The 124674-nt window shown below is 43.8% G+C and overlaps 2 protein-coding genes, 16 non-coding genes and 4 pseudogenes across 18 annotated transcripts; 21 read left to right on the plus strand and 1 right to left on the minus strand.

Annotated features, from left to right (window-relative positions):
• Positions 1-56715: 56715 nt before the first annotated feature.
• Positions 56716-77148, minus strand: LOC120945859 (calcyclin binding protein). The gene is made up of 6 exons (XM_040360379.1): positions 77041-77148; positions 71230-71440; positions 66547-66643; positions 62871-62970; positions 61358-61452; positions 56716-57228 (listed from the first exon to the last, which is right to left on the minus strand). The coding sequence occupies exons 1-6, from the start codon at positions 77059-77061 to the stop codon at positions 57072-57074; spliced, it is 681 nt and encodes a 226-aa protein (XP_040216313.1). The 5' UTR covers positions 77062-77148; the 3' UTR covers positions 56716-57071.
• Positions 77149-77423: 275 nt separating this feature from the next.
• Positions 77424-83861, plus strand: MRPS14 (mitochondrial ribosomal protein S14). The gene is made up of 3 exons (XM_040360380.1): positions 77424-77532; positions 80681-80848; positions 83523-83861. Exons 1-3 carry the CDS (start codon positions 77488-77490, stop codon positions 83703-83705), a joined length of 396 nt encoding a protein of 131 aa, XP_040216314.1. The 5' UTR covers positions 77424-77487; the 3' UTR covers positions 83706-83861.
• A 9250-nt stretch (positions 83862-93111) lies between these two features.
• Positions 93112-93190, plus strand: LOC120946403. Its single transcript, XR_005750726.1, has one exon. It is a non-coding gene; the product is annotated as a small nucleolar RNA SNORD74 (small nucleolar RNA).
• Positions 93191-95158: 1968 nt separating this feature from the next.
• Positions 95159-95238, plus strand: LOC120946367. The gene has a single exon (XR_005750700.1). It is a non-coding gene; the product is annotated as a small nucleolar RNA SNORD79 (small nucleolar RNA).
• A 1139-nt stretch (positions 95239-96377) lies between these two features.
• LOC120946433 lies at positions 96378-96454 on the plus strand. The gene has a single exon (XR_005750755.1). It is a non-coding gene; the product is annotated as a small nucleolar RNA SNORD77 (small nucleolar RNA).
• A 1193-nt stretch (positions 96455-97647) lies between these two features.
• LOC120946439 lies at positions 97648-97711 on the plus strand. The gene has a single exon (XR_005750760.1). It is a non-coding gene; the product is annotated as a small nucleolar RNA SNORD78 (small nucleolar RNA).
• A 161-nt stretch (positions 97712-97872) lies between these two features.
• On the plus strand, positions 97873-97950 carry LOC120946396 (annotated as a pseudogene).
• Positions 97951-98273: 323 nt separating this feature from the next.
• LOC120946447 lies at positions 98274-98338 on the plus strand. Its single transcript, XR_005750768.1, has one exon. It is a non-coding gene; the product is annotated as a small nucleolar RNA SNORD75 (small nucleolar RNA).
• Positions 98339-98926: 588 nt separating this feature from the next.
• Positions 98927-98999, plus strand: LOC120946377 (annotated as a pseudogene).
• Positions 99000-100615: 1616 nt separating this feature from the next.
• LOC120946409 lies at positions 100616-100690 on the plus strand. The gene has a single exon (XR_005750732.1). It is a non-coding gene; the product is annotated as a small nucleolar RNA snR60/Z15/Z230/Z193/J17 (small nucleolar RNA).
• Positions 100691-101341: 651 nt separating this feature from the next.
• On the plus strand, positions 101342-101413 carry LOC120946392. Its single transcript, XR_005750720.1, has one exon. It is a non-coding gene; the product is annotated as a small nucleolar RNA SNORD47 (small nucleolar RNA).
• A 590-nt stretch (positions 101414-102003) lies between these two features.
• On the plus strand, positions 102004-102075 carry LOC120946361. The gene has a single exon (XR_005750695.1). It is a non-coding gene; the product is annotated as a small nucleolar RNA SNORD81 (small nucleolar RNA).
• A 9774-nt stretch (positions 102076-111849) lies between these two features.
• LOC120946348 lies at positions 111850-111930 on the plus strand. Its single transcript, XR_005750683.1, has one exon. It is a non-coding gene; the product is annotated as a small nucleolar RNA SNORD24 (small nucleolar RNA).
• Positions 111931-112078: 148 nt separating this feature from the next.
• On the plus strand, positions 112079-112158 carry LOC120946368. Its single transcript, XR_005750701.1, has one exon. It is a non-coding gene; the product is annotated as a small nucleolar RNA SNORD79 (small nucleolar RNA).
• A 1936-nt stretch (positions 112159-114094) lies between these two features.
• On the plus strand, positions 114095-114171 carry LOC120946434. Its single transcript, XR_005750756.1, has one exon. It is a non-coding gene; the product is annotated as a small nucleolar RNA SNORD77 (small nucleolar RNA).
• A 1232-nt stretch (positions 114172-115403) lies between these two features.
• LOC120946441 lies at positions 115404-115467 on the plus strand. Its single transcript, XR_005750762.1, has one exon. It is a non-coding gene; the product is annotated as a small nucleolar RNA SNORD78 (small nucleolar RNA).
• Positions 115468-115629: 162 nt separating this feature from the next.
• LOC120946397 lies at positions 115630-115707 on the plus strand (annotated as a pseudogene).
• Positions 115708-116036: 329 nt separating this feature from the next.
• On the plus strand, positions 116037-116101 carry LOC120946448. Its single transcript, XR_005750769.1, has one exon. It is a non-coding gene; the product is annotated as a small nucleolar RNA SNORD75 (small nucleolar RNA).
• A 666-nt stretch (positions 116102-116767) lies between these two features.
• LOC120946375 lies at positions 116768-116840 on the plus strand (annotated as a pseudogene).
• A 1339-nt stretch (positions 116841-118179) lies between these two features.
• LOC120946410 lies at positions 118180-118254 on the plus strand. Its single transcript, XR_005750733.1, has one exon. It is a non-coding gene; the product is annotated as a small nucleolar RNA snR60/Z15/Z230/Z193/J17 (small nucleolar RNA).
• A 645-nt stretch (positions 118255-118899) lies between these two features.
• On the plus strand, positions 118900-118969 carry LOC120946402. The gene has a single exon (XR_005750725.1). It is a non-coding gene; the product is annotated as a small nucleolar RNA SNORD47 (small nucleolar RNA).
• A 621-nt stretch (positions 118970-119590) lies between these two features.
• Positions 119591-119662, plus strand: LOC120946362. Its single transcript, XR_005750696.1, has one exon. It is a non-coding gene; the product is annotated as a small nucleolar RNA SNORD81 (small nucleolar RNA).
• The last annotated feature ends 5012 nt before the right edge of the window (positions 119663-124674 follow it).

The following is a 124674-nucleotide window of genomic DNA, read 5'->3' on the forward strand; positions in this document are numbered from 1 at the left end:
CCAGGGCCCAATGGATAGTTAGGGGCGGGTCACATGTCCCAGGGGAACCTTCTGGAAGGGTAGAAGGTTATTTAAGCCAGGGCAACAGGCTGCAGCAGTCAGAACGCAAGGTGATCCCTACCTGTGAACTTGTTCCTGTGTTGTTGCCATGAAGAGCCTGGTCTGCCGTATCCTGGAGACAGCTGGGGCCGAGGATGGCGAGGCATGGATGCAGCAGTGCCTTTCTTTATCCCCAGGTACAGAGCGACGTTATCTGCTGGGATCCTTCTCAGCTGAGCAGTCCGGGTCAGCTGCTGCTGCCTCTCCCCCTGAGGCCATCGCAGCGTCCCCCCTGGCATCACCTCAGCACACTCTCTCCTCCCCATTCATCTCTCCCTGCCTATTGGAGCCTTTTTTCGGCGTCTGCATGGTCGTTGGACCAGGGAGCTGCCACTCCAGCGGTGGTCGTTCCTAATGGCGGCAGGGAGGAGGAGGCGGACTTTACCATCCCAGCTCTGCTTGATGTTCCGGAGCCTCTTCCGACCAAACGCAGGAGGTTGAATCGTCTCTCCCCTGCACCCACAGGCAGCCTGCCACCATCGGGAAGGGGGGCACAGAAAGCTGGGAGGAGCGGAGGACAGCGCGCGGGACGCGGCAGGGGGTCGGGTGCTCCCCCTAGAGGACAGCCTGCACCATCTTTTTCTTTTCTCCCACAGGTTCCAGGGCAGGTGTCGCAAGCAGCAGGTAGCAGCACAGAGGACCCCGGGCTGCCGGCCGGTCCCGGCAGCAGCGCCACCAGGCCGCAAAGTACAGCTGGAGCTAGGGGAGGCGGCCAGGGTGCTTACACCCAGTCATCCCTTCAGGCACAGCAGATACCTGTGTGTTCCCAGACAACTTCACCAGGTCCAGGTAACGAGAATTTGACTCAATTACATTTATTAACCTCATTAACTGCTTCTTTGTCCTCCCTGATTGCGGGTATGTCGCCTAATCTGTCTACAGCTAGTCAGAATGTACCTTGCTCTGTAGCTTCAGTATGGGCTAGCCCCGAGGAGGTACGGGGGGACAAGGAATGGGGGGTAATGTAGCCCCCTCGGCTGTCTTACCAAAGGTGACTGTAAATAGTGTTGAAATTCCTAATAATGTTTTTTATTGCAAAATATTTTTTATCATTCAAATATTTAAATATTATTTCAGTAATTTATTGTTTATTGATACACTGTTCCTCATATTCTCTCGGTTGAGGAAATCACCCTTATGGTTTGGCTGCTGTAGCCCATCCGATAGGTACACTTTTTGGGTGTTTTTGCTGCTGTAGCCCATCTGATTACTACACAGCTCACTGAGTGTTGGCTCCTTAGCCATTCACTTATTTTTTATTGTGTTTTTTCACATACACTGTAGCGCTGATCACTTTTTAATCATAATCCTAATAATGTGCCAGAAACCTGCGCCAGGGAAGCGCTGCCATGCACGCTCTCCCCTTTAGGCTACCATTTGACAGCAGCTATGAAAGAAAAAATTGTCAGAGGTGAGTTCGTGCACTTACTGTCACTCTTACCTTCTGCGATTTGTTTAAAGATAAAAAGGATGAGAGAGGTGATGAGGATAGGCGCAGGCTATCCAGAAGCTTCAGTAATTGGTTACAGGCATTTTTGATATACTCTAGTATTATATGTGAGAAATGTCCTGAGAAAAGTGTGGGCCTCCTGCAGCATGTGGACATCGTGCTGGAAGCATACAAGAATTTTGGGGGGGGTTGCATGGTTTGTATACGACAAATCGTTTCGTCAGAAGTTAGCAGTGCACCCCAATTTGGAGTGGGGATCAAAAGATATCGGGCTATGGCTCAATCTTTTTCTAATCCTTTCCAAAAAGCACTATCCCCGGTGAGCCTGGAAAGAATGCGGCCGTGGCTGCAAATTTACACAGACAGGCAGATGGCCCAGCTGCTATTTGAAGGGTTTAGGGACAGTTTTGTTCTTCCTCCCTTTGACGGTCAAGGTTGTGACATAGGTAGAAATTTAAAGTCAGCCTTAGACTTACCTGAGGTGGTTAGGGGGAAAAAAATTTTTTTTTTTTTTAATTTTTTTTTTTTTTTAAGGAACTGCAGGAAGGTAGGATTGCTGGCCCTTTTTTCTTACCCTCCTTTTGAGAATTTTGAGAGTATCCCCTTTGGGGATCGTTCCTAAAAAAGAACAAAGATCGTTTCGGATGATACATCACTTGTCTTCGCCAAAAGGGGATTCTCTGAATGATCAAATCAGTGAGGAAATGTCGTCAGTGAAGTATTCAACTTTTGACGATGCATTGGTTAAAATTAGTTTGCTAGGTCAAGGAGCATTTCTTGCTAAGACCGACATTCAGTCAGCCTTTTGTTTGTTACCCATTAACCCTTTGTCTTTCAGTTCCTTAGGTTTTGTTTTTGATGACTGTTTTTTCTTTGATCGGTGCCTTCCAATGGGCTGCTCACTCTCCTGCAGGTATTTTGAATCATTCGCTACCTTTCTGGAATGGGTGGTGCAGAGCCACTCTGGTTCATCTTTTTTGTTACACTATCTGGATGACTTCCCTTTCTTGGGGGTCTCGTCGGCCGATTGCTCAAACGTGTTGTCTTCTTTTTTACAAATTTGCGAGTCGTTTAACATCCCTTTGGCTCATGACAAAACGATATACCCGACAACACGGTTGGTTTTTCTAGGCATTACCATTGACACAGTAGCAATGGTGTTTGAGCTTCCAGCCGAGAAGGTCTCCCAATTGAGGGAACATCTGTGCATCATAATAAGGGAAAAGAAGGTCATATTAAAAGAAATCCAAAAATTACTCGGTCTTTTGGCCTTTGCGGCCAGAATTCTGCCTGTGGGGCGGATATTTTCTAGACGCCTTTATCTGGCTATTTTGGGTTTTCTCCCATATCAGAATCTCGGCTGAGATTCGGGAGGATCTGCTGGTCTGGTCACAATTTTTGGTTAATTTCAATGGCAGAGCAATTTTTCAGTCAGAGTTTGTAACAGACGAAGATTTTTGTTTATACACAGACGCAGCGGGATCAGTGGGTTTGTCAGCTATATGGGGAACCCACTGGTGCGCTTCGCTATGGCATCCTTGCTGAAGGAGAAAAGGCTATCTCAAGAACATAGTAATCTTAGAACTGTCTCCCATTCTGGTCGCATTAGAGATTTGGGGTAAGTACTTTGTAAATAAAAGATTACTTTTCAGCACCGACAATAAAGGGGTGTTTTTCGCTATAAATTGTTTATCACCCAAATCTCCTCCTGTCATCTCGCTGATTAGGTACCTGGTTTTCAAATGTCTGAGTCTAAATGTTTGGGTAAAGGCTCGTTATTTGCCTGGGAAACAGAATGTCATTGCGGACTCTCTCGTGCGTTTACAGATGAGGAGGTTCAAGTTGCTTTTCCCAGCTGCGGACGAGGAGGGGTTCCAGTGCCCGGCCCATTTATGGGAACTGATCTAGATCTGGTTTGTTCAAATATTATGAAGTCTGTCGCCCCCGCTACCCTGGCAGCGTACTCATCGGCCTGGCGGATGTGGCTGGCTCACGTATCTTCTATGGGAGAGGATGAGTTAGCATTTTCCGAAGGTTTGGTTTTGTCTTTTTTAGACAAATTACTGGCCAGCTCTGTATCCTGGTCTCAGGTGAATAAAACTTTAGCGGGGGTTTCTTTTTTCGGAAAACTGAACAACCACCCCCCATGCTCCTATTTCTTTTCAGTAAAGCAGGCCCTGAAAGGCTACAGAAAAGGCGCAGGCAGCAAGGACAGCAGAATGGAGATAACCCCGGCTATCCTCGCAAAATTGTGCTCGGCAACAGAATTAGTTTGTTTTTCGCGTTATGAGGCGATCCTTTTCCGGGCGTTTTTATTTTTATTTTATTTTTTCGTTAATGTTTTTTGGTGCGTTTAGGTTATCTGAGATCATGTCTCCTCAAAAGGAAGGCCGAGTCCAATATGCACATGTCTCATGTTTTTCTTGAAAGTTCTCGTCTTACAATTTTTGTCCCCAGATCAAAAACAGACCAGTTCGGGAAGGGAGCATGGATGAAACTACAGGCTTTCCCGGGCTCCCCCATTTGCCCGGTCAAGTTAGTAGGTCAGTTCCTGCAGGTAAGGGGTTCAAAAGGGGGGTCGTTCTTTATACACAACAACGGCCTTCCTTTGACCAGTTACCAATTCAATTCGGTTTTTCACAAGTGTTTAATTGTACTGGATATGGAAAGGTTGCCCCTCTCCTCGCACTCATTTTGTAATGGTGCGGCGACAGAGGCAGCTAGGTTGGGTCTTGACGTGGTTAACATCAAACGGATAGGTAGATGGCAATCTGACGCTTATAAATTGTACATTCGTCCTCATTGTTGTGTTTAATTTTCAGGTCAGGCCCTATCAGTATGGATAGTAGGGCACTCCTTCGTATTCTGGGCCGAAAGGAGAGCTCTGCGAAGAGTGTATTCCGAGAGTTTGAATTTCGACCCCAAGTTGGTGAACATTATCTGGCATGGTAGGAGGGGTATGGTATGGGCAAACCTGTTCGAAGAGTTGGGTTTACTGTTCCAGTCCATGCCTATCCCAGATGTTTTAATCATCCACCTCGGTGGGAACGATATAGGGTGTAGTAAGTCCCTGGATTTGTTGTTCCAGATTAAGGATGATCTGGGCCAGTTATGTCAGTCCTTCCCTGAGTTATGTTTTTTTTTTTTTCTGAAATATTTCCGAGACTGGTATGGTCGAGGACTCCGTTTGAGAGGGTCAGGAAAAGGTTGAACAGGGCAATAGCAAAGTTCATGCCCACTATTGGGGGTTTGTCCTTTAGGCACGTAGATCTAGAAGGGGGAATTGCGGGACTTTTTAGATCGGATGGGGTTCATCTTTCTGAAATTGGGCTCGACATTTTCAACAATAACCTTCAGAATATGGTGGAGTTGGCCTGCGAGGCGGGGTGGTTGGGCCGGTCTTGTTTAGGAGGCCAGATTGAAAACAATCCCAGCTAGTGGGGTTAGTTAATAATAAAGTGGATCCAACCTGTTTTGTAGTGACTGGGTTGATGAATGGTGGTGGTTAAGTAAATAAGTGATGTGTTATATGGTGTATATATTGAGTCGGTTAATTGCTCAATAAATATGGTCAATTTAAACAAATAATACCAGTAATAAAGGCCTGCGGCCAAGTTTACTCCGCCTTCTGCCTCTAAAGTCGTTATTTCAGGTAAAACATTCTGCATACAGTCCCATGAATGTGAAGGGAGCTGCTTTAAGCTCCCTGAGCACATGGGGATGTTGCAGAGGGAAAGATTATGTCTCCCTCTTCCCCCACACCTGGGGTTAATAGGTAATTTGGCCTTGGTGGGCGGGGAGGGTGGCCCCTCCCCTGCACACCTGAAAGGTAAAATCCCAGGTGGATTAGCCAGGGCCCAATGGATAGTTAGGGGCGGGTCACATGTCCCAGGGGAACCTTCTGGAAGGGTAGAAGGTTATTTAAGCCAGGGCAACAGGCTGCAGCAGCCAGAACGCAAGGTGATCCCTACCTGTGAACTCCCTCCCACCCTCCCTTGTCGCGGCCTAATTATTACTGGTTTTCTCTCTTGGTTTGTAATGAACAAGAGGGGTTAGTTAATAATAAAGTGGATCCAACCTGAGTCGTAGTGACTGGGTTGATGAATGGTGGTGGTTAAGTAAATAAGTGATGTGTTATATGGTGTATATATTGAGTTGGTTAATTGCTCAATAAATATGGTCAATTTAAACAAATAATACCAGTAATAAAGGCCTGCGGCCAAGTTTACTCCGCCTTCTGCCTCTAAAGTCGTTATTTCAGGTAAAACATTCTGCATACAGTCCCATATGCAGTTCAGTTTTGGGCATCAGTCTTCAAAAAGGATATCGGGAACTGGAGAAAGTGCAGAGAAGGGCAACCAAACTGATAAGAGGCATGGAGGAGCTCAACTATGAGGAAAGATTAGAGGAACGGAATTTGAGAAGAGGAGATTAAGGGGGGATATGATCAACATGTTCAAATATATAAGGGGTCCATATAGTGAACTTGGTGTTGAGTTATTCACTTTATGGTCAACACAGAGGACAAGGGGGCACTCTTTATGTCTAGAGGAAAAGAGATTTCATCTCCAAATACAGAAAGGTTTCTTCACAGTAAGGCCCCGTACAGACGACCGAACATGTTTGCTGAAACTGGTCTGCGGACCAGTTTCAGCAGACATGTTCGGTCGTCTGTACAGCTGAGTGGACAGGATTCCAGCGTACATTTGCCCGCCAGACCGTTTTCGAGCGGGCAAATGTTTCTTAACTTGCTTAGAAACATGCCCGCTGGAATCCTGTCCGTCGGACATGTTCGGTCGTCTGTACAGACTTACTGTACAGACTTACTGTACATGTCCGAGCGGCCGCCATCCCTCGCATGCGTCGAATGACTTTGACGCATGCGTGGAAGCATTGAACTGCCAGGGCCGCGCACGTCGCCGCGACGGCGCGGCCTCGTCGCCACGTATCGTGTATGCGCGGATTTCTGTATGATGGTGTGTACATCCATCATACAGAAATCTCGGGGTGGGCATGTACGCTGAAAACGGTCCGGCGGACATGTTTGCCCATCTGTACGAGGCCTAAAAGCTGTGAAAATGTGGAATAGACTCCCTCCAGAGGTGGTTCTGGCCAGCTCAGTAGATTGCTTTAAGAAAGGTCTGGATTCTTTCCTAAATGTACATAATATAACTGGGTACTAACATTTATAGGTAAAGTTAGGGAAAACCCCATTGCCTCTCGGGGATTAGGGAGGAATTTTTTTCCCTGCTGTAGCAAGTTGGATCATGCTCTGCTGGGGTTTTTTTTTTTTGCCTTACTCTGCATCAAATGTGGGTATATAATAGGGTATATGGCAGTGGTAATCAACCCTGGGCCCAGGCTTGCAAGATAACTGAAATACATCACAGGTGATATCATTTGCTGCTCAGTGATTGCAGTATTCGAGTCTGCATCTCCCCAAGGTAATACATAAAGGCCTGTTAGTGGGCCCTGAGGACAGCGTTTTATGACCACTAGTATATGGGATTAAAAGTAAAAGTGGGGGTAAAAGTATTTGATCCCCTGTTGATTTTGTACGTTTGCACACTGACAAAGAAATGATCAGTCTATAATTTTAATAGTAGGTTTATTTTAACAGTGAGAGACAGAATAACAACAAAAATATCCAGAAAACCACAAAAAAATTATAAATTGATTTGCATTTTAGGAGCCGCAAGCTCCGTGACTGTGCCCGTGGGACCCGCGGACTCAATGTCCGGAGCTGCAGAACAGGGGGATGCCTGTGTGAACAAGGCATTTCCCTGTTCTGCCTAGTGACAGGACAGTGATCTACTGCTCCCTGTCATCAGGAGCAGTGATCACTGTCCTTTTACTTGTAGCCCAGACCCTCCATAGTTAGAATCACTCCCTAGGACACACTTATCCCCTTCCTCGCCCCCTAGTGGTTAACCCTTTCCCTGCCAGTGTCATTTAAACAGTAATCTGTGCATTCTTATAGCACTGATCGCTGTATAAATGACAATGGTCCCAAAAAAGAGTCAAAAGTGTCTGAATATATTAATAAAAATTACATAAAACTAACCCCTATTTTGTGGACGCTATAACTTTTGCGCAAACCAATCAATATACGCTTTTTGCATTTTTTTTTACCAAAAATATGTACAAGAATACATATCGGCCTAAACTGAGGAAAAATATTTTTTTTATGCATTTTGGGAGATATTTATTATAGCAAAAAGCAAAAAATATTGCTTTTTTTTTCAAACTTGGCGCTCTTTTTTTGGTTATAGCGCAAAAAAGAAAAAAAACGCAGAGGTGATCAAATACCACCAAAAGAAAGCTCTATTTGTGGGGAAAAAAAGACATCAATCTTAGACTGTCAATTTTGGGTACCACTTTGCACGACCGCACAATTGTCAGTTAAAGTGACGCAGGGCCGAATCGCAAAAAGTGCTCTGGTCAGGAAGGGGGTAAATTCTTTCAGGGCTTAAGTGGTTAAAATGCAAATCATTTTTTTAAATGCTTTTTTTCTTTGGATATTTTTGTTGTTAGGCTGTCTCTCATTGTTAATATAAATCTACCATTAAAATTATAGACTGATCATTACTTTGTCAGAGGGCAAACATACAAAATCAGCAGGGGGATTAAATACGTTTTTTCCTTCACTGTACATACAATGCTTTAAGAAAATGTAGAGAGTCAAGCTGGTTGAAAACATTATATCCAGCATTGCCTTGTAAAAGAGGTATTTACGTTTCCTATGAGGATTGTGGCTAGAAGAATGCAAATCATTCCATCCTCACTACTGATGGCCAGTCACAATTTTATTAGCACTGTGATCAATTTTTATTCCATCCAAGTGGAATGTCATATATTTTCCTTGACCACATGCCATAAATAACCACATTCTTACTGATTTGTGCTACTGGAAATTAATCCACTATATTGAAAAATTTCCAAGGCAAACCATATTTACTTTTACATGTGATTAATGGTTTGTGTGTAAAATCCCTCCCTCCCTCCCCCACCTTCCATATTTAAAATGAACATGGCAATGACTTTCACATGAACCTGCATGTGACCATTTAACCACCTCAATACAGGGCACGTTCACCCCCTTTTTGAATGACAATTGCATGGTCGTGCAACGCTGTACCCAAATGAAATTTTCCCCCCACAAATAGAGCCTTCTTTGGTGGTATTTGATCACCTCTGCGGTTTTTATTTCTTGGGCTATAAACAAAAGAAGAGTGACAATTTTGAAAAAAACACAATATTTTTTACATTTTTGCTATAATAAATATCCATTTTTTTTTTTAAACAATTTTTTTCCTCAGTTTAGGCTGATATGTATTCTACATATTTTTGGTAAAAAAAATAGCAATAAGCGTATATTGATTGGTTTGCGCAAAAGTTATAGCGTCTACAAAATAAGGGAATAGATTTATAGCATTTTTATTATTATTATTTTTTTTACTAGTAATGGCGGCGATCTGCGATTTTTATCGTGACTGTGATATTGCGGTGGACATATTGGACATGTTTGACACATTTTTGGGGCCACTCACATTTATACAGCGATCCGTGCTATAAAAATGCATTGATTACTGCAGCCCTCAAAATTTCCAATCGCCTACTAGCATTTGGCGAGTGGATTTAAGCTGGGGGCGAGTGATAACAGTTCTGCATGACCAACAGTCCAATCTGTGCCTACACTTAGAGCCACACTGCGATTGGCGGCTGAAGAGGAAAGGTGCGTGCCCAGGAAAAGTAGTCGGGTGAGCCGCACACATGCAGAGCTGTACACAGGTGCTCTCCTTACATTTCTCGTTAAGCCATGGGACCTGATAGTATGACCTCTCTGAGCCTGGCTTCCCAACCTGACCAATGTAGCTGGAGAGCAGAGAGCAGGAAGGAACAAGTGAGCTGGAGGACTGCGATTATCACCGCTCACCAAGAGTTGCCCTGACAAGAGAGCGGCAGTATGCTGTGCGGTGTCAGTGTGCGCTGTGTTGTGGTGTCAATGGCTATGCAGGTGTGTGAATCTCGGTGCTGGATTGTACTCCCTCCTGCTGTTCTGCAGCTCCTCTCCTCACTGCCCGACAATGAAAGGGGGAAGTGGGGACATGCAAGTGTGGAGCCGCACACAGGGGCTCCTGATTATGAGAGTGGGTAGAATAGGAGAGGGAGAGAGAGAGAGGAGGATGGATGGGGGTTGCAGAGGAGACAGCAAGAGAATGGGGGAAAATACCTGGTTCTAGAGAGAAGGCAGAGGAGGAGGAGGGAGTCTTGTACAAGAGGGAGAGCAATATTTGTAGAAGTAAAAAAGTCCATGTCCCTCTGGTTTGCCCCAGTGCCATATCCCTCTGGTTTGCCCCAGTGCCATGTCCCTCTGGTTTGCCCCAGTGCCATGTCCCTCTGGTTTGCCCCAGTGCCATGTCCCTCTGGTTTGCCCCAGTGCCATGTCCCTCTGGTTTGCCCCAGTGCCCTGTCCCTCTGGTTTGCCCCAGTGCCCTGTCCCTCTGGTTTGCCCCAGTGCCCTGTCCCTCTGGTTTGCCCCAGTGCCCTGTCCCTCTGGTTTACCCCAGTGCCCTGTCCCTCTGGTCTGCCTCAGTGCCCTGTCCCATTTTGTTAAAGTTGTTGTTGGTAATATTTAATTGTGTAACTAGGGGCGGGGCAGTGTATGGGTTAGGTGAGGCAACTGGTGGCGAGTAACACTTGAGGCCTGGCTAGAAGCTCAGGGCTTGAAATTTTGAGCCCTGGATTACTGTATAAATGTGACTGGCAGTAAAGGGGTTAACACAAGAGGGCGATCAAGGGGTTAAATATGTTACCTAGGGAGTGGTTCTAACTGTAGGGGGAGGGGGCTCACAAGGGGAGGAGACCGATCGGTTTTCCTCTGTACTGGGAAAACACCATCGGTCTCCTCTCACCTGACAGGACGTCGATCTGTGTTTTTTGTAACAGCTATAACAGCTGCTTGGTAGACAATGGCAAACGTCTTGGCGCTACAAAACAACCCATATATGGTGATACAACGCATTAAAGTGGTTGTAAACCGTTACAATCCAGTTTTTGCTACAAAGTAAGTCTATAATAAGGCTTACCTGCAGCTACCCCGGATATCTCCTAAACCTGCATAGAAAAGACAAAATACTCCCAGGGGCCTATGTGCAGCTTGCAAGTAAATGAATACTTGTTTTTCCAAAAATATATATTATTTAATTTAATTTAAATTGATAAAAAAAAATTGTATCATATTACATCAAAAACAATATTAAAAAGCAGGAGAAGGGGAGATACATAAACAGAAAAGGACAACAACAAGAGCTCTGGTGTACAGGCATACCCCGCTTTACAGACACTCACTTTACGTACACTCGCGAGTACGGACATACCCGCGAATGTACGTAAAGTGCCTCACAAGTACAAATATTCCCGCTCCATGCACCTGCACTAGACAGAACTGAAGCTCTGAGCACGTAGCCTGCCCTGTTCCAGTGTGCTCTTCCTGTATCCTGGCCGCGTCCCCACCTCCAGTGACATCACATCCACTCAGTGGTTCTTCCGGCTTCCCTGTCAGCCACAGAATGCCATCCAGCCTCTCCACAGCACTGTCCTCTGTGCACAGCACGATGTCCGGGGGATGGATTGGAGCGCCTCCCCTTGCATTCGATGAGCTTATTTACATGTGAGTGTTCCCCTGAAACCCCCACTACAGCCTCTGACGCCCACATTACAGCCCCTGGCGCCCACACTACAGCCCCTGGCACCCAAACTACAGCCTCTGGTACCCACACTATAGCCCCTGGCACCCACACTACAGCCTCTGGTACCCATACTATATCCCTTGGCACCCACACTACAGCCTAGAAGTGAAAACATTTATTGCTTTGCTTTAAGTACATTTTCGTTTTACATACATGCTCCGGTCCCATTGTGTACTTAAAAGTGGGGTATGCCTGTACATACATTTTTCAGAATAGATGTCCAATATGACAATAACAGTATGCAATACACAACAGTGAATTGCCGTTAGAGGTAACCCCAACTCGTTTTCAATCTTAATGTTGTATTCGATCTTCTTCAGGGGGGATGTGAACATCTATAATGTATCAATACCCAATATTAGTGTTCAACATAATAATCGTTTCGAGAAAACCTGTATATACAGGGATACAGAATACCAATAGGTCCTACCTTAGGTGGAGACAGGGGCCCGGATTCAGAGAGATCTGCCTATCTTTAGGCGGGCGTAGCGTATCTCAGATACACTACGCCGCCGTAACTTAGAGCGGCAGGTCCCGTATTCAGAAACAACTTGCGCTGTAAGTTACGGCGACGTAGTGTATCTGACACGGCGTAAGCCCGCCTAATTCAAACTAGGCTGGTAGGGGGCGTGTTATATGTAAATGTTTCGTGACCCCGCATAAATGACGCTGTTATTGAACGGCGCATGCGTGCGCATGCTCAGTATCACGTCGAATTTTCAAAGTAAATTACGCCCGCTCAATGCTTAGTCGACGTGAACGTAACCTACGCCCAGCCCCATTCACGGACGACTTAAGCAAACGACGTAAAATACGACGCTGTTCGTACGTTTCCGACGTCCATACCTAACATGACTTACCCCTGATTTATGAGGGGTAACTTTACGCCGGTCCGACGCCTTACGTAAACGGCATATGTTGAAACGCCGGGCGCACGTACGTTTGTGAATTGGTGTATCTAGCTCATTTGCATATTCAATGCGGAAATCTACGGAAGCGCCACCTAGCGGCCAGCGTAAATATGCACCCTACGATACGACGGCGTAGGAGACTTACGCCGCTCGTATCTAGGCAACATTGAGGCGTATCTGATTCTATGAATCACGAGCCGAGATGCGACGGCCCTCATTCGGAGTTACGACGGCGTATCTGGAGATACGCTGACGTAACTCCTTTCTGAATCCGGGCCAGAATGTTTATGGCCAGAGCGAAAATACAGAAAACAGGGTATTCTCACAGGGGTCAATCATCCAAGGGATGGGCAGGGAATTCAGTTTTATCTGCAAGACGTCACATGTAATTAGGCGTGTCGGGGTAATAGAGGGAGGCAACGGCGCACACATGATATCTGACGTAGTCAGAGGCCAGTTGCTAACCTGTATATGGCACAAAGATGGAATTGCAATGAAGATTGTTGGTGAGTGGGATCTATCCCTACTCAAACTAAAAGGGTAATGCCTTGAAATAAGAAAAATAAGAGTAGAAATTCTCATACATGGTATACACATTACAAGCAGGGCCATAGACTAGACCCAAAAGGCCCCCCACAACCAAACTTAATTAATAAGAGCGCCTCAATTTCCCAGGAGGCAACACGAGGAGGAGAACACAGAACCTCACCGCGGACGAGAAAGAGGCAGATTAGGACGATCTGCCTAGTAACAGTCATTTCTGGTAAGTATAAAAAAAATAGTTTGTTTTTTTGAGCCTTTATGGCTATTTATTTATTTTTTATTTTTTAGGGTGGACCTCCGCTTTAACTTTGAGCTTAGTGAAAAAAGAAAAGCTTGAATGCCTTTAACAACATGATATATAATGCTTTAGTTGCTGGCCTTTCCGTGTCTAATAATTTCTGGTATAATCTGCATAATCACACATTTTCACTTGTCATTATTAACACATTAATATAATACACAGGTTTACCTGCCAGGGATCGATTGATTTTTGATTATTTACTTGAATTCTCTCCCTGTCAGAAAGGAACTGTTGAGCTTAGTGTCAGGCTGTAATGCCGCGTACACACGATCGGTTCGTCTGATGAAAACGGTCTCCGTTTTCATCAGACGAACCGATCGTGTGTGGGCCCCATAGGTTTTTTTTCATATCGGTGAAAAAACGTAGAACCTGTTTTAAAATTATCTGTTGGTTAAAAAAACGATAGAAAAAAACGATCGTCTGTGGGGAAATCCATCAGTTAAAAATCAACGCATGTTCAGAATGAAGTCGACGCATGCTCGGAAGCATTGAACTTAATTTTTCTCAGCACGCCATTGTGTTTTATATCACCGCGTTTTGACACGATCGGGTTTTTAACTGATGGTGTGTAGGCAAGACTGATGAAAGTCAGCTTCATCGGATATCTGATGAAAAAATCCATCAGACCGTTTTCATCGGATGAACCGATCGTGTGTACAGGGCATTAGGGCCATCTTCCACCAGAACTCAATGCTGGTATAAAACTAGAAAACTGTCAAATAACAAATGCTCTTTTGGGATTATAATAAAGAGAACTAAAAGTTTTGAAAATGAAAAAATTTTCCCAAACCTTACTGGTTCTCTTTAACCACTTGCCGCCCGCCAATGACAGATGGACGGCGGCAAAGTGGTTGTCTAATCCTGACTGGACGTCATATGACGTCCTCAGGATATTGAGCCATTGCGCGCCCCCGGGGGCGCGCATCGCGGCGATTGTTGTTGCGGGGTGTCAATCTGACACCCCGCAATACCGATCTAGGTAAAGTGTCTCTCACGGAGACACTTTACCACATGATCAGCCGTGTCCAATCACGGCTGATCACGATGTAAACAGGAAGAGCCGTTGATGGCTCTTCCTCACTCGCGTCTGACAGACGCGAGTAGAAGAGAGCCGATCGGCGGCTCTCCTGACAGGGGGGGTTCGCGCTGATTGTTTATCAGCACAGCCCCCCCTCGGATCGCCACACTGGACCACCAGGGAATTTAAAAAATAAAATAAAATGGGCAAATAAAAAAATATAAATAAAAAAAAGATGCCAATCAGTGCCCACAAATGGGCACTGATTGGCAACATGGATCCATCAGTGCCACCCCACAGTGTCCATCAGTGCCACCCCACAGTGCCAATCCGTGCCCACCTATCAGTGCCCATCTGTGCCACCCATAAGTACCCAGTGCCACCCATAAGTACCCATCAGTGCCACCCATATGTGCTGCCCATGGGTGCCCATATGTGCCGCCTATGAGTGTCCAGTGCTGCCTATGAGTGCCCTTCAGTGCCGCCCATGAGTGCTAATCAGTGCCGCCTATGAGTGCCCATCAGTGCCGCCTATGAGTGCCCATCAGTGCCGCATACCAGCGCCACCTATCAGTGCCACCTCATCTGTGCCCATCAGTACTACCTTATCGGTGCCCATCAGTGCCACCTCATCGGCGCCCATCAGTGCCGCCATATCAGTGCCGTAATTGAAAAAGAAAACTTGCTTATTTACAAAAAAATTAACAGAAATAAATAAAAACTTTATTTTTTTTCAACATTTTCAGTATTTTTTTAGTTGTTGCGCAAAAAAAAAATTCGTAGAGGTGATCAAATACCACAAAAAAAAAGCTCTATTTGTGGGGAAAAAAGGACGCCAATTTTGTTTGGGTACAGTGTAGCATGACAGCGCAATTGCCATTCAAAGTGCGACAGTGCTGAAAGCTGAAAATTGGCTTGGGCGGGAAGGTGCGTAAGTGCCCTGTATGGAAGTGGTTAAACAAATCTTAGGCATTCTTTTAAAACTCTGTTTGCAAAATAGAAATCTACTGCACAATATGACATGAACAGCATAATGACAAACATATGGAAAGCAAAGAGAAAAAAATACATAGAAAAAGTTAGATAAATTCAGAAAACATAAATCTCACTATAACTGTGTTAGATATCAGAGTACAGCTTAATTTAGCTATAAAGTTCCCAAATAGTAGCTGCACTGCAAGGCAGTATATTGCTGCACGCTAGGAAAGCAAATACAACTGATTTAATAGATGTCTCCGATACTTCAGACAAAAATGACCTCCACAGAGTACAAAACTCAAGTCTTCCTAATGAAATAAGACATATCAGTGATTCCTCCTACTGTCCCCTAGGCATTCTGCAAACTCCAATATGGAGGAAAGGGAGGAAAATAGCATCCAAGTACAATTTAAAAACTGTTCCCAGACCGATTTTCATAACATAAGTACCAAAGAGTCCAGGGGAACCTTTAATACACTGTAAGCCAAGATAGCACTTTCATTTTGATTTAAAGTGGACCTGTCAAATACTAGAATAAAATGCAGATGCAATAGGGTTAAAAGACATAAACCGATATTAGCCCTCATTCACATTGGGGCAATTTGTCATGCAATTGGACCTGTCAAGTCGCAGCCTATTGCCAGCAATGGCACTGTTCCAATTGGTGCTAAGCCAACTTTGTGTCTCCGCACCAATTTGCGAAAGTAGTTCCTGCACTATTTTTGCCAATTTTGGGTGCAACTTTAACCACTTTAATACCAGGCACTTTTGCCCCTTCCTGCCCAGAACAATTTTTAGCCTTCAGTGCTGTTGCACTTTGAACGACAATTGCGTGGTCATGCAACACTGTACCCAAACAACATTTTCCCACAAACAGAGCTTTCTTTTGGTGGTATTTGATCAGCACTGGGGTTTTAATTTTTTGCTAAACAAACTAAAAAAAGACATTCAGAAAGAGTTAGGCCGGCTTATCAGTAGATAAGCCGACCTAACTCCGCATCTACGCCGCCGTATGTTTAAGCGTATGCTCAAACAGAGATACGCTTAAACATATCTAAGATAGGCCGGCTTGCGCCGGCCTATCTTAGGTTGCAATTTTTCAGATGGCCGCTAGGTGGCGCTTCCATTGCGGCCGGCGTAGATTATGTAAATGAGCTTGTACGCCGATTCACGAACGTACGCCCGGCCGCCGCAGTCGAATTACGTCGTTTCCGTAAGGCCTTAGGCGGCCTAAAGTTATTCCACCTATGAGGTGGAATAACAATGTTAAAGTATGGCCACCGTTCCCGCCGCGAGGTTCGAATTTTTTACGTCGTTTGCGTAAGTGGTCCGCGAATCGGGAGTTACGTCGTTTACGTCCACGTCGAAATCAATAGGCCCGTACGGCGTACTTAGCCGCAATGCGCACTGGGAAATGTAGGCGCCCGGCGCATGCACAGTAGCAAAAAACATCAAAAAACGTGAGGTCAAGCCTCATTACCATACAACACGCCCCCCTCCAACCAATTTGAATTTGGCGCCCTTACGCCCGCCGCGATTACACTACGCCGCCCTAAGTAAGGAGGTAAGTGCTTTGAGAATCATGTACTTGCCTCTTTTACTTAAGGCGGCGTAGTGTAAACACGCTAGGCTACGCCATCTTAACATTGCACGGCCGTACCTGAATCTACCTACAAGTTTTTGGAAAAAGTAAAAGTATTTTTTTTGTTTTGGTTATAAAATTTTGTTTTCTCCTTCACTGATGGGCACTGATGAGGCGGCAATGATGAGGCAGCACTGATAAGGTGGCACTGATGAGGAGGCACTGATATGTAGAATTGATGGGCACTGATATACAGCATTGATGGGCACCAATAGGCAGCACTGACAGGTGGCTGTGATGGGCACTGACAGATGGCACTGATGGGCAGCACTGATGAGGTACCGATCTGATCTGACTGTGATGGGGCACTGACTGCCAGCTGTTGGGCACCTTTTTGACAGCTGTGGTGGCACATCTGATGGGGCTGTGCTGATAATCAATGTGCTGATTATCAGCACAGACCCCCCCCCCCCCTCTGACAGGGAGAGCCACCGATCAGCTCTCACTGTCAGCGCGAACCGAGGCATGCCATTTACCGGCACTTCCTGGTTCATGCGATGATCAGTTGTAATTGGTCACAGCTGATCACATTGGTAAGAAGCCTCTGTCAGAGGCTTCTTACCATGATCAGAGATTTGACATGTCCCCGCACTCGCGATTGTCAATCCTGCTGGACCTCATATGAAGCCCAGTCAGCATAACAGAACCACTTCCTGGCCATCAATCTGCTATGGTATGGATGTCACACCACTTCCAATCACCGATCCGTAACTGCTCCTCTCTGCCAATCCTTTCACTGGCTTCCGCAACCCCACGTGTGAAATTAAAAATGCTAACCACAACATACAAGGTCATTCACAACATCGCCCCCATCTACATCACCAACCTCATCTACAGATAGCGCCCAAATCATCCCCTACGTTTCTCCCAGGACCTCCTGCACTCTAGCCCCCTTGTTACCTCCTCCCATGCTGGCCTTCAGGACTTCTCCAGAGCCTCTCCCATCCTATGGAACTCCCTGCCCCGGTATGTCTGATCAGCCCCTACCCTGTCTACCTTTAGGAGATACCTGAAAACTCCTTTATTCAGGGAAGCCTATCCCACACCCACCTAACAACTGTCCCCGAGCCACCCCCATCAAATCATTCTCTGCAGTTATTACCTTTTGTATCACCACCCCATCCCTTTAGAATGTAAGCTCTACAAGCAGGGCCCTCCTGTACCTTCTGTATTGAACTGTACTATAATTGTGCTGTGCCCCTATACATTGTAAAGCGATGCGTAAACTGTTGGCGCTATATAAATTGTGTATAATAATAATATAGGCCAGGCGGGAAGTGGTTAATAGACATATGTGCATGAAGCCGCACATGTTTCTATAAGCTTTATTATAGGCTTACCTATAGGTACAAATCAACCAATGAAGTTTACTCCCACTTTAATCTGCTGTCCTCCAATGATCAGGCTTGTCCTGACATGCCACCCCCCACCCTGCACAGCCATCCACTAGGAAGATCAATGTACTGCTGTTTCTCCTCCCCCAGCTCTTAGGCAGCTGAAAACAGAGGGAATGTGATCACTGGGGGGGGGGGGGGGGTTATTTGTAATGTTTTTTTTTATATCTACAGTGTTTCCCTGATTATAAGACCTACCCCGAAAATAAGACCTAGTGTTATTTTCCAGGATGGCTGCAATATAAGTCCTACCCCAAAAATAAGCCCTAGTTTAAAATTCTTGTAAAATCCTATAACCCACTCTATTACAGTAGTATATAATGTACAATGTGTGCGTTTCTGTAATATAATTGCAGAGAAGAGAGCTCCGGCACGTCACAGAAGCGCAGAGCTGCGCTATAACGAAGGTATTTGGCACAATTATATTATAGAAACACACACATTGTACATTATATACTACTGTAATAGAGTGAATTATAGGATTTTACAAGCATTTTAAGTCAGTTAACACTGGAGATTCCTGACAGGCAGGGAGAGAGAGGGGGAGAAAAGACGCACATTACATGGTAAGACCTACCCCGAAAATAAGCCCTACTGTGTCTTTTGTTGTCAACATTAATATAAGACCCGGGCTTATTTTCAGGGATACACAAATGTTTTGCCTTTCATTTCTATTTTAAACTAAATTTGTTGTTTAACAAGGTGAGGGTTTACATACACTTTATTTTTTTTTAGTTTTTGAGTTTAATACTGCTTCAAAAAACTTTTACTTAACAAAAGTTGTTTACAGTGGTTCTCCAAGACAAGCTTGCTGACCATTAGAATTAAATAGACCAGCATTATGAAGACTCAGACCTCTTACCGCTGAACAGACTCTCGGCATAAAGAAGCAACACCAGGCTGTTCATCTTTTGCTGATTTCCATCTACAGTCACACAACATAAAGCAGCCTTCATATCCTTTCTGTACACTTCATTGCATAGACAACAACCTTATCGACAAACTTTACATTTGCGGCCTCCTTACGCGCATTCATTTCATGCAACATCAGCCATTGCATTACGTCTATCAACCATCAGATTTCCCCGACAGCTTCCAAGTACAAACACAAGCTCAGCAAAACGGCCACAGTGAACTTATGGAGACATGCTATTCTCAACTTATTAGACCAATAAATGTAAAGTCTTCTGCTTATACATCATAAATGTGTCTCATGTTTGTCAGAAATACTATACTTCAGAAGATATATAAAACTCACATAGTTGCTGGGCAATGTGGGCCCACTAGCCTTCTACTTCAACAGTGGTCCTGTTTACTGAGGAAAATAGCTGCAATCTTGCGGTTTGTCTACAACCAGGGCCTGAACTTTACTGCCTGCCCCTTAGAGCCGGTTCACACTGGGGCGACACGTCAGGCGGCTCACGAGTCACGAGTCGCGTTCCATTGAATGCAATGGAATCGTTATAATAGGAGCGACGCAAGTCGCTCCGACTTAGAAAAAGGTTCCTGTACGACTTCGGGGGCGGCTCGGGGCGACCTGCATTGACTTCTATACAGAAGTCGTTTTGCAAATTGCCTCTGAAGTCGTCCTCAGGACAACTTGCAGAGTCGCCCCCGAAGTCGCGCCGCTGCAGTGTGAACCGACTCTTAAAGGGGTTGTAAGGCTTAAAAATGTATTTATTTTTTAAATAACAAACATGTTATACTTCCACTGTGCAGTTCGTTTTGCACAGAGTGGGCCCGATCCACGTCTTCTGGGGTCCCTCGGCGGCTGTCTCGGCTCCTCCCCGCTTCTGGTAACCCCCCTTGCAGGCACGCTCCCGAGTCCTGTATCTGTCGTCCATAGCCACCGATAACAGGACTTGGCCCCGCCCCCGGCCCTTGCGTCATTGGAGTTGATTGACAGCAGCGCGAGTCAATGGCTGCGCTGCTATCAATCTATCCAATGAAGAGCCGAGAAGAGCCGAGAAGGACTTTCGAGGGCTCAGGTAAGTAAACGGGGGGGGGCTGGTAAGTAGCAGATGTTTTTTCGCCTTAATGCATAGGATGCATTAAGGTGAAAAAACATGAAGGTTTACAACCCTTTTGTATTGAGACCTCCTCTAACCTCTTCCCCCTCAATGCAAACATTTATTATATTGCAGCTTATCAGTTCTTCAAAGTGATGTCTGCATTTGTTTTGTTTTTTTTAGGCTTTCTTTCTTTCTTTCTTTCTTTCTTTTATTTCCACCTGATGATCCTGCCAACAAGTTTTATGTTTTTCAACAGAACAAGCTGTTCTGCATATGTAGAAGTTAGAGGGTTGAGACAAACCATTTATCACTGACAGGGGTGCTTACAATGATCTGTTTTTATTTATGTAGTGGGACCCCCCCCCCCCCCAGGGGCCAGCAATTGTGCAGGTCCTTGAGTCTTCTCCTTGCAGATGCCCCTCAGCCAGGCACATATGCACATTCTCCCATTTGGCTCAAGAAACAGTCTAGGGTGGTTGGTTTTAGTGTTACATAGTTACATAGTGGGCAAGGTTGAAAATAGACACAAGTTCATCAAGGCCAACCTATGTGTGTGATTTTATGTCAGTATTACATTGTATATCCCTGTATGTTGTGGTCGTTCAGGTGCTTATCTAATAGTTTTTTGGAAACTATCGATGCTCACCGCTGAAACCACTGCCTGTGGAAGAGAATTCCACATCCTTACCATTCTTACAGTAAAGAACCCTCTATGCAGTTTAAGGCTAAACCACTTTTCTTCTAGTTTTAGTGAATGGCCGTGTGTCCTATTAAATTCTCTTATGCGGAGAAGTTTTATCCCTATTGTGGGGTCACCAGTACGGTATTTGTACATTGAAATCAAATCCCCTCTCAAACGTCTCCTCTCCAGAGAGAACAAGTTCAGTGCTCATAACCTTTCCTCATAACTAATATCCTCCAGATCCTTTATTAGCTTTGTTGTCCTTCGCTGGACTCTTTCCTTTTCCAGTACATCCTTCCTGAGGACTGGTGCCCAGAACTGGACATCATACTACAGGTGCGGCCGGACCAGAGTCTTGTAGAGTGGAATAATTATTGTTTTATCTCTGGCGTTTATCCCCTTTTTAATGCATTCCAATATTCTGTTTGCTTTGTTAGCAGCAGCTTGGCATTGCATGCCAATGCTGAGCCCATCATCTACTAGGACCCCCAGGTCCTTTTCCATCCTAGATTCCCCCAGAGGCTCTCCTCTAGTGAGTAGATTGCATTCATATTTTTGCCACCCAAATGCATTATTTTAAATTTTTCTACCTTAAACCTATATTGCCATGTAGTTGCCCACCCCATTAATTTGTTCAGATCTTCTTGCAAAGGTTTCCACATCCTGCGGAGAAATTATTGCCCTACTTAGCTTAATATCCTCCGCAAATACAGTTCACGGCACAGGGCTCAGAAGGAACGGGACCCGTGGCTATTCCTTCAGAGCGCATGCATCAGCAATGTTGACAACCTACCAGATTGAAATTTACTGACACTTTACTTTCCAAAAGTTACAAAATGTATAATAGGTAAATGTCTGCAGAGGAAGTTTACTTCCTCTTTGGCCCCGTACACACGAGGGGACATGTCCGATGAAAACGGTCCGCGGACCGTTTTCATTGGACATGTCCGCTCTGAGATTTCGGTCTGATGGCTGTACACACCATCAAACCGAAATCCCCGCGGACAGAGAACACGGTGACGTAGACGACATCGCGCGAGTTCAATGCTTTCACACATGCGTCGAATCAATTTGACGCATGCGCGGGATTTCGGTTCCCTGGTTAGTCGTACTAACCAGCGGACATGTCTGACGGACAGCTCTCCAGCGGACAAGTTTCTTAGCATGCTAAGAAACTTTTGTCCACTGGATATCTGTCCGCTAGCCTGTACACACAATCGGATCTGTCCTCTGAAACTGGTCCGCGGACCAGTTTCAGCGGACATGTCCGGTCGTGTGTACGAGGCCTTTAAGAACCAGCAGCCTTCGCTTGGCAGAGCTGCAGGTTCTCAATTTTAGTTCTCATTGATGATTAGAAGCCAATAAGAGTGGTTCCCAATAATGTGATCATAGCTCCCAACTGTCCCTGATTTCAAGGGACTGTCCCTGGTTTGGAACAAAGTTCATCTGTCTCTCTTTCCTCCTCGTTTGTCCCTCATTTTGATCTGACCTATATAGTTGTATATAAATTGCACTAATTATCTTTTCAAAAGTGTTTCCCAGTGCTAAACCTTTCATCCAATTTCAATGTCAGAAACCAGTATAAAAGGAATAATAGTGGTAAAAAAATGCATGTCATATGCAGAGGGGTGCTGTTAGAAATCACGGTGCCCTGTACAGCATACCTGGCAGCCCCCCCCCCCCCCCCCCCTCAAATATATATATAAAAAACATTTTCACAATAAATATACTAAAATCATTCTTAGCGGACACACAGATAACAGAGAAGCTGTGTGAATTAGCCCTTTTTAAATAGTTTTCAATGTTTTTTCAACAAAAACATTTTATAATTTTTTTTTTTTTAATAAATAAATAATTTTACTATTTTACAAATTATTTTTATACGATTTTCTATTTTTGATTAAAACAATACAGGGTTATTTTTTTGTTTTTTTTTTGTAACAGGACAAGGAAGTCGGCAGTTGTGTCTGTGTCTCTCCCTGCAACAGCTAAAAGTTGGCGGGGGGGGTTTTCAGCTGCTGCAAAGAGCTGCACAGGGCATCCTGTAATTGCCCCTCCTACCCTCTGGTGTTTGGGCCCCCTGTGTGCCCGGGCCCCCTACAGGAGGACTGGTGGTCCCCCCCTATCAGTGGCCCTGCCTATGCCTACATATTTTTTCTAATAGGTGTCCCTCGTTCCCATCTCAAAACTGATCCCACACAGGCTGAAGGCCTCAATGTCCAAAATGAATGCCTACAGTCTGAAGATGGAAACTACCACCCTGAGGCTGCACTGCCATCTATTAGTTCAACTGTTAGATACTGTTGCATTATCAAAATATAAATACATTATATGAAATAGAAAAAAGTTACTTTTTAAAAAAAAAAAATGTTTTGCATGTTTGTCAAGCTATACCAGAAACAGAGAAAATGTTTGTTCATTTAAACTAAGTAATGTACCAATAGCCTTATTCTTAAAAACATGTATAAAAATTATTTAGGAATGCAAATTAAACAGAGTTCCCAACAATTAGAAGTGTGTGGGGGGTTCAAGAGATCACGACAGATGTTACAAGGGGGCAGAAAAATGCAAGAAACAATTTCATAAAAAATAGATTACAGGGCTGTAAGGTAGTGAAAGTATATAGATTATTTTTTAGGAATAATGATTTATTAACCGCTTCAATACTGGGCATTTTCATCCTCTTCCTGCCCGGACCAATTTTTCATTTTCAGCGCTATTTCGCGCTTTGAATGACAATTGCGCGGTCATGCAACACTGTACCCAAATGAAATTTCCCCACAAATAGAGCTTTCGTTTTAATGGTATATGATCACCTCTATGTTTTTTATTTTTTGCACTATAAACAAAAGACATTTTTGAAAAAAACACAATATTTTTTACTTTTTGATTTAATAAATATCACAATTTAAAAAAAAAATCCTCAGTTTAGGCCGATACGTATTCTTCTACATATTTTTGGTAAAAAAATCGCAATAAGCGTTTATTGATTGGTTTGCGTAAAGTTATAGCATGTACAAAATAAGGGATAGATTTATGGCATATTTTTTTTTTTTTTTTTTACTAGTAGTGGCGGCGATCAGCGATTTTTTATTGTGACCGTGACATTGCGATGGACTTATCGGACACTTTTGACACGTTTTTGAGACCATTCACATTTATACAGCGATTAGTGCTATAAAACTGTAATGATTACTGTGTAAATGTGACTTGCAGGGAAGGGGTTAACACTAGGGGGCGATCAAGGGGTTAATATTTTCCCTAGTGAGAGATTCTAACTGTGGGGGAGGGGACTCACAAAGGGGAGGAGACCGATGTGTGTTCCTCTGTACTGGGACCACACATCGGTCTCCTCGCCGATGACAGGACATGGATCTGTGTGTTTACACACACCGGTCCATGGTCCTGCCGTGATTGCAGGCAATCGCTTGTGCCCGGCGGACATCGCAGCTGCCAGGCACACGCACCGGGTCCTGAGCATTGCGGCGGGCGCCCCCTAGCCGCCCGGGAAGCTCAGTACTTCATATGACGTCCACCCGGAGGGAGGGAGGGTTCCCGCCAACGTCATTTTACAATGACTAGGTAGGGAAGGTGTTAAATAAAATATAACTTAGTGTCACTTTAAATTCTTGCTGACGTAACACGTATGTGCGGTGGCAAAAAGGGTGAGCATTAACGCTCGCATGCTGCACATATGCATCCATGGGCACCGTGCTCACTGCACACTCCCAGCACACTAACTGAGCTTTCAATGACAGCTCTCGGTCTGTACTAATGATTGAATGTCAGTGAGTGTACAAACCCTATTAAAGGGTCCCCGGGGCTGGGTGGAAAGGGGTTAATGGTAGTAGTGGCTGAATGAGGCCCGCTGTTCATAGAGTTTGTCAGATTTGCTTTTACCAGCTAATTCTTTAGTAAATTAGTGAGCACAGTGTATGTAGCCTTAGCAACAACAAAGATTGGTCAAAAAGCTTCTTGAGCCATCACTGACTAATTACCAGAAATTACTCTGGCTTTCTTTTATAGGCAATTTGCTTAAAACGGTCCACAAGCTGAGTTGCATCAAATTCAAAGGCATGGGAAACACTTAACACTTCTAGGAAACATCTAGGTCAAAATCCAATGTCAAATCTCTCAAGAAACGTGGAATATAACCTGTTGAAACTTTCCACAAAGCGCTGAGCATGGAAAAACAATCAGTACATTCTGGACAGAAAAAAAGTATTAAATACACAGAATCCAAATCAATCATCTAGGTTCATGTAACATATGTTTAAAGCACACAGCACACTTAACAGGCTTGATTATTTATAAAAGATTTCCTTCATGAATTTTTCTGCATTTATATGTATTCAAGCTGGTCATACACAGGAGTTCTTTAAAGTGGTAGTAAACAGCAAAAACTAAAAAAAAATGTTCTGCCTGCAAATTTATGTCATAATGTGCTAGTATGCATCGTAATACTAGCACATTATGAAAGACTTACCTGAAAACAAAGCCCTCCAGCAGCACGCTGTCACCACTGACAGGGATTCTATCTTCACCCGATCCTCCATCCCTGTTCTGATAAGATAACATAGAGGAGAGTTCAGGGGTAGCTGAAAAAAACTCCCAACTGCTCCTAAACATCCGTTTCCCAGCAGCAGTGTACATGAGGCCTTAGGAGATATTTACTGTACCTACCTACATGTGCATTCGTTTTCGTCCGAATGCATTTTCGTCCTAATTTCAGGTATTTTCTTTATCGTTTTAACAAACGATAACGAAAGCGCAGAATCCACAAACCGAAGGATCCGACATAAAAAAATGCTTTATTTTCATTTTCATTGCGACAACAGTTCGATATAGATAGGAGATTCGACATGACGCTGACAATAACAATCTGTGTCGAATCCGGTCGAATGTGCCTAACCTTATTCTACATAGAGAGAAAAGATTTGACATAGAGAGAAAAGATCGCTGCTGGAATTGGGGGAAGTAAAATAAAAATAATGATGACAATGAATGTTATTTGCTGATTGTAACCAAAGAGGAGGAGCAGTAAAATAGCTAGAACTAAGTACACACGTACAGCCAACTTACTTTCACTTACGATTGCTACTCAACATGAACGACGAAGATTCGACAAGGCAGCGAAAAACATACAAACGTCAAATCTGTCATTGAAGGCTTATGGTGTCTGTCGAAAGTTCTAAGAAGATTCGACAAGCAGCTAAACTGTACGACGCCGCAATCGTACATTCCCGGTCAAATGCTCGGCCCATAGGCTATAGAAAAATTCTAATGTTGGTTGACTAGTAATAATAATTAATAAATATAATTATTACTAGTGTCATACAACATTAGAATTCTTCTATAGCTTCTGGGCGGAACATTCGACCGGAAATGTACGATTGCAGCGTCGTACAGTTTAGCTGCTCCGTCAAATCTTCTTTGAACATTCGACAGACACCATGAGCCTTCAATGACAGATTCAACCTTAATTATTCGGATTTTCGGACGAATACAATTTTTAATGAAAAACTAAATTAATAAAAATGAATTTCGGGAGTAACTAAATAAATGTCTTTTTCGGACAAAAATGAAATTCCAAAACAAAATATTTCAGTGTGCACATGTCTAGTACCTACAGGTAAGCCTTATTATAGGCATACCTGTAGGTATAAATAAAATAAAAAATGCCTTTACTAGCACTTTAAGACAAAATATCTGATAGAATAACCTAATTCCGTGTACACACGATCAGAAATTGCGACAAGAAAAGTTTGATGTGAGCTTTTGGTCGGAAATGTGTGTAGGCTCCATCTGACTTTTTCTGTCGGAACCTCCGACAGCAAAAAATTGAGAGCTGGCTCTGAATTTTTCAGACGGGAAAAGTTCTTGTTGGAAATTCCGATTGTCTGTATGCAAATCCGACGCACAAAAAAACACGCCTGCTCTTAATCAATTCGACGCATGCTCAGAATCATTGAACTTCATTTTTCTCGGCTCGTCATAGTGTTGTACGTCACCGCGTTCTTGACGGTCGGAATTTTGTGTGACCGTGTGTATGCAACACAAGTTTGAGCCAAAATTTGTGTGACCGTGTGTATGCAACACAAGTTTGAGCACAGCTGTTCGCGGCTGATTGCACAGCCAGCAATTACCTACAGTTGGTGAGCCACAAACAGCTGCGGTTGTCAGCATCCTGTTGTGATAGTGGTCGTGTCCGGTGGCCGAATCTGCCACTGCTATTGGCGCAGGCCTAAATTGCTAATGAGAATGTAGCCTTTTTCCTCTACCAAGAAGGCCACATCCACACTGAGACACAGAGCCGGACACCAACTGCGGAAAGGTTTTTGGGGGCAAAGCTTCAATATTACAGGTCATCTTTAGGGCTCATGCACACGGGTGCCAAAAGGGTATAAACCATCAAGAATATGTGTATTTATGTGCCCAGGAATCACAGGTGTTTGCATAAAGCCATGGCCAGTAGCCTGCACAAATCAATGACAGGCTACAGACGCAAATTTTTCAATGCCATTCATCTGTCCCTGTCTGTAACTACTTGGATGTGCGCTTACATGTGTACAGTCACTACTGGCCCAGATTCAGGTAGCAATTGCGCCTGCGTAACCATAGTTACGCAGCGCAATTGCTGACTTGCGCCGGCGTAACGAGTTCTCCTGATTCAGAGAACTCGTTACGCCGACTGCAGCCTAAAATCTGCGTGGCATAAGGCTCTTATGCCATGCAGATTTTAGGCTGCATTCTTGCGTTGACCGCTAGGGGGCGCTCCCATTGTGGTCAGCGTATAGTATGCAAATTGCATACTTACGCCGATTCACAATGTTGCGCGCCCCCTGCGTACGCAAGTTACGTCGGTTGCGTACGGCATCTTTAGCGTAAGGCTGCCCATGCTAAAAGCAGGGGCAGCCAATGCTAAAGGATACCTGGCGTTCCCGCGTTGCGACGTTCGAATTTTATGTTGTTTGCGTAAGTGAATCGTGAATGGCGCTGGACGCCATTCACGTTCACTTTGAAGCAAATGACGTCCTTGCGACGTCATTTGCCGCAATGCACGTCGGGAAAGTTTCCCGACGGAGCATGCGCTGTACGCTCGGCACGGGAGCGCGCCTAATTTAAATGATTCCCGCCCCCGGCGGGATCATTTACATTGCGCGCGCTTACGCCGGGCAATTTTGCCGGCGCGCCCTCGCAATTTACGGAGCTACTGCTCCGTGAATCGAGGGCAGCGCAAATTATTTGCGGGGGCGTAGGGCAAAATCGTTGCCCTGTGCCTCCGCAAATAATGCGCAAGTGGTACCTGAATCTGGGCCAATATTGTGTCTGTCAACCTGTCCCTGAATCATACAGGCTGCTGGCCATGGCTGTATGCAAACACTAAACACAAAAACTGGGCACAAAAAAATACGCTCCTTGTTAATGGCGTCGGTCTAACCATATGCATAAGCCATAATGCACATGTGGTAGGAAGGCCCCCTTTTCTTTTGCCAATAATACATGTTTTAACCCAACGAGCCCCTTTCCTCCTTTCAAAACAAATATGTGTAAACTTCAGGAGAGTTGTCCAAAAAAGAATTATGTTGCTAATTATCTTTTAGCACTACATGGATTAGGGACGAAGCATGTGTATTGTATTTTTTATTGCACAAACGGATGCATACTTCAAATACATTCAACTTACCAGAACCACAGAGTGTTGACATTTTTCTTAATAAATGGAAAAATGATTTCTGAAAATCATCATAAAAGTAATTCATTTCATACATGCATGCAAAGTGATAATTATGTCCAGATATAAACACTCTTTGTAATACAATGAGAGTACATTAGGAACAAGACAAGTCAATTTAGTGGTTTTGCTTTATGTACAGAAAAGAAACAATAAACAAATCATTGAATGTCTCAAGTGAAAAGGCTCACTTCATCCAAAAAGGCCTAACTGAATGGCCCACTGCTTTCTTATATGGATACTAGTGGTGAGATATCTTAGCCTGAAGAAGTCGGAAGTGACGCAACACGTAGGGAAAATCTTAATGATGCAGCATCTGAGATTGGTAGGAAAGACTATCAAATGCTAATTATACTAACTTTCTCAAAACTACATGGGAGCATCTTTTAATGGTATTTTTAAATAAAAGTGATATTTTATGGTATATGCCATTTTGTTCTTATTTTCTCTCTTGAGTTTGGATGGAAAATGCTCTAGAGTTAACTCTCAGCGCACTGGACATTGTATGGAGACCTTTTATTTCAACTGTATAAATTTGTCACACAGGTGTACAAATATGTGTATATACAGTTGTGCTCATGAGTTTACATACCCTGGCAGAATTTATGATTTCTTGCCCATTTTTCAGAGAATATGAATGATAACACAAAAATGTTTCTTTCACTCATGGTCAGTATGTGGCTGAAGCCATTTATTATCAATCAACTGTGTTTACTTCATAATTCATAATGACAACAGAAAATACCCAAATGTCCCTGATCAAAAGCTTACATACCCTGGTGATTTTTTGGCCTGATAGCATGCATACAAGTTGACACAAAGAATGGGCAAGAATTTCACTCTCTAGATGTGAAAAGCTGGTAGAGACACCCCCCCAAAAAGACTTGCAGCTGTTTTTGCAGCAAAATGTGGTTCTACAAAGTATTGACTCAGGGGGGCTGAATACAAATGTACGCCACACTTTTCACTTATTTATTTGTAAAAAAAAATGATAACCATTTATAATTTTCCTTTCCCTTCACAATTATGTGCCACTTTGTGTAGGTCTATTGCATAAAATACATTTACGTTTTTGGCTGTAAAATAATAAATAAATAAATACATGTTTTTGGTTCCACAAAATGTGGAAATTTTCAAGGGGTATGAATACTTTTTCAAGGCACTGTATGTGCACAATTTAGCTCACAAAGGGTAAAGATCATATCATCTCTATGCAGGCTGTACAATGAAAAGCTAAACATTTTTATAATTTCAGGTATGGAGCCCTACTATGTAGAAGGGTGTTTTGAGTTGTTTTTTGTTTTGTTTTTCAAGTGCACTTATCTTTAAAATGTTGCTGCTGCTGTTGCCTTTTTTAGTGTACTTCTATACAGCTTTTTTGGATTTCCAAACCGTTCTTTGTTGAATTACGGTACCCAGGCTTAAATTTAACATAGTTCATGTCAAATCTGCATGTGTAACATTCCTTTAAACATCAGAGTGCTTCAAAAGAGTTCCAATATTCCCTAGTTTGAGCCACAATTCTGCTGCCCATATCAGTGTTGCTCCAGTATGTGTTTGATCTCTATTCTGATAAATTGTCTTTATGTGTTCCATGCTTCTGTAGTCCAGGTAAGAGAAACAAGAAGGCTAATAGCTCTAGGAGATAAACTTATGGACTGCAGACTTGTAGCTCAACTACAGGTTGGTCAACCTCCTTCCCTACAACCACCACCACCACATTTTGAGGTCCTGGGGCCTCTGTATGGTAATGTGACATCATGGGTCTTCTTCCTCTTATCCCTGTGATGGTAGTGAGTTTCATTCCCTGCACCCTTTTGCTCAGAGCCCATGCTGGCTTATTGATGCCCCCCCCCCCCCCCCACACAGGTGTTGTGTCCTTGATGTTTTGTGCTTACAGAAAATGGGTTGAATGAAACTAGGGGGTTGATTTACTAAAACTGGAGAGTGCAAAATCTGGTGCAGCTGTGCATGGTAGCGAATCAGCTTCTAACTTCAATTAAGCTGACAATAAAACCTGGAAACCGATTGGTTTCTGTGCAGAGCTCCACCAGAGTTTGCATATTCCAATTTTAGTAAATCAACCACTAGGTGTCAATCACTGTAGAAGAAGACTGGTGCTGGATGAGTCTTTGGAGATTAATACCAAAGAGAAGGTAGTGTATTGCAGTTGTTTTATTTTCAATAGTGCTGGTCAGTTTATTTTTTTCCAAGAGTTTTTTGGGCTTTAACCTTAAAGTATATGTTTTTTCGAGTTCTACCGGTTCAAATCCCATCACATATTTTGAGTAAACATCAGCGTAAAATATTGAAATTATTCTGGGGAACCATTCAACCTAGAATTAATAAGCATGTTTTGTTTACCCGCAGGATCAATGGCGGCCTTTCGGTTCCCAATCTTCAAGCGTATAATACGACAGCATCTATAGTTTCGTTGTCCCATCTTCATGAAACCCATCAACTGTCATTGTGGGCTACTCTTGATCTTTTGGATTCCTATCCTATACCAGTTTCCTCTCTGCCCTGGCTTCCAGCCATCCACTGCCCACCTACCTAAGGTCCTTGTCTAGTTCACTCTCTCTGTTTGTGGGATTCAGTTACATTTTCCGCAGGCTTAATTTCTCCCCATTTGGCCTTGCTTTGCCTCATTCACTGCCCCTTACATCCTCCTGGATGTGAAAACCCAAAACAATTTACCCGGGAGATTGACAATGGCTTTGTCGACATCAATTCCCTTTGCACGCCTACTAGAATTTGATGCCCTGCGCTCCTCTCATGACATTCCCTTGCGAGAGGCGAGCATTATAGCTACTTACAAACTTCAACATTTTGTCCAAAGCTTATAAGGTCCTTGCCTACCCTATATACGGTACATTGAGTCCGTTTGAGAGTCTTTGTAGGGCCTGACCTAATTCCCCGGGCTTAATCTCATTGATCTACTTGTCCATAATTTCATCTAGGAAACCACCATTGAGGCAATATCATCTCCAATGGGAAAGTTATTTGGGGAGACAGTTGGATCTGGAGGACTGGCAGATCATGACCAAAAAAACTCCAAAAAAGTTCTTATATTAGAAAATGCTTACAAAATATTATATAGATGGTATTATACGCTGGCTAGGTTGGCATGCTTCATTCCAACTTATTCTCCGCTCTACTTTCGAGGGTGTTCACAAGTGGGCACAATGGCACATATTTGGTGGTCTTGTCCGAAGGTGTGTAGATTATGGGTCAGTGTCTATACCCTTCTTCGTAATTTAATTCATACTGATCTTCTTTGCAAACTGATTACAGAATTGCTTTGCCCCGAATGTCAACTGGCCTTACATCTGTTCACTGCAACTAAATTTACTATTGCAAGGACTTGGAAAACCGCTACCCTTAGCTTTGAAACAATCAAAAACCGCATGAATGATAATATGGTAAACGAGAAGTTGATAACTATACTTTTGGACACTCTCGAAAAATTTCATTAGGTCTGGCAAACATGGATCACCCATATCCAACCTTCAAGATTTGATTGCATGCTTCTTTCAATTTAATGCTTCTCTGCCACGCATCCTGTGCGACTCTTTTCTTCTTCTCTTTTATTTCTAGCTCTTTCTCTAGTTCCACACTTTTCTACTACTATTGCTTTGTTTTATTTACTTATTCCATATGCATACTGGGTCACCAGGCACAGCACTGGCTGTGGTGATGGTTACAGTGTTAGCACCAGTTCTCCACCCCCTCTTTTTATTTTTTTATTTTTATGTATATATCTAGTGTACCTCTACCTACAAATATACGTGGCTATTATGTCTTGCTCAATAGGCTGCACACTTGGATATTTTTGGTCTATTTTAACAATTTTTGGACCTTTACTGCCATGGCAGAGTGTCAGAGAGTGTGCAGAAGCAGCCTAGCTCCAGAACTATAAAGACAATGTCAGGGAGATCATTTCACCTGCACACTGCTTATGCTGACACGTGCTTTTGATAGTGCTGTCTACCACCATTATGGCAGAAAGATGTCAATAGCGTATGTTCATGACACATACTTATTGCTCTTGACATTGTGGCTCTTGAACATGCCTGCTTGCTGCTATTGCTCTGACCTACCCAAGCACAATTAAATATGTAGCCGACAGTGGACTACAGTTATCTGGCATTGCAGACTTACCCTCTCCTTTTCCAAGACTGTCTCTGTGTTCCTCTAGTGCTGGGCTCGGATTACATGCATCATATTCCTGAGCCAAGTAGAGAGCATTGTGGGAACAGTTTTCTTCTGAACAGACATCCTTGATCTGCAGAACTATCCATGAACTACACCTCCCAGCAAGCCATCTGCTCCAAGGAGAGAACTCTGGGAGAGGCTATAAAGGGATCAGCAGACCAAGCCCTCTTGCTTTCTGAATCTCTTTAAGTAAACACCCCCTTTGCTGCTGTGAGAGAACTGTGGTCTACCACGCGGCAACAAGATGCTCCCAGCTCCGCCCCAGGCGGGTCTGACGCCGCTTGCTACACGGGGGGCAGATATTGCAGCTTTGCTGTAAACAGCAGGACCAGACAATTTACTGTTCCAGCAGCCAGTCCGTTATCTCAGTCAGTTCTGCAGACGGAAGAATTGACTTGGATTGCTCTTCAGGAAGTTCCTAAACTGTCTCCAGGTTGGTGAGTGGGCAACTGCCCACAAATCCAGTACCAGACACAAGCATACTCCACAGGACACTGTATACAAACCCCTTATACCTGGATCACCCTAAGGATTACTACTGGTCAGTCAGCTGCTTTGCCTTGACTGCATACCACATTTAAAAGTCTTGTTTCTTTGAGCTCCAACTGCCTGTGAAGACAACCTCAAGGCCTTCCATTTTGAACACTGCTATTCTATCACTATTTAAAGGGACACACCACTAGTACCTATATTACTTCATCTCTCATTAGGATTAAAGGTATAATAGGCCGGCCTGGGGTTCTCCTTTAGCAGTGGTATTATATACAGTAACCAGTAGCCCTTTTTGAGATCCATTCATTAATTTTCTACTTTCTGTATGTCTTTAAATTATGTATCTGTCATTTTAAACTGTCATTTAAATGCTTTGGGGAATTTTCAACTGAGTCTTGGCTGACTAAAACCCTGAAACTAGACTCTACTCTCGATTAGGTAAAATCTGAGAGGGCTAATCAATATATCTTGTGTCAGTGTGTTATTTAAAGGTATACACAACATGAGGACTAGAAAGGATCATTTAAATTAGGCGCGTTCCCGCGCCGAACGTACTGCGCATGCTCCGTTTTGAAATTTCCCGCCGTGCTTTGCGCGAAATGACGTCGCACCGACGTCATTTTTTGAACGTAGACGTGAGTTATGTCCTTTCCTATTCACGGACGACTTACGCAAAAAAAAAAATTTTAAATTAGACGCGGGAACAACGGCCATACTTTAACATGGCACGTCTATCTATACGCCACGAAATAGCAGCTTTAACTATACACCGGGAAAAGCCGACTAGCGACGACGTAAAAGAATGCGACGGCCACGCGTACCTTCGTGAATCGCAGGAAAAAGCTAATTAGCATACCCGACGCGGAAAACGACGCAAACTCCACCCAGCGGGCGCCGAAGTATTACACCTACGATCCGAAGGCGTACGAAGCCGTACGCCTGTCGGATCGAAGCCAAAAGCCGTCGTATCTTGGTTTGAGGATTCAAACTAAAGATACGACGCGGCAAATTTGAAAGTACGCCGGAGTATCAGTAGATACTCCGGCGTACTTCTTCTGTGAATCTGGCCCTCAATTCTTAGCAACCCCCAAAGGGGCGGTGCTACAAATACTGTATACTCATTTACCTTAGGTAAAGAAAAATAGTTCCAAACGTGTTTTTTTTCCTGAACATAAGAATAGAAGAAAGAAAGTACAAAACCACTATGAAATCCCTTTAAGAGACCAGAATACATCGATATATCTCATCTTCTGGAAAGACAATGATAGTTTTTTCTCAAATCAGGGTAGTCAATCTCACAATGTAAAACTAAAACTAGAAGCAGATGTCACTAGAGAATATATCTTTTAAATTGAAAAAAGATATGTGGAACATTACAGCTCTTGCATTAAGAATTAAATGTGGAGACTGTAGGAAATCTAATATTTAATGATTTCATATCTTTTATATAAATCACATTCATGCGGTGGTAGATAGAGCACATTTATGTGAAATCCTATATCTAATCTGCGTTTACCTATGTCTCCCTGGATTCTGGTAAGTTACAGCACTGGTAGGAGAATTAAAGAAACCACTGAGGGACAATGCCAGGGGTAAGTGGAAGCACATTTACTTTCAGATTATTGATTCCAGTGGAAAACAAATTTGCAAAAGCCTGTAGACAGAATGCGCTTCGAACGGCACAGGCTATTAGAGGTTACAATGTGTTATTGGAAGATCAAAGACTGCAGACTATTGCATAACATGAAAAATTTGATGTAACGAGTTGGTTTCTTAATCCTAATAGCCTTCATAAATAAATGTGTAAAGGTTTCAGGGACTTGTTAACCACTTCAGCCCCGGACCATATTGCGTCGCTTTAACTGGCAATTGCGCGGTCTTGCGACGTGACTCCCAAACAAAATTGGGGGTTTTTTCCCCCCACAAATAGAGCTTTCTTTTGGTGGTATTTGATCACCTCTGCGGTTTTTATTTTTTGCGCTATAAACAAAAATAGAGCGACAATTTTGAAAAAAAAAATAATATTTTTTACTTTTTGCTGTAATAAATATCCCCAAAAATATATAAAAATACTATTTTTTTCCTCAGTTTAGGCTGATACATATTCTTCTACATATTTTTCGTAAAAAAAAATCACAATAAGCGTTTATTGATTGGTTTGCACAAAAGTTATAGCGTCTACAAAATAGGGCATAGTTTTATGGCATTTTTTTTTTTATATTTTTTTTTACTAGTAATGGCGGCGATCAGCAATTTTTATCGGCACTGCGACCTAATGGCGGACACATCAGACACTTTTGACACATTTTTGGAACCGATCAGTGCTATAAAAATGCATTGATTACTATAAAAATGCCACTGGCAGGGAAGGGGTTAACACTAAGGGGCGAGGAAGGGGTTAATTATGTTCCCTGTGTGTGTTCTAACTGAAGGGGGGGTGGGACTGACTTGGGGAAATGACTGATCGCTGTTCATACATTGTATGAACAGACGATCAGGCATTTCTCCCCCTGACAGGACCGCGAGCTGTGTGTTTACACGCGTCGGGACCAGGGGCGCGCGTGCGCCTCCGGCGGCGCGCCCCTATTGGCTGATTTGCAAGATGGCGTAATATTACGTGATCTCGCGCAGCCGAGCTGACCTGCCGCCATAAAACTGTGGCGGCTGGTCGGCAAGCGGTTAAAATAAAATAGTTTTAAAACAATGGTGCTGCAGGATGTACAGATATAGTTATATAGCCATGTACCTAACTTCCTGTCTGGTAGAAGAATATTGCTTGACCCTAAAATAAGTGCTTACAAAGTACAAAACTCTGCACAGAAAACATTTTCAGGATTAATTGAGAAGGCAACAATATGAACAATAACAAGGTGTAAATTGAAGGAACCTTTTACAACCACATTTCACTTAACTTTTCTGCAAATCATGTTTGGTAGATGCACTTCAGCCAGTTTACTACACTTTGCATATGGCTCTTTGCCCTAAACTAGACGTACCAAAAAGATTTTCTAGAAAGAATAAAAAATGTACTATTAACTTAAATGGGACTAACAGATGGGTTGTGACCCCATGCCCCCAAACTACTAAGACCGGTACTTTGATTGCATATTCTACACACAAGGGACTTAAAGGTGCCAAATAGTCAACTTCACAGGTTCTTAAAAAAACTTTAAAAATGTATTTAATAGTTAAAAAATTATTTATATAAAAAATCCTTAAAGTGGATGTGAACCCGATTCATAAAATTTGAGCCGGGCACAAATTTCTGCAGCGTTTTATTATCTCTCTTCAAAGCACTGAGTTCCGTAGCTGTCTCTTGCTCCGTAGCACTGTTATCGGCCCAATAACTCCTCACATGTTCTCTGAGACAGGAGATAGATTAGCAGCCAGCTTGCCGTCTAAGAGCAGAGCTATGCACATTTGTTTCTTCCTTGAGGAGACGGGGTGTGTGCCTTTCCCCCAATAAGCTGTATTGGCTGTATGCCAATAATCCACTCCCATTAGTAACCAGGAAGAGAAAAACGTTAACACGAAGAGTACTTTCTAAGGAAAATATACAGATGAAGACAGCAGATATACATGTAAAATTTATATAGGGAGATTTGTTTCATCTCTGTGTATCATCTGAGGCTGTTCACTTCACTGGGTATATGTGAGGGTTTACATCCACTTTAAGCATATATACATATATATATATATATATATATATATATATATATATATATGTATATATATATATATATATATATATATGTATATATACATATATTTTTTTTTATATAAAACATTTTTATTGTTTTTCCGAAAGTTGTGTACAATACAGAGCCTCTGGGAATTCCACGGCTCGATCAGAATAAAAAATATACAACAACAATTAGACCTGCAGGTTGAGACCTACTAAAAGAACAAAACCAGTCCTTAAACCTTTACTGCTCGCACTTACATATGGTTTAATATATCAATGCAATGTAACTCATGCAACAAACATTATCAATGGAAGGGAGATATACTGGGAAATGTGTATGCAAGGCCCAAGGCTTTTGGAGTTTTAATAGAGGATTAACTTATTAAAATATGAATTGTGGGGAGGAGGCCCCTAGTGTCGGGGGGGCCCCTGCAGGGGTGGTGCTTATCCTGGGTGATATCTGACCCCAGAGGACACGAACTCGAACTTGCCAAGTTTGTTTAATTGCTGGGCCTGCCCCTGAGGTTGTGCCTTATAATGTCCGTTCTTACCACTTGGGCCGCAGTATGCTGCTCCTGCAGGGTTACTGTCTTATTGTTAAACAAATTTTGTTAATGTAACGTATAATCTTGTAAACTTGAAAACTCTTTAATAAACACCATTGAAACCAAAATATGAAGTGTGAGATCATATCATATACTTCCAACTTATCCTAGCACTATTGTGCGGCATTGGTGTTATGAGATTCTAGCCATTTATTTCAAATTTTGACAAATTGGTTCGGGCATCCACAGGAAAGGTATATGGCTTTGTTTAGGGGGATGGCTGAGTTGAATAAGGCCTTCCAAAAGTTTAGGTGGGTTCCTCAGGGGGGGTGCATCTTCCAAAGGGGGATATGATCAACATGTTCAAATATATAAGGGGTCCATATAGTGAACTTGGTGTTGAGTTATTCACTTTACGGTCAACACAGAGGACAAGGGTGCACTCTTTACGTCTAGCGCATAGAATAGCAATAATTCTAACAGGGTTTTGTTTGCTCAGCGATGGGCTAAGGGGTTTACCAGGCTCAGTAAACAAACCAAGATATTATAAATTGAGTTGTATTAATTATATTTGAACTAATAAATAAAATGTGTACATTTTTACTAATATATGAAGTTGTTTGGCACCCTTAAGGTCCCTTATGCGTAGAATACACAAAGTAAATACAAAAGATTAAAAATAAAATCCTAACATATATATGTGGGTCTGTAACTTTTAAAAACAAAAGTGTTCCAAACTCAGTGTTCCTTTAAAAAAAAGTATTTACTTGTTGGGTCTCCCCAACAGAGGGAGCCTAAGATGACTAGAAAGCTACTTCTACATATCCTTACTGCCACCAGATGTTTATTGAAGGCAGACCCACAGACCCACAATATTCAAGCTGCATTGTCGCATTTGGGAAGTCAAATTGATGGAAGCACTTATAGCAAGAATGAATATTATTCTTGCAATGTTCAGACGGAAGTGGGATCCCTGGGTACACATGGACAATTCCTCACTAGTATAGATGGAAAACCTAATCCATAAAATGACACAGTCTAGTTGTCTGGCTCTCTCCTGCCCACCCCACCCCATCTCCCACCATTTCAACTCACTTCTTCTACTTACTTTCTGTGAGGTTCGTGTTTAACTATTTATCCTAATGTTAGTTTATGTTAAATTTTTCCTGACAGTACTTACCGCCAAGGTATGTTGCCAGGAATATATTGTTAAACTTTTGACATGTATACTATGAATGACTGATTTATTTGACCAAGCAGATGGGATTCCTACTACTATATACTACAAACTGTATTTGGGGAAGTGGTTAACACTGGGGGGCGATCAAGGGGTTAAATGTGTTACCTAGGCAGTGATTCTAACTGTCGGGGGATGGGACTGCCTGGATGAGAAGACCGATCCTTGCTCCTAAGCATTAGGAACAACAGATCGCTCTCCTCACCCCTGACAGAACAGAGATCTGTCTATTTACATTGACAGATCTCCATTCTCTCTTTCTCAGGAGCAATCGCGAGTAGCAGGCGGCCATAGCACACAAGCTCCTACGTCACGCATGCCCTATACTTCTTTAATCAGCCGCCGTACAGCTACAGCTATTTGTGCAGAAGTTCCATTGTGCCACGATCAGTCAACAGCGGGCAGTCGGCAAGCGGTTAAAGTGGTTGTAAACCAGGGCTCAAGTCCTGCGGGAACGCGTGGGAACGGAGTTCCTGCACTTTTTTCACAGCAGGAACTCAGTTCCCTTTGCAGGACTAGAGCAGCCGAGCCGCCCGAGCCAATCCTTCACTAAGCGGCGATGCCCAGCTCGAGTCACTGTCAGGGGCAGGCGAACTTTAATAATTCTTTATGTTACTGGCCGCTTCCTGTATATGGATTCATCGGGTAGTGTGCGGGTTTTCCGTCACTTCCTCAATGCCGCAATGTCTCCTGAGAGCTTTTGTCATTGTTCCCAGGAGACATTGCGAAGGTCTGCCGCGAGTTATCGCAGGATTTAGAAAGAACTTGCGGTTTAGTAATTATGCATATGAGCGTATCATTTTTTTTTTTTTTTTTGGTGGGGGAGTGGATCTTGGGTGGGAGTTCCCACACTTTTTTCCCCAGGACTTGACCCCTGTTGTAAACCACATTTTTATGGCTAGGTTTTTGAGCACTCACTGTGGGTGCACGGTTACTCAGGGTTTGGTCTGGCTGCTGCCGCCTGGGCGGTTTCTCCCCACCCCTGGGTCCATGTGGCTCCCTCTTTTCCCTTCCTTACATCTAGGGGTATTAGGGCCCTTTGCCGTAAGTCACCCCTTTCTTTATTTGTGGACTTGTTCACAGGCAGACTTCCAAAAACAAATGTCATTAATGTAATTTTCTAAATTGTAATTTGTGCTCTTTATATCTATATAGTTGCCCTTTATATACACGGTTGACACATACATCCCCTAATGAAGCCCCGTGGGCGAAACATGTTGGGACTACGTATGATTTTTTCAACCTACCAGTGATGAAACCACCATTTGGAACCACCACACTGTGATTGGACACAGTGATATTGCTATTTTTTTTTATCAATTTTGTATAAATTATTTAATGAAGCTTATTGTATACTTTTTTATTTAAATAGTATCTGAGTCTTCCATTGTTATGGTGACATTATATTTCAATCTAAGCACCGTTATAGACCCACCTTCTCTCTGCTGCTCTCTAAATTAAGTTTAGCGATGAGGTGCGTTTCTTTGGTGTTTACCCTCTGCCAGACCAAAAAAAATCTAGACTTACATATCACCAGTGAAGTGACTGGCCTCAGGTGACACACAGAGATGAAACAAATCCTCCTACAAAATGTTGCAGCCATGTTTTCTCTACATATATTCAAAATAAATAATTTATATAGCTTGTCTGAGCTTTAAGAAAGCATGGGGCGGGGAGCTGAAGTTACACTCTGCAGAGTTCCGTGATTGCTGATTGGAGGGAAGGGACACCCCCCCCCATGGGCGTAGGAACCGGGGGGGACGGGGGGACGCATCCCCCCCAGGAAATAATGCGGGGGGGACAAGTATGGTAAAATCCCCCCCAGGTTAGGATAGGGAGATCGTCCCCGGATCGCAGGCAGGGGCCGCCGAGTCCAGCTGCGGTCACTGCTTTTCTCCCCCTTCAGTGCCGATGTAGTGCCGATCCAGCCCCGACCCCTCTCCTCCCCTCCCGAGCGGCGCACAGCTGATTGCACACAGACATGCATAGCTGTGCTGGCCGCTCTGCTGAATGGGAGAAAGGAGCAGGAAGGGGGCGGGGCCCAGACTGACACTCGTGGCCACACTACACCCGACCAGCCTGCAGAGCCAGAGAGACTAAGTTGCATGTGATGGAGAGCCAGAACGACACAGTTGAGGTACAGGGGGGAGGAGGTAAATGTTACAGAGAGGGGGGGGGGTGTTACAGTTTACAGAGAGGGGGAGGTATAATATTCAGAGAGGGGGGGGTGTTACAGTTTACAGAGAGGGGGAGGTATAATATTCAGAGAGGGGGGTGGTGTTACAGTTTACAGAGAGGGGGAGGTATAATATTCAGAGAGGGGGGGGGGGTGTGTTACAGTTTACAGAGCGGGGGAGGTATAATATTCAGAGAGGGGGGGGTGTTACAGTTTACAGAGAGGGGGAGGTATAATATTCAGAGAGGGGGGTGGTGTTACAGTTTACAGAGAGGGGGAGGTATAATATTCAGAGAGGGGGGGATGTTACAGTTTACAGAGAGGGGGGTGGTGTTACAGTTTACAGAGAGGGGGAGGTATAATATTCAGAGAGGGGGGGGGGTGTTACAGTTTACAGAGAGGGGGAGGTATAGTATTCAGAGAGGGGGGGTGTTACAGTTTACAGAGAGGGGGAGGTATAGTATTCAGAGAGGGGGGGGTGTTACAGTTTACAGAGAGAGGGAGGTATAGTATTCAGAGAGGGGGGTGGTGTTACAGTTTACAGAGAGGGGGAGGTATAATATTCAGAGAGGGGGGGGGTGTTACAGTTTACAGAGAGGGGGAGGTATAATATTCAGAGAGGGGGGTGGTGTTACAGTTTACAGAGAGGGGGAGGTATAATATTCAGAGAGGGGGGGGGTGTTACAGTTTACAGAGAGGGGGAGGTATAGTATTCAGAGAGGGGGGGGGGTGTTACAGTTTACAGAGAGGGGGAGGTATAATATTCAGAGAGGGGGTGGGGTATGGTATACAGGTACTAACCTGGCACTGGATAGATTCATGCTTTTAGTGCAGCTGATGGAAATGGGGAACAGGACTCTTATCTATTCATGTCATGTATTTACTCTGGCACTACCACTCTAACCTGGCACTACCACCTAACCTGGCACTACTGTATACCACCTAACCTGGCACTACCACCTAACCTGCCACTACTACCTAACCAGGCACTACTGTATACCACCTAACCTGGCACTACTGTATACCACCTAACCTACCACTGCCACCTAACCTGCCACTACCACCTAACCAGGCACTACTGTATACCACCTAACCTGGCACTACTGTATACCACCTAACCTGTCACTACCATCTAACCTGGCACTACCACCTAACCAGGCACTACTGTATACCACCTAACCAGGCACTACTGTATACCACCTAACCTGGCACTACTGTATACCACATAACCTGCCCCATCACCTTTTTTTCTTTTGGCATCAGGAAAACTTGTCAGAAGTGACTAATGTGGAAAGCAGAGAAATGAGGCAACAGACTGGATTGAGACAAGTACACACTATAGAGGGATATGTTTCGTTCATTTTTTATGTCAGTGGTTTACAACCACTTTGAAGTGTTTGTTACCCCAACATTTCATATTCCTGATATATGCCTGCTGTACCATATACTTGTACGATAAAGTATCCTGCTCTCTTTGTATTGCTTCCTTTATGTGAAATCCCTGGTGTTCCTGCTAGTCCCTCTACTTTCCTATTAAAAACTAACCACACTAAGCAGGAGAGCACACAGCAGTCAGTTCTCTAGCTATGCAGGAAACTCAGCCTGCTCTCCTCCAATGATCAGACTTGTCCTGAACCCCCCCGCCCCCCCACACACACACAGGGCTGCTGATAGGGGGGGACCACCAGTCCTCCTGTAGGGGGCCTGGGCACACAGAGAGACCCAAACACCAGAGGGAAGGAGGGGCAATTACAGGAAGCCCTGTGCGGCTTCCTTGTCCTGTTAAAAAAAAAATGTAATCCCTTGTAAGAAAAAAAAAGGAAATTGTATAAAAATAATTTGTAAAAATTGTAAAATAAAATAATTTATTTATTTTAAAAAATATATAAATGTTTTTGTTGAAAAATGTTGAAAACTATTTAAAAAATGGCTAATTCACACAGTTTCTCTGTTATCTGTGTGTCCGCTAAGAATGATTTTAGTATATTTATTGTGAAAAAAAAATTGTATATGTATTTTGAGGGGGGCCCTGCCAGGTAGGCTGTATGGGCCCCCGTGATTTCTAATAGCAGCCCTGCCCACACACACACACACGCATACACAGCATTTTACTGGGAAGCTCGGTGTGCTGCTGCTTCTCCTCCCCCATCTCTTAGGCAGCTGAGAACAGAGGGAATGTGATCACTTTTTAAAAAGGGAGAAACAGGTACAGTATTTGTAATGTTATTTTTTTTTATATATATCTATACACAAATGTTTTGTCTTTCATTTCTATTTTAAACTGAATGGGTTATTTTACAGGGTGAGAGTTTACAATCATTTTAAAGTGGAGTTCCACCCATAAATATAACATTAAATCGGTAGTTTTAAAAAAATGTCATTAATCCTTTACGAAAAAAAATTTTTTTTTTAGATGCCTTCAAAGTGTTGTTGCTAGGCAGAATAGTTAATCTTCCCACTTCCTGCACCTAGGTGCTTAATGCTTCCTAACCTACACCGCACAGACTCCTGGGAATGTAGTGGGTGTAACTTTCCAGGAGTCTGTGCATTCCCCAGTCTCAAAGAATCATGTGACTTGGACAGCACAGGTGCTGAAACCTGATCTGACACTGCTTGTGAAGCACTGAGCATGTGCGAGATCTGCAAGGCTGAAATCCAGGAAGTCATACAGTCTGGCTTCATGATGCCCACACTTAAGATGGCCCCAGTCAATTTCTATTTTATAAAGTCTCTAAATGCTGTAACAACCTAACAAAACGGACCTTCGTTTACAGGCCAACTTTACTAGAATACATTAGGCTTGTGTATTACAGGGGTATTTATATATAAAAAGTGAAATTGTGGCCGGAACTCCGCTTTAAGTATTTTATTACTGCATTCCAGGACTTTTTGTATAAAAAAATTAGCATAAAAGAGTTCCTAAACCTAAGAAATTGTTTGGCCCACAATAGACATTTAGCAGGAACTGACCAAGATTCAAACCATGGGCAGGCTGAATGTACCATATTGAACGATCAATTAATTTGGGTACAACCAGCCTGCTGGACTTTACATGCAGTTATCACTAGCGGCTGGTATAGCTAGCAATAATCACTTTCTGGGGGACAGCTTTCCCTGCCTGTGCTTTCAGGAAAGAAATTCACTCCGTGTATGGCCAGCTTTAGTTTGGGGATGCTGAGATTACAACTGCTGGATCCTTTGTTTGCTGAATCACAAAAGTTGCTGATTGTAAACCCAAGCAGATGCATGTATTTATAGAACATTTGCACAGCTGTTCATCCATCAAAACTGCATGTAAATTAGTTCCGGGTAAATGTTCTCATGCTATATTCTCTGAAAATTGAATGTGTGAATGTGAAAAATATCATGTTATGGCCACTAGATGAAGCTGAGGAGCATATTTCTTTCCTATAATAGTCAGCGCCATCTAGTGGCCATAATGCAGTATTTTCACCTTTCAAACATTCTCGATCTGCAAAGATCTGCAAAGAATATAGGGCCAGATTCACAGAAGAGATACGACGGCGTATCTCCTGAAACGCCGTTGTATCTCTGAGTGTATCTATGCGACTGATTCATAGAATCAGTTCCGCATAGATAGCCCTAAGATCCGACAGGTGTAATTGACTTACACCGTCGGATCTTAGGATGCAATACTTCGGCCGCCGCTGGGTGGAGTTCGCGTCGTTTTCCAGCGTCGGGTATGCAAATGAGGTTTCATGGCGATCCACGAAGGTTTTCGCGTTCGTTAAGTCGTCGCTAGTAATTTTTTCCCGTTGCAAAGTTAAGCCTGCTTTAACATGGCTTAACTTTAGATGAGCCATGTTAAAGTATGGCCGTCGTTCCCAGGGCGAAATTCTAATTTTTTTTTTTGTTTGCGTAAGACGTCTGGGAATACGAAAGTACGTTACACACATCGCCGTTCAAAAAAATGACGTCACTTCGCACAAAGCAGGGCGGGAATTTCAAAACGGAGCATGCGCAGTACGTCCGGCGCGGGAGCGCGCCTAATTTAAATGGTACACGCCCCATTTGAATTAGGCGGGCTTGCGCCAGACGCCTTTACGTTACACCGCTATAAGTTTACACGCAAGTGCTTGGTGAATCAGGCACTTGCGCTGAAAACTTGCGGCGGTGTAACGTATAGACGATACGTTACGCCGCCGCAAGTATATGTGAATCTGGCCCATAGCATTCATTCCATTATCATAGAATGAATTTACATGCACTTTCAATGGATGAACAGTTATGCAAATGTTTTATATATGTAGTACAACCCCAACCAAGTGTGCCCTGTGTTTTAATCACCACCTTCTGTCTTTTAAAGAAAGTGAGAATGGCAGAATAGATTTGTGTGAGCTTTCACATGCCAGAATTATGTGACAAGAACTCGCAGGTCTGCTAAAAATCTTTAAAAAGCTTGTGAAATCAGACTGTGATTTTAACATAGAATAAAGTAAAAAATTTTATATTTTTTGGGCTATAGCATAGTACACTTAGTTTATTAGAAAGCGTCAGCAGAAGTTGAGTTAAATCATATACTGCCTGAAGTTTGATACTGGTTACCTTCTAAATCTAAAACTTTAAAATGTATTCAGTTCTGGAAGATTTGTCTATTTGTTTTCTAAACTAGAAGTTAAAGTGATTAAGTTTTAGTTATGAGTGTCCATAAAATTGCTTCCTACAGGGCCAGCATCTAACAAAAAAAATTGAATGCCCATAGCACCACCTACAGGCATGTAGAGATAGTACAGCAAGCGTGTGCATACTTGTATTTGCTAGCAGAGAATTCCACGCTATTTTATCAAGAGAAAATATTACAAATGTATAGAACGTAAAGAGTTTTATTGAAAAAAACACTATCATTCTTGTTCAAAAATATAAACAGTCTTTAACCACTTCAGCCCCGAAATAATTTACCCCCTTCCTGACCAGAGCACTGTTTGCAATTCGGCACTGCATCGCTTTAACTGACAATGGCACGGTCGTGCGGCGTTGCACCCAAACATTTTTTTTCCCACAAATAGAGCTTTCTTTTAGTAGTAATTGATCACCTCTTCGATTTTTACTTTTTGCGCTAAAAAACAAAAATAGAATGACAATTTTGAAAAAAAACATTATTTTTTCTTTTTGCTATAATAAATATCCCAGAAAAATATATAAAAAAATCAAATTTTTTCCTCAGTTTAAGCCAATATGTATTTTTCTACATATTTTTGTTAAAAAAATAAAAAAATCGCAATAAGCGTATATTGATTGGTTTGCGCAAAAGTTAGAACATCTAAAAAATAAGGGATAATTTTATGCCATTTTTATTATAGATTTTTTTTTACTAGTAATGGCGGCGATCTGTAATTTTTTTCGTGACTGCGACATTATGGCAGACATATCGGACACTTTTGACGCTATTTTGGGACCATTGTCATTTATACAGCGATCAATGATATAAAAATGCGCTGATTACTGTGTAAATGACACTAGGGGGCGAGGAAGGGGTTAAGTGTGTCCTAAGGAGTGATTCTAACTGTGGGGGCGGGGCTACGAGTGACATGATAGTGATCATTGTTCCCAATGACAGGAAGCAGTAGATTACTGTCATGTCACTAGGCAGAATAGAGAAATGCCTTGTTTACATAAGCCTCTCCCCGTTCTGCAGCTCTGTGACACGATCGCGGGACACCGGTGGCACGTGCGCGCCCGCGTGGTGGCAAATTCAAAGGGACGTACGGGTCCCTTTGCGCAGCCGTGCCATTCTGCCAACGTAAATCTACAGGCAGTGGTCGGCAAGTGGATAACTCAGAAAGGCTGACATTTTTTAATGAAAACATGACCTATAAAAAGGTACAGTAAAGAGAAAGATGTCGGCGCACAGTACTATACATAAATATCAAAAAAGCTGTTTTTCATTCAATATCCTGTACACAATATTTAAGATTTTTAAAACTACACTACAAGATTGTACATAAAAATAAGACCTATGTACACTACACTATGTAAATTCCTGTAGTTTGTTAAAATGTAAAACATTTCTAAAATGTTAACTTACATTTTAAATGTTTTGTATTGATTATTAATTAAAAACTTATAGAATTTGAAGAGTTTAATAGAAAAAACACTATCATTCTTTTCCAAAAATAAAAACTAACTAACTTAGAAAGCCTGAATTTTTTTTTTTTTTAAGAAATCAAGTGTCAACTTGACCTATAAAAGGTACAGAAAAGAGAAAGATCTCAGAGCACAGTACATTAATATCAAAGAAAGCTGTTGTTCAATCAATATTTTGTAGACAATATTTAAGACTTGTAAAATTACATGGGGAAGACTGTACATAAAAATAAGACCCATGTACACTTTACTATGTAAATCTTTGTGTTTTTAAAAATGTTAAAAATGTAAAACATTAAAAACATTTTTGGTATTTATGTACTGTGCACCAAGATCTTTTTCTCTTTTTTATAATGCAATTTTTGAATTGGTGCACAGCTTCCTCATTTTCTGGTGAGTGTTTTGTGCATATACCGCTTATCAAGGGTAAACATGCCATCATCACCCCAATTTTCAGTTTGCAGTTTTTCTAGGTACCCCCAAAAAAATGCATGGCTGCCTAGATGGATGCCAGTACAGGGGGAGAAGTGTCCTATAAGCCATACATCACTACATAACCCTGTACTGTACGTGGAAAAGTGAAAACAGCTTCAGCCCAGGCTCCATCCAGGCCACCCTCCAATGCATTTTGCCCCGCCCACGGGGCTTAAAGAGGAGCTATAGTCTTCCAGAATTTTAAATATCGTCCGAGAGGGCATCCGTGATAGGCGGAACACTGAACACAGTGTCCCCTGGGAAGCTGTGTGTTCCGTCTATCACGGAACAGCAGAAGGAGGAGGCGGGGCTTTTGAAAAATGGACGGCCACGGTCTGAGATTCAGCATGTCAGGGTCCAGGGATAAGGTAAGGGATCGAGACATGCAGTGACACAGTGAGCAATGTATCAGTGGCACAGTGAGGCATGTATCAATGGCACAGTGAGGCATGTATCAATGGCACAGTGAGGCATGTATCAATGGCACAGTGAGGCATGTATCAACGGCACAGTGAGGCATGTATCAACGACACAGTGAGGCATGTATCAACGGCACAGTGAGGCATGTATCAACGGCACAGTTAGGCATGTAACAATGGCACAGTGAGGCATGTAACAATGGCACAGTGAGGCATGTAACGGTGGCACAGTGAGGCATGTAACGGTGGCACAGTGAGGCATGTAACGGTGGCACAGTGAGGCATGTAACAGTGGCACAGTGAGGCATGTAACAATGGCACAGTGAGGCATGTAACAATGGCACAGTGAGGCATGTAACAATGGCACAGTAAAGCATGTAAAGGTGGCACAGTGAGGCATGTAATGGCACAGTGAGGCATGTAATGGTGGCACAGTCTGGCATGTAAATGCACAGTGAGGCATGTAATTTTGGCACAGTCTGGCATGTAATGGCACAGTGAGGTGAGGCGAGGCATGACTAGTAGGAAGGGGGTCATCGTATACGGTGAGTATACTACCACAATTTTAGCTGGAAAATTAGGGGGTCGTCTTATACGCCTGCAAATACGGTAACTATAGTTATACTACAGCTCTTAGTAACTATATATACTCTCAAAGTACCTGAGCTATATTGCCTCTCATATGCAATTAAAACTTGTTACTACAAATACTATATGTACTCTCAAACTACCTGAGCTATATTGCCACTCATATGCAATTAATATTTGTTACTACAAATACAATTTACTACGTGCTTGACAGAAGTATAAAATACTTATAGGCCTTGACCTAATTGTTGAAAATGTTCGCTCTAACTTTTCTATGCTAGGGGTTGATGCTATTTCATAGCATCTCTCCTAGTGGCCTAAATACATCTCTACATGTTAAGGTTGATATGATGTAGAGAACCCCCAAACTCCTGTTGCTAGGAGTGACGTTTGGTGTCCCTTACTGATAATCACCTGCATGTAGTGGTGAATTGGGATATTGTCTTTGAACTATAATTTTAAACGCTAAGCCTTGGTCGCATGCTTAGTAGCTCCATGCCTTTCTTTATGTGACACAGAGATGATGTATAGATGATGTATAGATCCCCCAAACTCCTGTTGTGAGGAGTGACGCCTGGGGCCTAGTACTAAGTTGTCGCATAGAGAATTGCATTGAAATCCTTGCTAACCGCAGTTGTGGTTCACTCCGTTCACCAGTGCTGTTACACCATGTCAGTTACTAGCATCAGAAGCCGCCAGCCATTCTCTTCCTGTATTTTGTGCAGCTGTTTATCTAGCATGCACATCCCGATCTTGTTTATGCATGGTAAAAACACTGTGTGTGTGGAAAAGGATGCCGCCCGTTCACTCCTGGGATTGATGCCACCAATATCCCAATAGCCAACAGGAAACGAGAGAGTACTTTGCTACGGTGACGAGGACCTGGAAGTGGTGGGAATTTTAAATAAAAAAGGTATTTTTTCAAAAAATAAATAAAAAACGATTTCTAAATATTTTAGACAGAGGCTATACCTACTAAAAGGGAAATGCTTGTTAGGTAGGGTGAAGCTTAGCTTTAATCAGGATTAAGCCCCATGGGTGGGGCGAAACATGTTGGTTGAGTGGCCTGGATGGAGTCCGGGCTCTGGCTGTTTTCACTTTCCACAAACAGGGTTTTGTAGTGATGCAAGACTTATAGGGCTCTTCTCCTTTTGTATTGGTATCCACGGAGCAGGGACAAGCGCCATTCTCACCTGCACTCCCAGCGGTTGACAATTGAAAAAAACTTGTCAGAGCTTCGAGTAGCACCTGTTAGGCCCCGTACACACGACCGAGGAACTCGACGTGCCAAACACATCGAGTTCCTCGTCGAGTTCAGTGTGGAAGCCGCCGAGGAGCTCGGCGGGCTGACTTTCCTCATTGAACAACGAGAAAATAGAGAACATGTTCTCTTTTCGGCCCGTCGAGTTCCTCGACGGGTTCCTCGCTGAAAAGTGTACACACGACCGAGTTTCTCGGCAGAATCTAGCTCCGACCGAGTTTCTGGCTGAATTCTGCCGAGAAACTCGGTCGTGTGTACGGGGCCTTAGGCATTGCCTAGATCAGTGGTTCTCAACTCCTGTCCTCTGGACCCACTAACAGGCCAGGTTTGCAAGATAACTGAAATACATCACCGGTGATATCATTTGCTGCTCAGTGTTTGCAGTATTCTAGTCTGGATGTCGCCAAGGTAATACTTAAAATCTGGCCTGTTAGTGGGTCCTGCGGACAGGAGTTGGGGACCACTGGCCTAGATGGATGAACATGTAGCCTAAAGCCCAGGTTCACACTGGGCTGCGGGAGTGAAGCTGTGCGAGTTCAGCTGAACTCCCACGATTTCACTCCCGCTGGCAGTCCCGATTTCAGCCGCGATTTCAGAGACATCTGTGCAGTTATGCAAAAAGTAGTACAGGAACTACTTTTTGAAATCGGTACAGCGTCGCAGATGCGGCGGCGCACCGATTAGGACGGTGCCATTGCCGACAAATGCCGCCGATTTGAGATGCGATTTGACATCTCAAATCGCATTTCAAATCGTACCAGTGTTAACCAGGCCAAAAAGTGATTCTGGGATCCCATTTGGGTCCACAATACTGCTCATTCCAAACAAGCAGAATAAAGGGAGAGAAAGGAGAGGTTCGGGAGCTCACAGAGGCCATTACAAGGGGCAGAAAAACACAGTAAGAAAAGATTTACTGAAAAACAGATTACATGGCCATTAAGTAGTGGAAGTGTATGGATTATTTTTGGAGATAAGGGATATTGTTTTACTGAATAAGGTAGTTTAATTTAGCATTTAAAGAGTATACTTGTGATTTGTATCTATCTTTGGGTAATTGTATCATTAAATTACTTTTTTTTTTCAGTGCTACAAGTCTACATAGTATATAAAACTGCCACAGATAATTTAACTAGACACGGGAAAGATTGTCCTAATCACTTCCATTTTATTTGTATGGTAAAGCACTGATTTTGTTAATTATATGTACTGGAATGCGGTACAACATGGTGTTGTTTCTACATCATTATCTATGTAATTACGCACTTATGTCCTCCCCAAAGGAAACTCTTCTGCTATATCAGGTTAGCTAATGTCTTTTTATTTAATTGCTCAATCGTTATGAAATCAAATGTGGGCTATTGCATCCCAGACAAGAATTTATACTTCCAACCCAATATTTTATTGAAGTTACTGTATTTTATAAACTGACTGATGCCAGTTATAAAATTGATATTGCTGTATGCCAAGGGTTAGCATTGACTATCAATCTTAAACTATTTCCCTGCATAGTGGAAAATGTCACTTCATAGGACAGAGTTTATTCATACACACTTGGGGGGTCTATTGTTAAATAGATTTGTTGGACGAATGTCACAAGCATTCATCCAGCTGTCACAAATTTTGATCATGTTTTGCTTAATGTTGATTTCCTACGATTGTTAGCTCCATCTAGTGATCATAATGCAGTATTTTCTTGATTGAGGATGCATTACGGTCACTGGATGGAGCTGACAATCATAAGAAATCAACATAATAAGCAAAATACAGTCAGAATTTGTAATAGCTGAGCATGTGTTTGTGACAATTTTTTATTTATTTTTTAACCACTTGCCGACTGCCTAACGTACATTTACGTAGGCAGAATGGCAAGGGTAGACAAAGCAACCGGTACTTTCCTTTAAAACTGCCACCTAGCGCCGCAAGCTCCGTGACTGTGCCCGCGGGACCCGTGGACTTGATGTCCGCCGGTGTCTCACAATCGTGTCACGGAGCTGCAGAAACAAGGCATTTCCCTGTTCTGCCTAGTGACAGGACACCGATCTTCTGCTCCCTGTCATCGGGTGCAGTGATCACTGTCGTGTCACTGGTAGCACAGCCCCCACACAGTTAGAATCACTCCCTAGGACACACTTAACCCCTTGATCGCCCCATAGTGTTTAACCCCTTCCCTGCCAGGGTCATTTACACAGTAATCAGTGCATTTTTATAGCACTGATCGCTGTATAAATGACAATGGTCCCAAAATAGTGTCAAAAGTGTCCGATGTGTATAATAATAAAAATGCCATAAAACTATCCCCTATTTTGTAGACGCTTAGGGCCAGATTGACAGACGAGATACGCCGGAGTATCTACTGATACTCCGGCGTATTTTCAAATTTGCCGCGTCGTATCTTTATTTGTAATTCACAAACAAGATACGACGGCTTTTGGCTAAGATCCGACAGGCTTACGGCTTCGTACGCCTTCGGATCTTAGGCTGCAATACTTCAGCTACCGCTGGGTGGAGTTTGCGTCGTTTTCCTGCGTCGGGTATGAAAAAGGAGGTTTTACGGCGATCCACAAAGGTTTTCGCGTTCGTTACGTCGTCGCTAGTAATTTTTTCCCGTCGCAAAGTTAAGCATGCTTTTACATGGCTTAACTTTAGACGAGCCATGTTAAAGTTTGGCCGCCGTTCCCGCGTCGAATTTCAATTATTTTTATTTTTGCGTAAGACGTCCGGGAATAGGAAAGTACGTTACGCACGTCGCCGTTCAAAAAAATGACGTCACTTCGCGCAAAGCACGGCGGGAATTTCAAAACGGAGCATGCGCAGTACGTCCGGCGCGGGAGCGAGCCTAATTTAAATGGTACACGCCCCATTTGAATTAGGCGGGCTTGCGCCGGACGCCTTTACGTTACACCGCCGTAAGTTTACAGGCAAGTGCTTTGTGAATCAAGCACTTACGCTGAAAACTTGCGGCGGTGTAACGTAAACGGGATACGTTACGCCGCGGCGCAGGTACCTGAATCTGGCCCTATAACTTTTGCGCAAACCAATCAATATACACTTATTGCGATTTTTTTTTTAACCAAAAATATGTAGAAGAATATCGGCCTAAACTGAGGAAAAAATGTGTCGGTTAAAGTGACGTAGTGCCGAATCGCAAAAAATGGCCCAGCCAATTCTTCCAGGGCTGAAGTGGTTAAATAGACCTTAACATTTTCTGCTTTCAGTAGTTAATGCCCCTCCATGCTGAACTGCTATAAACTATAATAGGAACTAAATTGTACGGTGGATTAATAACCTATTATGTAAGTTTGTTAGAGTGAATTGTTTCGTAAAGCGACACCGTTTCCTTAAAAAAAAAAATCAGGTCCTTACAAGAGAAGAAGTATTATACCTACCTCTCCTTGGGCCTGTGTCTCCTAACTTCACTCTGTTCAAGGACAGCACACTTCCAGGAGGAGAGGAATTTGACACTTCCAGGAGTGTCAGACACTTAGTAGCACACTAGCTTAGTAGTTAGCACTAAGGTCCTCGGTTTGAACCCCAGTCACGACAATATCTGCATGGAGATTGCACGTTCTCACTGTTCTTGCATAGGCTTTTTCTGGGTACTGCTTGCAGTAGTTTATGCCCCTCCATGCTGAGCCTGTGGTGTAAATCCTCCATGCTAAATGGCTATAAACTACAGGGTGGGCCATTTATATGAATACACCAAAAACAAAAGTTGGATTCAAAATGGCCGACTTTAAAATGGCCACCATGGTCACCACCCATCTTGAAAAGTTTCCCCCCTTACATATACTAATGTGCCACTAACAGGAAGTTAATATCACCAACCATTCCCATTTTATCAAGGTGTATCCACATAAATGGTCCACCCTGTATAATGGGAACCAAATTGTAAGGGGTATTATTGACCTCCACTCACCAGCCACTTTATTAGGTACACCTGTTCACTTGCTTGGTAACACAAATTGCTATTCAGCCAATCACATGGCTGCAACTCAATGCATTTAGGCATCTAGATGTGGTGAAGACAAAGTTTCTGAAGTTCAAACCGAGAATCAGAATGGGGATATAAGTTACTTTGAACATGGCATGGTTGTTGGTGCCAGACGGGCTGGTCTGAGTATTTAAAAAACTAACTTCACTCTGTTCAAGCAAAGCACACTTCCAGGAGGAGATTAATTCAACTTTTCCAGGGGTATCAGATACTTAGCAGCACACTAGCTTAGTGGTTAGGGTCACTAGGGTCCTCAGGTCGAATCCCAGTCAGGACAATTTCTGCATAGAGTTTGCATGGTCTCCCTGTTCTTGCATGGGTTTCCTCTGGGTACTCCGGTTTCCTCCCACACTCCATAGACATGCTGGTAGATTAATAGGCTGCTGTCTAAATTGGCCCTAGTACGTGATTTTATGTATGTGAGATAGGGACCTTAGATTGTAAGCTCCTTGAGGGTTGTGGATGATGCGATTGTACAAAATGTAAAGTGTTGCGTAAATTGTTGGTGCTACAGTATATCTTAAAATATAAAAAATGCCTATTTTTGAAATATGTGGAATATTCCCTGTTAGACAATTGTCACAGGAACAAGTGTCCCTATTGCAAGAATTCCCCTCTATTCCTGTTCTAGTGACAACTCAAAATTTTACCCTCGATTTCATTTCTGGTAAACACTGTGTTATTGGTTCAGCGTAAAAGAAAACAAAATTTGCTGCATGAGTGCTCCTGGCACTGGGGAGCTACAGTTCATTGAGGAAACCATGAATGCCAACATGTGACATACTGAAGCAGTGCATGATCCCCTCCCTTCAGAGACTGGGCTGCAGGGCAGTGTTCTAACATGATAACGACCCCAAACACACCTTCAAGACAACCACTGCCTTGCTAAAGAAGCTGAGGGTAAAGGTGATGGACTGGCCAATCATGTATTCAGACCTAAACCCTATTGAGCATCTGTGGGGCATCCTCAAACGGAAGGTGTAGGAGCGCAAGGTCTCTAACATCCACCAGCTCAGTGATGTCATCATGGTGGAGTAGAAGAGGACTCCAGTAGCAACCTGTGAAGCTCTGGTGAACTCCATGCCCAAGAGGGTTTTGGCAGTGCTGGAAAATAATGGTGTCCACACAAAATATTGACAGTTTGGGCCCAATTTGGACATTTTCCCTTAGGGGTGTACTCACTTTTGTTAGCAGCGGTTTAGACATTAATGGCTGTGTGTTGAGTTACGTTGAGGGGACAGCAAATTTACACTGTTATACAAGATGTACACTCAGTACATTACATTGTAACAAAGTGTAATTTCTTCAGTGTTGTCACATGAAAAGATATAATAAAATATTTACAAAAAAAAATGAGGGGTGTACTCACTTTTGGAAGATAGTGTGTGTATGTATTATATATATAAAATTATATATTTTTTTCTTTTTTCTATCTTCAGGTACACTTTAAACCAGTCCACCTCTAGCTGCCGTAAGGCCCCATTCCGTGTGCTGCACACAGGGCAGCCCATTCACTTGATTTGGCTGCTCTATACGCCAAAGAAGCTCCCACACCTTTTTAGGCATGGCCTGTTGGGGGTTGTTATGCGGCAAAAAAGAACTGTGTTTGAGGTGCCATTAAAAAAATAAAACAGTGCAAGCGCATCGCACATTTTTCCACACTTCAAAAAACATGGGCAGAAAAACGCGATTGTGCCCATGTTTTCAGAGCAGCAAATTGTGAATATGGTCTAAGGCCTGGTTCACACTATTGTGGCTGTGTGCCGTGTTTGCATGTGCACAGCAGTAATGTGCCTGCATTTCATGCAGGAAAAAGGTTCTTGCACCAGTTTAAAAACATAGCAGTCAGGAAATCACATGGTGCTTTTGCAGAAAGAAATTTCCCGGCAGTTGCCGCATCCACAAACGCACACGTTTTTACATAGCAGTGCATATTGGCTGCTGGTGCGGGAACAGGTGCAATTCCCACACCCACAGTAGTGTAAATCACTATGGCCCAGATTCTCAAAGGGCTTATGACGGCGCAACGCCATGTACGCCGTCGTAAGTCCTAATCTGGGCCGTCGTATCTATGCGACCGATTCTTAGAATCAGTTACGCATAGATATCCATTAGATCCGACAGGCGTAAGGCTCTTACGCTGTCGGATCTAAAATGCATTTTTTTTCGCCGCTAGGTGTCGCCTCCGTCGTTTTCCCCGTCGAGTATGCAAATTAGCTAGATACGTGAATTCCCGCGCGGTCGACACAGTGAAGTTACGACGTTTACGTAAGGTTTGCGCGGCGTAAGGTTGCCCCTGCTATATGAGGGGCAACCAATGTTAAGTATGGCCGTCGTTCCCGCGTCGAAATTTAAAAATTTACATTGTTTGCGCAAGTCGTCCGTGAATGGGGCTGGACGCCATTTACGTTCACGTCGAAACCAATGACGTCCTTGCGACGTCATTTGGAGCAATGCACCCTGGGATATTTTCCGGACGTTTGGCGCGGGAACGCGCTTAATTTAAATGCTCCACGCCCCCTACCCGGCTAATTTGAATTAGGCGGGCTTGCGCCGGGTGATTTACGCTACGCCGCCGCAACTTTACAGGTAAGTTCTTTGTGAATCAAGCACTTGCCTGTAAAACTTGCGGCGGCGTAACGTAAATGACATACGTTACGCTGCCGCAGAGATGCGCTGAAATACGAGAATCTGGCCCTCTGTTTTTAAACTGCCAACTGTTTCTTTATTACTGGTTAAAGAGAATAGTTACATTGTACCTATAATAAGGAACAACCACTGCCATCCGTTCTCCCTCTGCTGGCCATCTCTACACACTACAGGGTTTATGCTTTGTCTTATTTTTTATGTTACAAGCTTTTATTTTTTTTAGATTTATTAATTATAAAATTAAACTATAAATTAAAAAAAAAATGTAATTTAGCAAAATATGCTGCGATTCTGTGCTCCTCTCACAATTTTCTTAAAAGATAAAATATAATCTCGATCATGTTCAGGAAAGAGTACAAAGTTAACATTTGGCAGAGTTTAATATACAAAACAAAACATTTGAGACATTTACAAATACTTCAAAATAAATTCTTGACATCATCTCTGCAGTTTTCAGACAACGAGTCTTAAAACGAGGATCTAAAATGGTAAAAATACACAGGTCAATGTAATCTAGAACAAACTGCTGGAAGTGTTTTTGTTGCATTTGATAGTCCAATGAGAAAGGCATTTCTCAACAGCATAGTGTTGCATGCTGGGAAGCAATTTGATTGTAAACAATGGACGTTGTAGAGATCAACTCTACTTTTGTTAAAGCAAGGCCAATCCCTGGGCTTGGAACTTTCTTTTAAGGCGAAAGGGACAAGAAGAATTTCTTCAGAAATCCATGTCACCCTTCATCTGTTTTTCCCGAGATTCCGCCCAGGCTTTGTTTAGTGTCCTCTTCATCTCATCATCTCCGTCATCGTATATTTTCTTTAAAACATTCATAAGACCGGCATTGGGATCTCCATCTGTGTCCATTGGGGGTTTGCTAAAGGAAAAAAATAAATAAAAAATAGGTAATTGAATGGACAAGTGTAATTGGTATTATATAGCCTGTAGTTGTAGCGAACTCTGTACTACCACTTGTACCTACAGACAAGCCTATAGTAAAGCTTACCTCTAGGTACTGTGAATATCTCCTAAACTTTCACAGTTTATGAGATATTCAGAGTAGAGGTCGACCGATATGGGTTTTTCTCTGGCCGATGCCGATGCCGATATTTCGAAATCGGGGCAGCCGATGGCCGATATATGATGCCGATTTTTGCGGCCGATATTTTGGGCCGATTTTTGGATTGGGATGCATTGTGGAGGAGGATGGATGGTGCTGGGCGTGGGTGGGAGATGCGCTGTGGAGGGGGAAAGATGGTGCTGGCTGTGCGTGGGGGATGCATTGTGGAGGGGGATGGCTGGATGTTGCTGGCGGTGGATGTGTTGTGGAGGGGGATGGATGATGCTGGCCGTGGGTGGGGGATGCGTTGTGGAGGGGGATAGATGGATGGTGCTGGCCGTGGGTGGGAGATGCGTTGTGGAGGGGGATGGCTGGATGTTGCTGGCCGTGGAGGGGAAGAGATGGATGGTGCTGGCTGTGGATGGAGGGAAGGGGGTGGATTGATGGAGCTGGCCGTGGGTGGGGGATGCATTGTGGAGGGGGATGGATGGATGGAGCTGGCCGTGGGTGGGGGATGCATTGTGGAGGGGAAGAGATGGATGGTGCTGGCTGTGGATGGAGGGAGGGGGGTGGATGGATGGTGCTGGCTGTGGATGGAGGGAGGGGGGTGGATGGATGGTGCTGGCTGTGGATGGAGGGAGGGGGGTGGATGGATGGAGCTGGCTGTGAGTGATGCGTTGTGGAGGGGGATGGATGGATGGAGCTGGCCGTGGGTGGGGAATGCATTGTGGAGGGGGAGATGGATGGAGCTGGCCGTGGGTGGGAGATGCTTTGTAGAGGGGGGTGGATGGATGGAGCTGGCCGTGGGTGGGAGATGCTTTGTAGAGGGGGGTGGATGGATGGAGCTGGCCGTGGGTGGGAGATGCTTTGTAGAGGGGGGTGGATGGATGGAGCTGGCCGTGGGTGGGAGATGCTTTGTAGAGGGGGGTGGATGGATGGAGCTGGCCGTGGGTGCGAGATGCTTTGTAGAGGGGGTGGATGGATGGAGCTGGCCGTGGGTGGGAGATGCTTTGTAGAGGGGGGTGGATGGATGGAGCTGGCCGTGGGTGGGAGATGCTTTGTAGAGGGGGGTGGAAGGATGGAGCTGGCCGTGGGTGGGAGATGCTTTGTAGAGGGGGGTGGATGGATGGAGCTGGCCGTGGGTGCGAGATGCTTTGTAGAGGGGGATGGATGGATGGAGCTGGCCGTGGGTGGGGGATGGATATATATAAAATGTGTGTGTATACAGGAGTATGTATATGAGTTTGTATACAGGAGAGGGGTGTGCTCTGACATGTACACACTGTTCCCTCCAGCACTGCCCATTGGATGACACCTGTGAGCTCCCACGTGAGTAGAGTACTATCACTAGAGAGCCGAGGCACCTATCATAGATAATATGAATACTGTACATTACCCCAGTATCAGGCTGCCAGCCTCCAGCAGCACGAGAAATGAATCCCTCAGCCACGCTGCTGGTAGCCTCAGCCTGCGCGCCGGCCCCGCCCCCCTACCTCGGCAGCTGCAGTAGTTGTCTGTGCGAAGAGATCACAAAAGCTTCCTGCATGCTGGGACGGTGGCGAGATTACTGAACATGGGCTCTAGGCTACGGCTGGAGCTGTAGCCTAGAGCCCATGTTCAGTAATCCCGCCACCGTCCCAGCATGCAGGAAGCATTACAAGTGTGATCTCCGCACAGACAACTACTGCAGCTGCTCGGGCTTGTGACATGTTTGCTTTCTGCTACAGCCCGCCGAGGTAAAGGGGGGGCGGGGCCGGCGCGCAGACTACCAGCAGCGTGGCTGAGGGATTCATTTCTTCTGCCGCTGTAGGTGGAGCGGGACTTAGTGTGGCAGCCGAAAATCGGCCGATTTTTTTACAATAATCGGCCGATGCCGATCTCTTAAAAACGGTCAAATATCGGCCGATATATCGGTCGACCTCTAATTCAGAGTGCATGAAGCCATGAAGTGACATTACCGGCGCATGTGCTCTGAAGATCCGGCATACAGTGTGGGAGTGACGTCATTGCGCCGCCAGCCACTCGCGTACCTGGAGGATGTGAACCCGGAAGGAAGCCTGGGGCAAGTTGTCAGCCCTCTCAGTGGTGACAACGAGGGCTTTGTTCTAAGCCAAGTCTCTCATAATGTGATGCATATTAGCACATTAGGACATTGCCTTGTAAGGGATTTTTTTTTGCTCCATCAACGGCAGTTTACAAGTCGGCATTGGGCCTCACAAATAAAAAGCATCAAAGCTATAAAAATGAGATTGCCTAAAGAACTAAATCAAGGCCCAGATTCACAAAGACTTACGACGGCGTATCTCCAGATACGCCGTCGTAAGTCCGAATGGCCGCCGGCGTATCTATGCGCCTGATTCATAGAATCAGTTACGCATAGATTTGGCCAAGATACGAGCGGCGTAAGTCTCCTACGCCGTCGTATCTTGGGGTGCAATACTTACGCTGGCCTCTAGGTGGCGCTTCCTTGATTTCCGCGTCAAATATGTAAATGAGCAAGATACGCCGATTCACGAACGTACGTACGTTGCAAATAGTTACACCGTTTATGTAACACATACGCCGGCGTAAAGATAAAGCATGTCTTTAGTTGGCGAAGCCCATGCAAAGTATGGACGTCGGAACAAGCGTATCTTTTTACGTCGTTTGCGTAAGTCGTACGCGAATAGGGCTGTGCGTAAGTTACGTTCACGTCACAGGCATTGAGCCGACGTATCTTTGGGCGTAAATACGACGTGATACTGAGCATGCGCCGTTCGTTCGGCCATGCATCTACATGGGGTCAAGCCTCATTTAAATACAACACGCCCCCTACCAGCCTACTTTGAATTACGCTCGCTTACGCTGGCCCATTTACGCTACGCCGCCGTAACTTAGGACGCAAGTGCTTTGTGAATACAGCACTTGCCTCTATAAGTTGCGGCGGCGGCGTATCGTAAATACGATACGCTACGCCCGCGCAACGTAGAGTGGCCGTATGTGAATCTAGGCCCAAGTGTCTGCCTTTATTCTATAGTCTAACTAAACAGAATTTCATTCAAACACCCACAGAGTAAGAAAATTGCCACATATTTTGTAAAAACACAACCCTGCAAAGTAGCCAGTATATTGCCCACATTTAATAAAATGTGTAGCTTTACAGAGCATAGATATTTATTCTAGCCTCAAATTCCCCAAGCTGAGCACCTGTGTAGTATTTAGCCAAAGTACCGGTGAAACTTGGCAAGTATCAATATGCGCCATTTAGCAGACATTAGTGAGGCCCATGTGTAGCTTCACAATGAAAGGTGAAGGGTTAAAGAAGAATTTAAAACTAAAAAGAAACAAAAAAACCTGGTTAGCCCAATTTGTTTGTATAATGTGAAAGATGAGGTTACACCAAGTAAATAGATACTTAACATGTCATGCTTTGAAATTGTGGAATGGCGACAAACTACGGTACTTAAAAATCTCCATAGGTGATGCTTTAAACATTTCTACAAGTTACCAGTTTAGAGGTATAAAGGAGGTCTAGAATTATTGCTCTCGCTCTAACGATAGCGACGATACCTCACATGTGTGGTTTGAGCACCATTTGCGGGCGTGACTTACGTATGCGTTTGCTTCTGCGCATGAGCACAGAGGGATGGACCACTTTAAAATTTTTGATTTTTTACACTGTCTCTTTAAAAAAAAAAAAAAATCTCTTGTGACGGTAATAGTCAGTGACAGGTACTCTTTATGGAGCCATCTGGGGTCTATAAGACCCCAAATCCCTCCTTTGCACTTAAAAGTATTCAAAACAAAAAAAAAAAAAAAAAAAATCAGCATTTTGGAATACTAGGGATTTTTTTTAAATCAGTGCCAATGGCAGCAGAGGAAACCCGGAAGTGATGTGTCATTTTCATTTGCTGTATTTATGTTAAACTTTCCCAATAATTCTGAATATTTCCGCCGTAATACTCACTCTTTCTCTTTTGTCATTTTTTCAACTTGCGTCAAATATTCCCATTTGCTTTCAGATTTTTTCCTTAACATTAGGAGTACAGTGTCTGTCTTCACCTGCCAAGAGAAAAGAAAATTATATTTGTAGAAATTCCTATCTACAACGGAACCCCGGTTTAAGAGTAACTTGATTTAAGAGCGTTTTGATTTGCAGCAAACTTTTTTTTTTTATTCTGACTCTGTTTGCGAGTGTTGCCTCGCAAGACGAGCAGAATTTAAGCTAAATAGGCCTGCAGTACCTAATTTGGCCTGAGGTACGGGGGCGCAGAAGCCAAACAGAGCCGAAAATAGGCCAGTAGTACCTCATTTGGTCTGAGGTACGGGGGCAAAGGAGCCGAGAAAAGCCGAAAATTGGCCTGCAGTACCTCATTTGGCCTGAGGAACGGGGGCTTAGAAAACGTTCCCACCTTTTCGGCCGTTTTCGGCGCTCTCTGGCGCCCCACCACCTCTGGCTGCATTCGATATTGCATCCCATTGAGGTCAATGCGGAAAAAATTATTTTAGTTTCCATTGACTTCAATGGGAAAACTTGCTTTGATATGCGAGTACTTTGGATTACGAGCATACTCCTGGAACGGATTATGCTCATAATCCGAGGTTCAACCTGTACATAGCAAAATGTTAAAAAGAGAGGGGGGCACTAGCCTAGCGCATTATTCTCAAGCTCCTTGTTTTTGTATGTTGCAGAAAAGCCACACAGGATTTATGACCGTATATACTCGAGTATAAGCCGACCCGAATATAAGCCGAGGTACCCGATTTTACCACAAAAAAAAAATGGGAAAACGTATTGACTCGAGTATAAGCCTAGGATGGGAAATGCCTCAGCTACTGTAAGTGGAAAAGAGGGTCAACAATACCCATCTGCAGCCTCACTGTGCCCATCTGATCTCCTGTGTACCTCAATGCTGCTGCAGTCGTCGGCAGCCGTCCACTGTAAAAAAAGCCCCGCCTCCTCCTCGTCCGTGATAGACGGAACACTGATCCCAGCATTGTATCAGTGTTCCGTCCATCACAGATGAGGAGGCAGCACTTTGTTTCAGTGGACAGCCACCGACTGCAGTTAAGACTGCATGAATAGCGGGACTCGAGTATAAGCCAAGAGGGGCTTTTTCAGCATCAAAAAATGTGCGGAAAAACTCGGCTTATACTCGCGTATATATGGTACTTTGATTTATCCTTGTTCTAAAAATGCATATGGGGGTCACATCTGTGAGATTCCTTTGATCTGCAAGGGGTCCTTATATTACAGACCCCAACTAATTCCTACCAATTATTCAAGAAAACCAATTGAAACCTTATTTCATACTGATATATGACTATATCTGCTAATATTAGCAGAAGACACAGTAGAAGAGTATGCACCACTAAAGGCCATCATATAGTCCAGAAGTGATGCTAGCTGGTAGTCAGTTATATACGCCAACATTTTTTGTAATGAGTAGCAATACACAAAAAACAGGAATTAGACTCACTTTTCTGGAACTGTTTTCAGGTGCGATTGGCTTCAGAAGATTATTTATAGTCATGGTATGATTCTTCCCATTGAGATCCTTCACCAATAAATCAAAGGACCTGTAAAACAAAAACAAAAAAAAAGTCAAATATCAAAAAGTATATATCTAAAATGATAACAAAATGTAGTTTGCTTTGCTTTTCTATTTGAGTCTGGGTTTCAAAGCAGACCTTTAGCCCTGGTTCACATTGATAGCCACTTTCAAGTGAAGTAGCGTGATTTCAAAGTAGCAAGGTCAGCGCGATTTCACCTGCTACTTGATAGACATCTGTGTGGCTTCATGCACAGATGTTTATTGAAGTCTCACCTGAAATCTGCAAAAGTAGTGCAGGAACTACTTTTGCAAATCGGTGCGGCGCCGCAAAAAAATTGTTGTCGCACCAATTAATTTATTGATTAACAGTGCCGTTGCCCCCAATAGGCTGCGACTTGTCATGCGATTTGATCTCTCAAACCACATGACAAATCTCTCCAATGTGAACCTAGGCTTAGGCTTGGTTCACATATATGTGGGTCTGGTTTTGGTGCAAAGTCTGGTGCAGTTTCCAATCAGCAGTTCGAGTGAGACTCAAGTGCTAATTTTACACTGAAACCGCACCTGAACCAGCCTGAAAAATGCACAGGACCCTTTTTTTTTTTTTAATCCACACCATAACTGACCCACAAATATATGAACCGGCTCCATTAAAATCCGGTCTGATTCACAATGCGGTTCAAAACGCATCCGATTCACATATATGGGAACCAAGCTTTACCCTAAAGGTCATGTCATGATGCCCTGCCTACTCCCCCTTCCGCTCGGTGCCAAGGCCCACCTGCTGAGAAACTGCATATTTGCATGCGGTCAGCGCCAAGAGGTTAAATAAGTAATTTATTTGTGCTGCAAAGCAGAACTTCTGCATTTCTTGCCTTTTTTTCTTCTTTATCCCTGCATGTGTGCAGATGTGCAAAGCGAGCCCTGTGCTACAGCTAAGCATACAAGGGTTTCCTTAACCATCTGCCCACACAAAGCTTCCCATACATGCACAAAGATGGCTATCAGGAAGTCCCAAAGCCTCCCCGTCTTTGCGAATGCATGGAAAATCACCTGCGCAGTTGCAGATGTGCTGCCATGTTCTGCCAGGACCCAAAGACCAGCAGAGCCCATCGGCACATATGTGCATCCGCCATAATGGTGGTGCTGGGTTAGGCAGAGCGTAAGTGGCAGACTGAAGTTCCACTTTAACTAGAAATGCTATAGAGATCAAAAAATGTAATACAGTTAGGTATATATTTGGACACAGGCACAATTTTCTAACTTTTGGCTCTGTATGCCAGCAGAATAAAATTGAAACAAAACAATCCAAATGAATTTGAAGTGCAGACTTTCAGCTTTAATTCAAGGGGTTGAACATAAATATCAAGTAGAAATTTTAGGAACTGCAACCATTTTTATATACAGTCCCCCCATTTTCAACAATAAAATGTAAATTTTTAATATTTTGTTGAGAATCCTTTACTGACTATGGCTGCCTGAAGTCTGGAACCCATGGGCATTACCAAAGACTGGGTTTCCTCCAGTTCTTTGTTTATGGGTCTTTCTGCCTTAAGTTTTGCCTTCAGCAAGTAAAATGCATGCTTAATTGGGTTGAGATCAGGTGATTGACTCGGCCATTGCAGAATATTCCACTTATTTTCCTTCAAAAGATCTGGGTTGCTTTTGTAGTGTGTTTTGGATCATTGTTCATCTGTACTGTGAAGCGCCGTCCAATCAACTTTTCTGCATTTGGCTGAATCTGGGCTGACAGTATATCTCTAAACACTGCAGAATTCATCCGGCTGCTTCTGTGATATCATCAATAACCACCAATGACCCAGTGCCACTGGAAGCCATGCATGCCCATGCCATGTTCTAGCCTGTAAGCTCTAATGAGCAGGTACCTCTGATCTCTCCTGTATTGAATTGTATTGTGACTGTACTGTCTTCCCTGACATTGTAAAGCGCTGCGCAAACTGTTGGCGCTATATAAATCCTGTATATTAATAAAAATAATAATCACACTGCCTCCACAATGTTTACAGATGACGTTATGTGCTTTGGATGAAGCTATTCCAAGCCTTCTCCACAATTTTTCTTCCCGTCATTCTGGTACAGAATAATCTTTATTTGATCCGTCCAAAGAATGCTTTTCCAGAACTGGCCTGGTTTTTTCCTTTTTTTTGCAAAGTCTAATCTGGCTTTTCTATTCTTCAGGCTTATGAATGATTTGCATCTTGTGGTGAACCTCTGTATTTGCTCTCGTGAAGCCTGTTCTTTGGTTGTAAGCTTTTACAATGATACGCCCACCTCCTTCACTTGTCTGGATGTTGTGAATGGATTTTTCTTTACCATAGAGAGGATCCTGCAATCATCCACCACTGTTGTCTTCCGTGGACGTCCAAGCCTTTTTTATGTTGCTGAGCTCACCAGTGTGTTCTTCTGCCCTCAGAATGTACCAAACTGTTGATTTGACCACTCCTAATATTGCTGCTATCTCTCTGATGGATTTGTTTAGTTTTTGAAGCTTTATAATGGCCTGTTTCTCTTGCATGGACAGCTCCTTTGAACGCATGATGTAGGTTCACAGCAATAGATTCCAAATGCAAATACCATACTTAGAATCAAGACCAGACTTTTTACCTGCTTAATTGATGAAGAAATAACAAAGGAGTAGCCCACACCAGGCCATGAAACCACTTTTGATTCAATTGTTCAATTACTTTTGGTGCCTTGAAAAATGGGTGGGGCTCTTCTTAAGTACTGTAATTCCTAAAAAGCCTTCCTCCAATTTGGATGTACATACCCTCAAATTAAACCTCAGGAGCGTGCACTTTCATCCCATATGAATGAATGAATGAAAAACTTATAAAGCGCGGCGCATGCGAACTGAATCGCTTCTGGGCGATTATATCCATTATAGAACTATAGCTTGAGTATGTTTGTGTGAAAAAAAAATTTGTGCCTGTGTCCAAATATATATACGGACCCAACTGTATATGTAAGCTGGGGCACTGGAGGCCTGTGATGATGTCTTTGTAAATCATCTCTTTCCTGGAAGTGACTGAAGATACGTAAAAGCATGATAAGGAGACTGACATAGTTACTCTAGGGAACAGTTTTAAAATCACCAAATACTGAAAAATGTCTGCATTTTTTTGTATACTTTGGGTTATTGTTATTATTATGCTTTTACTATTTTGCAAAGGAAAACAAAAATGATTAATTTTCAATGCATATAAATTCTCCTGCAAGAATGGATAGCAGTAGTTGTCTTTAGCAAGTTCTCACTTTTATTCTCTTCGTGCTGCAACAGCAACAAGACGGAATCTGAGCAACGGATTCGATAATTACTTCCTCAAATTTTGATTCATGAGATGTACATTCACTACTGAACTAAGAGGACCATACTTTAGACATTACCATGGCACAATACTAAATTGTTTTGCACACTTCCCACAAACCTACTATATGTATCTGAATGACCACTTCCCTGTGTATAGTCCACATTATCTGTGCCGTCCAGGTTGGGTAAACATCATGTCACCTGCATCCCACCCAGGCCATTGTTATATCATCTCTCCAATCACTTCTTGTTCATGGGCACCAAATACTTTACCTTTCTGTGAACTGGACTTGCACATTATCAGCTGGAATATTCTGAACATCCTTCAAAGTAATATAGATTTTAACAAACTTGTCAGATTGATCCCAACCTGGAGGAAAAAAAAGACACAGTGCATAAGATATCAGTACTAGTATTCAATTTATGAACTTCTCTCAGTTGAAGGCTAACTAACCCAAAGAGCACTATAGAATATCAACCCCAACATGTCAAAATTACATTCAAGTACCGTATTTGCCGGCGTATATAACGACCCCCTAATTTTCCAGCTAAAATGTTGGTTTTGGGATATACTCACTGTATAAGACGACCCCTCACTGTGCCATCATTACATGCCTCACTGTGCCATCATTACATGCCTCACTGTGCCATCATTACATGCCTCACTGTGCCATCATTACATGCCCTGCCTCGACGATCTCCCTACCTTCTCCTGTTTGCAGAGTATGTCAGCCGCGCCTCCTCCTCAGGCTGTTCCGTGATAGGCGTAACACTAATTTTCCCAGCAGAGCCTCTGTTCAGTGTTCCGCCTATCATGGATGTCCTCTCGTCCGAGGCCGGGTATGAGAAGGCATCCATGATAGGCGGAATACTGAACAGAAGCTCTGCTGGGAAAATTAGTGTTACGCCTATCACGGAACATTCTGAGGAGGAGGCCCGGCTTTTGAATAATGGATGGCCGCCGTCTGACAGACAGGTACCCGGCGTATAAGACGACCCCCGACTTTTAAGGCATGATTTTAAATGCAAAAAGTCGTCTTATACGCCGGAAAATACGGTACATCATATTAAATTTCATAAAAAGGCAAAATAAGCTGGCCATTGATTGATCAAAATTTGGAATTTGGTTGGCTTATTGATTGATTTAATGGATTTATAGTGCGCCAAATACTGGCCCGTCAGGGCAGTGTCTAAGGGCAAGAAGCATAACTGGAAATAGATAAATCAAAACGGGGAGTGAAGGAAATAGAAAAAAAAAGAGAAGAGCAAGAAGACTGAGAAACAGATCAACAGAAAACCCCGGAGAGAACTAACATAACTCGGCATACTTTTTCTCAAAAAGCCAGGTTTTTAGCCTTTTACGAAAGGCCATAATAGAAGGGAGTGACCGAATGGAAGCAGGGAGACTGTTCCATAGAGCCGTAGCTCTTACAGAGAAGCCCCTGCCACCAAAAGTAAGCAAACGGGCAGATGGACAAGTGACAAAACCAGCTGGTAATGATCTGAGTGCTCGTGCCGGAGCATATCGCGTTATCAAGGAATTCAGATATTGCGGGCCCATCCCATCATAAGCACGATAGGCAAGACAAAGAGCCTTAAACTCAACGCGCTCTACCACGGTGGCTTAAACACTTCAGCTCTGGAAAATTGTACCCCCTTCATGACCAGGCCCTTTTACTACTGTGCTACTTTAACTGGTATTTTTGCTGTATCAAAAAAAAATTATATTATTTTTTTTACACAGTGAACTTTCTTTTGGTGGCATTTAATCACCAATGTGTTTTTTATTATATAAACCAAAAAAATCCCGAAAATTTTGAAAAAAATAAAAATATATTTACTTTATGCTATAAAACCTATCCAATAAAAAAAAAATCGATTTTCTTTATAAGTTTAGGCCAAAATTTATTCTGCTACATGTCTTTGGTTTGTATGAAAGTTATAGCATCTACAAACTATGGTATATATACTGGAATTTTGTTTTATTTTTATACTACCGGTAGTAATGGCGGTGATCAGTGACCTATATGATACAACTGCAATAATGCTGCGGGCAATCTGACACTAACTGACGCTGGTAGCAGTCGGGGGGGGGGGGGGGGCATCACCAGTGCCACTAATACAGGGATAATACTATATAATACTGGCTGGGAAGAGGTTAACATTTAGGGACAATCAAGGAGTTAACTGTGTGCCTAACAATGTACTGTTTTTGAGTGATGTGCCGTTTTTTACTGCCTTCTTTGCAGGGAGGGAAAACAAAACAAAAAAACTACACATCGCTGCTGTTTGTATCTGTGTTGTTTATCGACACAGGGCTCCCTTTTGTCATTCGGCAGCCAATTAGAAGGTTACAGCAGCCATAAGTCATTGGCCAGAACCTGTTGATCGCCTTGTGCTGTAGCGAATGACAGGACAGCCAGGGCGACGGGCATGCGCCCCTCTACCTGGAAGTGTTTTCTCTCTCTCTGTGAATGGAGGAGTGAGATACATCATAGGTCTCTATATCTCCTTGCAGAGGAGTAAAAAAAAAAAAAAAAACCTAGATCAAGACTTGATTTAGGTCAGTGCCAGCATTAGTGTTTGGGTCAAAGTCAGGATCAGGGTTAGAATTTTTTTGAGAGACAGGAGGTTTTTATTTCTTATAGTAGTATCAGTGTGTTTTGGGTAGTAAAAAAAAAAAAAAAATACCAAGAAAGAAAAAGGCACACCATTGTTTTTGGGCTGCACCATGGGTACAAACAACAACCAACGTACACATATGTGGTATCGCTGCGATCATCGGGAGAAAGAGAATTTATTGTAGGTTGTTTTCTCATGGAAGGTTATGGTAGTAGCAGGAAATATACAGTTAAATAAACTATATATTATTTATTATTATTATTTTTTGTTATACCGTTGGGCCAGTTGTTCTGATAATAAAAAAAAAAATCAGGAGATAACCATTCCATTTACCACTAAATGAAAGCCCAATTTGTCCTGCAAGTAGTTGTGATCATAGGCCTGGGCACACCCTAATGACCATGTGCTGGGCAGATTCCCCTTGCTACTTGGCTGCAGACAAAGGGACTGGGGAATTTCTGTCCTCAGTCCCTTTGTCTCAAAAGTTAGGGTCTGTTTAGATCCGATACTTCACCTAGGCCCCCATGGGGATCCTAAAAAAATAATGTAAAAAATAAAATAAAAATATTGTAAAAAAAATCATAAAATTGTAAAAGTAATACTAAAAAAAAATAAAAAATTAACTGACACCAGTCTCTGCCCTTTTTACATCATCTATTGCTCTACCGACACTGTCCATTGCCCTATTGCTTTGGGGTGCACACCCTAATGCAATAGGCTGCGCACACCTATAGTTGTAATGATGTGAACAGTTTTACTAACACATGTCAAAGTTGCAAAACTGTGCTTAGGTATTAATAGCTGGATTAAAATAGAGTTAGGGTCCTTTCACACGTGCAGACCGTTTTTTAGATCAGTTTTTTATCATCAGTTGATCCGTTTTTCATCCGTTTTTCATCAGTTGTCATCCGTTTTTTTTTTGTTAGAACTTTATTTTTATTACATATTTTGATGAAAACGGATGTTAGCGGATCGGATGTTAAACAGATCGTCCGCTAACATCCGTTTTTCGTCCGTTCCGTTTTTTGGACGGAAGAAAAATAGGGTTTTCTTCCGTTCAAAAAAACGGAGCTTAACAGAGACGGATGTTAACGGACGCTAACGTACGCTATCCCATTGGAAAGCATTGCAGTCCTTAAACGGACGTTTGAAAAAACGGACGAACGGTCCGCACGTGTGAAAGGACCCTTAGGCCGGCGTATCAGTAGATACGCCGACCTAACTCGGAATCTGCGCCAACCTAAGTTTAAGTGTATTCTCAAACTGAGATACACTTAAACCTATCTAAGATACGATGGCTTGCGCCGTCGTATCTTAGGATGTAATATTTAGGCTGGCCGCTAGGTGGCGCTTCCATTGCGCTCGGCGTAGAATATGTAAATCACTAGATACGCCTATTCACGAACGTACGCGCGCCCGTCACAGTAAAGATACGCCATTAACGTAAGACATTTTCAGGCGTAAAGTTATTCCATCAAAAATCTGGACTAGTAATGTTAAGTATGACCATCGTTCGCACATCGAAATTTGAAAATTTTACGTTGTTTGCGTAAGTCGTCCGTGAATAGGGCTGGACGTAATTTATGTCCACGTCGAAACCAATACGTCCTTGCGGCGTACTTTGCGGCAATGCACACTGGGATATGTACACGGACGGAGCATGCGCCGTTCGTAAAAAATGTCAATCACGTCGGGTCACAGTTAATCTACATAAAACACGCCCCCCACATCCTCATTTGAATTTGGCGCGCTTATTCACGCTACGCCGCCGTAACTTAGCAGGCAAGTACTTTGTGAATACAGTACTTGCCTAGCTAACTTACGGCGGCGTAGTGTAAATACGCTACGCCGCCGCAAAGATGCGGGGGGCTACTTGAATCCACCTATAAGATTTGTTCTACCCTTAGGCACAAAGGGGACCATTCAATACCGAACAGCTGGGGGACCATTTTCTTATAAAACGTATTAGCCTAGTGTACAGGCCGTAACTGAAGATTGCCAGGCCTGAACACTGCTACGTGGACGTGCCGACTTTCAGAAAGTCTGTATGTAGATATGATGACCAGGATAACATGCTGATAATATAGGACTATTGCACGAAAATAAAAATATGTAACACATACTAAAAGCAGGTTTATAGTTAGTTTTTGCCTGGACTTCCACTTTAACGCATTCTAAAACCTCAAATGTGTTTGGACCTCATAGGGCTACAGCTATGGGTAATCGTGTCATATTTGTACAGTGATTCTGATGACTGCAGCCTGTCAATGCATCCCGTTCCTCATGAAGGAAAGGGACAGGGTGTTTTTTCATGAACATGTACTTTCTGCTCACCATAGTTGCTAATTTTCACTGTATACATGCTGGACATGGGAGGGACAATGGCAGATGGCTTCTGAACTTCCATGGACTCTCCTGTTTGTTGTTGCTTTTTGTTAGCGATCTCGGTCTCCAGTTTGCGTTGTTCCACGAACAGCACATCTCGTACTCGTTTTCTTGTCGCCTTTTCCAAAAGCTGCTTGACTTCTTCCAGGTCCTTCTGAAGCTGGGTGGAAAAGAAGGTTTTTTATCTTAATGCATTCTATGCATTAAAGTGTTACTAAACCCAGGACCCTGCATTCACTATATCTGGTCTCCCACAGTACACAGAATATGGAAATGCAATTATTTTAGTAAATAGAAACTGCCTTTTCTCATCAGCAGTATATAGCAGTCTTGTGACTTCTTTCAGTGTCTGGTTAAAGCTTGTAGGAGGAGTTTTCATACTACACTGGCTGTCCTGACCCTCTGTCAGGACAGTGCTGGAAATAATTTTTCCTTTCTGCATAATGACCATTTCTTCAGAAATCCTCATGACACATTCAGGTGTTTATGTTAAAGATTTACTCCCAGCCACCGCACCCACCCCCCCACCCTTCGCCCGCCTATTTATACTTTTCTGCGCTCCCCATCATTCTGTTGGTGCCAACGCAATTACCAAGTGTTTGCAGGTATGGGGCAGCATGGCTATTCAGGACTAAGCAGCCCAATCACCAATCCCGAACACTGTCACCTGAGAAATAGGATGACATCATCAACCCTGGGATAGCTCAGATGTGGAGCTTACAGGGGTTTGACTCCTGGAGAAATTGAGTGGTGAGGGAATGCTGAGTGTAAGTGGGTCGGAGGTGGACTGGACTCTCTTTAACCACTTCAATACCGAACACTTTTACCCCCTTCCTGCCCAGGTCAATTTTAAGCTTTCAGTGATGTCCCGTGTGTGGATTGCCACTTACTGGCTCTTCTCTTGCGCGGTCAGCGTGGGGACAGGACTGCCAATAACCAGCAAATCCTGTTTACACTGTGATAAGCTGTGATTGGACACAGCTGGTCACATGGTAAAGAGCTGCTGTGATTGGCTCTTTACCCTGATCTGTGATCAGCTGGGTCCAAAGGACTCAGCGATCACAGCCAATGCGCAATCACGGGAATACGTCAACAGAAGCCCTCCAGGAAATGTGTGACCGCGCTGTAGCCGTCATTCGGTTATAGAATGGTTGTGAAGAGGTTAACAGCCCAAGCGGTACAGCAAGAGTGGCAGTTAGAGACAAAACATTTACCACTGACATTTACCGCTCCCCCACCGACGCCCCCCCCCCGCCCCAGTGTGAAAGTGCCCTTAGAGGTTGCTTAGCTGCTGTACATGTGATCAGGTATGACTCCAATCATTGGAGGGCTTACAAGTTGGGAGCTGACATAACCATAGAATCGTTTTGGGAAAACATTAATAGCTAGATTCAGGATGGCGAGCGCATACTTGCGGCGGCGTAGCTTATGGCATTTAGGCTACGCTGCCGTAAGTTAGCGAGGCAAGTACATGATTCACAATGTACTTGCCTGCTAAGTTACGGCGGCGTAGCCTAAAGCGGGCGTAAGGGCGCCTAATTCAAATTAGGCTGAGTGGGCGTGTTTTATGATAATTAGGCTTGACCCAAGTGATTGATGTTTTTTTGGAACTGCGCATGCGCCTACATTTCCCAGTGTGCATTGTGGCTAAGTCCGCCGCACGGGCCTATTGATTTTGACGTGGACGTAAACTACATAAATCCCAATTCACGGACGACTTACGGAAACGACGTACAATTTTCGAATTTCGACACGGGAACGGCGCCCATACTTGAAAACATAATGAAAACATTACTATTCCATCTATTTGATGGAATAACTTTAGGCCTGCTAATGCGTTACGTAAACGGCGTATCTGTACTGCGTCGGCCAGGCGTACGTTCGTGAATAGGCGTATCTACTGATTTACATATTCTACGCCGACCGCAATGGAACCGCCACCTAGCGGTCAGCCTAAAAATTACACTTTAGGATACGAGGGTGTAAGACACTTACGCCGCTCATATCTGAGCCTAATTTAAGCGTATCTGGTTAACAGAATACGATTAAATTAGCGCCGACGCAAATTCTGACTTAGGCTGGCGTATCTACTGATACGCCAGCCTATGTCTCTCTGAATCTAGCTATAAGGCTCCATTCACACCTACACAGGCAGTGACAAAAATCGTGACCGCAAACGTTCCTGGCTCTGTGCCAAGATTTTGGTAATAGAAGGGGGAATTTTTCTATGGGGACACTCGTTCTGGTGACCTGGAAGTCCTCAAGGAATTCCCTTAATTTGCAGGGATTTCCTCTCACTTCCTGTTTGGCTATGGAACACAGATGGTGAAAATAAACCTAAAGGCGGCCATACACGGTTCGAATTTCGAAAGAATTTTCTTTCGAAAATCGTATTGAAGAATTTTCGTATAAATTTCGCACCGTTAGTGGGCTGCAGCAACAGCCGATTTTCGTGCGGCAAACAAATTTGAGGAATCTGATATGTTGTAAATTTTTTGAAAAACAATTTTCTGATCAATGATGGGAGAATCGTGCGAGAAATGTTATAGAAAAAAAAATGCGCACGTGCAAGAAAAGAATATTCCCGGAGAGAAACGAATATACCCGGCGAGATGAATGTTTGGTCGGCCAAATTTCGAAAATCAATGGTGGCATCATCGGATCACAATAAAAACAAACTTTCTGATTTTGAAAAGAAAATTTGTTCGAAATTGGACTGTGTATGGCCTGCTTTACTGGGGTTAATATTCTCCCTTGCTCTATCCAAAAAAAGTTTTGCCTATAGTTTTACCTAAACAGTGAAAGGCGCCACAAGAGCTTTTGGTTTTGACGTTAACGTAAATGGCGTCCAGCACCATTCACGGACGACTTACGCAAACAACGTAAATTTTCAAAGTTCGACGCGGGAACGACGGCCATACTTAACATTGACTGCGCCTCATAGACCCAGGGGCAACTTTATGCGTCGCAAATCTTACGTAAACGTCGTAACTTCACTGCGTCGGTTGGGCGTACGTGCGGGAATTTGCGTATTTTGCTCATTTGCATACTCGATCGGGAAAACGGCGAGGCGACACCTAGCGGCGAAAAAAAAAATTGCATTTAAGATCTGACCGCGTAAGAGCCTTACGACTGTCAGATCTAATGGATATCTATGCGTAACTGATTCTAAGAATCAGTCGCATAGATACGACGGCCCAGATTAGGACTTACGACGGCGCACATGGCGTTGCGCCGTCGTAAGCCCTTTCAGAATCTGGGCCTATAAGTTTTGCACAAACCAGTCAATATAAGTTTATTGGGATTTTTTATACCAAAAACATGTAGCAGAATATATATTGGACTAAACTGATGAATAAATTAAAAATTTTTAAAGCTCTATTTGTGAAAAAAAAAAAAAAAGGAGAACATAAATGTTATTTGAACTGCGCAATTGTCAGTTAAATTAATGCAGTGCCGTATCGCAAAAAACGGCCTGGTCAAGAAGGGGGTAAATCTACCAGAGGTCAAGTGGTTAATTTAGCATTCCCCTCCCCCCCAGACTGACAACACTGCTGTCCAAAGGTGTCTCTGTTGCTCCTTCATCCAGAGTGGAGACACCCAAGACAGAAGTGATCACCAGGTGAAAATAAAAGAATAAAAACAAATGCAGACACCACATCTAAGGATTGGTAAGCTGCAATATGTGACAGTCTTGTTTTTGGGGTGTCATAGTGCTTTAACGGCTTCCCGACCACCCGCCGCAGCTATACTACGGCAAGGTAGGCTGGATAGCGCAAATTGTATATCGGTCCGTGCATGTGATCTAGCGCACGTGGGTCCGGTGGACTTGATGTCCGCCGGCGACCCGGGGTTGCTATACACAGAGGAAGAACGGGGATCTGCCTTTGTAAACAAGGCGGGTCCCCGTTCTGACAGGGGTCATGTCAGAGATCTACTGTCCCCAGTGATCGGGAGCAGCGATCTCTGTCATGTCCCTGGTAGCCCATCCCCCCTACAGTTAGATCACACCCAGGGAACAAACTTAACCCGTGATCGCCTCCTAGTGTTAACCCCCTTCCTCGTCAGTGTCATTTATACATTGATCAGTGCATTTTTATAGCACTGATCAATGTAATGTTACTGGTCCCCAAAAAGTGTCATTTGGGGTCAGATTTGTCCACCACAATGTCGCAGTCCCGCAAAAAAAAAAAAAAAAACCGCAGATCGCTGCCATTACTAGTTAAAACAATAAAACTTTTTTTTAACCACTTCCATACCAATTGCGCGGTCATGCTGCGGTCATGCTACACTGTACCCAAACAATTTTTTTATCATTTTGTTCCCACAAATAGAGCTTTCTTTTGGTGGTATTTGATCACCTCTGCGATTTTTATTTTTTGCGTAACAACTAAAAAAAGACCGAAAATTTCAAAAAAAAATAAAGTTTATATTTTTTTCTGTTAATTTTTTTGTAAATAAGTAAGTTTTCTCATAGGCACATATGGGTGGCACTGATGGGTACATATGGGTGGCACTGATGGGTACATATGGGTGGCACTGGGCATGGATGGGCACTGAGAAGTGGCACTGATGGAAACTGAGGGGTGGCACTGATGGACACTGAGGGGTGGCACTTGTTTATTTACAATTTTTCCAATCAGTGCCCATGTTGCCAGTCAGTGCCTATTTGTGGGCACTGATTGGCATCTATTGTGCATATTTTTTACATGTGGATGGCCATGGGGGATGTACCTGGCCATCTACATGTTTCCTCCAATCCCTGGTGGTCCTGGCGGCTTCCCTGTGGTCCAGTGTGGGCAACCGAGGGGGGGTGCACTGATAAACAATCAGCGTGAACCCCCCCTGTCAGGAGAGCCGCCAATCGGCTCTCCTCTACTCGCGTCTATCAGACGCGAGTGAGGAAGAGCCGATAAACGGCTCTTCCTGTTTACATCGTGATCAGCTGTAATTGGACACGGCTGGTCACGTGGTAAAGAGCCTCCGCCGGAGGCTCTTTACCGAGATCGGAAATGCAGGGTTTCAGACTGACACCCCGCACCACCGATCGCCGCGCTGCGCACCCCTATGGGCGCGCACCGGCATGAAATCCTGAAGGACGTCAATAGACTTCCAGTCAGGATTTCACAACCACTTCCCGGACGTCAATTGTCTATTGACCGGGCGGGAAGTGGTTAAACGTCTCTAAATCTATCCAATAGTTTGTGGATGCGATAACTTTTGCGCAAACCAATCAATATAAGCCTATTGCGATTTTTTTTTTACCAAAGATATGTAGAAGAACATACATCGGCCTAAACTGATGAATACATTTGTTTAGATATTTTGGGGGGATATTATAGCAGAAAGTGAAAAAAATATGTTTTTTTTTTTCAAAATTGCCTGTCTTTTTTTTGTTTATAGCGCAAAAATTTGAAACCGCAGAGGCGATCAAATACCACCAAAAGAAAGCTCTATTTGTGGGGAAAAAAGGACGTCAATTTTATTTGGGTACAACATCGCACGACCGCGCAATTGGCGGATAAAGCGACCCAGTGCCGAATCGCAAAAAATGGCCCGGTCATTAGGGGGCATAGTACAGGCCTGGGCTCATGCAGCAACAGTGCAACTTGTTATAGAATTCTGGGAGTTCCAAGTTCCTGGCCCCGGAATCTCCAGCCCGCTCTGATCATAGAGACATAACACAGAGAGAACACAAGTCTCCACCCCTCCTCCTCTGCACTATTCTCTCAATGAATAGACACCATTGTCTCCTCTTACCTCCAGTACAGCTGAGTCCATGGCGGAGGATGACTGACCCAAACACACACCACACACCGTACTCTGGACCCTTCCGCCGCTGCCACTGACGTCACGTCACACGCCCTCCTCGCCCCGCCCCTCATTAGGGCGAGTTCTAGAGGTGACGAGTTCTAGAAAGTGCCAGCTTCTCTCCAGAGCAGCCTGGACGCGACGGCGGCCATTTTCTCGGAGTCCGCTGTACTCAGAGTCTATAGAAAAATATTTTTGAACCAACTGATATTTATAAAATAATAAACAATCAATGCATTTCGTGTGGCTACTCTATAACTAGGTTTTACTTGTGCAAGCCTGAGTTTCTTGTTACCATGGTGATCGTCGCCAACTTCCTGATTATCAGTTCTGCAATGAGCTCACACTGTGCAGAACAATAAAGTTGGGAGCGCTTGAATTGACAGCCCGGGCAAGATGGCGGCGTCCTTGCTGGGTTGTGTGCTTCGTAGTGCCCGGCAGGTGAGTGCAAGGACAGAGGATATATTGTATACGAAGCGAGGGCCGGGGGAGTCTGTGCTATGTCATGTCTCTAAGGGGGTGCAGGGACAAACCGGGGAGAGGTCATATAATATGACCCAGGCTGAGGGCTCCAGGATCCCCAGGGATTAAACTATTCCATTACCTATGATTTTGCATACACTGAAAATAGACAAAGAGTGAACACTTTATCTATGATCACCTTCATCAGAATAGTCAGGGACTTGCTTACAGGGGTTATAAACCCTTGTGTGTGTTTTTTTCCCCCCCTTAGATCAGTGGTCCCCCAACCTTTTTTGTCCCGGGCACCGGCTGCGTGGACGAAAATTGTGCCAAGGCTCGGGGCGGGGGTTGGGATTGGCACGCAGGAGGTAAGCGATTATTATTTATTTTTATTTTTTTACAAGCCATTTGTCATGCGCATTATTTCTATTATTACATAGTAGTAATAAACGAAATGGTTCAACTCACCATAACGCAGAATCCGTGGGAGCCCTGAGCGTGTCACTTGCCACGTCACTTGCCACGTCGCCTGCCACCAGATGCCGAATGTCACCACTTGCCAGCTGCCTGTCACCAGATGTGAATTGTCACTTGCCATGTCACCAGCCACGCTGCGGGATGTCACTTGCCACATCACCTGCCACCAGATGCGAATTGTCACTGCATTGGTGGCAGCACTAGTCCATGTTGTGGGTGCAGAGTGAAGGCAGGAGAGCGGTGATGCGTGAGGGGACGGGAAGAGATGATGTCATCTCTCTACTCCCCACTAAGGATGAGCTCCGGCGTGTTCGCATAGAACACGTGCAGAACCCGCCAGGAAGTCGGCACCTGCGCTGCGCTAATCACAACCATGCAGACATTGTCCGATGCTCGGCTGCAGAGATCGGGAAATGTCTGCCTGGCTGTGATTAGCGCAGCGCGGGTGCCGACTTCCTGGCGGGCTCTGCACGTGTTCTATGCGAACACGCCGGAGCTCATCCTTACTCCCCACGCACCTCCGACATTGATGCTGAAAGGGTGGAAGAGCGGCGATGCAGGGGGCAGAGAGAGATGATGTCATCTCTGCTCGCTCGCTTATCCCTTCCACCCAGCACTAATATCCCGGCCACCCGGCTGTCTCATACCCACAGCCGGCTTTCTCATGCCACCTGCCCACACCCGTGGCCCATCTGTAGTAAGGCCACGGCCTGGTAGTGGGCCGGGGGTTGACGTCCCCTGCCTTAGATCATCCTATGCATTAAAGTGGTTGTAAACCCTGTTTGTTGACTTTTATCTATAAGTAAGCCTAGAATAAGGCTTGAACAAATAAAGAACTCCGTGCTATGGTAATATAAATATATAAAAGAAGTTACTCCCCTAAAGTGGTGTGAAAACAACTTTAGCAATGTGGGGGGTGTATAATAATAATAAGGGGGCGCTAATAGTAGGTGATAAGTAAATTCTAGCTTGAAACAATATATTAACTATAAGGTCAACAATACAATAGTGATTTAAAGTGCAAGTGCTTATATAATAACAACATAAAAAAATAAGTGCAAACGGGTCCAAAAAATGCAGCAATGGTCACTAAATAATAAGCATTGGTAAGTCCATGCATCAAATGGTTGACTTGAGAGTAGACACCATCACCACAGAACAGATTTCAAACTGGCACCACCCGGTGAGAGGTAGAGGTAAGTGCCTACTTACCAGACCACCATGACCCTTCGTTTGAAAAAAGGATCAGGTGGAGCTTTAGTGCAGTTGGTGGCCTAAGGTCTGTACTGGTACCTGGATGGGACTGGCCAGGAATGGACTCCAACAGAAGAAATTACCATGAATAAAATGAAGAAAAACAGCCCATAGTGAAGTTCTGCGATTTATTGTAAAACAGATTAAAAACAAAAGCCAAATGGCCGCTTACTTATACCTACCTATAGGGAGTGGAAATATCTCCTAAACGTGTGCCGTTTACGAGATATTTCTTTTTTTAGGGCTCCGGTAATGTAAACGGTGCATGTCCTGGGAAGAAACAAAACTCTGTGCCGTTTCTTCCCTATTTTGTGCCGTTACTGGTGGCTCCCATGTGCGGGAGTGATGTCATCGTGGCTCCGGCCAATCACAGTGCCAGAGCTGCGATGCCCGGAAGTAACCTCTGGGAGAGATGTCTGCGGCCGGAGGGGGAGACTAGGACAGCTTTGGGGGTTTCGATCTAAGGTAAGTAATTCATAATGAGCTAGTATGCTAGCTCACTATGCCTTTGACTTGCAGGTTTTTTTTGGGGGGGGGGGGTTAACAGGCTTTACTTCCTCTTTAAGGTAAAAACGTCTGACAGTGACCGGCCCCCTAGCCCTTCCCTGTTTTACTCGCCTGTGCCCTTTGATCCCTTGTTGGAGACGTGCTTTAGCTCTCTGCCTGGGGTTCTCAACTTTTGATTGGATAGATTTATAGCAGCGCAGCCATTGGCACTCACTGCTGTTAATCAGATCCAATGATGCAGGGCTGAGCCTGGTATTCTGTGTCCATAGATGCAAATTCTGGATTTGGGAGCGCACCTGCAAGATAGCCCCCCGGGAGAACGCTTCTCCCAGGGGGTTAACCGATGCGAGGAGGAGCTGCTGGGGGATCCCAGAAGACGACGATCGGGGGCCACACTGTGCATAACGAACTACACGGTGTTAATTTTTTTTTTTTTTTTAAACAAGGGTTTACAAACCCTTGAAAGTGATTTGTAAAGCTTGCAAAATGTAGTGAAGGAGTCTGCAAAATTCTTCCCCCCCCCTCCAATCTGTGCAAGTTTTGTAAAATATAAAAGGTAAGGTAAATGGATACCCAACATGTCAAGCCTTCAAATGGGAGCTGACAAGCCCCCCGTGTGATATATTTTCTTTGAGACCCCTCATGTCTCCCCTGCACTCCACTGTGCTCCTGAAGCCAATGGAGCACAAAAAGTGGCATAATACAGCTCACTTCTGGGTTCTTTTGCAGCTAGATGACAATGACCGAAATACCTTGTGAGCATGTAGTGATGCTTTCAACGGCTGTTAGTGAGACTTCCTAAGCTGGGAGAAGAGTAAGGCCATTAATAAATGCACACTGTGGCCTGCTTCTGTAAAGTAACATTCATTGTGTAAACTTCTCTCCACAGCTGCTTCCTTGGCCCGCTCCAACATTCACAAATCAAGTGAGAAGTCATTATGTAGATTGGCGAATGTGGAGAGATGTGAAGAGGAGGAAGATGGCGTATGAATATGCAGATGAAAGACTGAGGATCAATGCTTTGAGGAAAAACATGATCTTGCCCAAGGAGCTTCAGGTACTTTGCGGATTGCATTTGAAAAAATTATTACGGTTTCCCCAAATGTTTGATTTACAGATCTGCATGCAGCTCCATTGTTTTAATTGGAGACATTCCTACAGGTGTGTAAACATGCACTGCAGTCAGATCTGTAACCAAAAATCGGCATCTGAAGACATGCACACATATACCATTGATAAAAAGAACCTTATAATTTTTGCTCATTAAAAAACTGAAAAAAATAAAATAAAAATTATAGTCACCTAGGTGGAAGCTGCATCTGCCCCCTGGTGGCTCTAAGACCAAGAACTGAGTGATCAAACACCTCTGATTGCTCAGCTATCGGTCTTTGGGTCTCTGACCTTCCAGCGCTCACTGGAGTGCTGGGCTGTGGAGGAGGCAGGAGCAGCTGGCTCAGGTTTCTCAGCGGCTCGCTGAGAGGTTGAGCCAGCTGCCAGTCCAGGCATCTGGATGGTCGGGATCTTTGCAGAGCCTGGACTGGCTCTGTGCCATCAGATGGCTTTAGCCTGCTGTCAGCTGAAAAAGTTCTGCGCTCCTGTGACCCGACCTGCACTTCTGTGATCCATAGAAGTACAGACAGAAAAAAGGCTTTGGCTATACTTCTCCTTTTTATTAATCAGTAACATTTTTATGGCTGTCTTACAGCCACGTGAATGAGGCCTAGTGATCTTTCTGCCAGCAAGATCCAGTGTGTAAACTAGTACATCCGTGAAGGGATACACAACAACCATGCAAACTTTGATGGCAGTTTCCTTTGTAGAGCACTCTAGGATCTCTGGCTACTGGGGAGCTCTGTAAAGATTGTGAATATCCATACCAGCTGGCCAAGACAGGAGCCAGCCTAAAGCAGACTTTGCAGCTAAAGTGCAAGGTCTGCTATTTAACCGCTTGGGATCCGCGCTATAGTCAAATGACGGCTACAGCGCGGATCCGAAAACCCAAGTGGACGTCAATTGACGTCCGCTCCTTTGCTCGTTCCCCGCGCGCAGCGGGGAAATTTTGTGTTGGCCGTGTCCCTTGGCCGTTTGCGATGCGATCTGTGCGGCCAATGAGAGATGATCTCATATGTAAAAATATGAGATCATCTCTCATTGCCGGCTCACATAGAGACAGCGTCCTGTCTCTGGAGAGGAGACCGATCTGTGTCCCTTGTACATAGGGACACAGATCGGTCACCTCCCCCAGTCACCCCCCTTCACCTACAGTTAGAACACTATGCAGGGAATACATTTAACCCCTTCCTCACCCCCTAGTGTTAACCCCTCCAATGCCAGTCACATTTATACAGTAATTAGTGCATATTTATAGCACTGATCGCAGTATAAATGTGAATGGTGCCAAAAATGTGTCAAAAGTGTCCGATGTGTGTCCCATAACGTCGCAGTCCCAAAAAAAAAAGCAGATCGCCGCCGTTTCTAGTAAAAAAATAAATAAATAATAAAAAATAATTCTGTCCCCTATTTTGTAGGCGCTATAACTTTTGCGCTTATTGCCATTTTTTTTTTTTTTTTTTTTACCAAAAATATGTAGAATAATATGTATTGGCCTAAACTGAGAATTTTTTTTTTTTTTTTTAAATTGGCATATTTATTATAGCAACAAGTAAAAAATATTGTATTTTTTTCAAAATTGTCGCTCTTTTTTGTTTATAGCGCAAAAAAATAAAAACCGCACAGTCGATCAAATACCACCAAAATAAAGCTCTACTTGTGGGGGGAAAAAAGGACGTCAATTTTGTTTGGGAGCCACGGCGCATGACCGCGCAATTGTCAGTTAAAGCAACGCAGTGCCGGAAGCTGAAATTTCACCTGGGCAGGAGGGGGTATATGTGCCCAGTAAGCAAGTGGTTAAATGCGCTTTCTTGCTGAAACCCTGCATAAAAACTCTTTATAAAAAAAAAAAAAAAAAAAAGACCTGCAAGGGGAAAATTAGATTTTTAAACCGGAAAGTGAGAGGATATCTTTCATTGGTGACAGCTGTCAAATGAACTGCCCTCCCATTGTATAGATTTTCTCATTATGTTGTGTGTGTGTGTGTGTTTTTTTTTTTTGTTTTTTTTTAAGTAATATTAAAGTCTTTGTTTTCATTATTTGAATAACAAACATTTTATACTCTCCTCCTCTGTGCAGTGGGTTTGCACAGAGCAGCCCAAATCCTCCTCTTCTTGAGTCGCTTCTGACCCATGACCCCCCTGCCGTGTGCCCCCCCACAGCAAGCAGCTTGCTATGGGGGCACCTGAGCCGAGCTGCAGCTCCCTGTGCTCCACCCCCTCTCTCCTCATTGGCTCACTGACTTTGACAGCGGCAGTAGCCAATGGTGCTCTGCTTCTGTCTCGGCCAATCAGGAGGGAGAGTCCTGGCCAGCCAAGTCTCTTGTGCAACATTGCTGGATCGAGAGGGGGATCAGGTAAGTATTAGAGGGGGGGGGGGCTGCTGCACAATGAACTATTTTTATTTTTTTAATCCTAATGCATAGAATGCCTTAAGATAAAAAAAAAACCTGACTTTACAGCCATTTTAAAGACGGTGATGAACAAACTCCCCAACACAGACTTTCTTACTCTGTCCAAAATAAAAAATAAAAGTTGTGGCTCTACATGCTTTAAGTATCACAAACTAGTGTCTGTAACAGGTGTGGTTACTTTTACCTTTTTATTTATTTTTTATTGCAGGAAATAGCAGATAAGGAGATTGCCGCACTGCCCAGGGATAGTTGTCCAGTGAGAATTCGGAACCGTTGCGTTCTCACCTCACGTCCTCGTGGTGTGAAGAGACGTTGGCGACTCAGCAGAATTGTATTCCGCCACTTTGCAGACCACAATATGATTTCTGGTGTTCAGAGGGCCATGTGGTAACGCCTACATCAAGGAGGTTACAGCAGTCATAATAACCATGTATTTGGACATTGCATTTTTCACATTATTGTGACATGGCGTGTTGTACAACATGTTTTTATATATATTTTTTTTTTTTCTGATCACCTAATAAAATATTAATATACTGTGCTTTAAGCAAGCTGCTTGTGTCATATTATTATTATTTTTTTTTTTGTGTGTATTGCAATATTTGTAACTTTGTTACTATCTTGTTTCCTTACATTCAAACTCTCTGGGGCTACATTCATGCTGGCGATTTAAGGTTGGTGTGAATTGTAGCCGTAGTTTTTTCTGTGGCTCTCAGCAGGCAGGTGCGTCTGCCAACCCCATTCACTATTATAACAGGTCGCAGGCGGACGCAGCTATTCGCTGCTCTTTGCGCAGCCAGCAATTACCTGCAGTGATCACTGCTGAACGCACACAGTGTGCTGCGCAGATAGCAACAAATGGCTGCAGCCTGTCTTTTTTTTATTTTTTTTATTTTTTTTATTTTTTTTTACAGAAGGAATATTTCTTGATACAATCAAGCGATTACAGGCTTATACAGTACAGGTGGTACAAATCAGAGCATCAAGACATTCTTATTGATATATACAAGTTATACATAGACTCAACATTCCTAAATATTCGGTTAAAGGGGTAAGGGGGGGGGGGGGAGTCATATAACCCGCTCAGTACAACAAAATGTCAGGAGGGGGGAGGGAGCAGAGAGGATTGCAGCCTGTCATTTTAGTGAATGGGGCCAGCGGCCACACTTGCCTGATGAGAGCCACAGAAGGAACTGCTACAATTTTATAGTGACCCTAATCACCAGTGTGAATGTAGCCTAAAGGATAACTCCCCCCCCCCCCCCCCCCCTCACCTTCCAGGACAGCTACTTGAGAGATGACTGGCTCCGCCCTCTACAGGAAACCTTTCCTCTGACCTTCAGATGTTTTGTGTTTCCAGGAGCACCGACATGTTTTTTTTGTTTTTACTAGGTCTGGTAACTGTGGTTGGCGAACCCCCCCCCTTCTCTGGCATCATCCAGTACTAGTTGTGGCCAAGTCCTGGGTGTATTTGTCCCTGTACTTTCTGCCAGAAGGGCTCCCTATTTTGGAGGTACTTGCTTACCTGGTGTAAGTGGTGGCAACTTCCTTCATGTTTTTTTTCCCCAGCTCTGCCTGGTGGAAGCCTTGTCCTCCTCGGCTTCACCGAGGTGTAACAAAATGGCATCGGAGGACTTCCGGTGCCGCGGCAAGATGGAACAGGAAATCGCTTTCCAGCGCCGTGTTGATAAGGAACACGACATAGTACACTAAGGACATGCTGCCTGGGACAGCCTATTTCTCCGGCCGATCTCCACTCACCGCATGGAGCTTGAGGACAGGCCTGAGGATGGAGCACCCGCTCAGATTGAACCATCGGCAGCCTCTGTTTTTCATACTGCCCCCAAGCTAAGCCCTTGTCTGTGATTATACAGCAGGGGACTTTTTTTGTAGGGACCTTCTTTTCTTATGGTTCTTGTTTCTGCTTTTTTTTTTTTTTTTTTTTTTTTTTTTTTTCTCCTCTAGGACAGACCGATGAAAAAAGAAATGTGGAAACTGTAGGGCCAGGCTGTCTGATGGATATGAAAAACTTTTTTTGTCAGCATTGTAATCCAGCTAGGGCTAGTTCAGAGACTACATCTTTGAAACAGTTAATGTCTTCTGTGAAGGAGGTTGTAGCCTCCTTCCGGTCTTTTAATGACAGGGCAGCAGGTCTGGGGCCTTCTTCATCTGGTCCCAGAACTCAAGAGCCTTCGGCCTCAGTTAGACCCCTTCCTAGGTTAAGGTCCGAGACCAGTGGTTTGCACTATGCCTCTGATCTGGAAGAAGGGAAGAACCCAAGCGTTTCATCTGATGGGGATTCCGCATCAGAGAAGGAGACGGGTAGCTCCAAGTATCTTTTTCCAGCAGAGGATGTTGATGAATTTTTAAAATCAATATATACCTCGGAACAGCCACAGCAAATCCAATCTGTGCAGGATAAAATGTATTGGGGTCTTCAGAGGGGGAAATCGAGAACTATTCCCCGTACAGCAGTCACTTAAGGATATGATTCTTTCAGAAAGGAAGGAACCTGAAAGGAGGTTGTTCTAGTCTAAAGGGCACAAAAAATCTGAAATTGAGGAGACTTCTTTAAATGTCCTAAGCTAGATGCCCCTATGTGGCAGGTTTCTAAAAGGTCAGACCTGTCCTTTGAAGACTCGGGGGTCCTTAAAGAGCAAATGGACAGGAAGGCCAACTCCTTGCTGCGCAAGTCCTGAGATGCTTCAGCTTTATCCTTGGGTCCAGCTGTAGCATCCACCTGTGTGGCTAGGAATTTGGACGTATGGGTTCAGCGTCTGGATGATCTCCTTTCATCCGACACCCCCAAAGAGGAGATTAGGGAGTCTCTCCCACTCATTGCCAAATCGGTGGCCTTCTTGGCTGATGCAGCTGCAGCCTCTGTGAAAGCTGCAGCTAGGTATTATGCTCTTATTAATTCAGCCAGACAAGCGATCTGGCTTAAATCTTGGGAGGGGGACCTTACTTCCAAGAACAAACTCTGCTGCATTCCCTTTGAAGGCAAGCTCTTATTCAGTTCTTCCTTGGAGGTCCTAGCTTGTTCCTCTGAGAAGAGTAAACGGTTCCCTTCTTCTCAAAGGAATAAGCCACAGAATATGAAGCCTTTTCGCGGTTTCCAGAACAGGGTTCATTTTAGAAGCAACAGGTGAAGAAAAAGTGGTCTTTTAAAAAAGATAAGCAAAAGAAGGGGACTCTCTTTGATTCTTCAGCCCCGTCCAAAAATTCCCTAGTGACGCCAGGATAGGGGTAGGGTGGAAGTTTGTCCCATTAAGCCATAGAATGGGCAGAAATTTCCGACAATTCCTTTATTATTCAAACATTGGGAAGGGGTTACAGGTTGGAATTCAAGAGTGCTATAAACATGCATTGATTACTGTAAAAAATGTCAGTGAAGGGGTTAATTATGTTCCCTATAGTGTGTTCTAACTGAAGGGGGGTGGGTCTGACATGGGGAAATGACAGATCGCTGTTCATACATTGTATGAACATGCGATCAGTCATTTCTCCCCCTGACAGGACCGGGAGCTGTGTGTTTACACACACAGCTTCCAGTTCTCGCTCTGTAACGAGCGATCGCGGGTGCACGGCGGTGATCACGCCCGCCGGGCACTCGCATCAGCAACAGGGGCGAGCAAGGGGCGCAATGCAAAATCACGTTATATTTCGTGATTTTGCGCAGCCGAGCCGACCTGCCGCCGTAAAACTATGGTGGGCGGTCGGCAAGGGGTTAAAGTAGCGTAAATGTGTTGGAAGAACTCCAACTTGTTACTCTACAAACCACCTCTGACAATACTTTGGACCATGCTGCTCAGGATGTTGCCACTACCCTAGTTGAATGTGCCTTCATCTTTGGGATCGGGAGGAGAGACCTTCAACAGAGTAGGCGATCTGTAATGGTTTTGACAATCCACACGGAGATCATTCTAGAGGATTCATTTTGGTAAGACAAAAGAAAACTGTTTGGAGAAATGGCTCTGTTTATAGCAGGTAAGTTTGCAACAGAGAATTCAAATCCAAACTGGCCTAACTTGATCAACTTCACTGTGCAGTTCGTTTTACGGCCAGTCCGCAAGTGTTTAAACATTTGTTTACAGCCAGCCAGCTTGTGTCCGAACTGCGCAGAGAGTACACTCACAGGAGATGTAAGCAGGGCTGTATTAATGAGTGGGCACTGCCCAGGGGTCCCCTGCACTTTCCACAAAGCAGTTGTTCCTTGAGCCCACTCTGCCCAGATGGCACTGAGAGTGATGGATACACAGGGGAGGCAGTCTGGCAGCAGTGCGCTGTGCAGATCGAAACCTATTATTTCACAGCCAGCAGGGAGGGGCAGGGCCAGAGCGCCAGTGATGCTCTGACCCTGCTCCATGCAGCTTGAATGCTCAGGACTCAAAGGCTGTGGGGTAGGAGCTGCTGAGTCGGCAGCACTGAGAGCCCACCTGCGGAAGTAGCATTGTGGATGGTGTCATGGTGAGCCCAGCTGTGCAGCGCTGTTTGCACCGAAGGGCTTGGAATGCCCGGATGCTCCCTCCTCCGCCCCTCCTTCTGCCTGCTTGATTGGTATAGGTGAGTCCAGTGCTGGAGGTGGGCGCATAGCCAAAAGTTCACATGCACTGTATCTCCACTGGAAAAGGGGTACTACATGGATGGAATAATGGTGCTGGGGGAAAACAATGCTGAGGGGGGATCTTGGGTGTATAGGGGGTAGCAATGCTTGGGGTATCTTGGGTGGCTATAGTGCTAGCGGTATCAGGGTGGAGAGAGGCCACGGTGTAGGGGGTATCAGGCATGTAGTGGGGTCACAATACCAGGGGTATCTTATGGTATATGGTAACAGTGCTGGGGGGAATATCTAGAGTGTAGAGGGGTCAGAGTGCTAGGGGGATATCTAGGGTGTAGAAAGGTCAGAGTGCTGGGGGGGGGGCGATATTTGGGGTGTAGAGGGGTCAGAGTGTTGGGGGATATCCAGGGTGTAGAGGGGTCAGAGTGCTGGGGGGGGGGATATCTGGTGTATAGAGGGGTCAGAGTGCTGGGGGGGCGGATATTTGGGGTGTAGAGGAGTCAGAGTGCCGGGGGAGATATTTGGGGTGTAGAGGGGTCAGAGTGCCAAGGGAGATATCTGGGGTGTAAAGGGGTCAGAGTGCTGGGGGGATATCTGGCATGTAGAGGGGTCAGAGTGTTGGGGGATATCCAGGGTGTAGAGGGGTCAGAGTGCTGGGGGGATATCTGGGGTGTAGAGGGGTCAGAGGGCTGGGGAGGCATCAATCTAGCAGATATATTATATGCACAGGACAGCTTTGTTTCTTTATGTATTTAGTATTTTCCCACTGTTTCTTTGCTGTACAGAATGATTGTTCATGTAGTTAATGTGGAGCTCCACCCAAATGTGGAAGCTCCACTTGTCTGCTTCCTACCTACTTGATCTCTGTTTACCTGCGCTGCCTCCATTGTAGGGGCCCCAGAGCATTACTTTTGCCCAGGGGCCCATGATGCTATTAAGACAGCCCTGGATGCAAGGGCAGCCTCTCTCAACCTGTTTACCATGGAGGAAACCTTAATATAACTTTTAGGTTTCAGGGAACCCTAGCTAATAATTACTTTGTCTATCACTCCACACATTTTTTATTTTATGTGCATGGTAAGTTTATTTATAGGAATAAATTAAAGAATAAGGAATGTTAAAGAAGAGGGTTTGGGGGCTTTAAATGATACACGGGTCTCCATTCCTGTTAGGTACTTGAAAAGGAGGGGTTTGGGACTTTAAATGAGATGGGTGGGTGGGGCCAAATTATCGGTCACCATTGTAAAACATAATTTTATTGGTAAAAAATAAATAATGACATGATAACAATCCAATTGTAGGATAAAAGTCACATAATGTATACACAATGGTAAGGCGGGGAAGAGTGGGGACAAGGGAATAGGGGCTGAAGCTAACCCTATAGCGTCTCCACTCAAAAGGGTTTTCCTGGACTATCTCGGTACTGGTAAATAACAAAATACAATATAATGTAAAAAGAGTTGATTTATTATAAAAACCAAATATACAAAAATGTTATTAAAAACGAACAAAAAACAGATGCTCAGGGGTCACCCGGAGGACATCTTTAGTTGTCAATTGATAGATTGGTCAGAGTCTCGACTAGTTTCGCGGTTACCGGCTTCCTCAGGGGAGCCAATCTATAAGGCAAATAATACAGTAAAAACATATACAAAAAAATATAACACGGGAGAATTACAGCATGTAGAAATAAAAATAGAATGGGTAGCTTATCTGATGAATGGCAAATACTGTGCGAACCGAAGATGCCATCAAAAATACCCCCCAGGCGGACAAGGGGGAGTGTGAGTGGATCTCTATAAAAATAAGGTAAAGTAAAATAAAGGGGGGTAGAACACTAAGGTATAGGGCTGCCATAGGAGAAGGGGGGGGAGAGAGGAGGGAGGGGGGAAAAAAGACGGGGTAAGGGACGACGGGGAGAGAAAGGGAGAAAGGTGGGGAGGAACAACGAGGGACAGGAAGAGGGAAAGACAGAGGGGGGAGGGGAAGGAGGAGAAAGGGGAGGGGGAACAGGAAAAGATGGGGGAAGGGGGAGAGGAGAGGGGAGGGGAGAAAAGAAGGATACAGGGAGGAAAAGGGGGGAGGGGAGGGGGAACGATAGATAAGGGGAAGGGAGGGGAAGGGAGGAGGAAAGAAAAGGAGGGGAAGGGAGGGAAAGGAAAGGAGGGAGGGAGAAGAGAGGGGAAGGGAGGGAGGCAGAGGAGAGGGGAAGGGAGGGAGGCAGAGGAGAGGGGGAGGGAGGCAGAGGAGAGGGGGAGGGAGGGAGAGGAGAGGGGGAGGGAGGGAGGCAGAGGAGAGGGGGAGGGAGGGAGAGGAGAGGGGGAGGGAGGGAGAGGGAGGAGAGGAGAGGGGGCAGGGCAATGATCCTTAATAGATGATAAAACCATTGTAAAATGCACATAGTCAAAAAACTGCTGGATAGAACCATATTGGTATAGAGGACCTTATTAGAAAAATTGTTGTTTTGGTGCATGTCCTAAGCCTGACGTGTCTCGTGTATCAAACACTCTTCAGGGGCAATTTGCACCAAAATCTACAAAAAATTATATATATATGGATCCATCTATGGAGTACAGTGTGCATTATTAAAAGGAACGTTATACATGTGGGGGAAGAGAGAGAACCACTCATCCCCAATGGATACTCACATACCAATGGAGTGTAAACCACATGGGGTCAGTAGCTGCAGGCCGCCAAATGGGTCAAGTCCGGGAGCTGAGGGAAGGCCAGGAACACAAAGAAATCCCCATGAAGTGTGCTGGTGATAATCCACACTGGTGATATGGATTCTAAAGTTAATTATAATTGTACTGTAAAATGTGTATGAGATATAACTATAGAGTTACTAGAACCCCAAATCACTAATATTAAACATACGTGCCAGTGTTGTGGAACGTCTAAAGTCAAGAAAAGGAAAGAAAAAGAAATTAAAAAAAAGAAAGAAGAAGAAGCCATGTCCATAGTGAAAAAAAGAAAACAAAACAGATTACAGTAGGGTGTAAGTGAAGATGTGAAGAAATCAAGATATGAACTGAATGAGAAAGACCCCTTATCTTATGGAGTAATATATAATGTCCAAATGTGTTGCCCTATAGCCAAAACGTCTCCCAGGCTGCCCATCCTCCCCGTGTTCGGTTGTCTTTGGTGTCCTTTCCTCTTTATTTCCCACATTCTTATGGCACCTTCAGTTGCTTTCTTTCCTCCTTCAGTCTTGTTCTCATTCAGTTTTCCCATCCATTCACATCACTGATTAGTCCTGCAGAGGAGAATGAAGTGAAAGACAGTATTGGGGTGAGGTGAGTGCAGTGTGTAGACAGGGGGTGCAGTGAGGTGAGTGCAGTGTGCATGGAGAGGGTTCAATAAGGAGAGTGCAGTGTGCATGGAGAGGGTTCAATAAGGGGAGTGCAGTGTGCATGGAGAGGGTTCAATAAGGGGAGTGCAGTGTGCATGGAGGGGGTTCAATAAGGGGAGTGCAGTGTGCATGGAGGGGGTTCAATAAGGGGAGTGCAGTGTGCATGGAGGGGGTTCAATAAGGGGAGTGCAGTGTGCAGGGAGGGGGTTCAATAAGGGGAGTGCAGGGAGGGGGTTCAATAAAGGGGAGTGCAGTGTGCAGGGAGGGGGTTAAATAAGGGGAGAGCAGTGTGCAGGGAGGGGGTTCAATAAGGGGAGAGCAGTGTGCAGGGAGGGGGTTCAATAAGGGAAGTGCAGTGTGCAGGGAGGGGGTTCAATAAGGGAAGTGCAGTGTGCAGGGAGGGGGTTCAATAAGGGGAGTGCAGTGTGCAGACAGGGGTGCAGTGAGGTGAGTGCAATGTGCAGACAGGGGGTGCAGTGAGGTGAGTGCAATGTCCAGACAGGGGGTGCAGTGAGGTGAGTGCAATGTGCAGACAGGGGGTGCAGTGAGGTGAGTGCAATGTCCAGACAGGGGGTGCAGTGAGGTGAGTGCAATGTTCAGACAGGGGGTGCAGTGAGGTGAGTGCAATGTGCAGACAGGGGGTGCAGTGAGGTGAGTGCAATGTCCAGACAGGGGGTGCAGTGAGGTGAGTGCAATGTGCAGACAGGGGGTGCAGTGAGGTGAGTGCAATGTCCAGACAGGGGGTGCAGTGAGGTGAGTGCAATGTCCAGACAGGGGGTGCAGTGAGGTGAGTGCAATGTGCAGACAGGGGGTGCAGTGAGGTGAGTGCAATGTGCAGACAGGGGGTGCAGTGAGGTGAGTGCAATGTCCAGACAGGGGGTGCGGTGAGGTGAGTGCAGTGTGCATGGAGAGGAGTGCAATGTGCAGGGAGGGAAGTACAGTGTGTGGGGAGTAGAGTCCAGTGAGGCAAATTGCAGGGAGGGGGTGCAGTGTGCAGGGAAGAGGTGGAGTAAGGTGAGTTCAATGTGCAGGGAGGGGAGTGTAGTGTGTGAGGAATGGAGTCCAGTGAGGTTGGTGCAGTGTGTAGGTAGGTGAGCACAGTATGCAGGGAGTGAAGTGAGAAGTGTGCAGTTTACAGGTAGACGAGCACAGGTAGGTGACTGAGCACAGTAGGCAGAGTGAAGTGTCCAGTTTACAGGTAGGTGAGCACAGTATGCAGGGAGAGCAGTGAGACCTGTGCAGTGTACAGGTAGGTGACCGAGCACAGTATGCAGGGAGTGGAGTGTGCAGTGTACAGATAGGTGAGCACAGTATGCAGGGAGTGGAGTGTGCAGTGTACAGATAGGTGAGCACAGTATGCAGGGAGTGGAGTGTGCAGTGTACAGGTAGGTGAGCACAGTATGCAGGGAGTGAAGTGTACAGGTAGGTGAGCACAGGTGAAGTGTCCAGTGTCCAGGTAGATAGGTAGGTGAGCACAGTATGCAGAGAGAGAACTTCTGTATTCTATAATAACTAGTAAGCTCTTCTCATCACAATCACGCCTCCCCGTCTCTCAGCCTTATTGCATATTCAGCACCGCCCCCGGGGTGTGTCTAGAGGAGGGACCGCCGTGGATCTCCGGTGACCTCACATCCGGTGAGCGCCGCCTATATATTGGAGGTCGGATGTTCTTGGAACTCTCTTTGCAGCGGGCGGTGTCCGGAGATGGTGAGTTTGCCTCTCTTCTCCTATACAGGGCCTGGCTTCGGCTTTTCCTATCAATATAGGCCGCATGTCATCCCTCTTCCCCCGGCTGTGTGCTCTGGCTGTGCGGGGAGCGGAGATGAGCGCTGTGGGGGGAGGATGGCGGTGGATTGATGTCGGGGTTCGGCCTGTGTATGGTGGTCGATGTGCTGAGATGATGAAAGCTATGTTGGTAGGGACATCTGAGAATAGTGATGAATACCAACGTCTCTGAGCGGCACCTTCCATTGTTTTGTCTTATGTTTCTTCTATCTAGGATTGCTGCCTCATCCCTTTAAATCTGAACACAATAATAATGTCAGGTTCTGAGGGGAATGTAATGAACTCGCCATGCGAGTCTCATTACCACCTAATTGCCTCAGATCTGTGTTCTGTTTTAAAGGGATGAGGTGGCGCCCCCTGCCTGTAACCAATCACTGTGAGACTTTAATAACTTTTCTCCAATCTCTTTCTTTGCAGATGACAGTTGGGATCCCCCCGATGTCCGGCCTCCATACACGGTGAGTGTGACTTTGCTGTATGGATGGGAAGTGTGAGATCCTCACTGCGGATTCTCCTCTAGAAGTAGATTAGTTGTCACTGATGTAGGATTTTCTGTGTTTCCCCCACTGCATCAAAATCGCACCCCGTTCTTGTGAACCACTGCGCTTGTCCATGTCAAATTAATGACACCTGAAAATCGGTTGGCGATTTGTGCTGAGATTGCATGTCTAAGCACATGTGATCAGTTCTGGGGGAAGGGAAATAGTCTGTGAATTGAGCCGTACAAAATGAACGGATTCAGATTGCTGCAGAATTGCAAATCATTTAAATAAATGCAATTCCTGCCTGGAACACATGAGGGCACCCCCCTGTGAGTCCGGGCCTGTATTGGCACCCCCCTGTGAGTCCGGGCCTGTATTGGCACCCCCCTGTGAGTCCGGGCCTGTATTGGCACCCCCCCCCCTGTTAGCCCGGGCCTGTATTGGCACCCCCCTGTGAGCCCAGCCTGTATTGGCCTTTTACCAAATGGCTACCTATTGCTTCAACATTCATTGTGGTCCGGTCTGCAGGGGTCTGGCATTATACCTGTCATCTGCTGATTGTAGGTGTAATGTCTTGCACTGCATGGGTGCTCAACCCGGGGGGGCCCTCCAGTTCTTGTAAAACTACAAGTCCCATGAGGCATTGCAAGGCTGTTGGTTACAAACATGTCTCCCACAGGCATGATGGGACTTGTAGTTCCACAACAACTGGAGACACAGGTTGGGAACCCATGCTTTTCTTGCCCCCTTTTTTTTCCTCGACATTTTAGTTTCTGCTATAAAGCATACCCAATACCCGACATGTATTTTGATACATATTTGGTAAAGCAAAATCCCAATAAGCGTATATTGATTTGCTCAGTTTTTGCAAACTATGGGATTTTTTTTAACTATTGCAGCGATTGGTGTCTGCGTTTTCTGCCGCAATGTCGCTGAACACACTTGTGGCATGAATACAGTGATCAATGCTAAAAATGCAGTCACTGTACGGTGGCTGGGAAGAGGGAACATCAGGGGCAATCAAAGGGGGCTTACTAAATGTGGGGGAAGGTAAAGATCTGTGTTCCTGTTTGGCAGTAACACAGGATCAGTACAGTCCCTTCTTGCAGAACAGAGGTTTACATGGGCAGAGAGCCCCCCTTCTGCCTGCCTCCCAAACGATCAGCGGGGATTGCATCTGCTGGACCACTGATTGGCTCCTGTTGTGTCCAGTCGGATCAGGTCTTTTTATGGGAACTTTCCCAGAGAGTGGTAATGTGACATTTCTTTGTAAAGAATACCCAATCGCATGCAAGATAAAAAGAACTTGCATGATGGAAATCAGCAGAGCTTCCCATCTCACCATGCTGAGGGCGTATCCCCTTACAAAGTAAAGCCTTTGCCTTTCAGTCTTTCCAACCCAGAGAGAAGTTCAGGGCCTAACTATACAGTGTAATGCTACTGTGATGACACTTATTTGCTACTCTTGACTGTGAGGATGACGAGACAGCCTACCACAAATATATCTTCTGAGGCATTACAAAGAGAGGCGGCAAAGAGCCCACCAATGTGTACACTTCCACTAACTAATGCGCTTTTTATTTTTTTTATAGATGTGGAGCCCAGTCCATCATGGTGCAGTACACTCGGGTAAGTTGATGTCTCTTCTGCCTGATATGAGAACATAATGCTGTACATGATGACTTGAAATAATCAATGGGAATCTCTCTGAATAAGACTGAGGGAAATCTTCTATTCTGATGCAGTGTAGAAAATAAGAAGCTTCCTTTCATTTGTACGTTTTGCCTTAAAGTTGGTCCTTTTTATCTTTTTAGATCAAAGATGTTCTATGCCTTGATGATCCATAACTGTGGAGGGACACAAGGTTTGTAACACTTTTATAATTGATTAGCAGATTGTGCAAATTCCTCCATAGAGTCCTCATGCACTATTTATAGTAAAATATGAAATGGGATGATGCCCTGGCTACTAGACATTGGATTAGGTCTTTAAAGTGATCCTCGGCCCTGGTGCAGCTACTTCAGCACAATTTGAAAGCCGCTATATTATATTTTTGCAGCTTGCGACATTGCTAAACAGAAGTCAATGAAATTGGGGGGGGGGGGGGTGCAAAGTAGTTCAGTAACCCTTTTCAAAGTCGCTGCAACATGAGTTGTGGCAGTTTGCCAACAGTTCAGTTGCCATTTGGAGCTGACAAATCGCACCAGTGTGAACATGGGATAAAGGTAAATGGTTTTCACAGAGCAGCCAGTCCTGATTCTCCCCTGCCTGGCTCCTTCCACCTGAGTGCTTCCATAGGAAGCTGCTTGCTATGGGCCCATTAATGCGTGCTTGCTCCTGAAGCCCAGCTTTGTCCATAAGACGCAATGGGGCTCAGCCCTGCTTCCTCCTTACTGGCTGACAGCGGGAGTTGGTGAGAAGGCAGAAAGCTGGGAGCAGCTGCTCTCATGCACTTTGCTGGCTCAAGATCGGCATTGGGAGGGCAGAAGGGAGCTGCATACTAAAGGTTGTTGCCTTCATGAGTAGCTGGGTCACAGATGGCCATAAAACTTAACAGCTATTCCACCCCCCTCCAGACTAAAAGCCTTTAGTTGCACTTTAATAGAAATTGCATATGCTAAATGGCCTCAGTTTCAAGTGACATGTGCTGCAGGCCTATAGTGGATCTTGGAAACATTTTTAACCCTGCTTATGATCACTGTGGGTCAATATGAACCCTGCAAGATCTCTGTCCATCGATCATTTGATTGTTTCTTGAAACTGAAATGCCACTTGACTTTATTAGGGCCGGACATACTGATGTAACCATTGTAGGTTCAAGCTGTGCTTGGTTTAGATCCTTTTAGCAAGGCTTTACATCTCTTGGCATCAGAAATCAAATCTCAGACACCATGATGATTGCATAGTTCAGCAGATGAACAGTGATGAACACGGCTTGTCTTTCGCTCCTATCTGATGTGTCTGTCTCCTGGGAGGGGCTGAACAAAATGTTGAAAACCTCCACTAATTGGTGTTTCTCTGCAGGTTGTGTACACAGAAGCAAACTACAGGATGAGGGATGACTTAATCAGTAAGTATACTGAATGTGGCATACAGGAAAAGCTTTGCTGGGTTACAAACTGTCTTGGGTGTATGGTCCCCCCCCCCACCTTGATCACGGCCTGTCACAATTTAATTGACTTACACCTGAGTCAATGGTTTGCTTTAAATGATGATTTTTTGACAGACTTGACAACCCCATGGAGGTCTGTTATTAGCTCTATCTGACTTGCTTGATTTTTGTCCTTGTAGATGAATCTTGCCTTTCCACCTACTAAATGGTCTGTCTTTTTGGTTACAGATGGTATTGGCCCTTTCAGCACAAGACTTCTCCAAGAGCTACAAGGTAAGATCTATTCTAGGCATTGCAGCAGCTCCAGTCATAATCTAGTTGAGATGTACAGCAACACCTTCTATAGTACGCCTTGTAATTGTACTGTGTACTTATAGAATCGTTAAAGTGGAACTATAGGCAAAACTTTGCATTTTTGGGTTGGAGCAAAGGAGGGTTAGGACCCCCCGTCAGTATATAAAATAAAACTATCTGTGTCCCATTGTGGAGGTTTTCTGTCTTGTAGCCAAACCGGAAATCTTAAACCAGGTCACCAGAACTAGCGTCCCCATTGGAAGACTTCTCTATTTGGGGATTTTCTTGTACTTTTGGAGAGACTAGAGGGTGAATAATAACTTGGCTCCAGGCCTTTGACATGTAAACTTTTGCTAATAAAAAATAAGTTTAACCACCCCCCAAAAAAATATTATATTAAAGTGTCCAGGCTCCTTTTTTAAAATTCTGTAGCTGCTGGCTTTTAATATTGGGACATTTGCCTGTCCGAGAATCCAACCTGTGGGAACACCCCAGCTTTTTCTTTGGCCTGCCATTTCTTGTAGCAGTGAAGCTAAACTACCTGGTTGATCTCCCCTGGAAGGGGGGGGGGGGGGGGGGGTAGTTGTCAAATATGAACATCCCCAAGTTTGTAGGATTTGAAGGGCAGTCTGTCTAGTGCATGTGGGTCAGTATGGTGTGGTTCCTTTGTGCCCTTTTAACTGGTGCCATCTCACATTCTGCAGCTGTCTTGAGTGTAGTTTCCTGAAGTATTGTGCTCCTTTTTTGGGTTTCAAATGATGTTTCAAATGTCTGACCTGAAATATATATGTGGACTTGTGTTACTGCTGATCTAAACCCACAACTGTATTGTGCATGCACTGATGAGCTACTTAAGCTGTGCTAACTACCATTTTGTTTTGGTTTTCCCCCTAGGTGCATCATTGGTGGGCCTTTAATTTACCGGTGAGCAATCTGTGTAATTTGTACGCACTTTAAAAAATAAACATTTTTGGTTACCAGTGATGAAACTGATTCTGCCATATGATATAAAGGCTGATTATACTCTTAACCGTTCCATATTTTTCTGAGGTAACTACCAGAATTTAAAGGGAATCCTTATTGGAGTGAGCAAGAAAAATGAACCCCCCCCTTTGCCCCCTATTCCTGCAGTGTGGCAATTGTCTTGCATTCAGTCCATTACATGATTCCTTTAAAGATTTTGGTCATGTCATTATTTTTATTTTTTTCCCTGGCTAAATTGTTTTCCATTAAATCTCTTTGCAGGTATCCATGTGTGAAGAGGTGCCCTTAAGATGGCCATTACTAGAAAATACAGTTCATGCCATTGAACACTCTATGGCTAAATTGGTAAGAATTGCTTGAAATATTAAATTATAAAATGTAACAAAAAAAAAAGCCTATGATGCTGTAAGAGTAGTGGACAGAAGTGATTTCTGACATCTTTATTACCACTGAGGCTTAACCAGATTTTACACTACTGTATAGTGCCAAATGTATGGGGTACAATTGCAGCTGTCAATCATCCTGGTTTTGTAAAAACTGAATGCTGGGGAAACGCTTGATTGCACAGCTTCTAATGGGACCTGTTGCACTTGCCATATATATATATATATAATTTTTTTTTTCTTTCATGGCAGTGGTTAGCCCGTCAGCCCTCTTGATTGGTTAACCATAATCACTTGAATGTCCTGACTCAGTATCTATATGGTCACAAGTGTACCCTCCTGTAAAGCTTTAGTTGCAAGATTTCTAATGTGGATAAACCTGCCACTAATCCCGCTCTGTTGGGAAAACGCTTGTAGTTGTGGCCTGAACTCGTGCAAAATTTGTCAATACCTAGTTTTGTATGGGTGGTTTGGCTCGGTGCAATTTTCTGCTATGGGGGTCCATGTGGGTTTAATTTTTTACATTCCAAGGACTTTAAATGAGATGAATGTAGGTGGCATTTTTATTTACATAAACAATTTTTGATCTTTCAGATGCTGTTGCAAAGCTGGTCAACTTCAATGTAAGTGCTTCTAAAAAAACTTGTTGTCATTTATTGGTATACAATGATGATTTTTGCTTTTATCAATGGGAATCTCTCTGAATAAGAATGAAAGAAACCAACGTCTGATGTATGCTGTGTCTGGGGTATGCAACCTGGGGCCTTCCAGCTGTTGCAGAACTAAAGTCCCAGCATGCCTCTGGGAGTAACTAACTGCCAGCCATGCCTCATGGGAAATGTAGTTCCAGAACAGCTGGAGGGCCCCAGGTTTGCCTACCCCTGGTCTAGAGTTTAGTTGTAACTGGCTGCTTGATGAAGATGAGTTTTTAAATTGTATTTATTTTTTTAGGTGTTAACTTCAAGGGCAAACAATGTAAAGGTAAGATAAATCATTTAACACAACTTTTGCTGATTGAGGGCAGGATAAAATAACAGCTTGTACACAGGTTAACATGATGATTTTATAGTTCATCAGACTGACTGTGGTGAACACTTTCACTCCTATCTGATTAATCCTGTCTCAAGCTTGAGTTTTTTTTGTGGTAAAGTGGCTTTTTAAATACAAATCTAAGCCATGCCTAACCATTAACAGTGCTATATGCTTGGCGCTTGGCACTTGTACATATCCCGATCAGGCTAATAAGAGTAAAAATTTCTTAAGTCAAGATGTCTAAAGCCTCATTTTTCATCCAAGCGTATGACTTTGGTCCGAAGGGTGTTGGACGCGAACTTGTGTATACAAACGGCAAAGCATTGTCGCTCAAATGCAAAACTGTGTTTGGCTCTATAGCGACACCCTTTGGGCAACTTCTGCTAATGAGTTTATGGTTAGCATTGCTTCTGAGCAAGTGTGTTTGTACTTTAGAGTTTTGTCCGAAGGACTTGTGTGCACACAATTGGATAATCCAACACTTGTTGGCGGACAATTTTTAAAACAAATTGTCGAACGTACAAACTGTCAGATTTTCCAACAGCCTGTTATCACACAATTCCCATTACAAAATCCAATCATGTGTATGCGGCTTACCACTGCCTTAAAGTGGTAAACACTTAAGTTTCTACCTGCAAGGCAATGGCTTAATACAGTATATTCATACTAGCACGTTATGAAAGGCTTGCCTTAAACTAAGCCCTCCAGCAGCGCACTGTAATCGCTGCAGAGGGTCTTCCTTTTTTAGGCTTGGGGACTGACTGGAGGAGCCGCATTGACAAGTGCATGAGTCTCGGCCACGTTGCAAAGCTCTGAACGGCACAGTATACCGTTTAGAGCACTGGTGACTTCATAGCTGCTGCTTGCCTAGAATATCTCCTAAATGGTGCACGTTTAGAAACTTGTTTTACCTACAGGTTTGCCTTGGTTTACCTGTAGGTAACAATAGTTTAGAATTAACGTACTATTCTCAGTTTCAGCATTGCATTGGTAAACCTCTGCCATGTAAAGGGATTGGGTTGTAGAACATTCTAAAGAACTTGAAGGGTAGAAAATGTGCCCACATGGCAAAGGTACATACTTGTGTAATCACTCAGCCTAGACCCAACATGCAGGTCAGAGCAGCAGTTTGGAAGCAACAATTTGCCCTTGGCATAAGCGGTTAAAATATTAAAACTCGGCACAACTATTTTAGAAACTAATAAACTCAAACTAATCTCTTCTCTGCATCTTTTGTAGGTCTGGCAACAGTTTGCATGCCGCCACCTTAGGACTCGGAAGAGGTGGGTTAATTTTCTATATAATATTGATGTATAGGATTATTGTATATGATGACACCATAGTTCAGCTGATTGCTATGAAGAACAATCTTTCGCTCCTATCTGATACATTCTTAGAATCTTTATCATTTGCTTGGGCACAGGCACAATATTGAATATTATGTTTCTTTGTAGGCATGGCTACAGTTTACAAGCAAAAGTCGGGAGGATGCTTTTAAAAATGGTAAGTGAATACTTTTATTTTTTAGTTGCTGTGCTTGCATGCAAAAAAATGTAGTAGTTCATCAGTATTTTGCTTAAGGTGACCTCCCTAACAATAGCCCTCCAGTTGCCTATTCTGTGTAAGTTTGTGGGGGGGTTACTAAAGTTTCACTTGAAGAGTAGGTCCAGCCTGGGTGATGAACTTTTGGCTTCACAGCAGGTTCCCTAGTGAGCAAAGAATGATACTCCTTCCCTGGCACAATATTTAGAAAGTGCAGCATTTTCAAATGTTATAATCAACTGGTGCATGCTATTACTTTTTCAATGGTCTGTAAATGATGACTTTAAGAATCAGGTCTCTGATCACTTTGAGGACAATATGACTCGCTGATACAGACTAACACTAGGGAAAATGTTGTCCAACTATTCCAAATGTTTCCCTAAATGGTATATTTGCTTCTCCAGGTTTCCTCTTGGTAATGATCAAGCTGCTTATTAATCAAGATGCAACTATGGTAAGTGAAGCATGTTTTGCGAAATTGTACATTCTACCTAATTTACTGTAACCAGTGATGAAAACGATTCTGCCATATGAAACCTGATTTCACTATTACCGTTCCACTTTTTTCTGAGGTTACATTGTTATGCCAACACAATATTGCATATAGGTTGGTAACACTTTCTCTGCCATGCAAGCCAAAATATCCCTTAAAATTCCACTTGTAACTTGTGGTCTCCTTTTTCCATGTGCCATCTGAGCCCCCAGAAGCAAAGTGAGACTTGGCACTTGCAGGTGTGGGTGAACATGTGACTTTCATGGCATGTACACCCATCGGCCATAACCTGATCACCCACATAATGGGTAGGTCTCTTGACACCAAAACGGCAACCTGATGAGGCCTGGACTCCACTAGACCTCTGAAGGCATGCAGTGGTATCTGGTACCATGGCCCTTTGATTTCACTGCACATGTGCTGTTTTATACAGCGCCTCCTGGAATGTGATATTGGTGTCCCAGGAGGCTGAAGGGGGGGATATATCCCCCATTACCTAGGCAGATGCTGTGCTCTACAAGTGTTCCCACCCCCTTTTTTGAAAGGTGACAGTGCAGGTCTGCATCACAAAGGCATCATTAACACTTGTGCTTTTTCACAGGTATCAAGATATACGTACGAAGCTGGGTGTCCAGATCTATCTTGTAAGTGTGCTATGTAAACTGTTCTTATGGGGATGCATGATGATAAATACTTTGAACTCTCTCACTGATTACAGATGAAAGTAAAAGTACTGACTTCCCTGTCATTTGAGCATTCTTAAGCACTTGTTCTATGCACTTCTAACATTGCACTAAAATCTTTGTCTTCTAACCTACAGATTCAAGTGTGGATGAAGGCACAATCTCAGCAGCGTATACTGAATATAATGCTAAATGTCCAAATACAATAAAATTTAAAAACTAAATTGTAAAACTGCCTTTTTCTTATGACTTGTACTAATAAGTAAATTATTGAATTAACTAAAATGCTATAGTGCAGGGATATGGAATTGGCGGAGCTCCAGCTATTGCAGAACTACAAATCCCATGATGCATAGCAAGACTGACAGCCACACGCATGACACCCAGAGGAACGACGGGACTTTGCAACAGCTGGAGGTCCGCTAATTGCATTTCCCTGCTATAGTGCAATTGTCAGCACTACAAATTAAGTGCTAGATTGAAAATCTTAGGGGCTGGCTTTTGTCGGGGTAGGAATGTATATAGAAGCTGCCATTTCATTATGTTTTAACCACTTCAGCCCCAGGAAAGATTTACCCAATTCCTGACAGGCCATTTTTTTTGTAATGTGGTACTATGTTGCTTTGACAATTGCATGGGCATGTGACACTACCCAAACAAAGCTTTCTTTTGGTTGTATTTTGATCGCCACTTTATATATAGACAAATTTTGAAAACCCATTTTACTTTGTTAAAAGTGTGTAGTCTTTGGATATGTATTGTATCAGTTTAGGCCAGGGGTGCCCAACCTTGTGAAGAGCAAGGGCCACTTAAGAGTTTTGATAACCGGTCGTGGGCCACAATGAGTGGAGGCGGTGGATGGCAGGTCCTGTGTCTCCTCTGTATATGCAGAGTGGACATGGACACAGTCCACTATACTTGTATTGGAGGTAGGACACAAGTCTGTTTACATCTGCCACTCCGAGGTGAATGGAGTGTCCAATTGGGTCAGACTGACTGTGTGAAGGGGCTCAAGGCTGCTTTCACACTGATGTGCTTCAGTGTACCTTGGCTTTCCAATAGACTTCTTTTTATATATCTGCAGGTTTGGTGCACTTTCAGAAAGCTCACCAAACTCACAGGTAATAACAGAAGTCTATGGCTCTGTGCAGGTAACGCACAGGTGCTCTGCGACCTGTGGATCAGTTTGAAAGCATCCCAGTAATCACTGTAAAACAGATATGCCCATTTATACACTGATATTTTTTTTTTTTTTAGTAATAAAACTGACCTTTTAATAACGGTATTCTATGCCAGAGCAGGGGGTCACATGTGGCCTCCCTGGTTTAGGCCAATACGTATTTTAACTAAATTGCAATAGGTGCATTTGGTTTGCGCAAAAGTTGTCTACAAACTACAGGGTAGATTTATAGACTTGTTTTACAAGATTGCAGCAGACAACCCTTCCCTGCCAGTCATTTAGTTAACTGTTCTTTCGCTGTGTTGTAACTGGGGGGACATGACAAACCACTGTTTCCAATCACAGGGAACAGGATCCGGCATGTCTCCTGTCAGAATGAAGATTCTTCCCCCCCCAAAAAAATTATGTGTAAAAAAAAAAGGGGGGGTACCCTGAAGTTTCACATGCACGGACCAACGTAAAAAATAGTCTTTATCGTACGTACATCACAGGACAGAAATTGGCTTATTCATTACTGGGTTATATGCCGTCTCTAGGTGAATGGACACTTGTAGCCTGAAATCTGCTCCTATATAACCCACCCCCATTCAGGAAGTACAGGTTTTTCTTTTTAGCCAGTGTCTGCAAGGACAGGATTCTGAGGGGGGCTTCCAGTCATTCTGGTGGCACCAGCCTGCCCCCCTAGAGATTGACAATAGTCAAGACTTGGTTGCTTTCATGCCACCCTGAACTGTCAAGGTTCTATACTCCACCCCAATTTGCAGTCTCTAAATTTGAGGGCGTGGCTATTGATGGCAGGGTGTTAAGCAGTGGTTCTTAACATCACTAGTGCCGTGACTATTGATAAAATTTCCCATGTGGGGACCCCAACAGTAAAATTAATTTTGTAGCGTGGGTTGTCGGCACCCAAGACAAGTAATTTGCGTCCCTAAAACACGGACATTTTCCATGAGTCCCTTCCACTCGTACAGTAAAACCCTTATGGTAAATTTTGGGATTTAGCACTCCTCTCCCTTCGATGTATTCTCTTTTTTATTCCTTCTCTTACTCCTTGGTGGGGGGAATGGGTTGAGTTGCAGTGCTGGTGGGGGGTGGGATCAGAGGCAGCACTCGGCTGAGTTCTGATCAGCTAACTTGGGTGCTCTTGATCAAGGTCACCTATGCCCTAATCAGGACATAGGGTCTCCCCAGCCCCTCCCACTTCACAATTCTCACCAGTCAGCTGACCTCTAGTCTCTGCCCCCCATGCTGTGAACTGCGAAAAGGCTGAGGTGGGTGGCTCCAGGGACAGCCCAGCTGGGCTGCATCTGCTGGAAGAGTGGTGTGGGCTTCAGGAACAGCTCAGGATTCGGTGACCCCTGGCAAATTGCCATTTGACCGCTGATGGGTTCCCGACCCCTCCCCCAGGTTGAGAACCACTGGTAAGGATCATGGTGTCTACCCTAGTGAGTGCCAGAAAAGCAGTCACTATGAAGATCTATTGGAAGGTCTGGAAGACTCTTGTATTGCTGTGGAGACAGAAAATGGCATCCCCGGAAATGCATGATTGGAAGAATTCTCTTTTCTAGTCGGCTGTGGAAATCTGGCTTTGAGTACAATCGGGTCAGATTTCAGCCCTGTCAGTATTCTTCCAAAGGCCTTTAGCCTCTTATTGGCTGGTCTGAAACTTTATGCTGGGGGTAACTTGCTTGCTCTCTCATATTGGGTCACCTATGTGTCCTTGGACTTTAAACCTGGTATTACAGAAGCAACCATTTGAGCCCATCAGGGAAATTCCATTAGTCTTGCTGTCACGCAAGCTAGCCTTCCTGATGGCCATCGCTTTGGCTATAAGGGTGTTGGAATTGGTAGGGTACCATACCTAATCCTTTACCACGTCATGGTGTTGCATCCTATTCCATCCTTGCCAAATGCGGTGTCTACAAAGAGTGATTACTGCGCTAAAAACCTAAATAAACAATAAAAATAAAAGTGAGCTGCAACAAATATGTGATATACACACAAATACAGAGCAATAGAGGAATAAGTTGCGCTGATGAAGTGAAAAATTGAATATTGATATTCAATGTGAATAAGTCCAAACAATAAAGGTCCACCCAAGTCCTCAAAATTGTAGGGATAAATAACGTGTAAGAAAGATAAAAATGCAAATGAAGCCAAACGTGGTCAACACCAAGAAGGTATATAGGATATATGCTTACCAGAAGGCAAGCAATTAAGAGCTTGCGGCTGAACCCCAGCCAGGGCCTTTAACCGGAGCTGTAATCCAAATCAGAGGTTAGAATCCTTCCAGTAGGTGGAGTGGCATAGAAATTCCAAGAAATAGAACTCACATAGTGATGTACCGAATACATCACTATGTGAGTTCTTTTTCTTGGAATTGGAAGTAATAACAATAACTGAGATGACCCACACTAAAGCCACAGCAGTGGACCAACCTATGATCCAACAGGGCAAAAATTGATGTATGTTAATACGATGCAGCAATACTGTACATGAAAGTTAAAGGTGAGCAAAGAAGGTGTAGCCAGACCCAGTGGTGGCCTGGGGGGTGGTAAACAGCACCAAAACCATCTGCTGTTCGGTCTGGCACTTACGCCATCTAGGTGGCAGGCAGCGGCTCTGGTGTCCATTAACGCGGCAGCTGCTGACGTGGGTCTTGTCTCTTCGATGCCCAAAAGGATCACCTGATGTTTTGTCGGGAAACATCTCATGGCCTGCTTCCTGATTGGCAGGGAGATTTAGTGTGAAAGCAGCAAATATTAATTTGCTATTGTCACACAACTGGGTGGGATCAGGGCACAGTGCTCTGCACCCCAAGCCCACCCCTATTGTAGCCTCTTTCTAATCAAATGATTTAAAAAAATAACCCTCCAATTGGAAGCCATAGTCTGGTGCCCCTGTAAGTAGATCATAGATAGGGAGGTGGCACCTAAGTGGCCCTAATGGATTGGCTGCCACTGGCCAGACCCCCGAGAAGAGAAAGAAGCCACTTGGTGTGTAGTAGCCCAAGACGATCATTCCAAGTGTCCATACAGCTGGGGTATTGCGCAGTCTGGCCATAAAGTATTCCATAGATCTTGCGTCTCTAATCTGCTGGAAAAGGGCAGTAAATGTCTGCCAAAACATACTATTATGTTCCAGTAATTGCTGCTGAGAGGGACGATATTGCATCAGCGGACATTTTAAGATGCTTACCTGCACATCGCCCCCTCATCCTGCTTTTCCGGAGGCCAACATTTTCAATATTTGGCCTATGCTTGGGTCCAAGAGTATTTTACAAAAATATGTTTGCACATCTACTGGCTATACGAAGGACTTGGGGCATTATTTTCATAGGGTATTTAGATTGCTTACTTTGTTGCGGGCGGTAAACACACCGCTCCTATACCGCTCCAAAGATGCGGCTAGCAGGACTTTTGAAGCGGTCCTGCTACCGCACCGCTTCAGTGTGAAAGCCTTCGGGCTTTCACATTGAAGCCTGCAGGGCATGATTTTTTCATGCGGTATAGCAGCGCTATTTTTAGCGCTGTACCGCATGAAAAACACCTCAATGTGAAAGGGGCCTAACTCAATGAGTCTCACAGATCAGCCATTACAGCATCAGGTTCTTCCCTGGGATTTTCATTTGTTTCTCCTTGGCCTGCAGAAACCATCCTTTATCCCCCATTAGGGAACTCCTTTAGGTTGCTCTCTTATAAAGTGGCCATCCATCACATCTATCATAAATTCTTGCGTTGGAGGCGCTATCAGGCAAAGTGCCATTCCTGATTCTCCACAAAGATAAAGTGTTTCTGCAGCCAAGAGCCTCCGTTCTACCATCTCCCCATCCCCCCCTCCCCCCAAAAAAAAATCAGCCTTCTAGGATACATCACTGGTCCCAGAAGACTACGGGACCATTCACAAGGCACTTACGCATGCTCAGTAGGAAACCTGTTGTGGCTTCACTTTGTGTCCCTTACTTGAGGTGCTTGCACCCGAGGCTGATTGAAGAATTGGCTCGGGTGAAGACCTCTCTGGACAGGCAAATGGCCTTATATTAAAAGGTGGAGCTAAGTATATACAAGTGAAAATACAGTATATATATATATATATATATCATGAACCATAATCATATATCACTGCAAAAAAATACATATTGTTGAAAATATAGCAAGCTAAAAAGTCCATTAGTTATAGTGATCCAAACACCAAAAAATAAAACTTTTAGGGCCCATGTACACAGGACGCTGCTAAATGTACGTTCAGAGGCAGTTGGATGCTTTTTTTAATTGCCCCTGAACTCATTCAATGTTATCCTATGTGACCATGTACACAGTCTCGTTTATTGACGTTTTTAGGCAGTTGCGTTCAACAGCGTTTCTTTGAAAGCAAAAAAAATGAGATAAGACGCAGTTTTTTTTTATAAGAAGCAGGATCTTTCTATGAATAGCATAGAACCCACTGACAATGGTGTACTTTGATGCAGTAAGTGGGTTTTAGCGCAGTATAGCCCTATGGTGTGACTAAATCCCTATATTATTTTTTTTTCAAATGTTTAGGTGTTTTAAATAGCCTTGCAGGAGTTAAATGTCATTTTTGTATTGTGTGCGCTGTAATATTTTGTTCTGTTTGTATGGTCTTATGGCTGCACCATCTTTATTGCATTTTTTTTCCCCCCAGTCGTCTTCCAGGACAGCCCCTGAGAGAAGCCCCTCCTCCTGACAGGAACAGGAAACACATCACCAATACACTTTAAAAGGCAGTCCCTCTGCTGAACTGGTCAGTCTATTGTGTTTTCTCCAGATGGAGGAGATGCAGCACCTGGAACCAGGGTTAGGTAGGCCTTTGGCTTTCTTTTTGTGTTCCACCCACGTCTTTACTTACTTGGCTCCACTGGGAGCAGCTAGTAGGATTTTTGTCAAGCAGGCCCTCCAAGACCACTCCATGGAGGAAAATGGCAGCCTTCCATGCCTGGCGAAGGCCATGACTGGAAGTGGCATACCCCCCTTGACAGAAACCAGCACAGGCAGTGTGGGTTCCCAGTCCAAATGTCTGGGTACGTGTGCACTGTCTGCACTATAGGACATTTTTTGGGCAGAGGGGCTCATGCAGTAGCTACGTTGGGTTGTGGCCTGTCTGTGTTCCTTTGTGACTGGATGATGCACGGCAGTAATCCTTATGGAGGGGGTCATTTCCAGGAGCCGGAGGTTTTGGTTCCAAGACTTTTTCAGAGAAGGAAAAGGGCTAGCTGGTGCCATTTTCTTCAAGCGAGGGCTGTCAGGAAGCTACAGGTGGAGGAGCTAATACTGCATTTTGGGCTCAATGTAGATTACAGCTCAGGCTGATACAGGTGCCCTTGGCACCAGAAGGACACAGATAAGATGGAGGTTGCTGTACCTACCTACTTTTCACTTGTGTTTGCTCCTATTTTTTTCACCTAGCTTGTAATTTGTCACCTGGGCCCCCTTGAGTTGGGGTTAATGTGATGGGGCACTGTTGGGCTTCCCCCCCCCATTGACCAAGGAGGATAATGAACCTAACTAGTGCCAAGATCCCCTAGCCATGTGTTGGGCTGTAGGGGATCCCTAGAAGGTGGATTGTTGGGGTTTTTATTGGTCCCACTACTCCTTAACTGAAAGTGTCAGTGTGGAGTTTTTTTTTTTTCACAGAGCACACTAATTGGCCTTAATTGTTTCTAGTATCTGTTACCTGGGTGTGGTTGCCTCACAGGTGTTTGGTTTACCTCCCTACACACAGTACAATCTACAGTCTTATTTTCAGCTGACAGAAGGGTGTGTTTTCTTTTCTTTCTTCTTCACCTCACAGAAACCTTACCTTCCCACCACTAGAGAGCTGGGAAGGATGAAGTGTAAACTTTTGATGGAAGACTGGTTACCGGGTATACTTTGTCACTCACCTGGGATCTGACTATACGAGAGGTCGGTCTCATGGTACATTTACAGCCTTGGCTCAAGTCTGTCTTTTAAGCCTAAGGTTTAATGTTCTACTTCTCAAGGGTCTAAGTAGTAATCCCTTTTGCTTCACCTGTCTCCGCTTTCCATTCCCATTAGAGCTGGGAAGGATAAAGTGTAAATTCCTAAAACTCTTGATGGAGGAGTCCTCGCTTACCTGGGATCTGACTATACAAGCGTCCAGTGGAGAGGTTGGTCTCATGGTACATTTACAGCCTTGGCACAAGACTGTTTGTTTTTTTTTTGTTTTTTTTTTATTATTATTTATTTTTTAGGCCTAAGGTTTAATGTTTTACTTTGCTTCTTGGGTGTGGTAACCATTTTTGATGCTACTGGGTTTGCATATGGAGTTGCATTTTCGTCTGGGTTTTGCTACCTCACAGGTGTTCTGGTTTGCCTTCCTAACACACGGTGCAATCTGCAGTCGATTAACAAATCGGCTGGCAGAAGTTGACTCTCCACTTGTCTTACAGAGCCCTCCTATCCCACTAGTGCAGAGCTGGGAGGGAGGAAGTGTAAACTCGGAGCTTTTTGGTAAAGGACTTGTCACCTGGTGTAATATGCCTTTACTCACTTGGGATTTGACCTTTTATAAGCCTCAGTAGTTCTGTGGGGTTTACCCTGCCATACTTTCTGTGGCAGGAAAAATGTAAAGCCTTGGCACAAGTCTCTTTTGGGCCTAAGATTTTATATTTACATTGTGTGTGTTCGCATTATGTTAATATGCCTTCATATGCTTAGACTCTGGCCAGGACCACAAGTTCAGGGTTTGATACATGCAGCTGCTGTATTCACCCCTGCTTACTGCCAGCCTCTAGAGGTACTCCAAAGTTTGGATGTTTCACTGAATAATCTGTTGTAGCTAAAGCTGCAGAAGAGGTTTCTGTCATAAAGGGGTTGTAAAGGTTTGTTTTTATTTTCTAAATAGGTTCCTTTTAAGCTAGTGCATTGTTTCACTTTTCTTTTGATTTCTCGTGTGTCTTGTCTGAATTTCTCACTTCCTGTTCCTCAGGAAGCTTGCCCCCATCATCTGAGCCGTTCTGGCTGGGGGTTAGTCAGAGTGCTCGCCCCCTCCCTTGGGACTACATCCCTGCGGTGTTCACAGCGTCTCCCCGCAGGGATGTAGTCCCAAGGACTACAAGGAGGAGGAACAGGAAGTGAGAAATTCAGACAAAAGGGGGGGGGGGGGGGGATTTTTTTAAGGGGGAAATCGAAGGAAAACTGAAGTGAACCAACAATGCACTAGCTTAAAGGAACCTGTTTAGAAAATAAAAAACAAACCTTTACAACCCCTTTAAACAGGGCTTTTAAGGGTTTGCAGTAGATATTTAACTTTTTTTCACCACCATATTAACCTCTATCTATGTATGCTGATATATTGCATGTGAATACATTTATGTAGTGTCTCCTACTGCATGTCAGCACTTGTTTAGAAACACAGGCACCTCCTAGGTTAGAACTGTAAACATTTTAATGAGATACGGGTGCATTGTCCGCTTGCATGGAGGTTAAGGAAGTAAGGCACAAATCCATCCACAATGGCGTTCTGAACAGCTTTTTTTTTTTTTTTTTTCTCTTCTGTGAGGGAGAAATCCTAGCCAGCAGGATCTCTGGGACCACAGCAATGAAACTGAGGCTTGGATCAGGCCGATGGTTGAGAGTTGGAATGCAGCATCGGGCGTGATGTCACTGGTGGGTGTTATCAGCCAAAGTCTCACTAGCTTGACAATGGAGCATGCCCTGAAGTTCCATATACCAGTGTGCATGCTCTAAAAATGCTGTTGCAACCCACCAGTGATGTTGTCACGCCCTGCGCCACGTTCCAGCCCTCCCCATCGGCCTGATCCAAATCTCGGTTACATTGCTGTGGTTCCAGAGATCCTGCTGCCTAGAATTTCTCCCCCACAGACAGAAAAATCGTGTGTGTGTGTCTCTTAACCACTTTAACCCCCCCCCCCCCCCCCCGATTTTATATTTTGCACTATAAACAAACTATTGAGAAATTTTTATTTTCTGCTATAAAACATACCCGATAAAAGTAAACGCATTTCTTCACTTTAGGCGCGTGTGTGTTTTCATTATACTAGCGAATATCGGGAAATTTAAAACGGGACTGCGATATTGCGGCGGACAAATCAATCACTGAACAGACACTTGTGGCATGAATACAGCGATCAGTGCTAAAAAATTCACTGTACTAACGACACTGGCTGGGAAGAGGGAACATCAGGGGCAATCGAAGGGTTAAATGTGTTCCTAGGGGGTGATTACTAAATGTGGGGAAGGTAAAGATCTGTGTTCCTGTTTGGCAGAAACACAGATCAGTACATTCCCTTCTCACAGAACCGCGGTTTGCATTTACATAGGCAGAGACCACCCTTCTGCCTGTCTCCCAAACATTTAGCGTGGATTGTATCCGCTGAGCTACTGATTGGTTACTGCTGTGTCCAGTCACAGCAGGGGGCAGGTCTTTTCAAGGGCATTTTCCCAGTGTGTGGTAATGTGACTTTTCTTTGTAAAAGATTAAGAATACCCAATCACATGCAAGATAAATAATTTGCTTACATGATTGGATGATAGAAATCAGCAGAGCTTCACATCTCACCATGCTGAGGGCGTATCCCCTTACAGAGGGAAGCCTTTGCCTATTAGTAAGACTTTCCAACCCAGAGAGAAGTTCAGGCCTAACTATACAGTGTAATGCTACTGTGATGACACTTATTTGCTACTCTTGACTGTGAGGATGACGAGAGAGCTTACCACCAATATATGTTCTGAGGCATTACAAAGAGAGGCAGCAAAGAGCCCACTAATGTGTACACTTCTGCTAACAAACTTTTATTTGTTTTTTATAGATGTGGAGTCCAGTCCATCATGGTGCGGTACACTCGGGTAAGTTGATGTCTCTTCTGCCGGATATGAGAACATAATGCTGTACATGATGACTTGAAATAATCAATGGGAATCTCTCTGAATAAGACTGAGGGAAATCTTCTATTCTGATGCAGTGTAGAAAATAAGAAGCTTCCTTTCATTTGTACATTTTGCCTTAAAGTTGGTCCTTTTATCTTTTTAGATCAAAGATGTTCTTTGCCTTGATGATCCATAGCTGTGGAGGGACACAAGGTTTTGTAACAAATGTTTATAGAGCAATTGTCAATCTGCCAATTATAGAGTCCTCTTGCACTACTTCTAAGGCTCCATGCACACTGAAGCTGATAAACTGTAGTTGGTGTTTTGGTTTTTATTTTATTTATTTTTTAAAGCCCATAAACTGAATTCTGTTGGCCTATGTGCCCATGCACACCTGGGCGTGTTTTAGTGTTAATGAGCTTTGGAGTTTATTGGCTTTTTTTTCTGAACGCCTGAAATTTGCGTTCAAAGTGCTGTTTTTTTGTCGGGGGGGGGGGGGGGGGGACTGCAAAACGCTAGCGCCGGTTTTTTATTTATTTTTTATCCATTGAAGGAAAAAAAGCAACACTGAAACGCTGATTAAAGCTATTGCAAGAAACGTTGAAAGGCTCCCTGCAAAGCTACTGCTTTTTTTTTTTTTTTTTTTTTTTTTTTTTTTTTTTTTAGCTTCAGTGTGCATGGAGCCTTATAGTAAAATATGAAATTATAAGATGGCTATTCAACATTGGATTAGGTCTTTAAGGTGATACTCAGCCCTGGTGCAGCTACTTCAGCACAATTTTAAAAAGCTGATATATATATATATATATATATATATATATATATATATAGATATAGATATAGATATATATATAGATATATATATATATATATATATATATATATATATATATATATATATATATATATATATATATATATATATATATTTATACCGTATTTATCGGCGTATAACACGCACCCTAACTTTAAGAGGGAAATTTCAGGAAAAAAAACTATCCGCAGCACCCTGCGTATAACACGCAGGCACAGTTTACCCTTTATTTTCAGGGTAAAAAAGTGAGCGTTATACGCCAATAAATACAGTATGTGTGTGTGTATATGTATATATATATATATATATATATATATATATATATATATATATATATATATATATATATATATATATATATATATATATACACACACACAACTTTGTTAAACATCTATGCATTTTGCAATGAAATTTGGGGGGGGGTTCAAAGTAGTTCAGTAACACTTTTTTTTCAAAGTTGCAATATGAGTCGTGGCAGTTTGAACAGTTCAGTTGCCAACAAATGGGTGCCATTTTGAACTGACAAATCGCACCAGTGTGAACATGGGCTAAAGGTAAATGGTTTGCACAGAGCAGCCAGTCCTGATTCTCCCCTGCCTGTACTCCTGGCTCTTGCCACCTGAGTGCCTCCATAGGAAGCTGCTTGCTATGGGCACATTAATGTGTGCTTGCTCATGAAGCCCAGCTTTGTCCATAAGACACAATAGGGCTCGGCTCCGCTTCCTCACTGGCTAACAGTAGCAGGAGCCAATGGTTCCTGCTGCTGTCTGAGATAATGAGGCAGAAAGCTGGGAGAAGCTGCTCTCCAGCACTTTGCTGGATAAAGATTGGCATTGGGAGGGCAGAAGGGAGCTGCGTACTAAAGGTTTTTACCTTCATGAGAGTAGCTGGGTCACAGATGGCAATACACTCCATCTCCAAACTAAAAGCCTTTAGTTGCGCTTTAATAGAAATTGCATATGCTAAATGGCCTTGGTTTTAAGTGACATGTGCTGCAGGCCTATAGTGGATCTTAATGTTGCTTATGATCACTGTGGGTCAGTATAAACCCTGCAAGATCTGTCTGTCAATCATTTTGATTGTTTCTTGAAACTGAAATTCCACTTGACTTTATTAGGGCCGGACATACTGATGTAACCATTGTAGGTTCAAGCTGTGCTTGGTTTAGATCCTTTTAGCAAGGCTTTACATCTCGACATCAGAAATCAAATCTCAGACACCATGATGATTGCATAGTTCAGCAGATGAACAGTGATGAACACGGCTTGTCTTTCGCTCCTATCTGATGTGTCTGTCTCCTGGGAGGGGCTGAATGAAATATTGAAAACCTCCACTAATTGGTGTTTCTCTGCAGGTTGTGTACACAGAAGCAAACTACAGGATGAGGGATGACTTAATCAGTAAGTATACTGAATGTGGCATACAGGAAAAGCTTTGCTGGGTTACAAACTGTCTTGGGTGTATGGGTCATCCCCCCCCCCCCCCCCACACCTTGATCACGGCCTGGCACAATTTTATTGGCTTACACCTGAGTCGATGGTTTGCTTTAAATGATGATTTTTTTTTTAACAGACTTGACAACCCCATGGAGGTCTGTTATTAGCTCTATCTGACTTGCTTTATTTTTGTCCTTGTAGATGAATCTTGCCTTTCCACCTACTAAATGGTCTGTCTTTTTGGTTACAGATGGTATTGGCCCTTTCAGCACAAGACTTCTCCAAGAGCTACAAGGTAAGATCTATTCTAGGCATTGCAGCAGCTCCAGACATAATCTAGTTGAGATGTACAGCAACACCTTCTTTACTAGGCCTTGTAATTGTTCTGCATACTTATAGAATCGTTAGGCAAAACTTTCCATTTTTGGGTTGGAGCAAAGTAGGGTTAGGACCCCCCCCCCCCATCAGTATATAAAATAAAACTATCTGTCCCGTTTGTGGAGGTTTCCTGTCTTGTAGCCAAACAGGAAGTGAAAGGAAATCTTAAACCTCCAGGTCACCAGAACTAGCGTCCCCATTGGAAGATTTCTCTATCTGGGAACAACCCACAATTTGGGGATTTTCTTATACTTTTGGACAGACTAGAGGGTGAATAACTTTAGCTCTAGGCCTCTGACACTTTTGTTTGCATGTAAAGTATCTTTTGCTAATAAAAATTTGTTTAACCCCCCCCAAATATTATATTTAAAAAGTGTCCAGGCTCCTTTTTTTAAATTTTGTAGCTGCTGGTTTTTAATATTGGGACATTTGCCTGTCCGAGAATCCAACCTGTGGGAACACCCCAGCTTTTTCTTTGGCCTGCCATTTCTTGTAGCAGTGAAGCTAAACTACCTGGTTGATCTCCTTTGGAGGGGGGGGGGGGGACAGATACTTGTCAAATATGAACATCCCCAAGTATGTAGGATTTGAAGGGCAGTTTGTCTAGTGCAAGTGGGTCAGTGTGATTCCTTTGTGCCCTTTAACTGGTACCAGCTCACATTCTGCAGCCGTCTTGAGTGTAGTTTCCTGAAGTATTGTGCTCCTTTGGGTTTTAAATGATGTTTCAAATGTCTGTCCTGAAATATATATGTGGACTTGTGTTACTGCTGACCTAAACCCACAACTGTATTGTGCATGCACTGATGAGCTACTTAAGCTGTGCTAACTACCATTGTTTTTTTTTCCCCCCCTAGGTGCATCATTGGTGGGCTTTTAATTTACTGGTGAGCAACCTGTGTAATTTGTACGTACTTTCAAAAAATAATCACTTTTTGGTTACCAGTGATGAAACTGATTCTGCCATATGATATAAAGGCTGATTATACTCTTAACCGTTCCATATTTTTCTGAGGTAACTACCAGAATTTAAAGGGAATCCTTATTGGAGTGAGCAAGAAAAATGAACCCCCCCCCCCCTTGCCCCCTGTTCCTGCAGTGTGGCAATTGTCTTGCTTTCAGTCCATTACATGATTCCTTTAAAGATTTTGGTAATGTCATTATTATTTTTTCCCCTGGCTAAATTGTATTCTATTAAATCTCTTTGCAGGTATCATGTGTGAAGAGGTGCCCTTAAGATGGCCATTACTAGAAAGTACAGTTCATGCCATTGAACACTCTATGGCTAAATTGGTAAGAATTGCTTGAAATATTAAATTCTAAAATGTAACTTTAAAAAAAAAAATAAGCCTATGATGCTGTAAGAGTAGTGGACAGAAGTGATTTCTGACATCTTTATTACCACTGAGGCTTAACCAGATTTTACACTACTGTATAGTGCCAAATGTATGGGGTACAATTGCAGCTGTCAATCACCCTGGTTTTGTAAAAACTGAGTGCTGGGGAAACGCTTGATTGCACAGCTTTTAATGGGACCTGTTGCACTTGCCTTATTATGTGTGTATGTATGTATGTATGTATATATATATATATATATATATATATATATATATATATATATATATATATATATATATATATATATATAATCTTTCATGGCAGTGGTTTGGCCCCGTCAGCCCACTTGATTGGTTAACCATAATCACTTGAATGTCCTGACTCGGTATCTATATGGCCACAAGTGTTCCTTCCTGTAAAGCTTTAGTTGCAAGATTTCTGATGTGGATAAAGCTGCCATTAATCCCGCTCTGTTGGGAAAAAGCTTGTAGTTGTGTCCAGGACTCGTGCAAAATTTGTCAACCACCTAGTTTTGTATTGGGGGGGGTTGGCTCGGTGCAATTTTCTGCTATGGGGGTCCATGTGGGTTAAATTTTTTACATTCCAAGGACTTTAAATAAGATGAATGTAGGTGGCATTTTTATTTACATAAACAATTTTTGATCTTTCAGATGCTGTTGCAAAGCTGGTCAACTTCAATGTAAGTGCTTCTAAAAAAAACTTGTTGTCATTTATTGGTATACAATGATGATTTTTGCTTTTATCAATGGGAATCTCTCTGAATAAGAATGAAAGAAACCTACGTCTGATGTATGCTGTGTCTGGGGTAGGTAACCTGGGGCCTTCCAGCTGTTGCAGAACTAAAAGTCCCAGCATGCCTCTGGGAGCTGCCAGCCATGCCTCATGGGAAATGTAGTTCCAGAACAGCTGGAGGGCCCCAGGTTTGCCTACCCCTGGTCTAGAGTTTAGTTGTAACTGGCTGCTTGATGAAGATGAGTTTTTAAATTGTATTTGTTTTTTTTGGGTGTTAAAACTTCAAGGGCAAACAATGTAAAGGTGAGATAAATCATTTAACACAACTTTTGCTGATTGAGGGCAGGATAAAATAAAAGCTTGTACACAGGTTAACATGATGATTTTATAGTTCATCAGACTGACAGTGGTGAACACTTTCGCTCCTATCTGATTAATCCTGTCTCAAGCTTGAGTTTTTTTCTGGTAAAGTGGCTTTTTAAATACAAATCTAAGCCATGCCTAACCATTAACAGTGCTATATGCTTGGCACTGGCACCCTTGATGTCTAGGCTTGGCACTTGTACATATCCCGGTCAGGCTAATAAGAGTAAAAATGTCTTAAGTCAAGATGTCTAAAGCCTCATTTTTCATCCAAGAGTATGACTTTTGTCCAAAGGGTGTTGGACGCGAACTTGTGCATACAAACGGCAAAGCATTGTCGCTCAAATGCAAAACTGTGTTCGGCTCTTTAGCGACACCCTTTGGGCAACTTCTGCTAATGAGTTTATGGTTAGCCTTGCTTCTGAGCAAGCGTGTTTGTACTTTGGCGTTTTGTCCGAAGGACATGTGTACACACAATTGGATAATCCAACACTTGTTGGCGGACAATTTTTAAAACAAATTGTATGCAACGTACAAACTGTCAGATTTTCCAACAGCCTGTTATCACACAATTCCCATTGCAAAATCCTATCGTGTGTATGAGGCTTAAGACTGCCTTAAAGTGGTAAACACTTAAGTTTCTACCTGCAAGGCAATAGCTTAATATAGTATATGCATACTAGCACGTTATGAAAGGCTTGCCTTAAACTAAGCCCTCCAGCAGCACACTGTAATCACTGCAGAGGGTCTTCCTTTTTAGGCTTGGGGACTGACTGGAGGAGCCGCATTGACATGTGCATGAGTCTCGGCCACGTTGCAAAGCTCTGAACGGCACCAGTATACTGTTCAGAGCACATGCACTGGTGACTTCATAAATGCTGCTCACTAGAATATATCCTAAAAACTAATAAACTCAAACTAATAAACTCAAACTAATCTCTTCTCTGCATCTTTTGTAGGTCTGGCAACAGTTTGCATGCCACCTTAGGACTCGGGAGAGGTGGGTTAATATTCTATATAATATTGATGTATAGGATTATTGTATATGATGACACCATAGTTCAGCTGATTGCTATGAAGAACAATCTTTCGCTCCTATCTGATACATTCTTAGAATCTTTATCATTTGCTTGGGCACAGGCACAATATTGAATATTATGTTTCTTTGTAGGCATGGCTACAGTTTACAAGCAAAAGTCGGGAGGATGATTTTAAAAAATGGTAAGTGGATACTTTTACTTTTTAGCTGCTGTGCTTGCATGCAAAAAAATTTAGTAGTTCATCAGTATTTTGCTTAAGATGACCTCCCTAACAATAGCCCTCCAGTTGCCTATTCTCTGTGTGTGTGTGTGTGTCACTTAAAGAGTAGGTCCAGCCTGGATGGTGAACTTTTGGCTTCACAGCAGGTTCCCTAGTGAGCAAATAATGATACTCCTTCCCTGGAACAATATTTAGAAAGTGCAGCAATGTGTGTCATTTTCAAATGTTATAATCAACTGGTGCATGCTATTACTTTTTCAATGGTCTGTAAATGATGACTTTAAGAATCAGGTCTCTGATCACTTTGAGGACAATATGACTCGCTGATACAGACTAACACTAGGGAAAATGTTGTCAAACTATTCCAAATGTTTCCCTAAACGGTATATTTTGCTTTTCCAGGTTTCCTCTTGGTAATGATCAAGCTGCTATTCAAGATGCAATATGGTAAGTGAAGCATGTTTTGCGAAATTGTACATTCTACCTAATTTACTGTAACCAGTGATAAACGATTCTGCCATATGAAACCTGATTTCACTATTACCGTTCCAATTTTTTCTGAGGTTACATTGTCTACATGGTAGTAAACTGCCTTTGTTATGCCAACACAATATTGCATATAGGTTGGTAACACTTTCTCTGCCATGCAAGCAAAAATATCCCTTAATTCCACTTGTAACTTGTGGTCTCCCTTTTTCCATGTGCCATCTGAGACCCCAGAAGCAAAGTGAGACCTAGCACTTGCAGGTGTGAGTGAACATGTGACTTTCAAGGCATGTACACCAAATCGGTCATTACCTGATCACCCACATAATGGGTAGGTCTCTTTTGCCACCCAAACGGCGACCTGATGAGGCCTGGACTCCACTAGACCTCCGAAGGTATGCAGTGGTATCTGGTACCATGGCCCTTTGATTTCACTGCACATGTGCTGTTTTATACAGCGCCTCCTGGAATGTGATATTGGTGTCCCCAGGAGGCTGAAGGGGGGGATATCCCTCATTACCTAGGCAGATGCAGGGGCTGTGCTATGCAAGTGTTCCCACCCCATTTTTGAAAGGTGACAGTGCAGGTCTGCATCACAAAGGCATCATTAACACTTGTGCTTTTTCACAGGTATCAAGATATACGTACGAAGCTGGGTGTCCAGATCTATCTTGTAAGTGTGCTATGTAAACTGTTCTTATGGGGATGCATGATGATAAATACTTTGAACTCTCTCACTGATTACAGATGAAAGTAAAAGTACTGACTTCCCTGTCATTTGAGCATTCTTAAGCACTTGTTCTATGCACTTCTAACATTGCACTAAAATCTTTGTCTTCTAACCTACAGATTCAAGTGTGGATGAAGGCACAATCTCGGCAGCGTATACTGAATATAATGCTAAATGACCTAATACAATAAAATTTTAAAACTAAATGTAAAACTGCCTTTTTTTTATGACTTGTACAAATAAGTAAAATTATTGAATTAACAATGCTATAGTGCAGGAATATGGAATTGGCGGACCTCCAGCTATTGCAGAACTACAAATCCCATGAGGCATAGCAAGACTGACAGCCACAAGCATGACGCCCAGAGGCACGACGGGACTTGTAGTTTTGCAACAGCTGGCGGTCCGGTCCGCTAACTGCAATTCCCTGCTGTAGTGCCGACAATTGCACTATAAATTAAGTGCTGGATTGGAAATCTTAAAGGGTAGGAATGTATATAGAAGCTGTCATTTCGTTTTAACCACTTCAGCCCCAGGAAAGATTTACCCAATTCCTGACAGGCCATTTTTTGCAATATGGCACTACGTTGCTTTGACAATTGCATGGGCATGTGACACTACCCAAACAAAGCTTTTTTTGGTGGTATTTTGATCGCCACTTTTTATATTATATATATATATATATATATAATTTTGTGCTATAAACAAGTGAGAATTTTGAAAACGCATTACTTTGTTACAATACATATCCAAAAAATACACATCGGTTTAGGGCAGGGGTGCCCAACCTTTTAAAGAGCGAGGGCCACTTAAGAGTTTTGGTAACCAGTCGCGGGCCACGTGGAGTGGGTGGATGGCGGCAGGTCCTGTGTCTGCTCTGTATATGCAGAGTGGACATGGATACAGCCCACTATACTTGTATTGGAGGTAGGACACAAGTCTACATCTGCCACTCCGAGGTGAATGGAGTGTTCAATTGGGTCAGACTGACAGTGTGAAGGGGCTCAGGGCTGCTTTCACACTGATGTGCTTCAGTGTACCTTGGCTTTCCTTCACTTTGCAATAGACTTCTATTAATCTGCAGGTTTGGTGCACTTTCAGAAAGCTCACAGGTAATAACAGAAGCCTATGGCTCTGTGCAGGTAACACACAGGTGCTCTGCGGATCAGTTTGAAAGCAGCCCAGTAACCACTAGAACAGATATGCCCATTTATACACTTTTATTACTAAAAAAAAAAAAAAAAAACTGACCTTTTAATAGCATTATTCTATGCCAGAGCAGGGGGTCGCGGGCCACATGTGGCCTCCCTGGTTTAGGCCAATACGTATTTTAACTAAATTGCAATAGGTGCATTTGGTTTGCGCAAAAGTTGTCTACAAACTACAGGGTAGATTTATAGACTTTTTTACAAGATTGCAGCAGACAACTAAATGACTGGCAGGGAAGGGTTAACTGTTCTTTGGCTGTGTTGTAACTGGGGGGACATGACAAACCACTGTTTCCAATCACAGGGAACAGGATCTGGCATGTCTCCTGTCAGAATGAAGATTCTTCCCCCCCCCAAAAAAAATTATGTGTAAAAAGGGGGGGGTACCTGAAATTTCACATGCACGGACCAACGTAAAAAATAGTCTTTATCGTACATCACAGGACAGAAATTGGCTTATTCATTACTGGGTTATAGGCCGTCTCTAGGTGAATGGACACTTGTAGCCTGAAATCTGCCTCATATAACCCACCCCCATACAGGAAGTACAGGTTTTTCTCAAGCCAGTGTCTGCACGGACAGGATTCTGAGGGGGGCCTTCCAGTCAGTCTGGTGGCACCAGCCTGCCCCCCTAGAGATCGAGATTGGCAATAGTCAAAACATGGATGCTTTCATGCCACCTTGAACTGTGAAGGTTCTATACTCCACCCCAATTTGCAGTCTCTAAATTTGAGGGCGTGGCTATTGATGGCAGGGTGTTAAGCAGTGGTTCTCAACCTCACTAGGGCCGTGACCCTTGATAAAATTTCCCATGTTGTGGGGACCCTCCCAACAGTAAAATTATTTTTGTGGGTTGTCGGCACCAAGACAAGAAATTTGCACCCCTAAACCAAGGACATTTTCCCTGAGTCCCTTCCACTCGTACAGTAAAATCCCTTATGGTGCATTTTGGGATTTATCACTCCTCTCCCTTCGATGTATTCTCCATTTTTATTCCTTCTCTTACTCCTTGGTGGGAATGGGATGAGTGGCAGTGCTGGCGGGAAGTTGGGATTAGTGGCAGTGCTGGTGGGGGGTGGGATCAGAGGCAGCACTGGGCTGAGTTCTGATCAGCTAACTTAGGTGCTCTTGATCAAGGTCACCTATGCCCTAATCAGGACATAGGGTCTCCCCAGCCCCTCCCACTTCACAATCCTCACCAGTCAGCTGACCTCTAGTCTCTGCCCCCCACCCATGCCGTGAACTGTGAAAAGGCTGAGTGGGCGGCCACAGGCTCCAGGGACAGCCCAGCTGGGCTGCTTTCGCTGGAAGAGTGGTGCAGGCTTCAGGAACAGCTCAGGATTCGGTGACCCCTGGCAAATTGCCATTTGGGGGTCCCAACCTTCAGGTTGAGAACCACTGGTGTTAAGGGTCATGGTGTCTACCCTAGTGAGTGCCAGAAAAGCAGTCACCTATGAAGATCTATTGAAAGGTCTGGAAGACTCTTGTATTGCTGTGAAGCCAGAAAATGGCATCTGTGGAAATGCATGATTGGAAGAATTCTCTTTTCTAGTCGGCTGTGGAAATCTGGCTTTGAGTACAATCGGGTCAGATTTCAGCCCTGTCAGTATTCTTCCAAAGGCCTTTAGTCTCTTATTGGCTGGTATGAAACTTTATGCAGGGGGTAACTTGCTTGCTCTCTCATATTGGGTCACCTATGTGTCCTTGGACTTTAAACATAGTATATTACAGAAGCAACCATTTGAGCCCATATGGGAAATTTCATTAGTTTTGCTGTCACGCATGCTAGCCTTCCTGATGGCCATCGCTTTGGCTATAAGGGTGTTGGAATTGGTAGGGTACCATACCTAATCCTTTACCACGACATGGTGTTGCGTCCTATTCCATCCTTGCCAAATGCGGTGTCTACAAAGAGTGATTACTGCGCTAAAAAACTAATAAAAACAAAAGTGAGCTGCAACAAATATGTGATATACACACAAATACAGAGCAATAGAGGAATAAGTTGCGCTGATAAAGTGAAATATTGATATTCAATGGGAATAAGTCCAAACAATAAAGGTCCACGCAAGTCCTCAAAATTGTAGGGATAAATAACGTGTAAGAAAGATAAAAATGCAAATGAAGCCAAACGTGATCAACACTTGAGAAGGTATATAGGATGTATGCTTACCAGAAGGCAAGCAATTAAGAGCTTGCGGCTGAACCCCAGCCAGGGCCTTTAACCAGAGCTGTAGTCCAAATCAGAGGTTAGAATCCTTCCAGTAGGTGGAGTGGCATAGAAATTCCAAGAAATAGAACTCACATAGTGATGTACCGAATACATCACTATGTGAGTTCTTTTTCTTGGAATTGGAAGTAATAACAATAACTGAGATGACCCACACTAAAGCCACAGCAGTGGACCAGCCCATACAAGAACCTATAATCCAACAGGGCAAAAATTGATGTATGTTAATACGATGCAACAATACTGTACATGAAAGTTAAAGGTGAGCAAAGAAGGTGTAGCCAGACCCAGTGGTGGCCTGGGGGGTGGTAAACACCACTAAAACCATCTGCTGTTCGGTCTGGCACTTACTCCATCTAGGTGGCAGGCAGCGGCTCTGGTGTCCTTTAACGCGGCAGCTGCTGACGTGGGTCTTGTCTCTTCGATGCCCAAAAGGATCACCTGATGTTTTGTCGGGAAACGTCTCATGGCCTGCTTCCTGATTGGCAGGGAGATTTAGTGTGAAAACAGCAAATATTAATTTGCTGTTGTCACACAACTGGGTGGGATCGGGGCACAGTGCTCTGTACCCCAAGCCCACCCCTATTGTAGCCTCTTTCTAATCAAATGATTAAAAAAAAACATAACCTCCCAATTGGAAGCCATAGTCTGTTGCCCCTGTAAGTAGATCGTGGATAGGGAGGCGGCACCTAAGTGCCCCTAATGGATTGGCTGCCACTGGCCAGACCCCCAAGGAGAGAAGAGAAAGAAGCCACTTGGTGTGTAGTACCCCAAGACGATCATTCCAAGTGTCCCATACAGCTGGGGTATTGCGCAGTCTAGCCATAAAGTATTCCATAGATCTTGCGTCTCTAATCTGCTGGAAAAGGGCAGTAAATGTCTGCCAAAACATACTATTATGTTCCAGTAATTGCTGCTGTGGCAAGAGGGACGATATTGCATCAGCGGACTTTTTAAGATGCTTACCTGCACATCGCCCCCTCATCAGAACGTCTGCTTTTCCGGAGGCCAACATTTTCAATCTTTGGCACTGCCATTCGGCCTATGCTTGGGTCCAAGAGTATTTTCCAAAAATATGTTTGCATATCCACTGGCTATACGAAGGGGCATTATTTTTATAGGGTTTTTTTAGATCGCTTACTTCTGAAGGATTCATTAAAACTATCTGCAGACAACTGAAGGCCTGTTCAGATTCTTCAAGCTTTCAAATTTCATGAATCGGCTTTCCATCCACTTATCCATCTCATTCCAGAAGCATCTTGCTTGCCCTTTACTCAATGAGTCTCGCAGATCAGACATTACAGCATCAGGTTCTTCCCTGGGATCTTCATTTGTTTCTCCCTGGCCTGCGAAACCATCCTTTATCCCCCATTAGGGAACTCTCTTAGGTTGCTCTCTTATAAAGTGGCCATCACATCTATCAGGCAAAGTGCCATTACTGATTCTCCACAAGGATAAAGTGTTTCTGCCAGGAAGAGCCTCCGTTCTACCATCTCCCCATCCCCCCCCCCCCCCCAAAAAAAATCAACCTTCTAGGATACATCACTGGTCCCAGAAGACTACGGGACCATTCACAAGGCACTTACGCATGCTCAGTAGGAAACCTGTTGTGGCTTC

The sequence above is a fragment of the Rana temporaria genome, chromosome 7 (assembly GCF_905171775.1).
Source record: "Rana temporaria chromosome 7, aRanTem1.1, whole genome shotgun sequence".
In the NCBI taxonomy this organism is placed as follows: Eukaryota; Metazoa; Chordata; class Amphibia; order Anura; family Ranidae; genus Rana; species Rana temporaria.

What these genes read in the sequence shown, in the direction of transcription:
- LOC120945859 (XM_040360379.1), bottom strand. Translation starts at nt 77,061, where the DNA reads ATGGACTCAGCTGTACTGGAG. An exon ending in TGGACTCAGCTGTACTGGAG is followed by an intron (nt 71,441 to 77,040) that starts GTAAGAGGAGAC and finishes TTTTCCACCCAG; the next exon opens with CTTCAGAAGGACCTGGAAGA. An exon ending in AAAATGACAAAAGAGAAAGA is followed by an intron (nt 57,229 to 61,357) that starts GTGAGTATTACG and finishes TTTTTCCTTTAG; the next exon opens with CAAACCCCCAATGGACACAG.
- MRPS14 (XM_040360380.1), top strand. Translation starts at nt 77,488, where the DNA reads ATGGCGGCGTCCTTGCTGGGTTGTGTGCTTCGTAGTGCCCGGCAG. An exon ending in TGCTTCGTAGTGCCCGGCAG is followed by an intron (nt 77,533 to 80,680) that starts GTGAGTGCAAGG and finishes TTCTCTCCACAG; the next exon opens with CTGCTTCCTTGGCCCGCTCC. An exon ending in TCTTGCCCAAGGAGCTTCAG is followed by an intron (nt 80,849 to 83,522) that starts GTACTTTGCGGA and finishes TTTTTATTGCAG; the next exon opens with GAAATAGCAGATAAGGAGAT.